General features: G+C 49.0%; 2 protein-coding genes across 7 annotated transcripts; both read left to right on the top strand.

Moving 5' to 3' along the window:
• The first annotated feature begins 3,962 nt into the window (after positions 1-3,962).
• Positions 3,963-67,197, top strand: TRAF3IP1 (TRAF3 interacting protein 1). 3 transcript variants are annotated; one of them, XM_036901178.2, is made up of 15 exons: positions 3,963-4,185; positions 7,098-7,166; positions 7,569-7,730; positions 9,548-9,688; positions 9,787-10,161; positions 12,383-12,454; positions 13,505-13,580; positions 30,269-30,370; positions 33,746-33,830; positions 34,268-34,351; positions 36,654-36,777; positions 36,985-37,021; positions 37,548-37,624; positions 63,630-63,850; positions 65,250-67,197. In XM_036901178.2, exons 1-15 carry the CDS (start codon positions 4,063-4,065, stop codon positions 65,413-65,415), a joined length of 1,914 nt encoding a protein of 637 aa, XP_036757073.2. In that variant the 5' UTR covers positions 3,963-4,062; the 3' UTR covers positions 65,416-67,197. The 3 variants fall into 3 exon arrangements, with proteins under 3 accessions (XP_036757073.2, XP_036757077.2, XP_036757076.2); XM_036901182.2 differs by lacking the exons at positions 63,630-63,850; positions 65,250-67,197 and adding an exon at positions 46,619-46,848; XM_036901181.2 differs by lacking the exons at positions 63,630-63,850; positions 65,250-67,197 and adding an exon at positions 39,124-43,665.
• Positions 67,198-87,616: 20,419 nt separating this feature from the next.
• Positions 87,617-106,365, top strand: ASB1 (ankyrin repeat and SOCS box containing 1). Of its 4 annotated transcripts, none has more exons than XM_036901184.2 (5): positions 87,617-87,742; positions 90,872-91,013; positions 92,956-93,337; positions 99,083-99,468; positions 100,670-106,365. In XM_036901184.2, exons 2-5 carry the CDS (start codon positions 90,947-90,949, stop codon positions 100,795-100,797), a joined length of 963 nt encoding a protein of 320 aa, XP_036757079.1. In that variant the 5' UTR covers positions 87,617-87,742; positions 90,872-90,946; the 3' UTR covers positions 100,798-106,365. The 4 variants fall into 4 exon arrangements, with proteins under 4 accessions (XP_036757079.1, XP_036757078.1, XP_036757080.1 ...); XM_036901183.2 differs by having other exon boundaries at positions 87,623-87,742; positions 93,035-93,337; XM_036901185.2 differs by having other exon boundaries at positions 87,627-87,742; positions 90,867-91,013.
• Positions 106,366-121,203: the final 14,838 nt, after the last annotated feature.

Genomic DNA, 121,203 nt, shown 5'->3' with positions numbered 1-121,203 from the left:
TTCCAAATGCCTGAGGTAGCGCCCCCTGCTGGTCTCTCATCCCACTTCACTGCAGGGGAAGCTTTTACAGGTGTGGTTTTTACACAGTCTGTTTTCAGTGTCACACAGTCATGCGGACTTCAGCCCAGCTGGCTAGTGTGGTGACTCATTTCCAGAATTTTGGGTTAGAGGATGCTTCATCAGTGTGGAGAAAATGAAAGTTCCCATGCCCAGGATTCTCACCTGGCCCTGGTCGGCTTGCTCACTACACACATGTGGGTAACATGTTGTTACTGACTCTACATAGAGAGCTCTCCCAGGGCTCTGGGCTGCACGGCTGCAGGAGAGCAGAGGCTGGAGGGGTGGCAGCGCCGAGGACAGAGACCAAGGCAGCTAGCTGCAGGGGCAGAGGGGCCCAGAGGCAGAGACCGGCCTGCTGCCTGCAGACTCGCTCCAAGTGGATGGGATTCTAGCGATTGACCTGCCACCGTGGGCACAAAGTTGCATGTAAACCCTTTCACCCAAGAATGTTCCATTGTCATTATTCGGTCTCACCGAATCAAAAGTGAACTTGCTCAGGGCTGAAACCCTCAGGCAAGACACTCAGGCTACTCCTGCGAGCACCTATCTTAGTGGCAGGTCCCTGGGAAGGTGGGTTTGCCCCCCCATCACAGCCAGTCCTCCAGTGTGGGCTGCTCCTGGGGAGCAGGTGGCAGGGTAGGCCCCTTTGGTTAAGTCTCCTCAGAGAGAACATCAGCCATGAGCTGACAAGGACCAGTCCTTCTGGTGGAGGGGCCTTGGTCCTTGGAGGGTGTCCAGGCGGCTGCCCACAGCACCCACTACAGTGGTGCAAGACGTCCTCCTTCAGGTTCATTCAGCCAAGGTTTGTCCTGAGCCCTGGGGAGATGGTGGAGTTGGGTCCTGCTTTCCTGGAGCTCACATTCTAGTTGGGAGGATGTAGAGAAAATGAAGGTTCCTATGGCCAGGATTCTCATCTGATCCTGGTCGGCTTACACCCTGCACACATGCGGGCAGTAGGTTACTACTGACTCTCTATATAAAGAATTCTGCGGAGTCAGAAATGGAGGTGGATTACTGGCCTGCAGGCTGCTGGATGCAGACGTGATTCTAGGGCTCGACCTACTGTCGTGAGAATAAAGCTGGGTATAAACCCTTTTGCCCCAAAAATGTTCAGTTGTAATTTCTCAGTCTCACCAAATCCATGCTGAACTTGCCTGGGGCTGAAATACTCAGGTGAGACATAACCGAGGATTGGAAAGGCCAGAATTGACCAGAGTCACATAGCTCATCACAGGTAAAGGCTGCACGAGATGTGCTGTGGTGACAGCTGCCTTTGCTGCTAATGTGGGGAGCCAGCCACGTGACCAGGTAAAGTTCAGCCTCATAAGTGATCCTGCAGGAGGCATTTATATATAAAGGGGTAACAGGACACGGCTTACCAACAAGGCATCAATACTGGGGTTTTCCCTGCATGGGGAAATTTTTTTTTCTGATGACTTAAAAACATTTTTGATCTGAAAGTTATTATTGAGAAATCCATCTAAATTACAATAAGGTATAAAGAAGCAGAAGAAATATCTCATTATTCCAAGTCCTAGGTAATCTCTGAAACCTTGAAACTCCTGGACTTATTCACACATACATACATGGACATGTAGACATTTAACATTACTGAGATCATATTGTCTACACAATATTACAGTTTGATTTTTTTCATTTAAAGTTGTAGTGTAAGCAAATCATATTATTAGGAGCCTTTCGGAAAGAGCAATTTTAATAACAGCATAATCTATTCAACATTCAGCAATAGTTGTTGAAGGCCCATAAGTGTCTGACAATGTTGAAGGTATAGCAGGTCAGGGGTAGCAAATGAACCAGTCCCTGCACTAATGGAGCACACTTTCTAGGGGTGACTGGGGTGGGGGAGGAGACAGAAAACAAAAAGGCAGATGTGAATTTAAAAATTGCTTTCTGATAGTGCTAAGTACTTTGAAGAAAATAAAGTAAGATACCAGGTTGGAGTTAGCTGTGGTCTACTTTTGATATCTGGGGATGTCACATGTAAGCTGAGACCCAAATAAGGGCAAGGATCTAGCTGTATGAAGATAGGGGGAAGTGTTAGGCTTATTCAGCTAAGGGGACCAGCAAGTGCAAAGGTCCTGAGGCAGAAATAATCTTAGCAAGTTTCAGAACAGCTAGAAAGCTTTGCCTTCTTTTTCTTCAGGCTCACTTGGAGAGGAGGCAGCAAGGCTCTCTATGTGTGCACTTCAGGTTTCACAAAACAGTGTCATCACCTCCCAGCTTGGATGATGGATTGAGCATATAGCAAGGCACTTGGTTGGCCACACAGACTGATGTCTGCCATTCTGAGCCTTTTGGGGCACCCAGTCTTGGATCCAGGGCTGGTGAAGCATCTTCCCCTGCCTCGGCAGCATTTCCCAAGTTGACCCACATCCTGAGCTCTGCAGATCTAGAGCTTAGGTTTGGGTCAAGCTAGCCTCCCCAGGCCTTTGTCTCTGGGAATATTTGCCTCTCAGGCGAGGGGAGGCAGGGCCTGTAAATCACCTCTTTGTGGAGTGCTCTCTCCTGGCATGAGTCATGGCCATGGTTATCTCATTCATTCTTTCAGTAACAGCTTATTTTAAAAGCATCTCCTGCCAGCCTTTTATGTTTCAAACACTTTCTTTACTGTGACTTTCTACAGTTATTTAATCCAATTATTATTTTTAAATGAATGATGCTTTTCTCCACCTTTTCCTCTAATGCTTTTATGACTCTGAGGTGCTTAGGGATAATTTAGGCTACAGGGCCCCCCATCCACCCAACCCTCAGAACCAAAGACTCCAGGCTGGCCCCTGGGCAGACCCCACACCACCGAATGGTTCCATCTCTCTTTCTTAGAGTCAGGAATCCTTAGCCACATCTCCACCCTGCTTTCCCAAGGCCCGGAACACCTGCTTGCTCTCTGTGTGGAGGGTGGACTTGCCCAGGGGCCGTGTTGAGGATGCAACCACCAAAGATGTGGTCCTGCTCCCTTGTCCAGACCCTCTCAGAGCTGGTGTCTCACGGCCCTGTGGTCCTGAAGAGGGAAGACCTGTGCCCTCAGGCCTGCACAGGCCCCCTCAGCCTAGATGGCCCTTCACTCTCCACAGGCTGTAAAAGAAACCAGAATCAGCCTTCTGCCTCGCCTGGCGTGGCACTGGCCGGCGGTCAGTGGAGCCAGAGGGCTCTCCAGGTCCCATGACCCCTCCTCACCGCTCTGGCCGGCTGCCTCATACAAGCTGGCTGCCGCCCAAGGGAGGATGCTGCTCCGCAGGAACCTTCCAGGGAGGAGCCTGGGAGCTGAGAAGGCACGGCACTTGGGGTCAGAGGCCAGGGTCAGCGGCCTCCCTGGGTTCCCTGTGCACCCTGTTCGGGCGCCCCGGCCAGGGGTCAGGGGTCAGCGGTGGGTGCTTGCGCAGGAGCCTCTGGGCCCGGGCCCCGGCAAGCAGACGGGGGAAGACGCGTGCGCAGGGACACTCCAGCGCTTAGTCCCCACACCATCCTTTACACGTGGTGCGGCCCCGGGCTCACGGAGAAAAGGAGTCCCGCGACCAGAAGCCACGTTAAGCACAGGAGAGGGCATTCTCCGTGCGGCGCCCGGTCCCCGCAGAGCCTGGGAACAGCAGGACAGCGCATGGGAGCCGCGTGCGGGTCAGCCAGTCTTCGGGCGGCCCCCGAGCGCGGGCCGAGCCCCAGCCCGCTGCGGCCACCGAGGGCCCAGAGGCGGGCGCCGTCCCTCCCCGGAGGCCCAGGCCCGTGGCGCCGGCCGGCCGCGCAGACCCCGCTCCCTCGAGGCCTGCGGCGCAAGGGCGGGGCGCCGGCGCGTCCGTTGCTAAGGCCACCGTCCCGGCGACGAGCGCTCGCGGCCCGCGCACGCGCCGTGGCGCACTCCGGTGCACTGTGGGATGGGAGCCCGGGCGGCTCGGCGCGGCCGGAGCGCAGCGCAGCTCGGCGGCGGGGCAGGCGGCGGCCGGGAGCGCAGCGGAGCTCGGCGGGCCGCGGGGCGCGGGGGGCGCCGCCATGAACGCGGCGGTGGTGAAGCGGACGCAGGAGGCCCTCGGGAAGGTGATCCGAAGGCCTCCGCTTACGGAGAAGCTGCTGAGCAAGCCCCCGTTCCGCTACCTGCACGACGTCATCACGGAGGTGGGCGCCGGGCCGGGGGCCGGGGTCGGGGCCGGGGGTCGGGGCCCAGGTGGTGTCGGGGCCGGGGCGGGGCCCAGGTTTGGATCGCGGCCAGAGCTGGGGTTCCAGATGCAGGTCTGGGGTCATAGCCTGGTCGGGGATCGAGGCCCAGGTGCGCGTTCGGGGCCCAGATGCCGGCGCGGTCGGGTGCGAGAGGGGCTGGGGTGCGGGCGGCGTTTCGGTTGGGGCCCAGGTGCAGGAAGCGTCGGGTGCGGTCCGCGGCAGAACCGGGCGGTGGCAGGGTCGGGCCTCCCGTGTCTGTGCGCAGCCCCTGCCCCGGAGCCGGAGTCGGCGGACGGGCTCTACTGGGCCGAATTCCTCGGGGCCTCTGCACCAACCCTCGCAGTGCTCTTGCCTTTTCACGCATCCGCCTTGGGCCGTCCCCTTCCGGAGCATCCTTCTTCCCAGCCCACCCCTGTGTCTGTTAGAGCTCATCTTCCATTCTGCCCTAGAACGGTTCAGTGATTCCTTCCGTGCCTAGCAGGGGCAGGGTGCTCAGAAGCCCTGGAGAACGAAGTTATTTATTATCCCCCCGTCCCAGGTTTCCCTCCACATTGCCCCGCACAGTGGTCACCGCGTATTGGATGCTAAATAAATATCTGTGGGTGATTTATGGAAGGTGGCTGTAGGGGGACCTGAATCCTACAACTGAGATTGGTTGTAACTTTTCCCCAGTGGATGGTGAATCCGGAATGATGTAGATGGTAAAACCTGCTGTTGCCATGTCCCGGGCACGCTGCCGTGGGTAGGTTCACAGGAGGCACACAACAAACCCTCGTTGTTATGGAGTCTGGGAGTCTGTCAAGGCTCCTGGTAACGGGCACAGCCCCTCCCGATGGTGCACCTGAGGAGGGCGTGGACTCATGCCCTCCAGGGTCCTTTGGGAGTTAGGAATCAGGGGTAACCTGCAGACTGCTGGGGGCCCCTCATTTCATCCCAGGTTGGTCCTTAAACTTTATTTCTCACTCTTTCCAGCAATCAGTCTCCATACCCTTCCACAGGCTTTGCTCTACCTATTTCTGTGATCTTACCTTAGTTTCTAAGGTGTGCCTCTGTGTTAGTCACCCTAACTGTGCTTAAAACTCTTTGGAATCCCACCCACAAGCCCAGGGCTGTTTTGCTGGCTTCACCTCCTCCAGACAGAGCAGCACTTAACCTGTCCTGGGCAGGGTTTGGGGAAGGGGCAGGGGTTGGAGAGCCCATGTGAGCTGGGCGGGCAACACCGCCTCCACCTGGTGAAGCAGGCAGGTAGTGTCTTCTTGCTCTGGGGGAAAGAAGTCAGCCAGCCAGGTGAGCTAATTCTGACATGCCTGTGGGCCTTGGTGTGGTGCTGGCTCACAGGCGCTGCTGTCTCCACGTCCTGAAAGGTTGGAGGGTGTCATGATTGGGAAGGAGAAGGAGAAGGAACAGTCCAGCAGGAATTGACCTGGTCCCCCAGGCAGCCAGGCTGTGTGGAAGGGAGTCGCACAGTCCCAATCAGAAACCACTGGTCTGCTTTTCTTTCACAGGTTTTTCCTAATTTAATGCCAAAATTAATTTTTATATCTGTAGAAAAGCATGTTGTCACCCACTTGACAAAGATATTAGAGCACTTGACATATTGGAAAGCATTTTCAGATACTAGGTGAAGAGCCTCCTATGAAAATTCTTTACTGCCCCCTGAGTGTTGTATTCAAATCAGCATTTTAGTATCTTGGCTACAGCTAATCTAACTTCTGCCTATTTCAGAAATCAGAGCATTCATTCATCTGCTGATGTTAATCTCTTGTAGCTTAAAACTGTTGTTTGTACTTTTAACTGCCAGCAAACTGGGAAAACCTCGAAAGAGACTAAATGAAAAGGTTCTAGCAACATTAAGTGTAGGATGCCCCTGCTGTCCCTCTTGTCTTCTCAGGAAAATAGAAGCACAGCCCTTAAGTAGTTTGAGAAGGAATGAAAGCTCGCTTCAGTCATACTGTAGGTTGGTCTCAGAGAAGGAGCCATGTTAGTGTGGGCCTTTTTTTCCCAAACATGTCTTGCAGTAAAAACACACTTGTATCCACCCAGAACACACACATAAAGGTGTATTCGTCCTTACTGCATACATTGCAGTCTGATAAATGTCTTTTCTGTTTCATTTTTTAAAAACTCCTCTTGCTACCCATTAGGTAGATTTTACAGTGGGGGATATTTTGAAAACTCTGGTCTGAGGAACCTAGGGCCCTGGCTGTGTGTAGGGGTGGGGAGGAACAGAGAATATCACCACCCCAAAACTACTGTTAGGGGTAATTGGAGGTACAGGTTGACTGAGGTGAGGGTCAGGCGGGGAGACTGAGCACCACGTGGAACAGAGCGCCCCTCTGTCCTAAGGAGTGAGTGACATTGTGGTGGGAGGATGCCTTTCATTCCGTCTCAGAAACCCAGCCTGGGAAGTGCCCTTTCTTTCTGGAATCCATTCTCTCCACTGGGCCTCATGGCTCTTGCTTTTGAGCCTTTTGGGGCCTCCTTGTGGTCCTTAGGCTAAGTCCCTATTCCTGAATAGCTTTGAAAGCCATCTGGGGCAGGCCCCTGCTGACTCTGGCCTCAGGCTTCTCCTGTCCTGAACTTCTTTCCATCCTAGTCCGATGAACAGGAGCTCCTGGTTTTGGGTGCTAATCCCGAGCCCCTTAGCACCCCACAAGCCTTTGTGATGTTCACCTGGCCCCATAGCCAGGCGGGGTCTGCCTGCTACAAAGCCTTGCGTGTAGTAGACACTGATGGTTGTTGAGTGAGTGGATAAATCCGATCCTGGGCTCAGGCAGATTTTGATGGACACAGAGTGGGGTTCAGCGCATGAGGCTGAGGGGGTGCTGGCCCATGGGCTGCTGACCATGGCTGTACTTGATTTTTTCAAGGTGATTAGGATGACTGGTTTCATGAAGGGCCTCTACACTGATGCTGAGATGAAGTCTGATAATGTTAAGGTAGGTTTGAGTGGGGCCCACCTGCTCGCCTTAGTGAGTGGGGTTTTTTATAAGCTGTGTACGATCGTGTATGTCATTTATGCTGATATGTGGTTGGAATACAAGGTTGATTAATTCATGAATTGACATATACCCTTCTCGTTTCATTTTCTCATTTTTAGTAATTACATATCATGTTAATTTTATCCATTGAGAAATGGAATTAGTGTTTCAAAGGTTAATGCCAGCCCATCAACTAAAATTTACAGCTTTATTTCTACATTTGACATACATCTAAAAATTATATTAAAAATCTCATGTAAATAGGAACTGTGTCTATGGGATATCTATGGGATACATTTAAGATATTGCAGACTCTACTGAAGTTTTGTAATACTTGTGTTTTAAATGGAAATCTTTCAGGATAAAGAGGCAAAAATTAGCTTCCTTCAGAAGGCCATCGATGTGGTGGCAATGGTTTCCGGAGAGCCGTTGTCAGCGAAACCAGCCCGGATCGTGGCTGGGCACGAGCCAGAAAGGACAAATGAGCTGCTGCAGAGAATTGGAAAATGCTGTCTCAGCAAGGTAACGCTGTGGCCTTGGCACTATACACTTTCAGAAACACACCAAGTGGCGGGTAAGCGGCTTGAACACAGTGGCAGGTGTTTTAGGAAGGAGGGTTTGGGGACGTCTGCTGAACGCCGAGCTTTGAAATTGATCCCACTAGTCTGGAGTCTTGGAGTTACAGGAGACATCATTTAAAACTGTGTATGAAGCACAGACGTGCCATGCACAAGCTGCATGGGCTCTGAGTGTGAGACAGGGAGCTGCACAGCCGCCTTGCCCCCGACAGGAGGCTGGAGGCCGTGTGCCCGGTGCCCAGGCCCTGCATCCTCCCCTGTCAGGCCTCCTTTCGGCGCTGGTGGCTGGAGGGGCTGCTTTTCTTCTGTTCTGGGGCTTGTGGGACACCTGTTCTCTCCCTGCCTTTCTGGCCTCTGGCATCCGCTGCTCTCTCGCCATACCGCCCGCTTCCTTTCTCTCCCCTCTCTCCGTTCCTTCCCTCCTTCCCTCTCTCCTTCCCCTCTTCTCCCCTCCATTCCTCCCACTCTTCTGGCTGTTGATAGTGGAGCTGTCCTGCCTTCAAAGAAATCCTGTTTCACTCATACAGGGACTGGATTTGTCACTTCCTGAGACCCTCACGGCAGGCTGGAGACTTGGCCCCTCTGGTTGGATCTACCCCCGGCTGTTTTGCAGAGACACTGGGGGAGGTCTCAGCCTGGTGATGGGAGCCCTTCAGGGGGCTGTCTTCTTTGTGGGAGCTGAGGTGGACCCTCACCAGGGGCATAGTTGATACAACCCTTTGTGAACCCGATGGCTTGTGGGGCTGGGGACTATTGTTTGATGTTACCAAAATGGACAAAGGTGGGCTTCAGCCCCCAGAGCAACAGTGCAGGTGGGGCTGGGGGTGGGGGGTGGCCCCTGGGAGGCCTCAAGCAAGCCTCGCCCTGGTCTGCTTCCAGCTCTCAGGCCTGGAGATGCAGAAGCTCATTCTGCTGATGACCTGGCCTCTGTCCAGTCCCCACCCTGCACCCTTCATGTCGCTCATCTTTCTAAAGTGCAGTATGACTCCTGTCTTTGCTGAATCCTTTGCAGCTTCCTATTGCTCAGGGTGCAGCCCCTCAGACCTGCCTCTTGCCTCACTGTCTCCCACACCTGTGGCCGCACCCTGAGGTCTCCTATGCTGGCCACACCCCCAGCTTCATCCGGCAGCAGCGCGGAGTCAGCTGCTCTTCCTGCAGCCCTGGCCTCTCCTCCCTCCTGGGCTGATGTCGGTGCCCTGCCATGTTTTGTAGCACACGGACGTGTTTGGCCATTCCCGCAGTCCGTGGCGTGTCCGCGGCCGGCGTCTAGTGCCTGGCTATGACAGTGTGCTTGTGGAAGGAGAGCATGAGCAAGTGGGGTCCGGACTGGAGGGGGTTGGGAGGCTCCGGATGGGGGCGGGGATGCTGTGGAAGGGATTTTTGCATTTGTTGGGGTTTGGGTTAGGTTATTCCTTAACGCCCTCCCACATGGGCCGCTGATCCTGTGAGGAATGGAGGGCATGTGGAGGGCTGTGTGGGTCGCCTTTGGTGTCTGTGAACAGCATGTGTGCCCACACTTACAGCTTGGATGGAATGGCTCTGGGGCTCATTCAGCCCGGGGGTTCGCCGTGAGGGACCAGAGGCAGCAGCCCCTGGAGTAGACGCTCTGCTTTCTGGGGACAGCCTTCCCTTCACACGCTATCTTTTGAATTTCATTGGTAGGCAGAGAATCTGTTTAATTTGAGTGCCGATGTTCACATGGGTTGCTGTGCTAATCTTATTTTCACCTTGCATTTTGTGCACACCTGTTCCGACCACCAGCTGCCCAGTGATGAAGCCGTGAAGAGGGTGTTGGCTGGAGAGAAGGGGGATGAGAAGGGAAGGACCTCGCTGACGTCGAAATCGCAAGCACTGAACAATAGGGATGTGAGAGGAAACGAGCCCGGTCATAAGGATAAGGAGGTAAGTTGCCCATTGCACATGTTTGAAGGTAAAATCATCATGAGTCTTTCCGTAGCACAGCTAAAGACATTTCTAGCTGAGACTTTGCCTTTTTTCAGGAGAGGAGAAACTCTGACATGAAAGAGAGAAGGTCAAGCAGAGATGGAAAACAGAAGGAGGAACTGGGGGAAGAGAGCAGACCGAGAGCGAAGGGACGGGACCGCGAGAGGACCAAGGAGCGTGGCCATGACAGGCGCCAGGATGCGCACAGGGACAGGGCCCGAGCAGGGGAGAGTGAGCGAGCCAGGAACAGGGCCCAGCAGCACGGAGACAGAGACAGAGGCAGCGGGGACAGGAGCAGAGACCCGGAGCGCGCCCGCGAGAGGAGGAGCGAGGGCGGCCGGGACAAGGACCGGCAGAGGGTGAGAAACGGGGAGCCCTCCAGGGACCCCGACCGGGAAAGGAGCAGAGAGCAGGATAACCTGGAGAAAAAGGTAAAGTCCTGTTTGAGAACTTCTGTTTATGACTTAGAATCTGGGGTGGCTCTGAATGACCTTTGCCCCTAGTATTAGTGTGACTGGGACACTGGCTTTATCACCAACTTAACATTGTTGTCTATCTGGATTCAGAAGCCTGAAGAGGTAGCAGTTTTCTCCAGGTTTTTTAAGATTGGCCTCTTTGTGCATCCTCCCTCTGTTTCTGGGTTCGCTGAACACTTCAGGGTGGCCTGAGCCCTCGTGTTGTGAGCTGCTCTTGCAAGCAGCCTAGCTGTGTGTGGGCTCCTGAAGTCTGAGCGTGGCTGAGTTTATGAAGGATTAGGCTGCTTCCTAAGTGTTTGAGGCATTGGCATTAGCACAAGAAAGCCTCACTGTACCAGAATTCTTGCTTAATTAACTTTTCAGGTAAATTTAGGATTGGCCAGAAGAGTGGTTTGATCTCTAGCAGTGTTTTCTGTGTTGGAGGTCCTGTTGGCCTTGTTCTGGGAGCACAGGTCTCCCAGCCGGCTGGTTTCTGTTGCCTGTGCTCATGGGGGCAGCACGTAGGAGGGAGCCCAGGTCTGGAAAGGACAAGCTCTGCCAAGTGATGTGGCAGGTGGTGGGTAAGGCCCACATGGGCACCTGCTGCTCTTTCCTCCTGAGTTGGCCATCGTGCCGTGTGGCTCTGCGGATCAGGTGGCTGTGGGCAGACGAGTGGGCCCACAGGCTGACCCTGGGGTTCTGTTGAAGTCAGTGTTCTTGGTGTGGTCAGAAACTGTTAGTGGTCTCCTGGAGACCGTGGGGTCCCGTGGACCCCCAGGAGTAATGTACCCAGGTAGGTGTCATGAAAACCAGCATTCCCTCAGGAGTTTTAGAAATCAGTGAGATGTTTCCCATGCTTTGGCCCTTCTTAGAGACCTAAGAAAAAGCATTTTTTCACTGATCTGAAGTTTGCAAGGTGCCAGCATATTCTGGTGCCTTTTACTATGCAAGAGGCAGTCCCTGAACGGGGTGACCTTCGCGGCTCTCAAGCTCTTCAGGCCCAGCGTTCCTGTCCATCATGTTAACCAGAATTGCTGATGCCGTGACTAGTGTTTCCAGTAGAAAGTAATTCCAACGAGAGAGTTTACAGGCGGGTTTATGGCGCTCACCGGGGCTACGTGTGGGTGGCGATTATGTTTTTGAAAGTGAGACCCGTGGAGGTCTGTGGGGGTCTTGCTCCCTGCAAGCCGGATCCACACACTGCATGGTGGCTGCTTGCGGGCTCTCCCGGTGTACCTCCCAGCTCTGGTGTGATGTGGGCCTGGGAAGCGGCGTGCTGTTCTCCTGGTGCGCGGCACTGTGTGGCCGGGCAGCGGTGGTGGGCCTCCCAGAGAGCCGAGTGCCCGCAGCCTGGAGGCAGCCGCAGCCCGCTCTGCCCTCCGCACCCCTCAGTCGGATCCCGGGACCCCTCCTCCGCTCAATTTCTGTCTAGAGGAGACAATGATGCGATGTTCTCAGCCTCCCCAGGGTTTGTGAAGAACAGGTGAACAGGAGGCAAAGGGTCCGTGTCTCAGGTCAGAGGGGCTGGCTGTGGGGACTGCTCTGTCGCCTCCTGGGCAATGGCTGGGTGTGCGAGGGAACCCCGGCCCGCCGGAGGGCATTAGCCTGACGCCTTCGTGATGAAGTGACGAGGGCGTCTCGTGGCTGAAATGCTGAGCAAGCGTCCTTTGCTTTTCAGTCTTCATGGAGGCTGCGACTGCGGTCCTTGCTACTGCCTGTCGCTGTGTGCCTCTTAGAGACCTGAGGTAGGGGTGAGGTGGCGTTTGCAGGGCCCACACGATGTGTTCTGAGCGTGGGCCCTAATGCCGAGTCTGAGCCTTTGCCTGAGCCGCTGCGTCGGGAAGGCGGGCTGGCGCAGGAGTGCGCAGGACTGGTTCTGCGGGGGTCAGAAGTTTCACTGGCCCGTCTCCAGGTGGCCTGGTCTGGGGTCCCGTGTGCCCGGAGACTGTGCCATGGCTTCCTGAGGTGCTGCCTCGGACGCCCTTGCCCCTCAGACGGCCGAGCGTGGGAAGCGATGTTGGAAGCCCTCTGGGGACCAGGCAGCGGGCCGGCGCAGAGAGCGGGTCCGGAGGGCGGTGCTCGCGGGAGAGGCGTCTTGCTCTTGGTCACCAAGAAACATCTTGTGTCCTGGTGCATTTTTAGATGTAGTGGATTCGAGCAATTCTGGAATTTGAAGGAAAACGTTTTTGTTTTATAGTCACCAAGCCCTGGGGAGGCAGCTGAAAGGTTGGCCGATGGATCTTTTAAAGACTCCAAAGCTGAAACAGAGGTAAACTTTAAAAAATAATCTGAAATAATTTTAAGAGCTGCCCACATGTAGCTATGTTGAAATGAAATAACACAGTGACTGCTGGGTTGGGGTCCTGTCCTCATACTCTGAGGCTTGCAGGGAGGCATGGTGTAGGCTTACACACAGTGGGTCCATATTTATGTTGTTGTAAAGCAGTGATTTACGTGTTTACACTCTGGTACAATGACGGGGTGTATTTGTCCTCTGGTTTCCTGTGGTGACTCTTGGATTTCCTTAAACCTTTATTTGACAAAAGTGGTATGTAGTGTACAAGGGACAGGGTAGTCATTTGGAGAGGGTGGCGATGGCCCTTTAAATCAGTCTGGGATACCAGGCAGACAGGGAAAGGAAGAGCCCTCTGGCGCTGGCGGGACCCCTCCAAGCTCTGCTGGCCTGTGGGGCCCAGTGCCTGGGCGATAGCTGAGGCTGGGCCACGTCATCTCCGTGTGGCCGCCCCGGAGGCTAGAGTCACTGCAACTGTTAATCCAGTTTGCATTTCTGAACGTGTGTCTAGGCAACTGCAGGGAAGAGGCCGTGGAGTGGCAGCTGGGAGGCCAGTTAGGGGCGGTGATGGCAGGTTGGGAGGGGTGGCAAAGCCCGAACTGTGCCCCCGATGGGAGGGCAGGAGGGCTATGCCCTCCAGTTTGTGCTCTTTCAACACAGTGTGTGCATTTTCATTCAGAGCTATTTACAAATGCATCCAGGCAATTAAGCCCATAGCAACAGGGGGAGTCCTCTTAAACACACCTGCTAAGATGGTGTTTCTCAACGTGTGGTTGGCAATTACTGGCCCCCTTAGGGTCTCAGAAAGAGGGGATTCTGAGCGGAGCGTAAAGGGGTTTCAGCCTCCTTCTTATTCGCTCCTGCCAGGCTTGAGTGCTGGCAGCACCAAAGTCGCTGACCTTTCAGGGCATCTGGATGTGTTCTGTTCCCTCCTCCCGCCTCCTCCCGCGGAGCTGGAACCACAGACCTGCTTCTGGTACTGCTGTGCGATGCATCAGCTGTTTTTTCATTCTCTTTTTCTTTAAGGCTGAGATTTCTCCTAGAGCATCCAGGTCAGTGACAACAAAGACATCACAGTGGCGATCCAGGAATTCAGTGGAAGGTACTGCATGGTTTATCACAGAAGGAGCTGAAAATAAGGGCATTAATTTCTTTGCCTTAATCACAGTATCATAGGAAAAAATTAATGTGGCTGGAAAGCAGATCTGTCATCAGGGCTATGAACACGGACTGAAAATGAAGCAGACATATATGTACATACATGCACCCACATGCATGCACTGGGGAGGAGTAGCACTCTCTGCTGGAGATATGTTGCAGTCTACCAGATGTGACTGAATTTTAATTTTCCAAAAATATTTATCAGTCATCCATGTTTCATTGACGCTTGTCTTTTGAATTGGTAGGCTAAATGTAATCCTGATGCAAAGTGGACGGGAAGAGCATCCTGCCCTTAGACAAGTGGGGTTTATGCATTGAAAAAAATGGCAGAAATTGTCACTGGGAACCATGCCAAGAGCTAAGAGCTGAAGCAGAAGTGGACAGGCTTGGCCTGGGGCTTGCCCAGGGATAGTCCTTCGTTCTCACAGACCAGTAGTAGGAAGAGAGGGTCAGTGTGGTGCCCAGCAGAACGGCTGCAGGCCGGAGGTGGTGTACGCCTCAGCTGAAGTGTAAAGTGACTGAATGAGCAGTATCGTTTCTGAATATGTCCTTATCCTAAGCTGCAGAAGTTAAGCATGGAAGAAAGTACTGGCTGGGATTTTCATTTAGTGATTAGGTGGCGAGTCCCAGTCGATCACAATGGGACATAATCCTGAATGAACATGGTTGTGCCCAAAACTCTTTCTCTTCTGTGAGCTCTCCACGACAGCTTCCAGCTATGACCACTGGTGCAGAGGGCACAGACGTGTTCAGGTTTTAGCCGCAGTGTCCTCTAACTGTACCCCACATCCTCTCCAGTGTCTTCAGGGTCTGCTGATTTTGATAGATGACAAATGAGCTGCTGTCCCTCTTTGTGACTAGGGAAATTGTGCATTTTTAATGTGTGTTGGTGAATTTTATTGGCTTTCCTGACTCGACTGTTTTTTCTTTGCCTGATGCCTTACTGCTTTGCTGGGAGCCTTTGTTATTAATTTGTACCAGCCGCCAGGACATCAAGACGTCAGGACACCTGCCAATTTTAATGCTTGCTTAGTGTTTGTTTCTTATATTTTTTTCAGTTTATTTCTACTAAGTATATTTAGCTTCTGAATTGCCTGAGTGTCTAATTTTCATGTACTGTAATCTTCCAGTCTTGTATTTTTGTAGCTTGTGCAGAGATTAGAGAGTTGTTTTGTGTTTTGTCAATTTATTTAATCTTTTTAATCATCTCCTACTTTAGTCCATGGTGTAAGGTGAGGCTCTGAATTTATTTGCTTTCTCAGAATAAGTCATAGGGTGTCCAGGGTTCACCCACCGATTGTACCCTTCCCTCACTCTGTGACCCCCATACCCCTTTTGTGTTTTACTGCTAGTTTTCTGTCATTGTTCTTTTTAAAAAAGCTTTCAGCCACTTGATTGCCTTATTCTTCTAGGTGTATTTTAAAGTAACTTAATGAACCAAAGAATCCCACTTCCTACAGACAAAACTAAGGAACTTAGCAGGATTTAGTGGGACTTGTGTTAGACTCATGCTGTCCTCATTTGGGAAGATTAGCACCTCAGTTCCAAGTCAGTACAGGTGTCCCCCCATCACCAAGAAGGCGTGTGGGCATGGGCTCGGGTGTGTCTGTTAGTCAAGGGTTACACAATAGTTTTTTCTTCTGTGTTTTGGAAATGGTACCTCCCTTCCCCTCATTATTTAGTGATTCTTGTCAGTATGTAGAAACTTTATTGATTGTTGTAATTGTATCTTAAATCTAGCTATGTGTCAAATCTTAACCCACAGTTCTTCTCTTGAATTTTTGGGTTTCTTAAGCTTACAGTTATCTGCTTTTCTTTTCTGATAACCCAGGATGTTTGCATCAGTTTACTGGTGAATTTATGCTGACGTTTCCTTTATATGGTTCGAAGAGAGTTGATTACCAGGGATTTGCACGTGTTATGACTTCAAGCTTTACTGAGCTGTCAGCAGGGTGGTACATTCTTTTCTTCCTGCCGGTTAGCCAGGGCCCAGACCTCCCCACCACCCTTACCCGGCAGAGCCAGCACTCTACCCGAACATACTGCCCTGCTTCAATAGGTAGCATCCGAGGAACTGGCCAGCACCAAATGTGCATGAGACACAGGCCCTCTATTTTCTACTTGAGGGATTAAGCCTTGCATTTACCAGAGTGTGAGGTATCACCTTCGTTAGACACATTTAGAACCTTAAATTTTAAAATTCCTGTGGAATCCAGAAAGCATTCTGCATAAGAACATGGTAATTTTCGCTTATTCTTTTTTTTTTTTTTTTTTTTTTTTTAATATATATAACCTAGTTTAAACTTTATTGATGAGAGACAATTTCAGTAATTTCTAAAAGGTTAAATTAACAGCAAAACTGCCTCATTAACTTAGGTTAGGTTTTTTTTTTTTGTGAGGGCATCTCTCATATTTATTGATCAAATGGTTGTTAACGACAATAAGTTCTGTATAGGGGAGTCAATGCTCAATGCACAATCATTAATCCATTCCAAGCCTAATTTTTGACAGTCTCCAATCTTCTGAGGCATAACAAAGAAGTTTTTACATGTAGAACAAATTCTTACATAATGAATAAGTTACATAGTGAACAGTACAAGGGCAGTCATCACAGAAACTTTCGGTTTTGCTCATGCATTATGAACTCTAAACAGTCAGTTCAAATATGAATACTCATTTGGTTTTTATACTTGATTTATATGTGGCTACCACATTTCTCTCTCTTTATTATTATTATTTTTAATAAAATGCTGAAGTGGTGGGTAGATACAAGATAAAGGTAGAAAACATAGTTTAGTGTTGTAAGAGAGCAAATGTAGATGATCAGGTGTGTGCCTGTAGACTATGTGTTAATCCAAGCTAGACAAGGGCAATAAAACATCCACGTATGCAGAAGATTTCTCTCAGAACGGGGGGGTGAGGTTCTAAGCCTCACCTCTGTTGATCCCCAATTTCTCACCTGATGGCCCCCCTGCGACTGTGCCTGTCTTAGGTTGTTCCTCCCTTGAGGAATCTTACCCGTCTCTGGCCAACCAGTCATCTTCCGGGGCCATACAGGGAAATGTTAAGTTGGTAAGTGAGAGAGAAGCCTTATTGTTTGAAAAAGTTAGCTTTTTACTTCTTTGCATATTTATGCCCTGTGGCTTCTATGCCCAGCATTTGTCTTGAGGTATCTTTACCACTTGGAAGAATTATGATACTCGGTAAATTTGATATGAGGCATGAATTCTATTTAAGGGTTGTAATTAGGAAGGACGAAGAAAAGCTATAGAAGTAGCAGGCGGAAGAAAACATGGGAAGATTGATTATTTCTTTGATATATCTTCTTGTAGAGTAACTTCAGCATGTATAGGTTTTAAGCTACTACTTAAATTGCACACACACATTAACATAATAGGAGTATAGTTACATAACCAAAGCATATCTGTAATTACCAGCCATCTGCAGTGAAACCAAGAAAACCAGTTAGGCACCTTAGGCATTTGTGAAAACTTATCTATGATATGGTGGATATTGTCCAACTGAACTTGAACAGTCTGAGAGAAATCAGACAAATTAAAACAACCCATTCCTGGGGACTGTTCACATGCCATATGTTCTTTTAACAGTAAATAGTTTGTAGTTGTAAGACTTTGGAGCGCTACAATTTGCACTTCTCCAAATTCTTGGTTGAGTTCCAACAGTATAGATCCAGTCCAATTTTGTTGTTTTACTGTATGCACAGGCCAGCTTAGATATCTCCTTCCTCATTCCCATGGCAGGTCCAGGAGCTGGTGGGATGAGTGCATCTACAGCTGTAGCAGTGTGTGGATCTTTGTTGGGGTTTTTTGATGATCATCTTCTGGCATGAGTCTTCCAGAGAGTGCAGATGTTGGAAGTTCTTTTTCATATCGTATCTTAGTTCATTTTCGGGGTAGCCCAATTAGGCTTTGATCCTCTGTATAAACACAAACAGACCCTTTGCCTACACTTTTATATGCCCTTTATACCCTTGTGTAGAACTCGTTGGAGGTTACCACACAGGAACTGCCCTTTTTTTTTTTTTTTTTGCTATCACTAATCTACACTTACATGACGAATATTATGTTTACTAGGCTCTCCCCTATACCAGGTCTCCCCTATAAACCCCTTTACAGTCACTGTCCATCACCATAGCAAAATGTTGTAGAATCACTACTTGCCTTCTCTGTGTTGTACAGCCCTCCCTTTTCTCCTACCCCCCCATGCATGTTAATCTTAATACCCCCCTACTTCTCCCCCCCTTATCCCTCCCTACCCACCCATCCTCCCCAGTCCCTTTCCCTTTGGTACCTGTTAGTCCATTCTTGAGTTCTGTGATTCTGCTGCCGTTTTGTTCCTTCAGTTTTTCCTTTGTTCTTATATTCCACAGATAAGTGAAATCATTTGGTATTTCTCTTTCTCCGCTTGGCTTGTTTCACTGAGCATAATACCCTCCAGCTCCATCCATGTTGCTGCAAATGATTGGATTTGCCCTTTTCTTATGGCTGAGTAGTATTGCATTGTGTATATGTACCACATCTTCTTTATCCATTCATCTATTGATGGACATTTAGGTTGCTTCCAATTCTTGGCTATTGTAAATAGTGCTGCAATAAACATAGGGGTGCATCTGTCTTTCTCAAACTTGATTGCTGCGTTCTTAGGGTAAATTCCTAGGAGTGGAATTCCTGGGTCAAATGGTAAGTCTGTTTTGAGCATTTTGATGTACCTCCATACTGCTTTCCACAATGGTTGAACTAACTTACATTCCCACCAGCAGTGTAGGAGGGTTCCCCTTTCTCCACAGCCTCGCCAACATTTGTTGTTGTTTGTCTTTTGGATGGCAGCCATCCTTACTGGTGTGAGGTGATACCTCATTGTAGTTTTAATTTGCATTTCTCTGATAATTAGCGATGTGGAGCATCTTTTCATGTGTCTGTTGGCCATCTGTATTTCTTTTTTGGAGAACTGTCTGTTCAGTTCCTCTGCCCATTTTTTAATTGGGTTATTTGTTTTTTGTTTGTTGAGGCGTGTGAGCTCCTTATATATTCTGGACGTCAAGCCTTTATCGGATGTGTCATTTTCAAATATATTCTCCCATACTGTAGGGATCCTTCTTGTTCTATTGATGGTGTCTTTTGCTGTACAGAAGCTTTTCAGCTTAATATAGTCCCACTTACTCATTTTTGCTGTTGTTTTCCTTGCCCGGGGAGATATGTTCAAGAAGAGGTCACTCATGTTTATGTCTAAGAGGTTTGTGCCTATGTTTTCTTCCAAGAGTTTAATGGTTTCATGGCTTACATTCAGGTCTTTGATCCATTTTGAGTTTACTTTTGTATATGGGGTTAGACAATGGTCCAGTTTCATTCTCCTACATGTAGCTGTCCAGTTTTGCCAGCACCACCTGTTGAAGAGACTGTCATTTCGCCATTGTATGTCCATGGCTCCTTTATCAAATATTAATTGACCATATATGTCTGGGTTAATGTCTGGATTCTCTAGTCTGTTCCATTGGTCTGTGGCTCTGCTCTTGTGCCAGTACCAAATTGTCTTGATTACTATGGCTTTATAGTAGAGCTTGAAGTTGGGGAGTGAGATCCCCCCTACTTTATTCTTCTTTCTCAGGATTGCTTTGGCTATTCGGGGTTTTTGGTGTTTCCATATGAATTTTTGAATTATTTGTTCCAGTTCATTGAAGAATGTTGCTGGTAGTTTCATAGGGATTGCATCAAATCTGTATATTGCTTTGGGCAGGATGGCCATTTTGACGATATTAATTCTTCCTAGCCACGAGCATGGGATGAGTTTCCATCTGTTAGTGTCCCCTTTAATTTCTCTTAAGAGTGACTTGTAGTTTTCAGAGTATAAGTCTTTCACTTCTTTGGTTAGGTTTATTCCTAGGTATTTTATTTTTTTTGATGCAATTGTGAATGGAGTTGTTTTCCTGATTTCTCTTTCTGTTGGTTCATTGTTAGTATATAGGAAAGCCACAGATTTCTGTGTGTTGATTTTGTATCCTGCAACTTTGCTGTATTCCGATATCAGTTCTAGTAGTTTTGGGGTGGAGTCTTTAGGGTTTTTTATGTACAGTATCATGTCATCTGCAAATAGTGACAGTTTAACTTCTTCTTTACCAATCTGGATTCCTTGTATTTCTTTATTTTGTCTGATTGCCGTGGCTAGGACCTCCAGTACTATGTTAAATAACAGTGGAGAGAGTGGGCATCCCTGTCTAGTTCCCGATCTCAGAGGAAATGCTTTCAGCTTCTCGCTGTTCAATATAATGTTGGCTGTGGGTTTATCATAGATGGCCTTTATTATGTTGAGGTACTTGCCCTCTATTCCCATTTTGCTGAGAGCTTTTAACATGAATGGATGTTGAACTTTGTCAAATGCTTTTTCAGCATCTATGGAGATGATCATGTGGTTTTTGTCTTTCTTTTTGTTGATGTGGTGGATGATGTTGATGGACTTTCGAATGTTGTACCATCCTTGTATCCCTGGAATGAATCCCACTTGGTCATGGTGTACGATGGTTTTGATGTATTTTTGAATTCGGTTTGCTAATATTTTGTTGAGTATTTTTGCATCTACGTTCATCAGGGATATTGGTCTGTAGTTTTCTTTTTTGGTGGTGTCTTTGCCTGGTTTTGGTATTAGGGTGATGTTAGCTTCATAGAATGAGTTTGGGAGTATCCCCTCCTCCTCTATTTTTTGGAAAACTTTAAAGAGAATGGGTATTATGTCTTCCCTGTATGTCTGATAAAATTCCGAGGTAAATCCATCTGGCCCGGGGGTTTTGTTCTTTGGTAGTTTTTTGATTACCTCTTCAATTTCGTTGCTGGTAATTGGTCTGTTTAGATTTTCTGTTTCTTCCTGGGTCAATCTTGGAAGGTTATATTTTTCTAGGAAGTTGTCCATTTCTCCTAGGTTTCCCAGCTTGTTAGCATATAGGTTTTCATAGTATTCTCCAATAATTCTTTGCATTTCCGTGGGGTCCGTCGTGATTTTTCCTTTCTCGTTTCTGATACTGTTGATTTGTGTTGACTCTCTTTTCTTCTTAATAAGTCTGGCTAGAGGCTTATCTATTTTGTTTATTTTCTCGAAGAACCAGCTCTTGGTTTCATTGATTTTTGCTGTTGTTTTATTCTTCTCAATTTTATTTATTTCTTCTCTGATCTTTATTATGTCCCTCCTTCTGCTGACCTTAGGCCTCATCTGTTCTTCTTTTTCCAATTTCGATAATTGTGACATTAGACCATTCATTTGGGATTGCTCTTCCTTTTTTAAATATGCTTGGATTGCTATATACTTTCCTCTTAAGACTGCTTTTGCTGTGTCCCACAGAAGTTGGGGCTTAGTGTTGTTGTTGTCATTTGTTTCCATATATTGCTGGATCTCCATTTTGATTTGGTCATTGATCCATTGATTATTTAGGAGCGTGTTGTTAAGCCTCCATGTGTTTGTGAGCCTCTTTGCTTTCTTTGTACAGTTTATTTCTAGTTTTATGCCTTTGTGGTCTGAAAAGTTGGTTGGTAGGATTTCAGTCTTTTGGAATTTTCTGAGGCTCTTTTTGTGGCCTAGTATGTGGTCTATTCTGGAGAATGTTCCATGTGCACTTGAGAAGAATGTATATCCCGCTGCTTTTGGATGTAGAGTTCTATAGATGTCTATTAGGTCCATCTGCTCTACTGTGTTGTTCAGTGCTTCCGTGTCCTTACTTATTTTCTGCCCAGTGGATCTATCCTTTGGGGTGAGTGGTGTGTTGAAGTCTCCTAGAATGAATGCATTGCAGTCTATATCCCCCTTTAGTTCTGTTAGTATTTGTTTCACATATGCTGGTGCTCCTGTGTTGGGTGCATATATATTTAGAATGGTTATATCCTCTTGTTTGACTGAGCCCTTTATCATTATGTAGTGTCCTTCTTTATCTCTTGTTACTTTCTTTGTTTTGAAGTCTATTTTGTCTGATATTAGTACTGCAACCCCTGCTTTCTTCTCACTGTTGTTTGCTTGAAATATGTTTTTCCATCCCTTGACTTTTAGTCTGTACATGTCTTTGGGTTTGAGGTGAGTTTCTTGTAAGCAGCATATAGATGGGTCTTGCTTTTTTATCCATTCTGTTACTCTGTGTCTTTTGATTGGTGCATTCAACCCATTAACATTTAGGGTGACTATTGAAAGATATGTACTTATTGCCATTGCAGGCTTTAAATTCGTGGTTACCAAAGGTTCAAGGTTAGCCTCTTTAGTATCTTACTGCCTAACTTAGCTCGCTTATTGAGCTGTTATATACACTGTCTGGAGATTCTTTTCTTCTCTCCCTTCTTGTTCCTCCTCCTCGATTCTTCATATGTTGGGTGTTTTGTGCTGTGCTCCTTCTAGGAGTGCTCCCATCTAGAGCAGTCCATGTAAGATGTTCTGTAGAGGTGGTTTGTGGAAAGCAAATTCCCTCAGCTTTTGTTTGTCTGGGAATTGTTTAATCCCACCGTCATATTTGAATGATAGTCGTGCTGGATACAGTATCCTTGGTTCAAGGCCCTTCTGTTTCATTGTATTAAATATATCATGCCATTCTCTTCTGGCCTGTAGGGTTTCTGTTGAGAAATCTGACGTTAGCCTGATGGGTTTCCCTTTATAGGTGACCTTTTTCTCTCTAGCTGCCTTTAACACTCTTTCCTTGTACTTGATCTTTGCCATTTTAATTATTATGTGTCTTGGTGTTGCCCTTCTTGGATACTTTCTGTTGGGGGTTCTGTGTATTTCCGTGGTCTGTTCGATTACTTCCTCCCCCAGTGTGGGGAAGTTTTCAGCAATTATTTCTTCTAAGATACTTTCCATCTCTTTTCCTCTCTCTTCTTCTTCTGGGACCCCTATAATACGGATATTGTTCCTTTTGGATTGGTCACACAGTTCTCTTAATATTGTTTCATTCCTGGAGATCCTTTTGTCTCTCTCTATGTCAGCTTCTATGCGTTCCTGTTCTCTGATTTCAATTCCATCAATGGCCTCTTGCATTCTATCCATTCTGCTTATAAACCCTTCCAGAGTTTGTTTCATTTCTGCGATCTCCTTTCTGGCATCTGTGATCTCTTTCCGGACTTCATCCCATTTTTCTTGCGTATTTCTCTGCATCTCTGTCAGCATGTTTATGATTCTTATTTTGAATTCTTTGTCAGGAAGACTGGTTAGGTCTGTCTCCTTCTCAGGTGTTGTCTCTGTGATCTTTGTCTGCCTGTAGCTTTGCCTTTTCATGGTGATAGGAATAGTCTGCAGAACTGGGACGAGTGACGGCTGGAAGAACTTCCTTTCTTGCTGGTTTGTGGCCCTCCTCTCCTGGGAGAACAGCGACCTCTAGTGGCTTGTGCTGCGCAGCTGCGCGCAGACAGGGTTTCTGCTTCCTGCCCGGCTGCTATGGAGTTAATCTCCGCTGTTGCTGTGGGCGTGGCCTGGCTCGGGCAGCTACTCCAAAATGGTGGAGTCGCGTTGGAGCAGGAGCTGCTGGGAGGCTATTTATCTCCGTAAGGGGCCTCCCTGCTCCCTGCAGCCCAGGGGTTAGGGTGCCCAGAGATCCCGGATTCCCTACCTCTGGATTAAGTGACCCGCCCTGCCCCTTTAAGACTTCCAAAAAGCACCCGCCAAAACAAAACAACGACCACAAAAAAAAACAAGAAAAAAAAATTTTTTTAATTAAAAAAAAAAAAAATTTTTTTAAATTAAAAAAAAAAAAGGTGGTCATTCTTTTTTCTTTATTCTCCGGTGCCAGCCTCAGGCCTCTGCTCACCGGTCTTTCTGCCCTGTTTCCCTAGTATTGGGGTCCCTGTCCCTTTAAGACTTCCCAAAAGCGCTCGCCAAAACAAAGCAGCAGAAAAGCAAAAAAAAAAAAAAAATGGTCGCGCGCTTTTCTTATGTCCTCTGTGGCCCAGCCTCCAGTGCCTGCTCACTGTTCTTGCTGCCCTGTTTTCCCAGTATCGAGGGCCCTGCACTCTGGCCCGGATGGCTGGGGCTGGGTGCTCGGCAGTCCTGGGCTCCGTCTCCCTCCCGCTCTGCCTGCTCTTCTCCCGCCGGGAGCTGGGGGGAGGGGCGCTCGGCTCCCGCGGGGCCGGGGCTTGTATCTTACCCCCTTCGCGAGGCGCTGGGTTCTCTCAGGTGTGGATGTGGTCTGGATATTGTCCTGTGTCCTCTGGTCTTTATTCTAGGAAGGGTTGTCTTTGTTATATTTTCATAGATATATGTTGTTTTGGGAGGAGATTTCCGCTGCTCTACTCACGCCGCCATCTTCCGCCCTCTCAATTTTCGCTTATTCTTAAGTAGTGTATTACAGCAGAACTCATCCCGTGGAGTTTGTGAGTGCATTTTAATTTCACTTGTTTGCTGGCAGTGCAGCACTGCAAATTAAGTTTAACATGAATTTCACTATGCAATTTCACGACAGGAAGAAGGGACTCTCGAACCAGTAGCCTTTCCCCTGAGGAAGAACTTAGCTCTTCCTAGTGTAAAACTAAGAAGGAGCAGGCGGTGAGCCTGAGTGCAGGCCGAGTGGCATTTGGGCTAAACCCTGCGGCTGCCTGATCCTTTGCTTGCATTTGGTCACTGAGCAGGCGGAGCTCTGTGGGTGGTGCAGGGATGTGGCCCTGCTCCCCAGGCCTGGGCTCCGGAGCACTGCCTCTGGCCAGAGCGGGGCAGGGGCAGAAAGAGCAGTAGGGCTGCTTCCGCCACGCTCGGATTGCACCATAAGTTACCACGCAGCCCACCTTTCTCTGTTCCAATGGTATGTGTGGGGGACTTGCCTCTTGGAGGGTGTTATCTAGGGCGAGAGGACAGATAAGACAGAGAACACAGGGTTTACGTTCATGTTGGTTATGATGCGTCTTTTGAAGGAATATGAAGCTGAGAGAAGGGGCTATAGTTGGGAGGGTCGTAGGCAGGGCAGGCCTCTGCGGAGCGACATTTGGGCAGAGTTGCCTGGAGTGGAGGAGGACGCAGGCATCCAGGAAGGGCAGAAGCCCGGAGCTGGGGACAGGCTTGCCTGTTTGAGTGACAGGAAGTCCAGTGGGGAGGCTGGGGCAGAGAGAGGGGATGTGGTAGGAGAGGCTGCCCAAAGAGGTGGCCGCGGTGTTGAGCCGGCTGGCCGCGTGTGCCTGGTCAGCGTGAGCAGGAGACCTTGCGTGCGGTGAGCAGGGAGAGGTATGGTTTGACTTTGGTTTTGGCAGTGCCCCTCTGTGCAGCTGGAGAAGGACCGGTGGGAAGGCTGGAGAGCAGATCTGTGGTTCTCATGGCACCCAGGTGGGAGACAGCGGGGGCTGCGCCCTGGGGTCACTGAGTGGGTTGGGCACAGGGCGTATTTGATAGAAGGGAGCAGTGGGTGGATTGGGTAGCACCTGTTAGAAGGGAGAGGAAGTGAAGCCAAGGTCAGTTAGAGGAGGAGCCTGGGTGCCCGCGTGCTGCCGCTCATTGAAGTGGGCAGGCTGTGGGAGGGGCTGTTTGGGGGTGGTGGTGGCAGGGCTGGGCATTCTGTTTTAGACACACGGTATTCGAGATGCCTGAGGAACAGTCAGGTAGGGTCTGAACGTAGGGGCTGGGCCTGCAGGGAGGGAGTTGGAGCCACTCAAGGCGAAAAGGGAAAAGCCTGGGCTGGTAGTGTGTAGGCAGCCTTCACAGCGGGGGACCAAGCTCCCGTGGTGATTGGCCCAGGGAGCGTGGAGGTGAAGGTGTGCTCCGGGGCTGCCGGGGCTCTCGGGTCAGAGAGGAGAAAGGAGCTGGAAGGCTGGGGGGCTGGAAGCTTGGAGAGTGGGGGTCCTGCCAGTCCAGGGGGCAGGTCAGGGTGAGGGGGTGTGTCACGTCAGAGGCTCTGAGGGGAGGCCTGTGGGGGCTGAGTGACCGCTGAGTGGACGAGACAGTTCGGTGGTGACCTTGGCATAAACCCCTGTAATTCCTAACTAAACCCAATACAAACACCTTTGCAGTATTTTAATCTGTTGTTAACTATTTTATGTCAGGAAGAAAGGAGGATAATAATTCAGCTAAAATTTTAGACCCTGTAGTGTCTGGATTAGCTAATGAACCAGATCAGGAAACTACGACTTCAGAAATAGGTAAGAAAAAGACACTCTTTAGTTTAAATTCCTCACCACTTTGACAGGAAATGTTTGTATCTCAGTGTAATTATATTTTGTATTCTAACCACTTTAATGTTCATCAGATTGTTTTCTGATGACTGAAGATCAGAGATGTCTTGACACTGTTTTAGTTTGCTAAGTTATATGATAGAAGAATATCAACTCAGCTTTAAGTTAACCTTTACATGCCTTTTTATGTAGAACTTAGTTTTGCATCTAAATCAGAATGCTCTTTTTATGTTGCTATTGGAATTTTACAAAATGATGTGCTAGATAAATTGTCTTTCAGTTCTCCATTCTGCTTTGCTGTGTTCTATTAAGAAAATGCTCTGCAACAAAGATTCTAAGGTGCTGGCTTATGACACACTGGGGAAGTTGTTGCTGCAGTCAGCCCCTTTGTAAATGCGGTGGGCAGTGTGAAACCGTGTGCACGCATCCTTGCCCTGCTGATGTGCAATTAGATGTATGAATATGGAATTTCAAATGGGATAATCCTGGATTAAATGTAAATAATTGTAGTTTTCTCTGATGTTAAACTACATTCTTTAGAAACATTAGAACGTTTGCGTGACACTTAAGGTAAAAAATAGTGTAAATCTTGATTTCAGGGAAAGATAAAATTTTTTCTAGTCTGAACTCAACTTGTGTCTGATTTTTACTTGACTGGATGATTTTTAAAAATTTTGTGTCTGTCACTAGGATAGTGATAAGCACCTCTTTCTGTCTGTGTTTTCCCTTTGAGAAGGCACACGGCTCATTCAGCAGGCCTGGTGTGGAAGGTGGTGTGAGGGATGTCATGCCATGTGGGTCCATGCGTGACGCACCCTCGCCACCCAGGGCGTGGGGTGGTGGGGCTGGAGCCAGATGTGTTCTTGTTGGTGACTCTTCACCGTGGGCAGCGAGCCACATTTAGTCACATCTTGTGGCTGTTTCCTCTCTGCAGGAATTTTTCTCAGCTGCTGGCAGGGTCCTGGGGGAAGCACCCAGGCCGACCCTGGGCTGCAGAGAGGGGAGTGTGGGGGGCAGCACCCGAGTGGAGACTGACGTTTGTGTGGCCCACGTAGACTCGCCTGCAGCCCAGACCAGTGGGAAGAGCCCGGTCTCTCCCGCTCACCCACCTCCTGGCCATGAGCTGCTGCCTGGGGGTGTTCTCTGAGCCAGTCCCGTCACTGGTGGGCAGGTGTGGAAGCACCTGCTTTGAGAGCAAATGCGCTGATGTCCGTAAAGTGGCTGCCTCGTCACAGGCAGGCCATCCACGATCTGCTTTATTCCACACCATTCAGTTACCGAGAGCCCCAGTCGAGGCGAGGCAGGTTGCTGTCTGAGCCGGTACGATGGATGTAAGACACACTGAAGTCGTTATTTAGACACATGTGTAAGCACTGCTCAGGGCGTGAGAGTAACGTGAGCCCAGTGTTTAAGCAGAACCGGCAGGTGCAGCAGGTGATGCTCCAGGGCTTTGCAGATTGGAGTGTCCCCTGGCGCCCCTTGGTGGCGAGAGTGAGTCCTGTGTGCGTGCTGTCTGCGGGTGGTCCTGGGGACCCCTGGCGCACCCCCACCCCGTGCCTTGCGTCCTGCCCCTGCACCACTGGTTCTTGTCATCACCAGCATGCCAGTCACGTAACTTGGGATTCAGGGTTTGTGTGCAGGTGTCCTAGTCCCTTATTTGTCTCCTAAGCACTGTTTCCAGACATGCTGCCCCTGGCCTCTGAGCCTCCTGAAGGTGCCCGTCTCCCAGCTGGTGCTTTGGGGGAAACAGCCCACGTGCAGCTGGCGGGGCCTGTGGCCCTGAATTCTCAGGGCAACACGAAAATTCGGGGGCTTTGCTGTAATTGTTTGCTTTTCCAGGTGGACAAATTCAACAAGAAATTTCCTCTTTTCCAAAGCATGAGCTGTTTCTTCTCCTGCCCACACCCTCATGCCGGCCGTCTGGGGAGCCCCGATCTCTGTGCGGTCGGTCGTGTGGCCGTCCGAGTGCTACTGGAGCGTCACGCCATCCGCATCTTTATTTGGCCTGGGGTCCATGATGTCATTTTGTTTTATTGTGTAAACTTTTTCATTATGAAAAATACAGGAAGTATGACACCCATATATACCTCTCACCTAGAATCCTAGTTCCCACATTTTGTCATGTTTGTTTCGTCTGTAGCACTTTATTTTGAACTATTTCAAAGTATATTCAAAACATCTTAACACTTCTCCTTTAAATGCTTCCTCTAAATGTGTTAGCACACAGCTTAGAAAGTAAGGCATGCTGCTACTCAGCCACAAAACTATGCTTGCATCCTGCAGAACTGGGCCCTGACAGTATCAAAAATCCAGTGTATTCTAAATTGGCTCAAGAAAGCTATTTTTTCAAAACCAGGATCCAGCTAAGATTAACACAGGGGATATATTTTATTATTCTTTTTGTCTCTTTGAATCTGGAATAACACCCCACCCCCACTTTGTCCTTTTATGCCAGCATATTGACTTTTTGGCAAGATGAGGTTGCTTGTCTTGTAGCATATTCCACTTGCTAGGTTTCTGCTTCCTTGTGGTGTATTTAACTTGTGGTGTCCCTCTACCCGCCCACTCCTCCCCGTATTTCTGTTAGATCTGAAGCCCTGATTAGGCGCAGGCTGAGCGTTTTGCTTCGCCCTCACCCCTGCCTAGGTGGTGCTTGCCCTTTATCCGTGTCCTGTGTAGGTGTACTTAGTGTCCCAGCGCCCCATAATATGATGCCTGGTCTCGGGCCAGGCAGGTGCCCCCATTTGAGGCCCTGGTTGTTTGTTTGCAGGTGTGCTTGGAGACAGCCAGCACCTCTCTGCAGCTGAGGGCTGCCCAAAGCACTGGCAGAGAGGCAGCCTGCCTGGCTGTGCTGTGGGCTGGCGGGTTTCAGGGACGGTAGCTGGCATAGACGGGCACTCGGCAGGCACAGTGCTCTCTCTGTCACTTGGCTTAATGGCAGCTCCGCAAGGTCGGGCACACTGGCTCAGAAAGGGTGAGGAGCCCACTCATAGTGTCAAAACTTAGGAAGTCTTGGCCACAGTGCCCACAGCCTGTCCTCAAAGTTTGTTAATTACTGCAGTTCAGACAACGGATGGTGCCAATTCACTAAGTGTTTGGCCTATTCATAGTAATTTAAATTTTTTGTGCAGTATTTACTTTTTCAAAGCTATTATTTGGCAAGCTGGTTAATCTGCTGTGATTAAGAATTGATTGTAGTATTATTAGTGACTCATAGTCTGGTTTTGTGGTCTTTCTATCTGTGTGAATGTGGGATTTAGTAAAGTGTACTGAAGAATACCGCCGAAAGTGTTAGAACAGCCGTCACAGAGCTCTCAAACAAGCAAAAGCCCCGCCAGAGCTTCCCGGAGAGAATATGGAGCCGAGTGCCCCTGGGCCCCTGGAGCCGTAGCTCGGGCGGGGTCTTCTTGCACCGCACTCACTGTGCTGGTGGGTTTTCATAGTGTAGAAAATACTTGACACTTTCAAATGAAATACAAGTTGAAATTATTGGGGCGTTTTCTTCTAATGGATACTGCACAGCTGCCAGGCCCGAATTTATTCGTTTAGATTTGTTTGCTTTAGAACTTAGTTTTTCTTATTGGTCGTTGGCTGCCCGCTGTAAGATGTCACAAATAATTACTTCAATCACACTATTTAATCACACTAATTAAGTTCTATTTTTATAGATTGAAAGATATTTCCTTAGGAAATTATATGATATCTACTTTACGTAGTTCTGTTACATAAAATAGGCAATTAACGACAGACTGATTCTGACAGAAACTATTTCTTTGAATACTTTTCGGGAATCGTAAGACTGTATTTCAGGAAAGGGAACATTCTCTCATTTTTTGTCTCCTGGTTGCATTTTAGAGGGTGGGGGGTCCTTTATTGGTGGGTTCGTTTTCTACCCCCGGTCTCACCATAGTTAAAAATATATTAGCACCTCCCTTTCTTTTCCCCGCTTTGTTTTTAGAAGGAAAACTACTTTATTTCCAAGTATGTGCTACTTTTCCTATATTTATAGGTAGTGGCACATCAGTCATTAATTGGGAGATGTGTGTTCGGGGCTTTCCCTCGTCTAGTTCCGGGCACCGAACCATGAACGCCTTCCTCCTCCTTGCCTGAAACTGTCCCCACGTGCAGCTTCCGGGTCCCGGCCTGGCTGTAGCACAGAGACCATCAGTGTTGGGGTCCCGGCCTGGCTGTAGTGGGGAGCCTGGCAGTGTCAGCATCCCGGCCTGCCTGTAGTGGGGAGCCCAGCAGTGTCGGGGTCCTGGTCTGGCTGTAGTGGGGAGCCTGGCAGTGTTGGGCAGTTCTAGAAATGGAGGCAGAGGGGCCCAGCCTGTGCTGGGCTAGGCCTGGGTCCTGCCTGATTCTGGGGCCCTGGCCCTCTCCTGACCCCAGAGCCACACCTGTAGGAGCCCTTGGTGGCCTCACAGTGCAGGAGGGCGTAGAGAGGTGGTGACCGGCTGCAGTGTCCAGTCTTAATGACCTGTTTTAAACTGTTTCATGTCAGGAACCAGAGATGCTAGTGCTGACTCAGCTAGTGTTTCAGAAGATAATGCGACTGGACTGTGGCGTGAGAACATTGAACCAGAGCCGGCAGCGAAGCAGAAAGGTAAGGAGGACCCCACTGCCCTCCTCTCCTGGTGAGGGAGGCCGGGCACCTCCAGCTGTTCACGGCACCTCTCTTCTCAGGGGCTGGTGGCCAGAGCTCTTGCCGGGCCCCTGCCCCATCAGGCCGGAGCTGCCTCTGGCGTGGACAGTGCAGAGCGTGTGGGGAGCCTGGTAGCCAGGCCCTGCTGTGGGCCCAGCGTCCCTCTGAGGTGGAGCGGCAGTGCCCTGGCAGTGCCAGGAGTGACCTGGACACAAGCTTCAGGGCCCCCGCCAGGAGCCCCACAGGCCGAGCCGCACGCCACCCAGATTTCATGTTCAAAGGGGATTTTTAAAGACCATGATTTTTCTGTTTGTTACATTTGTGTGTCTTACGTTGCACCTGGGTGAGATTTTGTTTGGTATAATTTTTCTCCTCATTTAGTAAATGCTATGGTAAAACACACATTCAGCATTTATTTTTTAAGGCCCTGGAGCTCCCACCAGGCAGGCAGGGGTGCCCGTCCCTCACGGCATAGCTGTGGTACCCTGGGAGGCTGAGTAGCTGCCGGGCCGGTGGTAGGGTGTTGGGACCAGGGTGGCAAGGGGTGGCCAGGAGAGGGCTGGTGTTTGTCATTCTGTTCACACAGAACATACTTGTTGAAGGCCTCCTGTGTGACAGGCCTCGAGGCCGTGAGGGCGTCAGCGAGCAGATGTCAGGCTGGAAAGTGGTCCCTGCGTTAGGGCCGCTGGAGGTAGTTGGGGTGCGGCCTTTGCACCTGGGCTGGGGCGAGCCTCCAGGCAGGGCTGGGGGAGTTGGGGCTCCTGCCATGCCTCGTGTCTGTGTTGGGGACTTTAGCAGGAGGACGCTGGGGATATATTTAGGATGAGTGGCTTAGTGACACTTAGATCATGCTAATTTGGGAGGCTCAGCCAGAGCCCGGAGGGGCGGAGGCCTGCCCTGTGGCGGAGCGGTGTGGGCAGCTCAGGCAGCTAAGGGTGAACACAGGCAGCTTTGGGGGGTGTCTGGCTGTGGGGCGGCCGCTGGAGGGAAGCAGCATGGGGGAGAGGGAAGGCTGGCCTGGGGCGTCTGGGCCTGGAATCTGGGGACGGTCCAGAGGATGGCTGCATGGGGTGTCCTGACCTGTGCAGGGCGATGGGCACCATGCCCCTCATCCTCCAGGTGTCGGCCTCCTGACTTGGTGGCGCCATGGTCCAGGCTGTCCCTCGTGCTGAAGGCAAGGACTTCGAGGGCAGGTGGGGCTTGGGGTGCAGGCCTTGGTGCGCAGCAGCCCCCGCCCCTTCCCCCGGGAGGGCTCTCCCACCACACCCACTGAGAGGCTCTGCGGCTTCTGCTCTCGCTCCTGGGCGGCCTGTTCCAGGGCTGGACCCAAGCCCCCATTGTCCTCACACTACCCAAGCCCTCCTGACCCGCCTACACTCAAGCTCCTGGGCCCCGGCTTGTGCTGGCCTGCCCTCTGCTGTGGCCTCTGGGAGGCTCCTGTGCTCTGCACAGATAAGGTTCTGGAGGGCCCTCAGTTCTCGTTGCCTCATAAGCTTAGCTCCACCTACCCAGAGCCCCTTCTTTGGGGCACCATGTACACAACAACAGAAAGTTCTTGAAGCCCTCCTGTGGTCCCAGGCTCGCATATCTGGGGAGTGCTTTCACCCTGTTTTGCATGTGTTTCCTCAAGATAACCAAGGGCCCCATTCTTGAATCTTGTGGGCGTGTGTGAAGTGGCCCCTCCTGGAGGTGGGCTGTCCTCGGGTGCTCGTGTGGTAGCTGCAGCTAGTGGCCCCTCTCCAGTGCCCTTGGTGCCCACCTGAGTCATGCAGGTGAGATGTGGCTGCAAGTGAGCTCGTGCACTGAAGAGTGTGGCTCAGGTGGTCCCCCTCGTAATGCTTCTGCTCATTTACTTGTGGCACGTAGGTCACATCTGTCCCCAGAAAGCAGCGCTTGAAGAAGAGAATCCTGGGTGAAAGGTGCAAAGGTTGGCCTGTGTGGCTCCTGAGAAGTATTTTTATTTAGTTGCCGATGGGAAACCCTGAGTGGTGAGCTCGGTCAGCCGGGCCCGGAGTCTGCAGGCGGGCGGGGGCCTTGTTTGCCAGGCTCCACCCGCCTCGTTCCGGCTTCCGCTGGCCTCCTGGCCTTCACGGCGTTTGCCTCATCTGTTCTATTGCTCTGTGGTCCTCGGTTCCTGCTTTCCTGTCGTGACGTTTCATGGCCCATAGTTCTGCTCGTTCTTTGTCTTTGAAAGTGAAGCAGTTGCCATAGGAAACTAGCAGAGAGGCTGTGAGGAAACGGCCATTTTTCCCCAATAGACATCTGGAATTACTTACTGTGTGTGTTCCTTTAGTCCTGTTCTGCCCGTTTAGTGTACTGAGGTTTACTGACATGAAAGGAGATTTTCTGATGTGCCTTTTTTTCAGGTGACTCTCCTAGTGATGCAGGTAAGGATGGCCCTACGTGACGGTGTTTAGCGTGGATTGTATGTGTGCGTATGGATGTTATCATGTACTCAGATCCACATTTTACAAATCGTGCTAATGAAAGCAGTGTTAAGAAAACACAACTATACCAATTTGAGATTTAATGTACATGTTTTATGAATCAGAAGGATACATTTCAAGATTTTTTCCAGAGTATAAAGTATATTTCCAGTATTCAACTTCTGATTTATTTTCACTCTTTTCCAAAGTATAAAGCCCTTTTACTTTAAATAGTAGAATTAAGTTTAATTGTCTTAATATTTTGGGCTTGTTGTTTACTGATTAAATCTTTTTATCGAAGTGAAGATAACTGTTCAAATCATAAAAATAATATGGTATATACCCAAAGTAGAAAATTTTTAGAATGCAGAAAAATATAAAGAAGAAAATGAAAAGCACTGATAATTCTGCTGTTCATGTCTTCAATGAACGGCCTTTTAGAACCTGTGTGTATGTGTGTAATTGATAGATGCATTGCTGTATTCTATTGGCTATAGATTAAAGTGATGACGTCTCACACCAAGCGGTCTGGCATGTGATGCCATAGTTCACTGAAGTTGCCGATCGCCTCCACTGTTGCAAATGATGACGGTTGAACATCTGTACATGAGACTTACACGTGCCCACTCATGTCCTTAAAGTGCAGTGGTTGACCAAATCGACCCACTATTTGAATTCCATTTTTTGAGAAGTTGAACCAGTTTATATTTCTAGGGTTTGAGGGAACCCGTTCCCCCAAATCTTCACCAAATGTAGTGTAGATATCAAATGTCTGCTTTATTTTCATCGAAGTTGTAGATGAAAACAGGTAATTTATGTTTACAGTTATCCAGTTGCTGTCTTTTCAAATATTTCTTAGTCGTCTGTGTTTTTTCCTTTGTCAATCACTGACTGGATTGCCGTCGTTCAGAAGGAGAAGTCAGGCCTTCCGGCCGAGATGAGGCTGCGCCGCCTGCGAGCACCGAGCCCCCGGATGAGGCTCCACCCCACGCCAGGTCTGTGCCCTCTGGCCGCCAGCCGCCATGCCGTGCCCCCTTCAGCTTGTTTGATGCCCGGGCTTCATCTTGAGGAAGTACTTATAGAACGAGAACCGTTTAATTTTCTATGCCTGAGGCGTAACCACCCGAAGAACATTTTAGAGATTTAGGGAGGTTCATAATTATAGCCAAATTATGTCACGTTTTGATTATGGGTAGTTATGTTACTAGTTTTTATATATTAAAATTAATAAAAATAGAAGATTAAAAGATGGATGCTTTCAAACTTGCCAGGTTAATGGACTGTTCTTAATATTTTACAGCCTAGGTCCTAATTAGCATGTTGACAGTGGCCTGGAAATTAGTGTAAACACTGACCTGGGTTTTCTTTGGTCCACTTTGAAGTGTGCGAGTGTTTCATATCCCTTTTTTGGTTTTCCAATATTTGGGTTTAGAAGGATACCTCGGCCTGGGAGTGCAAGACCGGCACCACCCCGGGTGAAACGCCAGGAGAGCTCGGAGGTGCTGCCCACAGACAGGTGGGCACCCGGGGGGCTGGGCTTGGCGAGGGTGGGGCGCCCCACTGGGAGATGGGGTAGAGACGGCGCCGAGCCCGGACTGCTAGTGAGGACAGAGACGCGGGGCCCGCCGAGCTCAGGCTGCGAACGGACCCCCTTCCCGTGGGTGGGAGCACACAGACGTACCCACTGTGTGGTGTGGGGGAAGGTGTTTCTTTGATCTCTGGGTAGCATTTTCTAAGCATAAAAACAATGGGGGTGAAAATAGGAAAAAAAGATTTAAAGGCTTAGTTATATAAAAATTAAAGGTTGTCAGCAAGTCAAAAATAGTTACAAGTTTTACAGATCTGCCAGTGGATACACCCTGACCTTTAAAGAACAAAAAATCAAAATAAAAACACAGAAAAATAAAATAGGCCAGATCGGAGTGGTTTCCGCTGGAGGCGAGTGCGGACTGGTCTCGGGTTCTGCCCGCAGGGAAGCAGTGAGAGGGGCTGGGTCTGAGGCTGTCCCCGGACAGCTAGAATTTCCCGTCTCTACAGTGTGAGGGCCAGCACTCTCTCTGGTGGAGACGGGAGATGGGTGGGGGGCCGTGCGGCTGGGGAAGTGTTGAGCAAAGTCCCCAGGTGGCGAGGGGACGTGGAGGGACTATCTTCGGAGCAGGTGGAAGGGCCGGCAAGGCTGAGGTTCTGCCAGGTGCCTCGTCTCTGGGCCTTCTTTTTTCCCATGGGTGAGAGCATGTCTGTGGCAGGGGTAGTGGGGCAGAAGGGCAGGGGGGCGGAGGGTCAGGAGGGCGGGAGTGAGGAGGGGGCTCGGAGCAGGGGGTGGGTCAGAGGAGAGGCTCTGTCAGGGTCCCCCTAGCCCCAGGGGATGTTGGCGATACTGGGACCATGTCTGGAGATGTTGTGAGCATCAGGACTGGGGAACAGGGGTCGAGGGATTCTTGGCATCTCCTTGGGTTTGGGACCAGGACGCTGCTCAACGCCCTGTGGCAGACAGGCAGCCCCTCACGGGGGACAACAGCCTGGGGGCCCTACAGCGGTGTGCAGAGCAGGGCTTGAGGCTGGGCTGCACCCGGGGCACGTGGGTGTGAGGTGACTGGAGCCAGCATCACTGCCGACTTTGTTCTCTAGCCACATCGGCCCCGTGGCACAGGCATGGCATGGGCACAGTTGGAGTGATGGGTGGTGGTGGTCAGAGTGGGTCTGTGGGTTTGAGACTGGGGGCTTGCCATCAGCAGACAGGGTTGTGGCCCTGTGAGTCTGGCTGGGGATGGGCGTGGGGTTGTGGCCAGCGAGTTCAGGGGCCCCAGCGCCAGGGTTTAGGAAGGATCGTTGCTCAGTGGGGCCCTGGAGATGGGGCTGCGGCTCTTTGGGGGCAGGTATTGCCTGAGAGCTCATACCCCAGGGCACAGACTCCCTTCTGACCCAGTCATTGCCCTGCAGCAGGAGAGGGGGCATGTGGACGTGCAGGGGGTAGAGGGGCAAGGGGGTTACTGGTTTGCATTATACGTGATTCTGTTAATTTGGTCGGGAAGAAATGAAGGCGGGAAAGGGCTGACAGGGAGTTTGTGGGTCTGGGGGCTTGTGGTCCAGGACAAGCTGGTTGGAGGAAGTGCCTAAGCAGAGGGACGCTGGCAGTGGCCTGCAGTGCGGCGAAGTAGGTGAGACTGTGCCAGCAGTGGCCACTGGAGGCTCAGGACAGTCATTGGATGGAGGTGGTCATGTGGGAGGACCAGGTCAGAGGCCAGCGGGCTCTGTTGGACATCAGAATGGCCCAGGACGATGGCAGGACCCAGGGGAGAGGAGGTGCCTGGGTGGGGGTGCTGGGCGGGGACGCAGGTTGGGGCAGTGACCACATGAGTGGGACTTGTGGAGGCCACTGTGCTCCTGCATAGACAGGAGCAGAGGTCTGGGGCAGCCCTGGCCAGTGGGACCACCTGGGCCACCCCTGCCTCAAGGTTTGCAACTCAGGAGAACAGGCCCCTCCAGGTGAGGGGCTGCAGGAAAAGCGCTGGTTTCCCAGAAAGTCTGGCCAGGGGAGCGGAGAGGCTCCAGGGGCAGAGGCAGAGTGTTTAGGAGGCAGGGCCGGCAGTGGACGAGGGGCTGGCAGCCAGCTGGGCACCTGTCTGGGGCGGTGTCCCCGGCAATGGGCGGGGCTCACAGGGACCCGGGCCTGCGAGCTTCGCTCAACTTGCGCCTGTCTTTCGTGATGTTCTAAAGGTGGTTAGTGGTTAAACTCCACTTGTGGAACATGCCTGGGACTTATGAAAATGTGTGGCCAACATGGCATGTCTAACTTAATCTAATTTCTTTTCATATAGGTCAGGGAGTGCTAAACCCGTTTCAAATGTGATCATAGATTCGCAGAATTCTGACAATGAAGAAGACAGCCAGTTTGTGGTGGAGGCTGCCCCCCAGCTCTCCGAGACGGCCGGCCTAGAAATGGTCAGTTTTCCCGATGACACTTAAAGGGCATTGGAGTGAACACTCCAGCATTTACATTTATGGAGACACAATTTTCCTCTGGTTTTTCAGTTAGTTTCCCAACGTCTTTAATTTTGTCATTCCTTTGATGAGATCCACGGAAGCATGATTTTGAGAATTCAGCAAACCTGAATCTCCTTTTTTCCCCCCCTTTCCTTCCCTGCACAGGTACAAGCAGTAGAATTTGAAGAAGATGAGAAGCATGGTGAGTCCTGGGTGGCGTGCACACGTGTCTGCTCTGGGTGTTTTAAAAGAACCTGCTGCAGATGGGCTTCGTGAGTCCCGCTTTGGTTAGGGTGCTGTGTAATGAGCAGGACACCTGGGCTCGGATCCTGCCTGAGTGGTGGCTTTCGTGTGGAACACGGGGTGCTATGCCCATCCACACGGGGCAGGGGGGGTGCCTGGGACACTGGGGGTCCGCCGTGACTGGGTGTGTTCTCTTCCCAAGCGCACTGTCTCCTAAAGAGCCCCCGTGTAGGGGTGACACAGTTGGCATGACCAGCTCACCTTGTGAACCTCCAGCCACTGTGGCCCCCACTCCCTGAGCTGTTCTTGGGGCCCATAGGGGCTCAGTGCCAGGCCTTTGTAGTCTCTTAAAGATTATTTGAAGCTGTTCCCAGTTGACTGGAAGAATAAGAGTTCACTGCGCCCCAGCCCTGGTCTGCCCACGTAGGTAGAACAGCTTCTTGGACAGAGAATAGCTTGGGCATAAAACCACTGATTTCCAACAGGAGGACTTGTCAAAAAAATTCTGGAGACCAAGAAAGATTACGAGAAGGTCCAGCAGTCGCCCAAACCTGGAGAGAAGGTAATGGGATGATTTCTGCCGAGAGTGACATTTTAATAGTCTGTTTCATATGCTTACTTTGAAAAATTAGAGGCGTCTTTCAAACATGATTATCAGTAATGTCTCTTTACTCATTTAAAAGCCCTGCTCCTCAGTTCAGAGGGTAGAAAATTTGGGGACCCCTAAGTAGGATGTTCCTTCCCTGGACCCCATCCAGTCCTACCCCAGGTGTGGCAGTGGCCTTACCACGGGGTCGGGAGTCAAGACCAAAGGCCTGCGCTGAGCCGGTCACCCCGTTCCTGCCTTGTCCGCCCCTTCTCCCTGCTTGCAGAGCTGGGAGGCTGGCTGCTGCCATGGCTGATGGCACACTGAGAGGCTGGGGGTTCCTGAGTGCGGCTTTAAGCACATGTGCTCTTTGTTTCTGGCCCCCCAGCAGTTCCCTTACAGGCAGGCAATGCGGTTGTGCTGGGACCTACGGCCGCCTGCCAGTCACTGCCCTTGGCCGTGTGACCCTGGGGCCAGGGGTCTGCCTCTGGGGGCACGGCTAGGTTTCTGTTATAGCCACTTTAGAAAATAAGAATAATCTTCACTTATTGTTTTTTTAATAGAAAGAAGTTTCTTAGATAGTTTTATCAGCAGCCAACTATTCAGTAAGTTTTATACACACACACAAACATGACTGAACTCATGATTGTTTTAGATAATTCTGCATAAAGGGTTCCGTTTGTCCTGAAGACATGGCCTGAAATAGCCCAGGAGGAGAGCTGTACAGTTGAGGCCAACAGTAGAGGAGCCCTTTTAACGACACTATTTTGGGAGAATAATGTTGCCCGAGGCTTCACCTGCCCACTGTTTGCTCCCTGGAAGGGGAGCTGCCTCTCTGTGGGCTGCTGTCTGTTGCTGTGGAATTTTAATACGTCGTAATCCTTCTTATGTGCCTGAGAAGTTGTCCTGTTGTCCCTGGCAATGTCTCTGCGACCCAGTGGAAAGCCCTGTGCGTGTCCCGCCGGGCTGTTCACGTGGGCAGTCCTTGAAGCTTCAGTGGCTTCCGTGCTGCAGCTGTGCTTTTTACGCAAAGCACACTAGGCCTGGGTTTCAGACTTTCCTCTGGAGTGAATTTCAGAGCAGTAGACTTTATAAGATAAAAGAGGAAAAAACAAAGGTCCTTGTTTGGTGAACATTTGCTGCTTTAAAAACATGCAGTGTAGGTGTTGCAAAGTTGGGAGATGTGTATGAATTCCAGGTGGGTAGGAAAAAATCAGCAAGTTGCTCTGTTTCCTTAGTATGTTGATAAACGTCACATTTAAATTTAACTTTTTAGTTTTCTAAAAACATCTTAATTACATTTTTTAAAATAAGAGAAGTTAAAATGTACAAGGAAAAGTTGAAGGCCTTTATGTGTGTGCCCCGCCCCATTGTCCCAAGGGCGGACACTAAGATGAATTCAGCCTGACCCTTCTTGTGTATGTGTTTGGCATTGTTTTATGAGTTTTGATATTACCCTGTTTTATGTTCTGCAGGCTGCTTCCTTCAGGCAGCGTGTATCTGAGACCCTCCCGGTTCTGATGCTTGTAGATTTGTTTGCTGTGATTGATGACAGGTACTCTGATGTTTATGAAATCCTTCATTTGTGGACATTTAGATTTCTTCACCGTTACAAACAGTGCTTCCCTTGGGCTCCTTCATAATGGTTCCTGGCCTGTAAGAGCCAGTATCTCTTGACAAACCTTTCCTGTAAAGGGCCAGATAGTAAACATTTGAGGCTCATGAGCCATGCACTCTGTTGCAACTTCTCAACTCTCCTGACCACCCGGAAGCAGCCATATCCTGGCCAGTGGCAAACAGTGTGTGTGGCTGTCCTGGTACAGCTCCATTCATAGCAGGGCAGCCTGGCACCATAGTTTGCAGCCTGGCTTTGGAGTCTGTGCCCAGGCTTGGAATTGCTTCAGGTTCATCGGTTACTCCTCAGAGTGGCTGCACCGATTGACCCGCCCAGTGGACTGGAAGTCTGTGTTTCCGCACACCTGCCCAGCCACAGTCAAGACAGTGACCATATCCATTGCCTCAACGGTGGCCTGTTTCTGTGGAATCCCTGCTTTTTGTCACTATAGTTTGCATTTCCTGGATTGTGTGTGAATCACGTGGCATGCACTCCTTTTGGCCTGCCTGCTTTTTTATTCATCACGATTATTTTGGGATGTATCCATGTTGTAGCACGCCCAACAGCCCATTCGTTTTTATTGCTGAGTAGCTCTTGTGGACAGACCACAGCGGGCTTGTCCGTCTATCAGTTAATACACTTTGGGACCATTGCAAATCAAGCTACAGTGAAGTTCCTATACAGGTGTTTGTGTGGACAGATAGTTTCATTCCTTTGGGTAAATGCCTAGAAGACTGCTGGTGAAACGGTAAGGGTGCTTACCCTTGTAAGGACTCCCCAAACTGTTTCCCACAGGGAATGGGGGTGCCAGGTCCTTGCATTTTTACCAAAACTTGATATGGTCAGTCTTTTAATTTTTTGTGGTTTTAATTTGCATTTTCTTAATGGCTGATGATTATTCTGTCTCCATTGCTAGTTCCTCCTCTTCTTACTCTTTTCTTTATTGAAGTCTTAATGTTGCTAGCTTTTCTGTTCTCTCAAACTAATCTTTTCTGTTTGTTACTCACTTTCTTTAGTGAGTATATTCTGTTTTCCCATTTGAGTTTCTTTTGATGATTAATACTTGGATCAGTTAGGATCAGGTTTATCTGTGAGTGAAGGAAAAATCTAAAACAAAGTGGCTTAAATGAGGTAGAAAGTGCTTTAGTTCATGAGTCAGAGTCTGGAGGTAGCAGTGACCTGGAGGAGGCACCTTGTCCGTCTTTCCTTCACCGATGTGCCCACCATGCCTCAGGGTGCCTCATGGGCCAAGATGGCTGTCCCAGTTCCAGCCTTCAGGACTATATTCCAGCCAGTAGGAAGGAGGAAAAGGGAAGGAGAAGAATGGCACACCCCTTCCCTTTTAGGCTATTTTTTGGAAGTTGTGCTCATCACTTCCACTTGTATTTTATCAGCCAGCTATTTGTCACTAAGGAGACCATGAAGTGAAATTTATTCCAGGCATTAGTTTGCTTAGCTAACAGTCAGGGTTTCCATTGACACAGGCTAGATTTGCCAGATTTTCTCTCTGCCTGGCATGCTCAGAAAATGATAGCATTTGCAAGGTGCAAAGAGAAGAAGAGGAGAAGCCCGCATGGCCGGGGGCTGTGGGTTTTAGGAACCAGCACATCCACCGTATGTGGGCAATGGACAGAGCAGGAGGCTTTGCTGTCAGAAGGCAGATCAGAAATGGAGTCGACCTGCAGTCTCTTCGACAGTGTTTCTCTAGGGAATTGTGTATTTCATTCATGTTTTATAAAGTCGTGGCATGGAGATGTTTCAGGGATACTTTTATGATTTCAAAAAATCATATAAAAATATCTACAGTTGCAGTTTTCCTTTTTTTCCAAAAACTTGTGTCTTTTTTTTTTTCTTGAAACTTTAAAAAAACTATTGAAACAGACACCTGGAAAGTATCAGCTTTTGGTTTTATAGACATTCACTTTTGTTTTCATTTCTTTGGTTTCTACTCCTTATTTTTCCTTTTAATTACTTTAGATATTTACTTTTTCTAGCCTCTGATAAAACACCTAGGAAACTCAGGTTTTTTTAGTCTTTGTCATTAAAAAAACTTAAGTATATTTGAGACTATACATTTCTTAGGCATGCTTTATCCTTGAATTTTAAGTTCCTTAAATATTAATATTAAATGTTAAAAATTCCTTGCATTTTGGCATGAAGTACCTTGTTGGTGTTTCTTTTTAACACGTGGGCTATTTAGGGGTCTGTCGTTTTCGCTTTCAAACATAAGGTCTTAAAATGCCTCTTTATTGGCAATGCCGCACACAACCGCATACTCAGAGAGCATGGTCTGTGTGGTGCTGGTGGTTGGGTGGAGCCTTTCTGTGAGGCCTAGAGTGTGCTCAGTGTTTATCAAGGCTTCAGAGCGCCGGCAGGGTCTCCTGGCCTCCGGGTCCAGGCTTCCGCGGCCCTGCTGATTGCATGAGGCGGTGACTGTGAGAACGTGCACTCAAAATGTGTAGGCTGTGTCTGCTCGGCATCTTCACTGAGTCATGCATCTCAGTCACAGTGTTAACTGCTTATCTTCTGTCTTCTGTCTCATTTAAGAACTCACATAGTGTTTTTTCTGCTTTTCACAAAAACTGTACTGTGCTCTTGGTCTTAGTACTTTGCATTTTTTGTAGGAAGCGTTTTTTCAGTGCTAAGGAAATATGTGTGTGTAGTCCGGCCACTTCTCCAGTCTGTCTTTGAAGTGGCATCAGAAGAAAAGCCATTTCTTATTGTACTAAAGGACTTGAATAATACATTACAGAACAAATATGTGAATTAGAATGCTTTGAGCATTTTCTTCATTATCCTGACTTATTTGCTCTCCTTTCAAGAGGAAATATAAACTTGGTTAATATATTAGCTCATGCTAGCATTTTTCCCTTCATACTTATGAAGCTTTTTAAGCAACCAGTAAAGCAGTTTTATTAGTTTCTCAAGCTTTAAACATACTTGCTTTTTAAACTTTATAAATGAAGATGATTTTGAGTAATAGCAATTTTAAAGGTGGTTCACTCACTTTAAAGTGTAAAGATTTCTCTCTTGACTTTTCAGTCTCCTTTTACATAATCTCCGAGTTTTTTTGCATGTTATTTTTATTCTGACTGAATGTAAATTTCAGATGCTTTTTCTGTTCATTTACATTCTTTATTTTGAAATAGAGTATTTCTCTTTGTAGATTTCTTTCTCACTTAGCTTATTTAGAGTTTTTGTGATTTGATTCTCTTCATGGTCTTGGTCATGTGAACTGCCTCTTCTGGGAGTGCACGAGGTCCGGTGCTCAGATGAGAACTTGGGTGTGTGTTGAATTGGAGTTGCATGTGTGTATTCTACTGCCCTTCTCAATAAAAGCTATAATAAGGGCTTAATGTCACAGCTAGACGACCACAGAGACTGTGAGTGAGTGACTTAAGCATTTATTTGAGAATGTGAGAACCTGTTGTACCTTGAAATGTCTCTTGATGGATAAGATTACCTTATCATAAACATGTTATACTTTAATTATAATAAGTAGTATATGGCAAATAGTAGTTAGCTAAATTCTTATATGAAAGTCAGAGATTTTGGTCTTAACTTTCTTTGGTGATTTGAAGAGATCTTAAATCATTTCTCATTTTGGTCACTTGATGGTGCAATTTCATCACAAATACTTTAACCCTGTTAGAACAGTGCTCTTCCAAATCCCTCCTTAACTGAAATTTGCACCTGGTCAGAGTATTTTTAATTTGGATGTTTGTGGTTCTAGAATTACTAGATGTTCTTTTACTTCAAATATTGTTTCTATTTAAATTCCTGTGAAAGAAATAAAAGGGACGTAGGCTACAGTGTTTCTGCACTGGTGACACTGTCACAGCTGACTCAGGGAACCACTTTTTAATCATAAAGAGTTATTTTTTATTCTTTTAGGCAATAAGGTGATAGTTTTATGTTCCCAAGTGATGCAGTACCTTCCCATATGCAGTCTGAAGATTTTAGGGTTTGAATACAAAATTGTCACCACCAAATTATCAGCAGTATCACTTACAACCTTTTTACGGATATATGCCAGATATAGTATAGACCACTGGAAGTCATCAGAATGTACATGGAAATGGTCTTTGTGAAGGTAGTTATGAATAAATAGGCCTTCTTTGTATAGACAGAGGTCATGATATGGGTAAAATATCAGAGTACTTTAATTGAAAAAAATGACTTAAGAAAATTAGATTATAAAAATGTGATTAGCTTTATAGTTTTACAAATATTTCCAAATTGAATGGTCATCATCTTCTGTTTAATATGTTTACTCAGTGAATGATAATGTGATGAATAAAGATTTTTTAACTCAAAGTTTCAACTTAAAATTCGTATCATACCATATTTATCACTTCTAGATTTTAGCCAGTTTTGGTCGAGGTGATTTTTGGCCTTAATTCCACCAATACCCTATTCTTCAGTTTGCATAAGAAAAATCTTTAGTTCAATTGATTTGGACAGCCTGCGTCTAGATGTAAGTAGTGTGGAAGCTGGTTTTAAATAGATTCAGTGTGGCGCATTAACGAATCTGTGAGAGGTTGATGTTGTATTAGCCAGAGGATGAAAATTGGTTAAGGCTGGAGTTCGGATTGAATTTAGTCATCCTGACTGTAAATCATGAGTGAAGCCCGGCAGGACAAAGTGCGGGTTGTTGGGAAGCGGTAAGGAGAGAGAGAAGAGGGGCTCCATGCTCCCTGTGGGCCCCTCCGGGGTGCTGCCCTGGTTAGAGCATAATTCTCCCTAGTTTGAAGAGGTGTGAGGACTTCAGAAACTACCCAGGGAGACTTCATGAAATTGTCCAGAAACACCAGGTCCTTAGGAATGAGGGCACCCAAGGAGTGCTCGCAAGTGCTGTGGCCATGGGGCTGGCGAGGCTGCCACGGAGCCTGCTGGGCTGGGTCCTTGGGTGGTTCTGTTTTGCTGGGGGGACGGGCCGCGGTGTGGTGGGGGACAGCGCCGAGGGGCCACGCTTCCCATGCATGTCTCCTCTAATCACCACGGCCTGTTCCCACCGGCAGCTGAGGAAATGAGGGTGAGGGAGCCTGAGCACCTTGCCACTGGGGGTCTCACCTCCAGGCTTGGGCCCCAGCCCCTGTGCGTCCCCTTGTACAGGGTCTTCACGCAGGAGGGCCAGAGGGCTTCTTGGGGACAGCAGGTGTGTCTTGCCAACGGGTTTCAGCCCCGGGCAAGTTCACTATGGATTCAGTGTGACCAAAGAAATGACATTCTTGGGGTGACAGGGTTATACCCAACTTCATTTCCACATTGGCAGGTCAATCACTAAAATCCCATTCATTCAGAGCGAGTCTGCATGCAGCAAGCCGGTCTCTGCCTCTGGGCCCCTCTGCCTACACAGCTGTCCTCTGGGCCTCTCTGCACAGTCGTCCAGCACAGCCATCCTCTGGGCCTCTGTCCTCAGCACTGCCACCACTCCAGCCTCTGCTCTGCTCTCCTGCAGCTGTGCCACCATGTCACCCAGAGCACTGGGCGGAGCTCTTTATATAGAGTCAGTAACGATGCATTGCCCACACGTGTGTAGTGAGCTGACCAGGGCCAGGTGGGAATCCTGGCCACAGGAACCTTCATGTTACCCACAAGGTGCCTCTCAGAGCCACCAGAAATCCCAAGTGTTATTGGGCTCACCTGGCACGTGGGGAACAGGCATATGGTTGAATTCTTGGCTTTAGGTGGAGCAGTTGTTTCCACAATTGTTTTAATCCTGAAATTCCATATTTCCTTGGCTTCACTTTAAACAAAGAAATGTATTTGCTTGTAACTTTTTTTCTTATTCAAAACATACCATTTGTGCTCACTGTTTTCTGTGAGAGACATGTTTGTTAATTTTTTCCAGCTCCTATCTCTTTATTGTTCCTGTCTGTCTACTGACTTGAAATGCGGCTTCCAGTGAAGCATTTGCTGGAGGGACGGGACGGGGCTGGGCAGGAAGAGTGAGGTCTTCTTGGGTTTAATTTGGTCTGGATGAAACAGGTTCAGGAGGGACTGACAAGGATGAGCTGGTGGCACAGCTGTTCACCTTCCTCCGGCGGATGGGTTACAGAAGAGTTTTTAGGGTAAGGATAAATTAAAATGCTTGGCATTAAAATACCCCAATTTCCAAGTTACAGCAGTGAATGCGTGTGTGATTTTTCATATTGGAGCGTCATCAAGGTTTGCAGATTGGAATCTCCAGACTCCTTCATTCCTGCCAAAGACCCCTCCCAACCAGGTGGGAACCCCTTTACGACTAAAATAGCCTCTTGAAAAAGCCTTGTCTCCAAGGCCAGCCCTGGCAGCCACCAAGTGAAGGGCTTGTGCATATCTGCCTTTTTCTGCATAAGCTTTACATTTTAGAGAATACTCTTAAATCCTTTACTGAAAAAAATATGTTAAATTAGAAATGTGTGTATTTTAGTATGGATAAAATGAAAGTTCCTGTGGCCAGGATTCTCACCTGGCCTGGGTTGGCTAGCTCACTACACACATGTGGCAATACGTTGTTATTGGCTATATAAAGAGCTCCGCCCAGTGCTCTGGGCAACACGGTGGCACAGATGCAAGGCTGCAGGAGAGCAGAGCAGAGGCTGGAGTGGTGGCAGTGCCGAGGACAGAGGCCCAGAGGACAGCTGTGCACGCAGAGGGGTGCAGAGGCAGACATGCTAGTGTTCGACCTACTGCTGGAAGAACAAGCCAGATAATAAACCCTTTCACCCCCAAAATGTTCTACTGTCATTTCTTTGGTCACACTGAATCCATAGGGAACTTGCCCGGGGCTGAAACCCATTGGTAAGACATTTAGGCATTAAATTATTTATAAATCATTTATAAATAAAATATACTTACTTTAACACTCTTACATATATTCTCCATGTTACAAACAAGATGTATTCTGAAAGTTTTATTTGTTAGGTTTTGAAATGCAGAAGTAACCTCCGTATTGATATTTTTGGTGCTGGTTAGGTTTCCAGGTACCTTTTAAAAGCTTGGCTCGCAGAGTTCCCCTGCTGGGGAAAGTGACCGGAAGTAGTGCAGTAGTAACGACTAGAGAACCCAGAGGAAGTGCACGCTCTGATACAACCTTAGAAGACCTGTGAAGAAGAGCAGACTTAGAAGCAGGTCCAGCGTTGTGAAGGGCACTTTTGAGAACTTCGGTCCTTCAGTGGCTGGCCTGCTGAGGACAGAAGTGGGTGTGCTTCGCTGTCCTCTGGACAATGTTGCAGGCCCGTCCCGTTCTGCCCGTAATCACAATGTCTTAGGGTTTGGTGAGCGTCTGTTAGGTGCCAGCTCACGCCATGTGCCCATACGTGCTGCCGCAGTTAAGCCTGAAAGAGTCTTACACTCATAAAAAATTGCAGGTACAGTACAAAGAGGTATTCTGCAAAAATCAGAAGCTCAAAGCCCACACCTCTGGGAAGGCAAAGAGAAGGCCTGTGCTGACCAGTACAGGAGCCCCTCATCACAGGTGGCATTTGAACACTTGAAAAGCAGCTGGTCTGGACTGAAATGTACTGTAAGTGTAAAATTCCCAGTGGATTTCGAAGGCTTAGAAGGAAAAGAAGAATATAAAATATTTTGTTAGTAATTTTTATATTGACTACATGTTGAAGCAGTATTTGAAATATATTGAGTTAAATAAAATTTATTGAAATTAATTTCACCTGTTTCTTTTTACTTTTTAAATGAAACTAGTAGAAAATGTTAAATTATGTATGTGGCTTGCATGTTTCTATTGGGCAGCGTTGGTATGGATGAAATGAATTAAAATTAAATATTAACACCAGTTAAGCAAATAGAATTGAGTATAACTACCGCTGCAAAATCTAATATGGAAGCTCTAAACAAGTTTTAAAAAAATTATTTTTATGGAAAAGTAACATAATAATAATAGATAACAGGGTAGGAGGTCAAGGAAGGTAAATCACATTAAAGTCATCCCTTGAAAGTTTTCTCCTTTACTTTCTTCAAGTGTGTTTTGATCACTAGTTCTTAATTTTAATCTAGCCAAATATTTGTCTTACCTCTTAGGGTTAGTGCTTTTGTATCTTAGTTAAGAAATCCTTCTCTACTCTAATGTCAGAAAGAAATGTATCCTTTTTTAAAACATTAAAGCTTGGTTTTGACATTTAAGTCCTTAATCCACCTGGAGTGGATTTTCCTGTATTCTGCGAGATAGAGGTGCAGTTTTTTCCCTATATGAATAGCTAGATTTTCCTCCTTTCCACATCGATCTGCAAAGCTGCTCTGCCAGGTGTGAAAGCCTGGGGCGCTTCCCTGATTCTCTGCACCGGAGGTCAGCAGCCTGTTTCTGGAATGCGTCAGGTGTAGAGGTTTCCAGCTGCGAGAGCCATGCCCTCTCAGTCCTCAGTAGTCAGCCTTGGAAAGGCAGGTGTAGACGCAGATCAGTGCAAGTGGCTGGTTCCAATAAAACTTTATTTATGGATACTGAAATGTGAATTTATGGATACCAAAATATGTATAGAACTTTTATGTGTCATAAAATATGATCCTTTAAATAGTTTTTCAACTATATAAAACTGAAAACCATTGTTAGCTCATGGGCTGTACAGAAAAATAGGTGGTGGCCCAGCCCACAGACGGTGGCCGGCAGTGGCTGGCTGGCGCTGCCCCAGTTCCACACTGCTTTAACTCCTGTGGCTTTGTAATAAGGCCTCAGTCAACAAGGTGATCATTAGGGGTCCTTTCCACCCCCACGTAAGCACCATAACCAGCTTACTGAGTGCCGTGAACCCTCTTGGGAATTCAGCTGGAGTATTTGTGAACAGGGGTTTCCCCATTTCTTTGGTCTTTAGTGTCTGTCAGCGAGTGTTTGCAGTTCTCTCTGTAGATGTCCATGTGCAGGTGCACACCCTGTTAAGCTTGGACCTGGGCACTTGAAAGTATTCTGCTATTGGAAATAACTGTTTTGAATTTATTTCCAAATTGTTGGTAGTTAGGAATGCTGTTGACTTAACCACTTTCCTTCATAAACTGCTTGTTTTTGTGTTCTCTGTGCTGTAATAGCAGCGGGATACAAACATTGATAAGGGTGAGGTATAGGTACTTGTTATCCCATTTTGGGGTGGGAGCATTAGGAGGTTAGGGGGCTTGTCTGAGGCTGCAGGATTGGTGGGTGGCAGAGCTGGGGTCCGAGCTCAGGGGGTTCTACCCGGAGTCCACGGTTTTCCTCCTGTGCTACACTGTGTTAGTGTGAATGCTTCTAGGAGTTACCCTTTTCTGGTGGTCTTGTTACAGCACTTAATAACTTCACAGATGGAGAAAGTTCAGTTTTTCCCTGGTTTGGGGCTTTATCATGAAAGTATTGCATTTTATTAAATGCCTCTTCTGCATTGATTGAGATGATTCTATTATATTTCTTTAATCCACTAAGTGACATTTATAGCTTTTCTAATATTAAACTCTACATTCCTGGGATAAGACCAGCATTGTTACGGTATACCATCTTTTTTATCCACTGTGTTAGCTAATAGTTACTAATTAGTATTTTTGCATTTATATTCATGGATGAAATGGGCCCAAGATTTTCTTTTTCTCACATGATCTTTGCCTTATTGCATCCCAAGGTTGAGAATGAATTGGGAGGTGTTATCTTCTTTTTTCTAGAAGATTATAAATGATGGAATGGTATGTTTCTTGACAATTTGGTGGGACTCACCTGTAAAACCATCAGAGCTTCATGGAAAATGTTTAAAGCACTGTTTTATTTTTGTGTTAGGTATGGGAGTATTCAGGCTTTCTATGTTTTCTTGAGTCAGCTTTGGTTATTAATTTCTTTTAAATTTTCAAGTTTATTGGGAAAAAGCTCTTGATAGAATTCCTTTAATCTGCTAAATTTGTAGTTTTTGTTCAATTTTTATAAGTAATAGTACTAATTTGTGCTTTTTCTTCTTTTTAAAAAAATCAGTGTTGCCAGAAATTCGTCTGTTTTTTTAACCCACCAACTTTTGGCTTTGTCAATCTTCTGTTTTGTATCTTTGTTTTTCTCTTCACTGACATCTCCAGTTTTTCTCTGTTTCCTTCCTTTATTCTCTTTGGTTTATTCTGTTATTTTGTTTAACTCTTTAAGTTGGACACTAAAGTTACTAGACTTTATTTAGCCTTTTCTTATAACTTAATATACACTTGTTTTATGATTATAGATTATCCTGTTTTAAAAGTCACTATTCATTTATCAAGTATTTATCGCCTACTGTTTCCTGGGCTCTGTTATAGGCGTCCTATCAGAAATCGATGTTAAATGTTATCAACTATTTTTTTGACAGCTATTGAGATATTGTAATTCCTTATGTTGAGCAGTTCTTACATTCCTAAAATAACATTTGTGTAGTCATAGTCTATTATTTATTAAGTGCAAAACTATATTCAATTTACTAATGTTTTAAAATAGGAATTTATATTCAAGTGACATTGGCCTGGAATTTTCATTCTTGCACGCACGTGTGTGTGTGGTGGTGGTAGGTGTTAGAATCAAGATTATGTTAGTTTTACAAAATTAATTTTTATAGCTTTTTCTGTGCCCTGGAACAGTTTAAATCAGAGGTGTGATCTGGTTCATGGCAGTGTGATGGACACTTGGGACTTCCCTCCTGCTTGGAAGAGGCTGGTCTCTGGGGGCTTGTCTCCCTGGAGCGGCTGGTCAGAAGCAGGAGCCCAGGGACTAGGCACACACACGCTCTTGCCGCAGGGCGCTCAGTGAAGGGAGCCCGGGAGCATCCTCACTGGCTCACTCCTGTATGGTGCCGTGCGCCGTCCCCACGCCGTGCTCACCCCAGGAGCCCTGAGGTGAGCCCTGTGTCCAGTGGCCCTGCAGGCGACTCATTGGGTCGCAGAGTTGTGCAGTTTCCCCAACACTTACCCTTGGTTTTCCGGGGAAGCAGGGGGAACAGGTGCCTATGCACAGTGAGGGGCTGTGGTCCCGCAGGCCAGGTGTCTTTCTCCTTGTTTGCGCCAGCAGGCCCGAGGTACCTGGAGGCGGCCCGCTGGCTTCTCTGGCCTGGTGCACTATATGAGCACCTGCCTTGGAGAATTCCCAGTGCACTGAGTCAGAGACTGTTACCACACCAGTCCCTGCTCGCATGTCACCCGTTCAGAGAGGCCTCCCCCGCCCACGAGCTGCAGGCCCCTCTCCAAGCCACCGCCCACCAGGGTCCCACCCTATTTTATTTCCTTCACGGCATCAGCCACTAACTGAGGTGGTGTCCTTCGCTCTGGGCTGACCTTGGCTGGCGGATGGAAGCTGACGCCCAGGCCGTCCCCACATCCACCACCCAGGCGCGGGCACCTCCCACTGCTCGCGGTCGCCACTCTTGTCCCCACCTCTCAAGGGCGTTGGGGACCCGACTGTCCTGTGTTTGAATTTCCCTTTGCTCTTCAGTCCCTGGACTCATTTCTTAATGTCCATCACTGATTCTGTGACATTTCCTTTCTGAAGACCTGTGACGTCCTGGCGGCTTCCAGTTACAGGTTTGAGTTTCTTTCTTTTCCAGCTCACGTGCCGACCATGGGGGTTTCATGTTGCCTAGTAACTACTACCTTTTAGGATTAATGGTTGATTTGGGTCTGATTATTTTATCTGATATTTTTATAGCTGTTAAATATGGTAAGAATTTAGAAGACTGAATATGTAAAAATAAAACTGGGGCCATAATTATAAGAAAGGTTGTAACAATAGGCTTGATAGAAAATGATAAAAATGTAGGAAGGCATTTAAAATAGTAAATCCAATTAGTTAATAGAAGGATGGAAATCAAAAGCAAAATGATTGAATAATCCTAATGGTCATTTCCAGAGATGATGATGAAAAGAGAAAAATGTTTTTAAAGTGTGGTTTAGATTTAGATTCTTTTGCTGGTAGTGCTCACAGCATGGAGGGTGATTATAAAATGTAACCTTAGTCCTTAGAAATACATGTAATGGTACATCTGCTCAGTCTGTGCGTTAGAACCGTCCACAGAGTGTTTACTGAATACTGACGCTGGGACCTCTCCCCAAATCCATCAGGTCAACCTTTGGGGGAGGGTCCTGGCATTGACAATTACACAGAGTTGCCAGGTGATTCTAATGCACAGCCAGGACTCAGAAACTGCCTTAGAGCTTCGGGCCCAGACTGTCACTGATGCCTGAGCAGTGAGGTGGGCAGCTGCGTCCCCGGCCCTCCTGGTTCCTACACGCAAGGGCTGAGCGTACTGAGCCCTCAGGAGATCTGGTATCTTAATGCACAGGAGGAAAAGCCTGTCCCTGCCTCTGCCCTTGCGCGGTGGCAGTGTCCTCTTGGGCCCGGCTTGTTTTAGTGGGAAGCTATGGCGTGGCGGCAGATCCCAAAGCGTCCTCCTAACGCAAAGGAAGTGTGCAGTATTGCCCTGCCCAGGGGCCTGGGTGTGGGCCAGATACAGCGTCCTTGTCTTGCTCACATGGATGGACCAGGGGCCTGTGTCCTCTTGGCCCCGGCTCCCATGAGCCGGGTTACTCCTGAGCATGCCCACCGACCTCATGGCTCACTCCCCGCTTCCTCAGGGTGAGGCCATCGTAACAGTGTTTTCAGGGAAATGCCTGCACACGTCTACTACTACTTGAGCTCCTGAAAAATCTAACAAAACACACAGTTGTAAAGAGGTTAGGGGAATGCAGGGTGTACTGAAAATGAAATAAGAGAATGTTAGTATTGACTTTATGAAGATTTATGGGTTGATGCCTAGATGTGAATGCTGTAGCCACAAGGCAAGGTTTGAGAGCGAGGACCCTTCCCAAGAACATTTTCTGTAGTGACTTAAATTCTTGAGTTTTCCCAAAGACTGTTGAGTCTGGCTTCTCTGGTTTGGTTTTCTGAGGATACTCCCAGAGGCATCTGTCCTGTTTACAGAATGGCTACTAGTTTTCTTGGCATGATGATGGGATTCAATAGGAAGCTTGACGTTTTTTCAGAATTCTATGTCCATGGAAGAACTTCTAGGTCCGAGGGGCAGCCTGAGCCCAAGGGCTTATCTTCCTCCCTTCTGTCAGTATTTACGTAATATATTTAGGAGCTTTGTTAGTTAGTGCATATATTTTTATGATTGTTATATTCTCTTGATGAATTGACCCCCTTTTTCGTTAAATAATGACATTACATGCTACAGGTTGTGACTTAAAGTCTGTTTCGTGTGATATAAATGTAGCTACCGCTGTTCTCTTTTGGTCTCCATTTGCATGGAGTATCTTTTTCTATCCTTTCACATCAAGCCAATAGTGTCTATAAAGCTAAAGTGAGTTTCTTTTAGGCAGCATATAGTTGGGTCTTGTTTTTTGTCCACCCAGCAACTCTATGCCTTTTGATTGGAGAATTTAACCCATTTACACTTAGAGCAATACTGATAGGTAAGGACTTACTAATGCATCTTACTGCTTTCTGGCTGTTTAGCAGCTCTCTCATTTCTTTCTTTCTCTCTTACTGCCTGCCTTTGTGAATTGATGACTTTCCACAGTGGTGTGCTTCGATTCCTTTCTCTTTCTCTTTTGTGTAACTTACTGTAGGGTTTTGCATTGTGGTTGCCATGAGACTTATATAAAACATCTTATAGATAAAATAGTCTGTTTTACATTGACAGTAACTTCAACTGTATACAAAACCTCTGTCCTTTTATTCCCCCTTTTTATATTTTTGATGTTGAAATTTATCTTCTATATTGTGTCTTCATTAATGAATTATTATGGCTGTAGTTATTTTTAATACTTTTGTCCTTTAACCTTGTACAGAGTTAAGTGGTTAATTCCCTCCCATATGATAGTATTAAGAGTATTCCAAGTCTGACTGTGTACTCACCTTCACCAGTGTGTCAGACATGTTCATATGTGTTCATGTTGCCAGTCAGCATCCCTTCATTGCAGCTTGCAGAGCTCTTCAGCATTCCTTGTACGGCAGGTCTAGTGCCATGGACTTCCTCAGCTTTGCTTGTTTGGGGGCGTCTGCATTACTGAAGGACATCTTTGCTGGACAGAGTATTCTTGGTAGATTTTTTTCTTTAGCACTTTTTAATATATCATTCTATTCTCTCCCGGCCTGTAAAGTTTCTGCTGAGAAATCTGCTGATAGCCTTATGGGGTTCTGTTTTAAGTGATAAGCTTCTTTTCTTTTGCTGCTTTTAAGATTCTCTCTTTGTCTTAGATTTCAACAGTTCTTTTATGTGTCTTGGAGAAAATCTTAAGTTGAGTTTGGTGAATGTCATGAACTTCATGTGCTTCATGAACTTGAATATCCAAATCTCTCCACAGATTTGGGAAATTCTCAGCCATTATTTCTTTAGCTAAGCTTTCCGCCCCTTTCTCCCTTGCTTCTCCTTCTAGGGCTCCAATAATTCACAAGTTATTTCTTTGATGGTATCCCAAATAACATGTAGGCTTTCTTCCCTCTTCTGTTATTTTGTTTTCCTTAGACTGGATACAGTAGTCCCCCTTACCCAAGATCCCCAGGGATGCCAGGAACTCAGATAGTACTCAACCCTAAATACACTGTTTTTCCTGTACATACATACCTATGATAAAGTTTGATTTATTAATTAGGCACAATAAGACTAACAATAACTAAAAATGAAACAGAACAATATGCTGTAATAAGAGTTAGGTAAATGTGGTCTCTCTTTCTCTCAAAATATCTTACTGCTCTGTATTCACCGTTGTGATGATGTGAGATGATGAAATGCCTGCGTGACAGGATGAGGTGAGGCGGGTGACGTAGACATTGGGCTGTAGCGTCAGGCGGCTGCGACCTCCTGGTGATGCGTCAGAAGGGGAGGATCATCTGCTTCTGGATGTGGCTGATGGCGGGTAACTGCGACTGCAGGAAGTGAGGTCGCAGGGTGAGGGGGCTGCTCTGACCTTGAAGGTCTAGTGCTGTGACCTTTCCCACCGTGGCTGCTCTCTGGTTGTCATTTCATTCACTGTATACTTTAGCTCCAGAATTTCTGTCTGGTTCCTTTTTTATGATTCTCTCTTTTTGTTAAATTTCCCATGTTTTGTGTGTATCATTTTCCTGATTTGTGGAATTGTCTTTCTGTGTTGTACCTCATTGAGCTTCCTTAAGAGCTGTTTTGAATTGTTCACCATGTAAGTCGCAGCTCGCTGTCTTTGGGGCCTGTTACCGGAAGGCCGCAGGGACCCTCTGGCTGGCGTTGCCGTGTCTCCTTGATGTCTCACGTTCCTTAGTGCTGTGTGTGCTCTTCTCATGGGGGTGTAGCCCCTCCTCCCGCCCTGCCGGCGCCTCCAGGAGAGCCCTGCTGGGAGGCCCCGCGGGCCTGTGTGCACACCTGCTCCATCCTTCTTGCTTCCCCTGTGGCAGAACCTCAGGCTCGTGTGCCTTCTCCACCCCACAGCGCCAGGCCGGGTGCCCACAGCCCCCCACCGGCCCTCCCAGGGGCTGAGCCGGAGCTCAGGTTTGGGTTCCCTTCCCCGGCCTGCAGACTCGGGCTGGCTCCCTGCAGGTGCTCACCAGCTCTGTGCCTCCATGGAAGGAAGTGCACCCAGGGAGGCAGCCACAGGGTGGGGGTGTGGGGGTGAGGCACCCTGAGTGCTGGGGGTACCCGTGGGCCAGCTTGGGGCATTCGTGGGCAAAGGGTCCCCAGTGGCCTGCAGGTGGGCTTCCTGATGGGGTCGGCAGCACAGTCAGTGGGATCTGAGTCCCTCGAACGCCCTCCCAGAGGCCGCTGCTCCTCCCCCGCTGCTGCCCACTGCCAGTGGCGCATTCACGGTTCCGGTGGGCAGCGAGAGAGGCGGCTTCTGCGGCGGCAGCCTGCACAGCCGGGGAAGCCGGGCGCCCACACTCACCCCGACTCGGGAGAGGTCCCAGCCAGGAATGTCTCCCTTGGCCCTTGGCCCTGAGCTGTGACGCCGGCCAAGCCCCACTGTTCCTCCGGCCCCGCCAAGGGTTCCAGACTCGCGGTGTTTGTTCCGTGACACGCTGGAACTTGCCCGGTGGAGGTCTGGACTGGCACAAAGGCCGTCTCCCCCGTGGGGGACCGTCTAAGACCGCATCTCCAGGGCCTCCCGGAGCCTGGCCCGCCCCGCGCGGGGCGTCCACCTCCCTGGCTCCGGGGCACCTTGCTCTCAGCGCCACAGTCGGGAGACGGTCCCTCGCAGAGAGCGGGGCAGGTGGGTGCTCCCCGGGCCGCCTTCCCTCCGGTTCTCAGCCGCGCACTGCCTGAGAACGGCTGCCTCTGACATTTTGTTCTGTTTCACAGTTGTTTCCTAATTTGGTTCCTTCAGTTTTTTCAATCTGGCCAGAATCTACTTGGTGTATTTTAAAAGAATTGTAGAATCCGAAAACTCTGTAGCTAGAATGGATAATAGAAATTAAACAAAAATAGAAATACAAGAAATAAAAGTTTGTAGTTAAGAATTACTAATTTTATTTTATTTTCCTAAAGTACTTATTTTATTATATGACTAATAATAAATAGAATATATTCTAGGAGATTGGAAACTCTGCTCCGTTAGGTAAACAATTCTTAAGTACTCAGTGTTTCTTTTTCATTTGTACGGCCACATCCAGGAAAGAGGCAGTCATTTCAGTTAAAAATGTTCAAATCAGTTGTGCCATCCTTTGAACGTGGCTTACTCATCGTGCATTTAGCCGAGAAATTACTCTTGAACCCGGTAAAAATCATCATCTCTGGAGAACACACGGCACATATAAAGTCCAGCATCCATGACAACTGAACACTCGTGGCGAGCGCTTCCTGCCCTCGGGCTGCTTGGCGCCGGGCAGCCAGTGTCCTGTGTGGCGGTGAGTGGCTGCAGGAGTGTCCATCAAGTCATGGGCAAGAGTGTGAGCATAACCCTGTTGAGATGCTCTTAGTGCAGAAAGAATGGAGGTTTAATTATTGAAAGGAGACACAGTTGTTGTTACTTGAAGATGACAACTGTCTACCGAATAAATCAACCTGGACAAAGTTGGCTGTTAGAAAAAATTTATGGCCAGTGACAAAGTGGATATAAAAAAGGCAGTATTTTTTCTAACAGTCAGCAATAACCAGTTGGAAACAGTGTGGGTAAAGTTCCCCTCCAGAACTGGGAACAAAAGTGTAACTTACCACCGCACGGGTTTAGCAAGAAATGCATAGAAACTATATTGAGAAGCCACAGAATCTCACAGAGAAATATAAATAAAGGGCTTGAAATAGTTGAGAGAGACGTTGTGTTTCTGGATGGGAAACTCAATATTGTAGAGGTGTAATTTCCCTCAATTTATACATTTGATGCAATTCCAGCAAATATTCAACAGATGTTTGGAACTTGGCAAAGAATATTCTGAAGTTCATCTCAAAGAATAAATGTATGAGCAAAGCCCTTCATAAAAATATTTGAAAGGACCGGTTTTAGGCCAGTAATGTCATATTCTTGACTTGCTCTCATCATGTCATGCGCAGGAGATGGTGTAGCTGAGAACTTGGGCTGTGCGTCTCCCTGCCCCCTGCTTGCTGTGTCAGCGTCGGTATGATCGATTCTCTGTGTGATAAAAGATGATTTTTAAGCTATTTTCATTTTTCAGGTGAGTCAGAAAGGCCAGTGTAAGGGTCTGTCTTCTCCGTTCTGTGTGCTGACCTTCGCGGCAGCTGTGGTGACCCCACTGGGCCTCACATCGCACCTCCCTCCCCTCCACACACACTTGCAAGAGAGTTCCTCGCTCCCTCCACCGTCATGGAAGCAGCTAACATTTAATCACCCTTTGCTCAGTGCCAGATGCCAGGAGGTGCCTTATGTGCATTTCTTGTCCTGTAGAGACCCGCCGCTCAGTTCTTGTCAGTTGTGGACAGTCTAATAGGTATACCATTTATGGAGTGTTGTGGCACACATCACGTCATTTATGAGATAGCTGTTATCTCCATTTTCTAGGTTAGGAAAGTGAGGTGCAGAAGTTATCTTGTCTGAGAGGCTGTAGACAGTAAGTCACAGAGGAAGGACGCCACCCCAGGTCTGTTTGGTCCCAGTCTGGGCAGTTAACCCTCACACTGCATAGCTTCTCAGACATATGTTCTGAAGCTTGCTGCACCTGTTTATTTCTCCATCTGCAGTTGTGGCAATGAGCAGATTCCATCACCTGGAAGGTGTCTTTCTGCAGCATGTTCCTGACTGGGCCTGGCCATTTCTGTCTACTGCCCGTGCAATAGTTCGGTAGTTACTACCTGCAGCTGCCACACTGCGGGGGTGCCTCAGGGGCTGGCTTTCTTCTGTATGCACAGGAATAAAACACTGGTTCATAAAAATATTTGATGCAAATTGGTACAGCCATTTTGGAAAACTGTTTTACATTATGTCATAAAGTTGAAGACATACCCTTTGGCCCAGCAGTGCCACTTCTCATTGCATATCTGAGAGAACCCTGTGCCTGTGTGTACTGGGACACGTGTAAGGTTACTCAGAGTTACATTGTTTGCAATTGCTCCAGACCAGAATAACCCCAATGTCCATCAGCAGTAGACTGGATGAGGAAATCTTGATATATATTGAAATACTATTCCACAATGTAAAAGAATGAAATGTGCTTTAACTACACGATTGATTTTTTAAAATAATGTTGAGCAGAATGTTGTGGATGTGTACTGTGTGCTCCATTTTTACTATGCATGTGAGACAGGCAGGCTGCAGAGCCAGGTGCAGACAGATCCGGGACGGGATAGCCATGGGGGCGGCATGGTAGTGACCTTGGGCTCCAGGGGCCCGGGCAGGACTTGCTCTCTTAACCTGGCTGAGCGCTGCAGGTGTCACTTAATCGTTTTAACACCATGCATTTATGTTTTCTGTGCTTTTCTGCATGTGTGTAAAAAGGTTAGAGTATTTGATTACAGACTATTTGCTGTGCATGTAAGTAATCTGGTTTGACCCACATTAGAGATGAATGTATGGTTTATGAAGAAGTTTGGTGTGGAATATTTCTGAATGAACAGGACACTTGGAATAGTTACTCTGTCGGTCCCTGCGTTCCTCAATTTATGAAGAAAATGAAATTTTGGCAGGTTGTATATAAATTAATTCCTGAGGTCACGGGAGAGTGTTCATTGAAGCAAATACTCTTTGATTTATTATCCCTCCCAACTAAATGGGCCTTTGTTGAGTTTGCTTAATGCTCAGGGGTATCAGAAACCCCTCAGACCCAGCGACAGAGTGGAGGGCAGCATGCACATGCCACCAGCCTGCCTGCCATACCCCAAACTGTGCTGCTGAGGGATTGCTGGCAGTATCCATGAGTCAGGCTTTTCAGGCATTACCTTAAAAATAATACTCTCTTTTCCTGAAATGCTGCAATAGAAATAAAAGAAACAAATCTCTCAGGTCAATAATTTTTATTTGTATGACTTCTAAAATTATTGTGAATTTAAAAATCACCCTAAGCCCACATGCCCACATGTCTGGAGATAAGTGTGTGTGTGTGGTAAATGCCCATAATATTAAATCCCCAGAATAAGGAACTGTTCACCTGAACCATCTCGGAAAGTTGTTTTCTGTAAAGCAGATGTACAGGGGCTAGCCAGCTGCCGACAGTTGGAGGCCTTCCTGTGGACAGCGGCTAACCGCCTGCAGCCCCCTGGGCAGGGGGCGGGAGTCACACCAGGGTGGGTCTGTGACCCTGTGCTGCACACCCTGTGGCCATCCTGCTGTGTGTGTCACCAGTAGGAATGATCCTGTGGCACGGGTGCCATGGGAAGGTGGTTCTGCAGCCTCAGAGCAGATCTCTGAGCTTAGGAATTGCAAGTTTCAAGGAAGAGTTCTGAAGTCTGATTTCATGGTTGTGGTTATTTATAGCTATGGAGTGAAGTGTGGAAGGGAATGTGTCAGTAAGGACGGTGTATGACTTTCTGATGGAAGAACTTGTCCGTCTGAAGCTGGACATAACTTGTTACGCGAACTCATTTTTCAGTTTTCATCTAAGTACGCAAATCATGCCTACGAAACTTCTGTAGCCCACAGGCTGGCTTGTGGTGAAATAGCTGTGTCCGTGTGCCCGAGAAGGCACCCACGCTCCATCCTGTGGGGCTCGCAGCTCTGTGCTGTGTGTTGGGTGAATTTATGAAAATGGTTACTGTTTGTTAAGGGTTTACTACATGCGAGGCACTGAGCTGCTTATTTTATATTATTCCATTTAATCTTACCTGTCGGATAACTATTATTTCCGTTTTGTTGTGAGGAAACCGAGGTAGAGGGAGGCGGAGTCAGGCTCCCAGGGCCGTGGGGTCAGGAGGCGGGGAAGCCGGGCTGGCCCGGCCCTGTAACTGCAGAGCTCAGGTGTCTGGCCACCGGCTGCACTCCCTGCAGGTCCTCCCGTGTTGTAGGTTATTTCAGGTAATGTTGTATAAGGGTAGAGTTTCATTATTCTTTTGCTCTTTCATTTTCAAAAGTTAAGGATATTTCATAGGACTAATTCCTGTATGATGGCAGATTCTCAAATTTTACCAGACGTATTAAAAGTGTGCAAAGCAAAGGTTTACAGTGGTTGTGTTCATGTGGGAAGTTGCCGGTGTGAGCCGTATGAGCCGCGTATGAATCAGAGCCTGTCGCCAGCAGGGTGGGCTTCTTAGGCAAACGATCAGCGCTTGACTTGGCCATCCCACCATGTTCATTTAAATGAAGGTTTGAAAAATGCCAGAATTCTGATGTTTTGCCTTGATATGTTGGCAGCAGTAGTAAAAGTCTCTTCTGACTATCATACTTCTATCCCAGGTGTATCTTGTTTTAAATTCTTAGCCTTTTAAAAGTAAACTTACATAAAGTTTAAGATTAGTATTCCCAATTCTGCTTGGTTCTTTGATATAGAAATATGAAGGAGTTGGACAAGGTCATCTGAGAGGAGGGGGCTTGACCAGATGACCTCCTAGTGCCTGTGTCCACATCACAACATCAGCTTCCAAGACACTTACGCATATCAGCGTCCTATCTATCCTAAGCAGTTTTGTATTAGATTCAAAACAATTCCAAATACATAGCAATTACTTAATAATCATTATGAATAGGTTTTAATAGAATTTTAAATTTCTCAACTACATCAATGAGAAATTTACTAATCCATGTGTAATAAACACAACACGTTTTCCCTTGGGAAGTGGGTTTTTTATTGTCTTGAATTCATTTTACTCATTCATCATTTTAATGTAAAGACATTTATATAGCCACTATGTTTTTTTCTTTAAACTTTTTTTTTAGGTAACTGTAGATTCACGTGCAGTTGTAAGAAATACTGGAGAGGTTCAGGTATACCCTTCACTCAGTTTCCCCAACTGATGACATCTAGCAAAGTCACAGAACAGTGTCACCCCCAGGATACTGACCTTGATGCAGTCAAGATACAGAGTGTTCCCATCACCACAAGGGCACCTCAAGGTGCCTTTCATGACCTCACCTGCTTGTACCTCCAACCCCCGACCCTCATAACCCCTGGCTAGAGACTGACTGGTTTCTATTTTTGTAATTTTGTCATTTCAAAAACGCTATATAAATGGAATCATAGAGCACGTCATCTTTTCAGATTGGCTCCTTTTACTCAGCAAACTTTCTGGAGATTCTCATAGATTATTGCACGAATCAGCGTTCATTCCTTTCTGTCGCTAAGTCGTGGTCCCTGGTATGGGGGCAGCAGTTTATTCAACTGCTTACCTGCAGGAGGGCGTCTGGGTTGTTTCCAGTTCTCGGCTACTTGGAATAAAGCATCTATAAAAGTTCGTGCATAGGCTTTTCTGTGAACATAAGTTTTCGTTTTTCTGGGATAAATGCCTAGGAGTGCAGTTTCTGGGTCATATGTGAGTTGCATGTTTAGTATTTGAAGAAACTGCCAAACTGTTCTGCAGAGCAGCTGTGTCATTTTACATTCCCACCGGCGGTGAGTGATCCCGTTTCTCTGCGTCCTCACCAGCAGTTGGTCGTGCCATGGTTTTTCACTTCAGCCATTCTGATAGGTGTGCAGTGATGTCTCACTGTGGCTTTAATTTGCATTTGCCTAATAGCTAATGACGTTGAACATCTTTTCATGTGGTTATTGGCCTTTTCGGTGAAATGTCTTTGTCTTTTGCCCATTTTCTAATTGGATTGTTTGCCTTTTTGCTGTTGGGTTTTGAGGGTTTATATATCCTAGATTGTATTCCAGTTAGACACAGGGTCTGAGAACACATTTTCTCTCCAACTTGTCTTTCATTCTCTCCACAGGGCCTTTGCACAGTGAAAGTCTGTAATTTGCCAGTTTTTCCTTTAATGAATCATACCTTTGGTGTCAAGTCTGAGGGCTCTGCTTGGCCCAAGATTCTAAAGATTCTCTCCTAGATTTTTTCCTGAAAGTTTTGTAGTTTTACATTTTATATTAAGTCCATGACCCATTTTGAATTAATATTAATATAAAATATGGGGGCATAGGTGAAGGTTTTTTCCCTCCCCCCATGGCTATCCCGTTGCTCCAGTGTCATGTGCTGTAAGGTATATTTCCTCCATTGAATTTCTTTTGCGCCTCTGTCAAAAATCAGTTGGGCAATTTGTGAGGGTCTATTTCTGCTCTGTTCTATTGGCCTGTGTGTTTGTCCTGTCAATAACACACACTAGATTACTGTAACTATGTAATAGTTCTATAACTTATTATAGAACTATATTATGTAATATATTATAACTGGGTAGACTGAATCCTTCCTCTTTATTGTTTTTTTTTTTCCAAAATACTTTAGCCTTTCCACAAAACTTTTAGTATAGTCTTGTCTATAATGTACAAAAAATATGGCTGAGATTTTGACAGGAATTCTGTTAAACCTCTCTATCATTTTGGGGAGAATTGATGTCCTTCCTATGTTTGAATTTTGCAATTGATGAACATAGTATGTCTATCCATTTATTTAGATATTCTTTGATTTTTTTCATCTGCACTATGTAATTTTAAGTACACAAGTTGTGTACATATTTTGTTAGATTTACACCTCGGTATTTCTTTTTTTTTACATTTACAGTTATATATATATATAAATGGCATTATATGTTTAATCTTGGTGTCCATATGTTCATTGCCAGTATATAGAAATATAACTGATTTTTGTATATTTATCTTGTATCCTGCAACCTCACTTACTAGTTCTGAGTTTTACCTTTTATTTCTAGTCCAATTTATTTAACATTTTTTATGTGCCGGGCATTATGTTAAGCCTTTCGTATGCTTGCCAGGGTCAGTAGGTGGTGGAGCTAGGATCTTGACAGGTAAATTATTTGTTCACTTCATTTGTTCATCTGACAAATATTTAAGGAGAGTTTGTATGGACAATGCTGGATCCAGACACAGGGTTCGTACCCTCCTGGAGCCTACAGTATGAAACCAGCTTTAGAAGTGACACAAATAGTTCTGTAATTTAATAAAACAAGTTCAAAAATAAAACAACTAAATAAAACAATTAAAAACTACTGTTCATTATAACTTCTAAATGAACAGTCTGACTCACCGTAAGGGGTAGAGCAGGGGCGCTTGGCCAGCCTGAGTAGGAAAATCCAGGGAGGATGTTTATTTCCTAAACAATATTCATTTTTCCAAGAAAGACTTCCCAAGCCAAACAAATTCTTGATTATTATTAACTTGCATCAGTTTTGAATTCAGAGTTGTTGTCTGTGATAAAAGCTCATATGAAGAGAATTCTGAACGTTGCTTGTCAAAGAGCCCAACAAATCCTGGCCCAAACTGAATGAAGCGCCCCAGTTGCCTCTGGGTGCAACCCCCTCCGCCTGCTGTGTGGGCCCCTCTCCTCCACCCCCACGATCCCACCGAGGACCCCAGGCCTGGGGCCTCCAGCCCAGCAGATGCAGTCCAGCCCTCATGAGCCTGACCCTCCGCCCTACTCGGGGCTGTGGACCACGCCCCCTGTGCAAACTCTCCAGCCCCTCACCGCCGCGTACGGGGGTGCCTCTCTCGAGGGTTCCTTTCCTCCTTTCACCTGGCAAGCTGGGTCGGTCATTGGAGATGGGAGGGTGGTCCATTCAGGGAGTGAGATGTGGAGTCAGGTCCCCTTTCTGCCAGTCTGTCTGGGAAAGTCATCAGTGCCCCTAAGCTTTGGGAGCGGTAAGTACATAAATGTTGCTGGTCATTTGGAAAATAAATTTACTATATAGAAGTTGGTTCCTCCAACAGACTTCGAGGTAAAGACCTCTCTACCCTCTGAGCAGGGAAGGAGCGGTCCCTCACCAGGCACCACGTACGTGCACTCACAGTGCTTGGCACCTCAGGGCGCTGCTGGCCTGAGTCTCAGCACAATGGTTGGTCCCGAGCCAGCACTGTCCCCACTCCTGTGTCTTTCTCCCCTCAGCAAGCCCCTCTCCTGCCTTAGGAGTGAGGATATTTCCTTCTCTTCATATTTTTCCCACTAACTGTAGGAGAAACTTGTCTTTGAGTCAGCGTGGAAGAAGGAGAAGGACATAGTTTCCAAGGAGATAGAGAAGCTGCGTGTGTCCATCCAGACCGTGTGCAAGAGCGCGCTGCCCCTGGGGAAGATGATGGACTACATCCAGGAGGACGTGGATGCCATGCAGAACGAGCTGCAGGTGTGGTCCAGCGAGAACAAGCAACTGGCCGAGGCCCTGCGGCAGGAGCAGAGGTCAGTGGGGGGCCACGGGTGCAGGGAGCCGGCAGGGCTACCTGGAGCCCGGGTAATCTCCCAAGCAGAAGGGGCACAGGAAAGTGGGCACGGGGAGCCAGCAGGCCTACCTGGAGCCCGGGGAATCTCCCAAGCAGAAGGGGCACAGGAAAGTGGGCATGGGGAGCCGGCAGGCCTACCTGGAGCCCCCGGGAATCTCCCAAGAAACTACTGCCTCCCAACCTCCCTCCTTTCCTACCTCCTCCCCCACAGGAAATGTGTCCCTTCTTCATGCGTATCATGGCATACACTTGTTTGCAGCAGTTAGAAAAGATTTAGAGTGAGTGTTAATACACAAAAAAGATTTAGACATTAAAAATTTCAGGAAACTGCAGTTCAGGTACCATTGTTTTCAAGTGGCTTATCAAAATCCCCAACATTTTGTGTTTAGTTTAGAAGTATTTTAATTTTTTACTCTTAAGGGAAATGCTGATGAACCCATTTCGAAATTGCTCTAAAAGAAATACAATAGCCACTAGAAAGATTTGGGAAAATGTTTGATTTTCTGTATTTATAATCAGTGAATCTGGGATGCATGTAACTGTCAGCTGTGAAGCCTGTTTTTTAGAAACACTTGGTCTGACTCAATAAGCCTGTGTAATGACAAGCTATATTATTTTGAAGTTCTGCTTGTTCTTAAAAAAGTCCCCTAAAGTTTGCAATTAATGGCGTGAAAGAAGTTAGATAATCACTGAATACTGTTTGGTGCTGGCTCTGATGTGATGAGAGGATTACCTTTCTTACAATTGAGTTTAGGCATTAAAAAAAAGCATTGCCCTGGATGTTTCTTCTTTAAAACCTGATTTTTCTTTATGGTTGGAAGCTGTTGCTCTTCCTTGTATTTATTCTGAGTTTACGTGCTTACACAACACAAGGGAAGGGCTGATTCGACCTCAGCTTTCCCAAGTTTGTTTAGACTTTTCCTGGTACTTAATTCAGTGTCTTGAACAACTAAGTCAAGGGGCCTCTATGGGCAAGAGTTTGCTGTCCAGTCTGTCTGGGAAAGTCAGGCTGTCCAGGTGACAGTTCTTAGCGTTGCTGGACCTTGCAGCCCACCCCCCTGCCTTCCCCATGGCTCTGCACCAAGGATGTAATTTTAAGAACTTTAAGAAATATTAGCCTCATTTATATAAACTTCATATTCGACTTCACTTGTGGTGGGGGTGGGGGTAGTGAAAATAAATTTTTCCCAGGTGTGAAGTTTTGTTCCTTTATGTCATTGTCACAGTGTGTTTATATTTCTACCCTTTTCCTTTGGATGCAGTGAATAATTGACTTCTGTTGTCTCCCAGTGTTTTAATTTAGAAGCAAATCTGAAGTGAGAAGAGATAGTTATGAGCCTGGTTTTGTTTTCCATTAGCATCACAGATGGTACCGTGGAGCCCCTGAAGGCAGAGCTGGCGGAGCTGGAGCAGCTGATCAGAGACCAGCGGGACAGGATCTGTGCTGTGAAGGCCAGTATCCTAAGGAACGAGGAGAAAATCCAGAAGATGGTGTACAGTATCAATTTGAGTTCAAGAAGGTGAAAGCTCACAAGTTTCCAAAGTCACAGATCCTCCTCACTTTGAAAATAAAAAGGAAGCGAGAACATTATTACCCTTCACATTTCAGCTTGCTAAGAAAACGAACAGATTACAATGTTACCCGCCCAGTTTTCAGAGCTTTAAAACTTCAGGCATGCACAGTGGATAAGCACACCATGTGTCTTCCCTTCCTCCAGCCAGAACACCGGCTAGTAACAGGTCCCCCAGGCCTGAGCGAGCAGCTCCCGGCACGCCTGGCTCTGCTGCTTGTGAGGTGCCTGTTCTGCCCAGTCCTGCACCCGAAGTCTCCCCGGTGAGTGGGGTGGCGCCTCACAGGAACAGCGGTCCTTCATCTCAGCCTGTAAGGCCAGTGGCAGGCCCTCTGTGAGTCACGTATGGGATGGGTGGGGGGTGGCTGCACTTCATGACTGGTGTTTTATAAATAGACTGAGGCCTGAAAACGAGTAAATAACATTTTTAATTCATTTGCACTTGAAAAAGGTTCATTTCAGCCTATATTTTTACAAGGTACACAGTAACCTTTTCAAAACCTCTTTGCAATTGCATACACTTCTTTATGTAATGTGCTTACTGTTCCCTATTATCTTTTACTCGTGTTTCCAGCCTTTAAAGTTTGTAAGTTTAAAAAGGAGGTTTCGGTATGGCCTTCGCAGAGATTATCTGGACATGAGATTGTCATAGGCTCTCGCCTCGCTTTGTCCAACGTCTTGCCCCTGGTTTCCCCTGTGTGGACACTGGTGAAGCTCCGTTGGGGTGCTCGTGCTCTCTAGGTGGAGCTTGCTCTCCACGGCCTCGGCATCATGCCTTCTCTGTCACCTGTGCGCGCTCCCCCGCGACACAGGAGCTCAGGAAAAACTGCAAAAGGAAGACTTAAAAGGGTGCATCGATTTACAAAATTGTTTTGGAAATTGTTTTATTGTTTTTTAAAGCAAAGGTATTTTTCAAAAACATGGTTTATATTTAGTTTTTCACTTACATATATTATTGTAAATACTAAAGTCTTAAGTTTAAAGGATCTGCTATTCGAAGACATGCTTACAGGTCTCAAGGTCTAGGTCTCAATACAATATACTCTAGATATTGTATTTATTATGTAAACTGAGGGGTGCCATTTGTGTGTTAGAACTGGTCTGAGAAAGTTTTGTTTCTGTAAGGATGAGCACAAATGGCACAGTTAAGGTTTTTGTAGTGTAATTTCCAAAATCCTTTTCTGACATATGATTTTCTAAACTGGATGAGTTCAGGACTGGATCATAAGGTCTGCCATTTGGAGATATTGGCCGTTTTCTCCTCCCAGTAGTGCACTGTAAGGTTGTCTGATCAGATTATACTGAATACACTATTGGAGGAGCAGAGGGCTCTTAGTTAACTCACCCTTCATGTACTTACGACCTCTTTTCCTCTAAATTGTATAGCGTAGCCACCACCCTAAATGGACTTTGCTTCAAGCTAAGATGTCTGACTTTTATGAGTTTGTATATATGAATAGAATTTTTGTGTTGCAAAAAATTGCTTACATTTTTTGTGAGTAAAATTTTGTATTTAGTCTATCAAATTGTATCATAAAATTTATTTTTCTTTTATACACAAATCATTAAAAATAATCACATATTTTTTTCTATAAAGGTCTGGGTTGTACAATTTAGTTCACACCTGGAAAAAAAACGTAAGCATTTGGACAAGCTTCTGCCTGAGGTGGACTCTCAGTTTAACTCTGTCCTGCAATGTACTTCATTAATAAAAATGAGTTGCATTTTTCTAAAAGGTGTTTGGGTAAGTATAGTTCACACAAGCTTTACAGTAGAGCCGGGCTGTAGCCCTGGAAGAATCCCGTTTGGGCTTGGTATGCCTGTTTTCATAAAGGGAGATTTGGGAAGAACATTTTTAAAAACTCAGCTAGATAAAAGAAATTTAAATGGCTTTTTAAACAGTGAAGCTTGTTTTTAAGTCTGTATTTGGAGCTGAGTTCCAAATTGGTTATCAGCTCTTAAACCAAGCAAGTTGGTCTCTGCCAAGAAAATGGGCGTCAAAAGAAAGAAGCCAAGTCCGTAATTAAGGAGGCTGTGGGCGCTGGCGGAGGAGGAAGCGGGGCTTTGTCAACGGGCGGCTCCTCGTCCTGGGCTCCCGGCTCCCCGCACCCGAGGCCCCCGGGGCCGCAGCGCAGCGCCCCTGGGTCAGGACGCCGGGCGGGAGAGCCGGCCGACCTGCCCCCGAGAGCCCTGCCGTTCCAGGCCCGTGTCAGAGCCGGGGACCCGCGGTGTCGGCTGCTGTGCGCGCCGCGAATGGGCGGGCAGGTGTGGGCCCTGCGCCTGCGCCCCGGCTCGGGCGGCGGGAGGCTCCGCAGGCGGGGGGGTGTGCGCCCTGGGGGGCGGGGGGCGCCCCGCCCTGACCGCAGCGCTGTGTGGACACGACGTTGTTTCTAAAGAGCGCTTGCTGTTACCACGCCATCCGTCCTCGTTCTGATTCGGTTTGTGGCATAACTAATTTATTAACAAATAAGGCTTTGTCTTCATTCCTTTTTATTTAAAAAATTTTTTGGTAGGTGATGCATTAACATGGATCAGGAGTCGGAGTGGCCCGAAAGGGTCCCCCCGAGAGGCCTCCCTCCGCCGCATCTTGCCAACCTGGTTCTTGCCCAACCCCCCGTAGGCTGCCTTTTTTATTCGACTCTTGTTTATCTCCCCATTTCTTTCGGGAAATACAAGCAAACGTGACACCCCCACAATGCACGGTCACAAACGGAAGCTGCACACAGTGCTCTGCGTGTGTGATGTGCCCGCGCTGGGGGACCGCGCCTGTCAGTCCCCGGGGACCGTCCCTGCCTCCGGCAGCCCCGCAGCAGGTCCCGAGGGCTGCGGCTCAGCAGGCCGGTTCCGCCTGCTGGGCTGGGTGGTGTCAGCCGCCCGCCGCTGGGCACCACGCGTCTGGGCAGGTGTATCTGTGGGAGGGGCACCCAGAAGGGAGGTGGCCGTGTCCCTCGTGGATGCTGTGAGGGGCTAGGCGGGGTGGTGCCATTTTGCTGTTGCACCTGCGCCCAGACATTCCCCCAGCATATTGGCTACTCTTTGGGAAGTTTGCAGCTCTGACGGTTGAGAAAGAGGTTATCGGTAAGGTTTTAATTGGCTCTTCTCTTGCTTTGAGTGAGTTTGAGCATCTCCTGATGTCTGTAAGGGCCATTTGTTTCCTGTGAACTGACCGTTCAGATCACTTGTCTTTCTCTTTCTCTTACAGATTTCTAGAAGCTCTTTGCATTTGAGTTGCAAATACTATTTTCTTGTTTGCCTTTTGACTTTGCCAATGACTTCTTTCCCGTCCAAGTGATGCTGAACAAGTAATAATGGTAATTATCTTACTTTTATAACCAGCCAGATGGATGGGCTTCATGCACTACTCCTGAGAACAGAATTGGCTTCTGCTTTAAGATCATTTCATAGCATTAAAAACTGCTCTATTCCTGGCTCACAAAGAACTCAGCAGGAATGGGTGTCGGATTGTTCCCGTCTGTTAGGGTGATTACATCCAGTTCACTTTGGCCTAGTTCTGTGAAATGCCAAATTACCTAATATTAAAATATTCTTACACCCGTAGATTAAATCCTCCATGATCAAGATGGATCGTTCTTTTGACTTATTTAAGTTCTGTTATACATGCAGTAGTCTGCTTTTTGTGCACAATCTTGTAGCCTGGCAGTGGAAGGTGGGAGCTCAGGTGGGGATGGGGACACCCCTGCCATGAGGTTGACCCTGTCTCCCGTGGGCACTCTGTCCTGGATGCAGCCCGCACTCCTGCGCTGCCTTCAGGCTGACGTGCCGTCACGGCCCCCAGAGGAGTTGGGGAGAAGGTTCTGGTAGGGTTGTGTGCCTCTCCCTTGTCAGGTCTACATCACATGGGGCACTTGGTTAAAACTTTTGCCAGTGTCTTCTGAGAGGGTTATAGAAAACCCTGCTGAGGAGGATGAAGACCCAGCCCCCTTGGCACATCTCCTGCGAGTGCTTGGCCGCCCCTGGGACAGTCACCCTGAACCTCCTTCCTGGGCTGCGCTGCACAGGTGGTTGTCACCTCAACTCAGCTCAAGAAAAGGCTCGGATGTGTGCAGCTTTTTCCCCATAATTGGGCAGGCTTTTCTAAGTGGAAACCAGAAGTCCCCCTCTACCACTCCCAAAGCTCATTTCCTAGGTCTTAACCCAAAATCTGTAGATTGAAAGGCCTTAGAGAGACTTGAAAACTAAAAGGGGGACCCAAACTCTTGACTTGCTTTTTATACTGGCCTCGTGATCAAGTTCCTGGGTCATGCCACATTTTTTGGAAGCACAAACAAGTTTTATTATCAATGATAAAGAGCAGGTGGGTGTGGGTTTATGAAAATTGATAAAGGGAGACCTCACTGGCATGGCTTTGGGCGGCATCAGGGGGTGCTCACCCGCCCACCCCTCCCAGCCCATTGCAGACCCACCAGAAGGGAGGGGGACACCTTACAGCTCAGATTGCTGTAGTTGGGCTCTTTCCCAGCCGGAAGAGGGGAGAGTTTCTGCCTGCCTTAGCAATAGCCCAGCCAGTGAGGACTGTCACAGTTCAGCCAATGAATGGCCACGACACATGGGACTCCCAGTTTCTCCCAATGGGCTTTTTCCTTGGAACAGCCCCCACCTTCCCGTCCTCTGTCCTCCCAGCCTCCTCTCCTCTCAGACTTGCCTGACCTGAGTTGCTGCTCTCTGCTGTCCCTGAATAAACCCTTTTGGCTAGTAAAGTAACAGTTTACTTTCCAGGTTAAGTTTCGGATGGAAAAGGACAGTAGCTGAGGCCCAAACCCAGCTGCCAGGCCTGCTCCCCAGCACGGGCCGGGTGGGGACCCTCGGGGACAAGGGGAGTGAGGAGCCGCTCATGCCCTCAGCCTGGGATGTGGGCGGCTTCACACCTCCAGAGGCAGAGAGGCCGGGCTGCGGCGGGCCGGCGGGAGTGAGGGTGCCCCCAGCGAGGGGTGCGGGCCTGGGGAGGCGTCCTTCCTCTCCAGCTCTGGGGAGAAGGGGGTGCCCTCCCCAGAGGAAAGGCCCCATGAATCTGGTGAAACCGAAGTAAGGCGAGCGGAAGGGCAGGTTGGGAGAAAGCGTGTTTACTGCCCACAGCCTGCTCGCATCCGCTGGCCAGGCACGACTCTGTGCGGGCCTCACGGCTGCGGCACACTCGCTCCCCGGGTCCTCTCCCCCTGCTGGCAAGGCCCGGCTGCCCGAGTTCCTGCCCCCGCTGCGTGCCCTCTGCCTCCCGCCAGCCCTTCTGGGGTGGGACTGGCAGATGCCAGACCAGTTCTGTCCCAGGAATGGAGGGGAGCAGAGGATGGCCGTCTTCTCCCCACCCCTGCCCTGGAGGCCGCAGGACGCCACAGAGGTAAACACCTATTGATCTGTGAGTGGACTAAGGCTAGGTGGGAGGTTCTGGAAATTCTGCCATTTACCCCGAACTCTCCCTGCCAAGCCCCATCTCTGCAGGGTGCATTTGCCCCGAGGAGGTGGTCTTACCTGGTGAGAGTTGTGTTTCTTTCCTATAAATCCCACAGGCAATGGCCAGAGCCTGGTGAGGCCATGTGACCCGGGAAGGGCTGAGGTTTGGGGTCGATGTGGCCGAGACACCCACTTCTGGACTTCTGACCTTGTGCATGGGCAGGGGTCGCCATGGCCCCCTTGGGACTGTGGGGCCCTGGGGTGCCTGGTGAATGGGTGCGTGAACAAGCTGGCTGTTGAGGGGCATCCCTAGGAAGTAGGCCTGTGCTTGTGGCCTTTAATTCTGAAGGAGCCGGTTGGCCTGGGCCCCACGTGACGGAGGGTCTCACATCTGATTTCCTCCTGGCCAAGAGAAGCTACTTACTGAAATGTGCCACCAACACACTGTTCAGTCCTGTGTATCTTTCTCTCCGTGTTTATGTACTGCCACCAGCATTTTCTCGAGGGAACAAAACACCAGCCTGGGCTGAAGTTTACAGTAGAGGCTCACCCAGGCCTCCTGCCTGAGGGGGAGCAGGGCAGGACCATGGAAGGCACAGGTTTTCCCTGGTCGGCCACTGAGTGGGGGCTTGGGCCTCCTGGGTGGGGGCACTGAGAAAAGAGAGGTTGTACTTTCAAAGCCTGGCATTGGGTCCCTTGGGCTCGTGGGGCCTGACGGTTCTGGGGAGCATTTGTTTTATTTTGATAAAGTGCATGAAACCTTCTGACTCAGGCAGTGAGAAGCCTGGGCCACTCCAGCCTCCCCAGGCAGGCGGGCACTCACCCTGCCAGATGGACGGCCAGATGGGCCAGCCAAGTGTGGCTCTCCCTGGGCCCTGGGTGTGGTTCTGAGCCAGTGACCCTGGAGGAGTAGGGGGCAAGCAAGGGTGGGTGCTGGCACCCCAGACCAGGAGATGAGGGTGAGAGTGCAGGACACCGTGACACAGGCCTGGACTCCAGTGAGGACACATGGTCCCTGTGTCCTACCTTGATGTGGGCACTCGCAATGGCGATGCAGCAGACCCTGAGCTACCTGTGCTGGAGTATAGGAGGTAGAGGAGGGCTTCCCGGGAGGTGGGCCAGGGCATAGCATGGGCAAAGCCCGCTGTGGGAGGTCCCTCAGAGCCGTGGTGGAGGGCTGGGCCCCCAGACTACTAGGACCTGTCCAACTGCACCTCTGCAGCCCAGGGAAAAGGTAGGTTTGGGTGGGTGGAGGGCACAGAGCAGGTGGGAGGGTGCTGACCGCAAAGACCCAGAATGGATGCCCATCCTCCCCCAAATAAATCTGTAAATTGAATATAAAAAAAAAGAGGGAGAGAGAAAGAAAGAAAAGAAGGAAGGGAGGGAGGGAGGGAGGGAAGACGGAAATCTGAATCATTGAAACATAAAATGAAAACATAATCATTGAAACAGCCTAGGAAACCCCAACCAGATATATAAATCTGGGAATTTATTTTCAGATAAATGTGGTATTTCAAAGCAGAAGCATTTCAGATTGTTGTTCAAATAAATGGTATAGCAACAAATGGTTACCCATATGGCAAAAATAGTTCTATTCCTGCCCAATGTCACACGGCAAAAACATACTCCAAAGAAAATTAGTTAAAAAAAAATCTGAGAATACTAGAAGAGAATTAACTGGAGAACAATTTATGTTTATAATATTTGTATACTTGTTATTGATATATTTATTACTGTACTATTTATACATTCATGTTATTTTTAATAGTTCTGTTTTATGGGAGGCAACGTAACATATAGGAATACAGCACCCAGAGAGAGCATAGTATGTGCTAATGAAACATATTTTGGGATGAAGGACTTCCTAAAAAAACATGATTTCCAGAAACCACAGATGAAAAATATTAATCCTTGGCTTCATAAAAATACAAACTTTCTGTGTAGCCAAGCAAAAGTAAAAAAACAAATGATGTTCTGGGAGAAATATTTGCAACATTCTGACAGAGAATTCATCTTCATTACAAAGACTTCGAGTTAGTAAGAAAATACTTACAGCCTCACTGAATGATGGAAGGAAGCTATGAATGGGCAGAGAGGCCGGGAATCCCGACAGGAGTTACTTGAGCTCAAGCCCAGCAGGGCAGGGTGCTGCCCTCAGCCTGCAGAGGGCTCGCTGGTTAGCTTGTGACTTTGGGCAACCAGCCTAAACTTTTTGCTGCACTTCCCCATGTGCTTGATTGGTTTAATTGATTGGGTACCTCCTTCATAACCATCAGAGAATAAATGCATTACTTGTTATAAACCAGTAACAGGCACACAGTAGGCTCTGGGGGAGTATTGGCTAGTCACAATCTGGAATGAAAGTATCACTGGCACGATTTCCAATTGACAGAAGTTAAGGATCAATAATGCATGGTGTGATGGAGGATGTGGTGGTATAAATTGTTCAATATTTTTAGAAAGTGTTTTGCAAGTCCTTCTCAGAATTAAAAACAGGAGTTACTTTCTGACAGAAGGCAGAGCTGGAGCAGACATGGCCCCTGTCTTCATACGAAAGGTCTGGTGGGAGGAGCTCTTGAACCTGTTCTCCGTGGCCCTCGGATGAGAAATAGTGACTTTGGGTCGGAAAAGGAAGGAGTCTGTTCAGATGGAGTGCTGGGCTGGAGGGCCCGGGCAGGGAGTGAGCTCCCCGGACAGGAGGTGTCCGGCAGAGGCTGCCTGCCCAGACTCAGGGATGCTGTTGAGGGTTCCGCTGGGTGCCCCACTGCTACTTCCGGGCCTTGCCTTACCCCAGGAATGAATTGCCCCCCATTCCAGATCTGCACCCTGTGTCCCTCACCGCTCCGTCCGTCCGTGGACCGCACCACCATGCCACACGATCACTTGGGAAAGGCCTCCGCTCAGGTGGTCTTCAGGAGCCCCCTCCAGCCAAATCTGGCTGTGCTTCCATCTTGCCGAGGGTTTCTGCCCTGGGCAAATCCACTATGGATTCAGTGAGCCCGAGAAATGACAACAGAAAGATCTTGGGAGAAAAGGGTTTATACCCGGCTTTATTCTCAGGGTGGGAGGTCAAGCACTGGAATTACATCTGTGTCCAGCAGCCTGCAGGTCTGTGATCCTCCATCGCCTCTGCCCAGAGCCCTGCAAAGCTCTTTATATAGTGACTCAGTCAATAACAGCCCATTGCCTCCCGGTGTGGGAACAGTAGCCTAGCAGTAGGCCAATTACATCATCAAGTAGTTTAGGGTCAGGTGGGGATTCTGGCCCTAAGAACTTTCAGTTCCCCCATAGCTTCCTTCCCACCCACCTTACCGGGGCCCCAGCAGGCTCCAGCCCCATCTTATGCTCCCGGTTTGCCTGGCAGGACCTGGCAGGCCCTCGGCCTGCCCTTCCCAGGTGGAGGGTCAATGCTGTTGTTCTCTCCTGAATGGGAACCACCTTTCAAGGGGTTCCATCCGGCCCCAGGACACAGGGCGGCCCTGCAGGCTTCCCTGGGGTGTGCTTCTCAGAACAGACACCCATGGGGACAAGTGCATCTGACAGCTGTCTACCTCACTTTCAAGAAAGCAGCCTGCTTATACCCTCCCAGGATTTTCCAAAATTTTCATTTAAACCCATGGCAGAGTTGTCCTCTGTGATGCGTGCCTGGCACGGCCACCCGTGTGGGTTCCCAGGGCTTTGGACCTCAGTCAGAGCTTGAATTTCCCTGCCAGAGTCCCCTCTGCTGTCTTGTTGGGGCTTCAGGAAAATAAAAAGAGCCCACCTGGGGAGAAGCTGTTTACAGGATATTTCATGCCTGCCTCTGCTGTGAGCCTCCCTGGGGCTGGGAGGCTGGCCTTAGCCACTCGTTTTACTGAGGAGGAAGGCAGGCTGCCAGAGCAACTTGCAGGCCTGCCATCAGCACCACGTCCCAGGCGTTGCCTGGCCACCTGGGGTGGACGGGCCTGGCCGGAGCTGCGGCTGGCCCCGGGTGGAGGGGCGCGGCTTGGGAGGGCACTGCTGGCTGCTGCGCTGGGCTCCTGCTTGTTTGCCCTGCCATCAGGATGAGCACCCAGCCATCAGAGGGAGCCCATGGCAGGGGCTCCCTCACCCAAGATGGGCACTCTTGCTCTCGTGCAGTGCAGCCCTGCACCCCCCCAGGACCGGGCACCCTGGCCAGGGCTTGGCGCTTGGCACAGCCACTACATGTCGACTGGACCCGCTGCCTGTCAGGCTCCTGTCAGAGTGTTTGAATTCCTTTTATAATCAGAAGAAAAAAATTATCTTCCAGGTCAGAGTAAATGTCTTCATGTATAATATTAATATATTCAACTGTATCAGTGCGGTTGTACAATATAATTTGTAATATCCTTCGTGAAGGAAGGGCCCGCGACAGCGTCAATGCCTCGGGGTGTCACTTGGCCTGAGACGGTCTGTCGCTGACACTCCCCGCCCCTGTGTGGCTGGACCCACCTCGAAGCTGACCTCCCTCTGCTCTCCACACCAAGACGCACCCAGGGAGCAGGGCAGGGCCCGAGTTCTTCCTGTCAGTGGGTTTTCCATTTCCAGGGATTATGGCTCTGAAGGAAAGTGTCTTTGGGGCAGTTTCAATACAAACACCAGGATGAATTTAAAAATAGAACTTCCAATAAAACTCTTAAACTGTGGATTTCAGTGTTAAGCTCATGTGGGTAGTTGCAAAATCAAACCGTTGGCACAAGGACCTGACTCTTGCAGGCTTTGGTGCTGTGTACACCTCCTGGGCACCCCAAACCCTGGTGGCTTCCGTGCCCCAGCTGAGAGCGCCGTCACCAGGGCTGGGCTCATGAGCCAGGCCTCGATTCCTCCAAAAATGTTCTCTCCTACCGTGTGTAAAACTGCACACCCGTTTCTGGATTTCCCCTATTTCTACACCTGCCAAAACAACCATTTGTAGTATTAAAGTAAAATTACTGTACTCCTTAGCAATGGAATGAAAAAGTAACAGCTTATAAAGAGCAAAGTGGTCTCTGGGGTGAGTTGGGCCTGGCAGGGCCCAACCTGTGGGCACCTCCAGTCCGTGCTTGCCCGCACCTCCCGGCCTCCAGAGCCCCTGCCCCAGACACTGGCACATGGAAGGCCTGGCTGGGTTCTGGTCGAAGGACAGGGTGGGCTGGAGCTGCTGTACTCCTGTCTGTTAAACTTTCAAGAATTTTGTGAGTCATTCTGCTAAAAGCAGAGGCAGTAAACACTGAAAAAGCATCATGTTGCCGCATTGCCCCACCTTTCTCTTATCTGCGCCCTCGAGGTTATTTGTGCCATGTGTGTCCGTGTGGTGGGAATCCCGCTGTATGCCACTGCACATCTCGTCTAACTGCCAGTTGAGCAGAGTCACTTTTGGCCGAGGTGGGAGTATTTACACCACAGTAAGCGGCAAATGCACTAATGTGAACCTATCTGATGCCATTTATTACATTGTGAAAAGCACACAAAATTGAGGAAATTCCTTTTGGTGCTGGAATTCAAAATGGAATTCAAAAGCAATCATTCCATTCAGCAGAGAAGCACTCGCGTCATTTCCAGACTAGTTCCCCTAGGGATCTTTGCTGCTTGACTTCCCTCTTGTTAAATTAACACGTTGACTTCACAGCTACACTTGTGGACGGCGACCGTAGACAGCCCCGGATAGAAGAGTCCAGCCAGAATCAACAAACCGCTCTGTGAGAACCAGCTGTCTGCATGGAATTTATAATAGTGTTGCCTACTTTATTATTTGTAAGTTGTGTGCTACACATCTTAATATCACTAATATTTTAAATATACATTATCATGAGTTATGGCACTGCTAATACTCACCATTCTCCTCCCACCACCAGGGGAAGATGGGCCTCGGGTTTGGTCCCCTTGCTCTGACCGGCCGCAGGGGGCAGGAGGGTCTCGGTTAAGGCCTGGGCCTCACCTCTGCCGTTCGGCGCCATCAGGGCCCTGCAGGCCCTTCCCATCCAGGGCAGCTCCTGGAGGTGCCTCCCGGGGACTGGGGGCTGTCCTCCCGTCGGGGACCAGCTTCTCGCAGAGCTGTGGTTCCCGCTGGTCCTCAGGCCTTTGGCAGCACCCAGTGCCTGGATCGGGAGCCTGGGCTGGGAGGGCGCGAGGAAGGCATGCTGATGGCCTCCGCCTGAGGACGCTCTCCTGCTGTGAACCAAGGAGCCTCCTGAGGCTGCCGCTCCTTCAGGTGCTGTTTTCTCCAAAGGACACATTTTCGGTCTTTGGATGTGGCCTCCGCCACCTCCATGTAGCGGGTTCCGGAACGGCGGCGCTCCTAGGGGTCGGCGCAGTCAGCTGGGGTTCCAGAATCAGAGAAGAGCTGGAGGATGGGGACAGGGGGCGGTTGATGGGTGGGGGAACTTGCTTCAAGGCCAGGGGCGGACCTGGGTGCATCCCAGGTGAGTGTCGTGCCAGGGGCGTCCCTCCCCTGGGAAGGCAGCGTCCGGGACCTTTGGCGGATCCTGCTTGTGCAGCGGGCTGCAGGCCTGTGGCCCCACTGAGTGGGCCTTTGGGTGCCTGGGGCTGGTGGTCCCAGTCCTCTGCCCACACAGCTACTTCTGCTTAGATCTCCGCGGCCTTTATTGTCGTAGTTTTCTGCTTACTTGGTTTCTGTTCATTTACAAAGTAGCACCAAGAAGGAGGCAGACATAACTCGTAATCTCACCTCCCCACAGCAATCACAAGTTATATACCGGCTGCTGGGGGGTATCAGTTTTCTCATCTTTCAGGATTTTTTTTACAATCTCATTTATTTTTTATGCATGTACAATGCATAGGAATAAGCATACATTTATACTGTTGGGATATGTGGTTTATATGGTTATGTAGTGTCAACTTCTTTCTATTTTCAGTAAACAATTCATTATATTTCTCCCTTGTCACTAGTGTGCTCTTAACCATGATTTCAATTGCTGCTACTCTTCCATGGAATGGAGACCTCTCTTTGGTTCAGGTGTAAGTATTTCCTCATTCCATGATAATTTATTCTTCAGCCCATTATGTGCCTCCCACCATGCTCCCACCCCGTTCTTTTTATTTTGATGTCTGGTTTGATTGCCACAGGGTGAAAGAACCCCACTCCTTTGACCTGTGTGGTCCCTCCTTTATGGCTGGCACACAGTTGATTTTCGTAAAATTTCCATATGCCTTTTTTATACAACTTATACCTTTATTGGGCTTAACAAACAACATTCTGCCATATCATCCCCTTTTTATTTTGGTAAAGTACACATAACATAAAATTTACCATTTTACCATCTTTGAGTGTACAACTCAGTGGCCCTAAACACATCCACACTGTTGTGCAAGCATCCTCACCATCACTGCCAGAATTTTTTCATCTCCCCAACTGAAACTCTGCTCTGTTAAACACCGATTCCTGTTCTGCCTCCCCCAGCCCCTGACCCCATCATCTGCTTTCTGTCTCTGTGGATCTGACTGCTCCGCATTCCTCGTATGTGGCCTTTTGTGACTGGCTCGTTTCACTGAGCATCATGTCCTCAAGCTTCATCTGTGTTGTAGCCTGTGTTGTAGCCTGTGTCAGAATTATATTTCTTTTCAAGACTGAATACTATTCCATTGCACAGCTGGACCGCACTGGGTTTACCCATCGTCCATCCACGGACACTTGGGTTGCTTCTTTCTTTCGGCTGTTGGGAAATGCGCTGCTGTGAGCAAGGGGCTACAAATATCTCTCTGCATATTTAATTTCCATTTTTTGGACATATACTTGGAATTAGAATGGCCGGGTCACATGGCAGCCCTCTGTTTGATTGACTGAGGAAACACTGTCCTATTTTCCACAGCGGCTGTACCATTTTATATTCCCACCAGCAGCTCACAAGGGTTCCCGTTTCCCCACATCCTTGCCTACACTTGTTATTCGTGTTCCACATCAGTTTGAAAAGAATCTGTAATTTCAAATTATTGGATACAACATTATATCTATCTGACCACTGTCAAGCTTGTTGATCGGCTTTTCCAAATCCACGTTTTTAAGATGTTTTTTCCACTTGATTCATCGCTTACAGACAGAGGTGTTTTGATGCCTCCTACCCACTGTGATGATGAATTGATTTCCCCCTTAATATATATTTTCATCCTTTGCCTTTAAATCTTCCTGAATTCTTATATTTTAACTGTGTCTGTTGTAAACATTTGAGTGGGTAGCCTTTGTTTTTACCTGGAGAGTTTATTCCATTTGGATTTATTACACTACCTTATGAGGTGGTCTCTATTTTTCCTACTTTTTGCATTTTCTCAGCCCCATCTTCTTTTTGCCCTGTTTTGGAAACAGAAAAGTTTTTATCCTATTTTTCCTACTCACGTTTCCTAGATCTGTCCAGTTTGGGAGCTACACATTACACGGTTATTATTTTAATGGTTACAGTAGCTGCTGTAATACTGGTAGTTTCAAAGTCTCAGATTCATCAATACCTTTAGCTCTTTTAATAATACAGAGACAACCCCAACTTATATGCGATATCATTTCGTATTTCAGTTGTATCCTATTTTTGAGCTCATGGATTACCTGCTTTCCTGTTGTTTAAGCAGCCAAGTTTTATCGAAATTTCTTCGCATGTTTACTAATAGCTGCTCATCATTCTGCCTTGTACCTCAGACCTTCCATCTGAGATCCTCTTACTTCTAGAACTGATCTTTCAGGGTGCCCGTTAAGGGGCCTCTGACGCAGCAAGCTGCGCTGTGTGATGACCCTGCAAGCTCCCAAGGGTTGCCTGGGTGGCGAGTCAGTGAAAACTACTCCGGGCTCCACCCAACCTGCCCTCTTTCAGTGGGGGCGCTGCACGCCAGCGCACCCCAGGGGCCCAGGGCACAAGACGTTGCCACCTCTGGGGCTGTCAGCAGTCTTTGTAAAAATTTGTGCTCAAAGCTGGGACTTAAACTTGAGACTTCCTATAGGAAACACACACATACAATCACACTGCTGCTACAGTTGCTTTTATGGACATTTCCCTGAGAAATATTTCTCTCTGGAAAAATAAATTCACAGGATGTAATTAAAACCACTATATGTGTATGTTGGCGTGGGTGCTGCTTAAGTGCTTCACCAAATGTACCATCAAATAAAGAAATGAAGGCCGGCTTTGTCTGTGTCTAGAAACAATGATTTTTATTAACTGTAATGCAGAGCATTCTTCTGTTACTTTATGGATTCGGAAGTAGCCTTTCATCAGCCCCTGCTCAAGGCACGGCCCCTGGTCCTCACCCAGCATGGCCACTGCTACGGAAGAAGCAGCGAGGGCGAGGGGGCGCCATCAACTGGATAAAGGCAACAGTCTCACTTCCACCCATGGCCGAATGACATGTGTTTGTTGGCTTGTGACCTTTGGGAACCTAAAATAAATTCATCTTGTCTTCAAACATCAGAAAAATTAATTTCTGAAAAAACAAGTTAGCAAAGCAATGTGCTTTTCATTAACACAGAGGAGCTGCACCGCTCTGTCTTCTCGAGCCTCTTCCCACCCTCTGTCCAGTGCCCCGAGGGAGGACCCAGCTCTGAGGCTTGCACAAGGCCCCAGCAGGACGATCAGTATTCCCTGGAACCAATATGTCATGTGGGCTGGAAGGCCGTTTCTCCTGCGATTGCTGATCTAGGAGTTTGAAGGCCTGTGGGGATGCCATGCAGAGGAAGCTGGCACAGAGGAGGCAGCGTACAGAGGAAAGCAAGTCACGATGGATGAGACACAGCGCCAGTCTTTGAGCTCCTGGGTCCAACTGTGCCTGAAGACCATCCCACCCTGGGCATCCCTGTCCCATAGGTGTCCTAGCAGGTGTGATGGTTTGATTTTATGTCAGCTTGGCTAGGTCATGGTGCCCAGCTGTTTGGTCACACACCAGTCTAGGTGTTACTGGAAGGTGTTCTGTAAATGGGATTAACATAAAAAATCGGTTGACTTTAAATTAAGGAGATAATAATAATCTGGGTGGGCCTCATCCAGTTGAAGGGCCTTAAACAGTGGAAGGCATTAAAGGCAAAAACAAGTTTCCCTGAGAAAAAAGAATTCTTCCTCAGGACTGCAGCACAGAAACCCTGTCTGAGTTTCCGTGTGCTCTTCTGCTCTACAGATTTTGGACCTAAGACTTCAACATCAACTGTTGTCTGAATTTCCAGCCTGCCAGCCTGGATTTCCAACTGGCCAGCCTTCATAATCACATGCACCAATTCCTTAACATAAATCTCTTCTACAACACGGACATACCACATATACACACACCATACACACATCCACATACATATATAAACACGTGCACTGCACATACATATGTACACACATCCTGTTGGTTCTGCTTTTCTGGAGAACCGTGACTGACCCAGTGGGGCTCCTGGGGCACACCCTAAGGTGAGGATTCATGTGCAAGATTTACTGGCAAGGGCCCCCCGGGGAGAGGAGCAGGCAGAGGCAGGGGACAAGGAAGGGTGGGAACAGGTGGAGTGTGACCGCAGGCTCAGCCCAAACCAAGCGGAACCGGCGGAGGGCCTCTGAAGGGTGAATCACACCTCGGCGTCGGTTCTGCGTCAGGCAAGAGATGGAACTCCGGAAACGTGTGTCTCGCCTCCTCGCGGAGTCGTCTCACGGTCTGTAGGCACCAGCAGCTTTCTTTACTGACTGAGCTGACCTTTCTCATCAGCAACGGGGCTCCTGACAGATCACCCCCACTGTGGGAAGGAGGAAACCTCCTTATCTACAGAGGCTCTTAATTATGTAGGTGGCCGGACTGCTGTGCATTAGAGTCTTGGAGTCCAGGCCTGGAGCAGGGCCCCTGGGCCTGAGAAACCTGACCATGGCAGAGGCTGGCCAGGATTCTACCACAACATGAACTGAGAGACCAAAGGCAGGCGGGACACCTGAGCTGATGGCACAGAATCCTCTGGGGCTCCTGACTCAGTGGGACCAGTGGCCAGTCATGGGGCAAAGCTTAGAGAGGGACGAGGAAATCCGGCTACAGAGTGGGGATGGCGAAGCCGGAGGAGAGGTGGGGGGGAGGCTGGGAGAGGGAGAGAGAAAAGCAGGATGCTAACGAGACAGGGCAAGACGGACGTGAAGGGCAGCAGAGAGAGAGGGAGATGGAGACACGGGGGCAGCAAGCAGAGGGAGACATGTCACCCCAAAATAGCTGCAGCAATAGACACCCACCTCCCATGCTGTCTCGTTTTTAGATGTGACACTGGCATCCCTCATGGGGAGGTGGTTGGGTCTATGCTCACCCCTTGAACCTGGCAGACCATTGTAACTTCTTTGACCAGTAGGATGAGAGGGAAATGATGCTGTGTGACTTCCCAGGTATCATAAAATAGGGCTTCCACCTGGCTCCCTGCTCCCCCTGGAGTCCAGCTGAAGAGCACGTGGGGAGGCCACATGCGGCTGTTCTGACTGACAGCGCAGCCAGGCCCCAGCAGCCTGTGAGCCGGCACCCCTTCAGAGGACCCCAGCCCCAGCCCCAGTCCCTGGGTTTCCCACCGGGGCCACAGACAGGAAGCAGAGACAAACCTTTGCTGATGGGCTCCGACCACATTCCAGACTCACAGAGACCACTGAGGTGACACGATTTTTGCCACTGGAGGCCACTGAATACTGTGCTACCTGGCAATAGATAAGAGAAACAGAGAGGTAGAGAGGGAGGGGGGAGGGACACGAGGAGAAAGAGATGGCGTGGTGTGTGGAGAGAGGCAGAGACACACGAGCGGGGCCGGAGAGAACTCCCCACCCTGCATGGCCGGGCTTTCTAGGTGCGGTTGGCCTGACAGTCTCCACCCTGTCCCCAAAGCAAACCAGAGACCCCTTGTGACTTAGCCGGCTGCAGGGGTGTCGGGTCTGTGTCTTGCCACCCGACCCTCTCTCACAGGACGGACTCTTACCCGCGGTGTTAGCGGAGGAGGACTTACTGTCCTCCCCGGGGCCGTCTTGGAGGTGACGAAGAATGCAGCCCACAGACAGAGCCCGGCCGCAGAGCTTGTAATGAGGAGCGTGAAGGAAGGAAAAGACCCCGCTAATCCGAGGAGCGCCAAGGGAGGGTGCTGTGATGCGGCAGTGTGTGGGCTTTATAGCACAAAAACGGAGCCGTGTACGTGCTTGGTGGGGGCTCGTTGCTAGGGCTTGGCTGGGCTCAAAAAACTCTTTATTTTTCAGGCTGAATTTTCCAGGTGTCCGGGAGGTGGCTTTTTGTTTACTGTGAAGCCATGACCCTAGGTCCCTCCTGACTGCAACTTCCTGGGGCCTTGAGACTTCCTGGGGCCTTGAGACTTCCTGGGGCCTTGAGACTTCCTGGGGCCTTGAGTCTTCCTGGGGCCTTGAGACTTCCTGGGGCCTTGAGACTTCCTGGGGCCTTGAGTCTTCCTGGGGCCTTGAGACTTCCTGGGGCCTGGAGACATAATGGGGCCTTGAGTCTTCCTGGGGCCTTGAGTCTTCCTGGGGCCTGGAGACATAATGGGGCCTTGAGTCTTCCTGGGGCCTGGAGACATAATGGGGCCTTGAGTCTTCCTGGGGCCTGGAGACATAATGGGGCCTTGAGTCTTCCTGGGGCCTGGAGACTTCCTGGGGCCTTGAGTCTTCCTGGGGCCTGGAGACATAATGGGGCCTTGAGTCTTCCTGGGGCCTGGAGACATAATGGGGCCTTGAGTCTTCCTGGGGCCTGGAGACTTCCTGGGGCCTTGAGTCTTCCTGGGGCCTGGAGACATAATGGGGCCTTGAGTCTTCCTGGGGCCTGGAGACATAATGGGACCTTGAGTCTTCCTGGGGCCTTGAGACTTCCTGGGGCCTTGAGCTCTATCTGCCGGGGTCCCACTAACGCCTGCCTTACTGGGAATTCGGTGCCCAGGGAAGGCTGGGCTTTCCTGCCAGCCTTGGCTACCAGGCTGCTGTGGGTGGAGTGCTCCCGCCGCCTCTCTAGAGCCCACAGCCTTTCCCTGCTTCTGCCTGCACACAGCAGCCAGTGTGCCCCCTTCCTCACCACAGGGCTTGTTAAACCCAGTGGTCCCCTGTGCCCCAGGGCAGCGTCTGCATGCACAAGGCCCAGCATCCCCACTCCCCTATCCACCCCTGGGCCGAGGTACTCCTCTCTCTGTGGTGAACTTCCGGCCCTGTGGCCTCCTGCACCGCCTCCTGGGGGGCCCCACACGCCCTTCACCCCTTAGCTCGCCGGTGCTTTGTGATTCTGCCGCCATTACTGGGCGCCTGGGTTTCTTGTGGCTGCCCCAACACATGACCACAGACTTGGTGGCTTGAAACAGCAGAGTTGTATTCTCACAGTTTGGAAGGCAGACGTCTGAAACTGAGGTGTCTGTGGCTGTGGGCCCCCTGGAGGCTTCCCAGCTGTGGCTGGCCCTGCTTCCTTGGCTGCCTCTGCCCAGGCCTTCACCCTGCGTCTGCATCTCAGATCGCCCTCTGCTTTTCTCTCATAAAGATACCTATCAGTAGATTTGGGGCCTATCTTAAATTCAGGGCAACTGAGACCCTTAGCTTATATCTGCAAAACCCGTTTTCCCAAATAAGGTCACATTTACAGGTCTCAGACACTGGAAAGTGGACTTGCCTTTTTGGGGGGTCACTGTTCACCCCACTACCCCAGGTTATGGGTTCCAGGGACCAGTTTGGCCCAGCCTGCGCCCTGGACAGGGCATGGCGGCTGCACAGGGCGGCCTGTGGATTCTGGCCAGTGAATGACTGTCTATCTGCTCAGTAACAGGTCCTGCTGCTCCTGTGAGAGAATCAAAACATCCAGCCGCCAGGCGCAGCTTTTGAGGAAGCTCTGCGTCTGCCAGGGGAGACAGGACCACTCCCTGAGCAGCTGTGGGTCAAGGTGAGAAGATAGTGCGGAGGGCGGGGTGGAGGCTGGCAGGGAGCCCAGGCGCCCAGCTGGTCGGGTGGGGACTGTGGATGTGTGGGGCAGGCGGGGCCCAGTGTGTGCGTACACTGCCGTCCAGCAGGGAGTCTTGAGAGCAGCCAGAGGGCAGAGGGCGGCTCAGTGGTGTGCTGGGAAGGCTCCTAATGCCAGCTGAGGAGTGCAGGGGTCAGGAATTCATCAGCGGAGTGACAGTCTGAGTTGCAGCTGGTTGCAGGGCAGGAAAAACTAACCCAGTGGTAAGGGGGGAAGTGAAGGCAAGGCAGGGCAGTGGGGGGCAATGTGAGGGGCAGGGGCCCCACTCACTCTAGCTTGAAACCGGGAGCCCTCCAATCCGGAGCCCCTACAGTCTAGAGCAAGCTGCCTGGTCTCCCTGGGGTCGGCAAGTCATTCTCCGAGCATCCTCTGCTTCTGCTGAACCCAGCTCCTGGGGACCCAGGTATAGGCCTTTCCCACCTCTAGCGGCCCAGGGCTGGGGTTCCTCGCCTCTGAGTCTCCCTCCTCCCAGTACAAGCTGCTTCCTTCCCACCAGGCCAGGTGGCGATCTGCAGCCTCCTTCCTGGAGCTGGGCTGTGGGGACAGAGCTGCCCATGCAGCTGCGGGGCTCAGGCCTCTAGCCGCCCAGCCCCGCACCTGTGATATTACCATGTTTTGTCTGGAGGAGGCTCCCAGCAGGGGGAGGGGATGGGGCAGAACAAAGGGCTGCTTAATATGCGTGCTCCTGCTCCATCCCAGACCTGACCCAGAATGCCTATTGTTGGATATTTTTGCCATAGAAGTTTAACGAACACCACTGTAGCTAAATCTCTCACACATCTGATTATTTCCTTAGCAAAAAATGCCTGAAGAGGAATTTCTGATCAAGGATTATGACACTTTTATGCCAAGCTATCCTCCAGAAAGACTGGGCTAGACTCCAAGGAGGGGTCATTTAGGGTTGCTGGGTGTTTCATTCTGGGGACAGAGATAAGAGGGCTGCAGTGGGGGAGGCCTGAGCTGTCGGGTGCTGTAGGAGGTGACTGGTGATTTTTGGGCAGGAGGACGTGGTGGTGGGGTGGGAAAACCTAAGGCTGCCTTGGGGACTTAGAGGGGGTCAGAGAAAGCCCTGCTTTGCCTGAGGTGGCAGTGGTCCTTTGTCTATGGGCTGGTGCTGGTGGCACACCCAGGGTGCCCATGGCTTTGATGGCATAAGCAAATTCCTGTTGACTGTAGCTTATGCAAGCTCTACCTGCAGCATTCTCTGAACATCCCTTTGTTGGGGGATGTTTTGGGCTGAAAGGACCTGGAGTAACTGGAGGCCCTGGAGAGATGGTGAAGCCTGAGTGCAGCTGTGGGGCTGGGTGGTTCCACCTGGGTCACTGTGTTTTGGGCACTGCACTGAGCCTTCTGAAAAACAGCATGAGTGTTAGTGCCACTTCTAGCACCTGCCAGTGTTGAAAGCACTACCCCAAATTGGGTGGGCATTTGGAAGGGGGATAGGATGCAATGGACTGATTGGTGTCTCATGCCCTTCAGAGCCAGGCCCAGGCATGGGAGCCACATTCTGTTCTAGCCACTTAACCTCTCCTTGCAAAGGTGATGACAAACAGGGACAGGCAGGCAGTGCGGATGAGGTCAGTGGGGACAAGGCTGTTAGGCCCGGCTGCGTGTTAGCATCACCTGGAAGCCTCTGAAACTGTGAAGTCCAGGCCACACCCAGACCAACTCCCTCACAATCTCTGGGGTGGAGAGGTTGGGGGGACCATGGTTCTTTTCTTTTTTTTTTCTGGTAAGACATACACAAGAAATTTTACCATTTTAACCTTTTAAAAGTGTACATCTCAGTAGTGTTAAGTATTAAGTACATTCAGACTATCCTGCAGCCTATCTTCAGAATCTCATCATCTTCCCAAACTGACACTGCCCATTTAACACTAACTCCTCATCCCAGTGCCTGGCACCCACCATCCTACTTTCTGTCTCTAAGAATCTGCCTGTGCTAAGTGCCTCCTGTGAGTGGAATCCTACAGTATTCGTCCTTCTCAGCCTGGCTGACTTCACTCAGCATAATGTCCTCAAGCTTCATCCAAGTTATAGGTAGCACGGGTCAGCATTAGGCTGAACAGCAAAGCAGTCCATTGTATGGATAGACCACACAACGTTATTTATCCATTCCCCCACTGCTGGACATGTGGGTTGCTTCCATGCTTGCCCTGTTTCTTAAGTTCCCAGGCTTCCCGGCCCTCACCTGGCTCCCTCTAGCAGGCCCTCTAGCTCTGCATGCAGCCCCGGGGGCGCCACCACACTCGTAGCGCCAGGGCTGCCCTCCACTGTGCTCAGGTCCGAACAGCGCTGCAGGAGGTCCCCTTCCCAGCAGGGCCTGCTGGGTTAAGGAATCCAGACTTAAGAACACTCAAGTCACGTGGTTTGACAACTAACGCTGTGTCAGGCTTTGGGCTGTTATCTAATATTTGGGGGCATTCACTAATACCATATTAATATTAATACCAGCCCCGCCGGGCTCATCCAACACAAGGTGCTGCGAGGATCCTTCGCGTCCACGCGCTCCCGGGGCTGCTCCTAAACCGCGGCTGGGCGCGGGGCCACTGCTGCCCGCTGGGGACCTCCTCTGGCCCCCCGGACGCCCCACTACCCGGCGAGGTCGAATTCGAACCCACGTCTCCCGAGGCCCCACCCACAGCGCCGGGGCGAGGGGCCACGCCCCTCCTTGGGGGCGCGCGGGGTAGGTGCCCCCGGACGGGCGGGCTTCCCCAGCCTCCCCGCGCGCCCCTCGTCGGCGCTTGGCTTTGCCCGCGGGGCCGCAGGGAGGCCCGGGCGCCTGCGCGGGGCCTCGGCGCCCGAGGGGGAGGCCCGCCCGAAGCCGCGCCCACAGCGGCGCCGGAAGTGGCCCCGCCGCGCTGCTTCCGGTGTGCGGGCGCCCTCGGCCGTGCGCGGGCTGCGGATGGCGGACGGCGGAGCGCCCATGGCGGAGGGCGGCGGTCCCGGCGGGCGGGCCGGGCCGGGGCCCGCAGGTAACGTGCGCGCGGCCGCGGGGACGGGGGCCCGGCCGCGGCGTGCGCAGGCCTCCCGCCGGCGCCCTCTCCTGGGGGACTTGCCCCGTAATTGCCGCGCTGGATTTGAGGGGCCGCGACTGTAGAAGCAGGACACGGGCCGCCTCCCGGCCCTGGGCGTGCCGGTCAGGAGGGCCCCCGGGCGCAGCCCCCGGGGGTGCAGGTGCCCGTCCCCTCCCGCCTCCACGGCGTGCGCGGGTGCTGCGGCCCAGGGACCGCGACAGGCCGCCCCCGGGGCTGTCGGTGACACAGCAGGTGCGGCCCGTGGCCCACAGCGGAGGCGGCAGCTGGAAAGGCCACGCCCACCGCCCCGAATAGCCTCCTCGCTTGGGGCTTCGCCTTGAAATACTCCTTCTGCTTAAACAACTGCACATTTGTTCAGGAGAGGTTCCCCCTTGGCCTGTGGGGGGATTCCCTCTCTGCTGCCTGAATTTGCCCTGGGTAACAACGCATTTATGTGCTTTGGAGTTTACACGCTGGGCTGTGTCTTTGGAGAATACCCCTCCTAAGAGTTCATGAGGTCCTGAGTGATCCACTAAGAAGTTTGTTACTCTAACTCTTACAAATGCTGTAATTTAAGATACAACGTTGACTGAGTCCGGTGCAAGTAGGGCTTTTCCTCTTCCCATCCCTCCATCCATCCTTTCCACAAATGTTTATTGAAGATCTTACATTGGCAGAATCCTTGCTGGGACTGGGGACACCCCAGTGAGTAGGAACAGGCAGACAAGGCCCGTGCTTCCTGGGCTTTGCCTGGCGTGGACTGACCCTGAGGGCAGCCAGGAGCTTAGGGTCTGGGACGTCATTTCCCAGGAGTGAGGGAATGGAAGGAGAGGTGTTAAGGTGGATAGAGGGGCGACTGCTTGCTAGTGTGCAGAGGAGTCCCTGGAACGAAGGCCGCATACGAGGACTTGATATCCACACGGGGCTGCTGTAACTTAGTGTGTTGCAGGCCTGGAGTGGGGAGGCCACAGAGATGTCCAGCTAAAGCTTACGTGCTGTGTGTGGTAACTGTGCTGTCATTGGAAAAGCTGATCAGAAAAATACAAACTCAAAGTTACTTTTGGGTCTGGAGCTGGGAGAGGGGAGGCTGTATTGAGCTGGGCCTGGTAGTGAGTTGAAAAGAGGTCAGCAAAGGGAGGCCCAGGGGAGAACTTAGCAAACTCACCTGTCAGTCTTTGCCCTATGCCTGCTGAATCTTACCCACTCCTACTTTGAACTTTTTCACTCTTCTGGGGTGAAACTATGCAGTAACTGAAACATCTGAATTGGGATGGTGGTCCCGAGGGGGCCCGCGTTGCCTGCCTGTGGATCTGTTGCAGGTCTGGTTGTGGGAGCAGCTGAGTGACCCATGTGTTTGTGAACTTGCTCTCCCACATGCTTGTGGCCGTTGTGTCTTACCTCTTCCAGGGGACTGTCAAATCCTGGGGACAGGGAAACCTATTCATCACCCACATTGTACTGTGGCCAAGCCTTGTATACAGTAGGTACTCCGAAGAGATTTGATTTGAATGTAAAAAGCAACTTCCACATTGGGAAGAGCCCACCTGTGGAGGGGCCTGCAGGACAAGTGTGCTTGGTCACAGGCTAGGACAGCTGGCCAGACAGAGGCTTGAATGCTGTAATCTGACTTCCTGCTCTTTTCTTATGCTCCTGTCTGTGTAATTAGTTATGCTTACAAAACTCCTAAGTATCTGGAGAATATTTTGGGCTCTAGGGTGAGGTAAAGAACAGTTATTTGCAGGGAGGTATTTAATTGCACGAATTTGTTGACAGCTTGTTGCTGTAACAGTTCCGCAGACTGGGTCGTTTATAAACAACAGAAATGTATTTTTCATAGTTCTGGTGCCTGAGACCACGGAACCAGCGGATGGTGTGGACGGGGGCCTGCTCCCTGTTTCATGAGGGGCTGTGTCTTCCTGCTGTGCCCTCACGTGGTGGACGGGGCCTGAAGCTCTCTGGGAATCTCATAATAAGGCCCCGGATCCCTTTCATGGGGGTCACCAGCTTCCATGACCTCACCACCTTGGGGGTTAGGATTCCAACATACATTTTGGGGGGACACAGACCTTCAGTCGGTAGCAGCTACTCTTTCCATTCTTCACTGATTTTGATGCCTATTTATCACATATTAAGTTTTTTATGCTGAGGTCTTTTTTGGGCATATGATTCTGTTTATTTATCCTTTTCTGATGAGATATAATGAGTTCTGTTATCTGGTAGGGTAGATCGCTTCTCGTATGTACTGAAAAAAACAAAAAGTGATTGTCATTTATATTACCAATAAACTTTAAGAATATTTCGTCACATCTCCTATAAAAACCCCAAAGAGATTTCTTAAGCCTCTAAATTTATTTGGCATCATTCAAAATTGTCCTAGCGTTGTGTCGTCTCATCCAAGTACTTGGTATAGTTTTCACTGCTTACTCTGGTCCCCTGGAGTGTGTCAGTTTCATAGTCTTACCATACACGGCTGGCTTTCTGTGTATGTGCATCTGTTCCTGAGGTGTGACTTGGGTTCAGTTCCGTGCACCACGCCGGTTACCCACGTGGACTCCCCTGTGGCCGTTCCCCACACTGGCATGGTAGGTGGAGTTGTCCATGTCACAAGCAGCCTCATTTGTCTGGCTGTTGAATTTTGCCAAATTCAAGTGTCTTGTAATACAGGAGGTGATATGTTTTTTTTCCCCCCAATATTAAGACATTGCTACATTTTTGGAATGAATTAGAGTAATTCAATGGTAGGTTCTTGATACATATTTAAAATTTCACTTTGGTAATATTTTAGTAGCAAATCTATATTTTAGGAATATAGGATCTTCTATATTAGGTAGGTTTAGCTCATTACCTTCTGCATTGTTTTTAAAAATTATCATTGTCAGGTTTTGTGTCAGGAATGTGCTAGTTTCATTAAGGGAAACTTTCTATTTTTCTGTGCGCTGGAAGTTTCTGGACATGGGAATGATTTGTTCTTGAGAGCTTGAGAGGGCCCCGTCTCCAGGAGGGGCGGGCCTGCTGCAGGTGGCGCCCCCTCGTGGTGGGATCAGCAAGGTCGCCACGAGCTGACAGGAGCCCCTCTCTTCAGTGCAGGTCCTAATCTGAAGGAGTGGCTGAGGGAGCAGTTCTGTGACCATCCCCTGGAGCACTGTGAGGACACGCGGCTCCATGACGCAGCCTACGTGGGGGACCTGCAGACCCTCAGGAGCCTGTTGCAGGAGGAGAGCTACCGGAGGTGAGCATCCCTGCTGGGGCTGGCTCAGAACTCAGGCCTCCTGGGCTGTACGAAACTGAGGCCCATGTCCTGAGGGATGCACGACTGTGTTTGGTTTGCAGCTGACGACCCTCATCTTTCCAGTTTTAGAGGATGGGGAGAAAAGGAGACTGAGAAAGCTCGGTCACATTTGTGGGAGGTAGGGAGACCTGAGGTCAAGTCCAACTCTGTTGTTGACCTTATATTTTCTGGCAACTTCTGGCCACCACTGGGGGTCAGCTTCCTTGGTGCTCCTCCTGACAAGGGCTCCGCCACTCTGTTCCCTGATGGCCCTGCTCTTTTGGGGTCTTGCAGGTCTCTTGGGGCTCTTTATTCTAAGCTGTATGTGTAAATTCACTCCCCTTAATTATTTTCATCTGGTTATCCCCCTGGGGTCCAGACTCCCTGCCGTGCCCACATGTGCATCGCTCCTGGCTGCGCTGGTCCTCAGCCCTCTGCCTGCAGGGCCTGGGGTCCATCTTGGGCAGCTGTCTTCTCACTTAGAGATATGCTGTGTGCTTGCCCTCTTGCTGCCGGGTGCCCTGCCAAATCCCACCATTTTCTCCAGGCCAGGCCCAAGCATGCTTCCCTTATAGCTGAGGAGTCTTGATATAACTCCTCCCCACTCGGGACACCAGGGAGAGCACGGTCTTCCTTCTCTCTGGGGTGTTCTGTGATTGTTTTATGTGTCCCAACTATATTTTGGTCTTATCTGCAACCAGAAACTTCCTGTGCTTTTTTTGTGCTTGTTTCCCCGTTAGGGCTAGGAGGGCAGTGAGTTGGAAGAAGAGATGCCTGTGTGTCCATACTGAGGCTATTGACTGTTTTTGTGTGTAGGTCCCAAGGGAAGGATTTCTAACAGTATAGGAATAGGTTGGTTTCTTTCTTCTTTTCCTTCTGATTAGCATTATTTTATTAGAACAGATATCATTATTTTTAAAAAAACTCTAAATATCTAGAAGGGATTGTTATAATATGACATCACATGGATTATCAATGAATATTTAATATGAATGACTGGAACCCAAAGAAAACCTTAAATTTGTAATAGTAGAGTAAAAACAGTAGAATAAAATAGAGTTCAGCTAGCCTTAGACCAAGTGTTTTCATATTGCTTTTCCTAGTACATTTTTTTTTCTTCTTATATGTGGGCTCAGTGACTCTCGTGTTTCTTGATAGTATTTTCTGTTGCTGTGTGTTTCTTTGGGAATGTGTCCTTGGAGCGCTCCTTGGCCTTTCCTGGCCAGTAGAAGCCAGTACACAGCTGAAGGAGAAATTCCTGACCCACCACGTATTTCTGCTCCCATGATCTGGATTCCTGAGCTTTGTTCAAAGCTGCACTGGGTCAGCCGAGCCCCAGTTGGTCATTTGGTGGGTCAGTGGACTGCACAACCATGACATACATTCCTTGATGGGAAATTGGAGTCTGATTGTCCCTTATGGTGAGAGCCGAGTCAGGACAGTTTCCCTTTGTTGCTGTTGGCCAGAGGTATGGCCATGTGTGGCCTCCATGACTCCTGTAGGCTGTCATTTGTTCTGTGTCACAGGTGAGGGACCATAGTGGTCATCTAGTTCCAGTGAGAATGCCAAGGCCCAGAGAGAGGCCCAACCTCAGGCCTTCAGAGGTAGCGCTGGTGAAAAGGGGCCTTGGGGCCCTGACCCAGCCTCCCAGTGGGCATGCTTCTGTGGGCAGACGCTTCCGCCTTTATGGAGCCAGCTGGACTGTGAGTCCGGAAGTCCGAGATCCGAGCTCCCCTGCTTACCTGTCGGCCTGAGCTGTGCAAGGGCTGTAATGCCTGTCCTGCCACACGCACAAATCCAGCAGGGTAAATACATGAAAGCACTTCATAGACAAGAACACAGATGGAAGCGTCATCAAATGGCAGGGTGACCGGAGAGGTTGCCTTCGTCCTCTGTCTCACAGAACGCCGCCTTCCACGAGAGGAGGCAGCTTGGAGGTTCCGGCCACCCCTCCCAGCCTGGCTCCCTGTGTTCTTTCTTAGCCGCATCAACGAGAAGTCTGTCTGGTGCTGTGGCTGGCTGCCCTGCACACCCCTGCGAATTGCGGCCACTGCAGGCCACGGGAACTGTGTGGACTTCCTTATCCGGAAGGGGGCAGAGGTGGACCTGGTGGATGTGAAGGGGCAGACTGCCCTGTACGTGGCTGTGGTGAATGGACACCTGGAGAGTGCCCAGATCCTGCTGGAGGCTGGGGCCGACCCCAATGGAAGCCGGCACCATCGCAGCACGCCCGTGTACCACGCCTCTCGGGTGGGCAGGGCCGACATCCTGAAGGCCCTCATCAGGTCAGTGCTGCCAAGGCCCGGCCACCAGTGCCCCCCATGGGCCCCCAGAGAGCGTGGCACGCTGCTGCTGGTTTCTGCAGCCTTGCGCTCGCGCTCTGTTGTGTATATTGCTTTTTTCTCTCAGATTAGACGTGTTAAGAGGGTTTGTCTACTCTGTTAGTCTTTTTAAGGAGTTACCTAGCTTTATCAGTTCAATTATTTTTCTCCTCTTACTGATTAGTTTCTATTTTTATCTTTTTTTCCCATTTTCCTTAATTTTACTTTGTTTTTTCCCCTAACTTTTTGAGCTGAGTGCTTATTCATTTTTTTCTTGATGAGTAATGTAAACTTTAGAGCTTATTCATTTGTCTTTGCCTATAGCTTTGGCCATATCTTCTAAGCTTTTATCTCATTTTAAAAATAGGTCTAATTGAAGTTGATTTGGAGGGAAAGTTTTAATACAAATTTTTATGAACTTCTGATTTTACTATATTGTGCTCAGATGATGTAAACCATATAATTTCCATTTTGGGGATTCTCTGATGTTTAACATTATTTTTTAAATGTCAAACTGCATTGTTATGGACCTCAACAAAGTACATGACCGTGATGTTTTGTTTGCATAGTACAACAGGGTAGTCTCAGCTATGTTGTCAGAGTTGCTCTCTCTTTTTTTTCATTTTTAACCTTGGACCTGCCCCAAATTAGAGATGTCAGTCAGTCTCTGTCACTGTTGTGATTTATCAGTTTCCCCTGTATTTCTCAAAGTTTTGGCTTCCTGTGTTTTGATGCTAATTGAATTCATAAAAGTTCTTGGCTTATGGGTTGTACTCATTATCAAAACAGAAGGGAACTGTGGGTTTCCTTGAAGGCTTGTTTACACAGCATTCTATTCTATTTAGTTTTAATCTTAGTGGGTTTAATTAGTTCTTTGGGGACTCACCTTTATTATTTGTCTGGGATTCTTTGTTTTTTTTAAAAATATAGTCAGCATTACCATGATGTTAGGTGTATTTCTGTTATCTTCCTGTTTCTTAACTATTCCTTTATTTTGTATCTTTATTGCATAATCTACATTTTCTTTGCTTCCCTTTATATTATTTTAGGTGGTTTATGGCTTTATTTTAATTTTACCACTGGTTACATTTGTAAAATTTGAACCAGATTGCATTTTCATTTTCCATGTCTCCAATGACTTCTTTCTACCAAAGATGCTGTTTTCCCTGCTTTCTCTGGAGGCAGTTAGTTCTGCTGTTGGACAGAGTGCCGCTCGGGGAGCTGGTTCTCCGTTGAAAGGGTTAGGTAAGGGCTTGGGGTGGTTCTGAGGAACAGGTACTTGGCATTCTCCACACCCAGTGCAGAACATAGGTTTTAAATGATGTTCTGAGAATATGTTTATTCCCTCAAAGGTTTTATATATTAAATGCTGTGGAGTTGGCTTTTGGAAAGCTAAATGAGGGTGATATGGTTGTTTTAAAAGACAGTGTTAAAGCTGTGATGCTTTGCCCCTTCTTTTGAAGGATTTCTAGCCTGATAATCTAAGCTACCTCAGTCCCATCTCTTTGCGTCTTGGAGAATGTTAAGTCATGAATCTGGAGATGTTTGTGAGTAGGATCAATAGTGAAATTTCATCTGGGTTCCAGAAACCCCTTTGGGCATTTCAGTCAGTTCACGATGCACACCTGCTTTGAATTCAGTGCAGGCTTGACGTTCAGAAGTACATGCACAGATGCCCTTCGTGAGAGAATGTTATTAAGACGCCTTGTTCCCTTACTGGAGCATGTGAGGCACTGAGAACACATCTGGTCTGCTGAAAAGCTTTCTGTATTCTAAATTACCAGGTAATTGCCTTTTGGAAAATGGCAGTGATGGGTTAAGTTATTGGACAGATACTACAGTCTAAATATAGTCTAAACTCAACTCCTGCCTTTCCTGTCACTGTCCCGCACAGGCCAGGCTGCTGTGACTTGCTCTTCCTCTGCAAGTGACCTCCGTTTTGTTACTTGTAAATTCCACTGATATATATTGCTGTTGTTTTCTAAAAAAAATGTAACAAGTGGTATTTTTATATGTGCAAAAGTTGTATTGATTAATTGAGTTGTCCCAGTGGTTCCTTGCTGGTGATATTAAAAGCAGTAGGGGGATTTTGGAAAATATTCAGGATTGAAATTAACTGGATTCCATCCAGTGTGTTTTCATGAGTGGGTGAAGGGCTGTCTTTCCCCCAGCTCAGCTAACACCAGATTGTCATTCTGCCCAGCGTTGCAAAGGATTTGGAAGAGTACCTGTAGCAGTGGGGAGGAGAAGCGGTCGCCGGCTGACGTCTTGTTCTCCTTTTCTCCGTTGGTTAAGGGTGTGAAATACGTTCTGGTTTCTGCAGTGTGGCTCTGTGCGGAATGCCTCTCTCACTCCCAGGAGACCTGGAGAGTGGGTGGTGCTTGCTTCGTGGTGCCTGCTGACGGCGCGGGGGGACGCGGACTGCCGCGGAGCCCGCTGGGCCTTCCTCTTCCTCAGGCCTGGGCTGCCCAGTGCAGCTGTATTGGTTCCAGAGGCAGGTTCCTTGGGACACTCAGAGGTACCGCAGCCGCTGGCTGGTTCCCGCCCTGCATGTTGGGCCCGTCATCATTACTTCCGGCGTGCTGCCATGTCCTAGTGCAGATGAAATACGGGTCGGCGGGAGTTGTGAGGACTACAGGACGGCCGGGGCTGCGGGCGCACGAGGAAGCAGGTGCTGGCTCGCCGGGTCGAACTCGCACTGGAGTCAGGTGGGGGCTTCGGGCCAGAGTCCACCGACGTGGGGCTGTGCTCTTCTCCCTTTACAATCATGTATAACCCCATTTCTCACCAAATTTTTAATCTACTCAATTATTTGTGCAGACTCAGAGTTTGCTGTATTATCCATAAATTATAATACATTATTTTGTCACATTTTGATGGTCAAGTTGTTTCAGGTCTGGCTGTGGGGAGCGCTGTCAAGCCAGCTCTGTCTTTGTTCCTTGTGACATCTCCCCGTTGTTCTTTGAGCTGATCCTTACTCTCTGATATAAAAAGCAATTCTGGGATCATATTGTACTTTGCCTTGGGTGCTTTAATTAGTCTTTCTCCAAGGAGTCCTGGTTTCTTTTGGTGGAGAAGGGTGCTTTAAAACCAGGGTCTGGACACTAGGGTGCTCACTGCCTGTGGGCTGCTGTTCTCAGGTCCTCCTGCTGGGCACAGCGAGGTTACGTGTGCACATTTCTATCTTGTTTCTGTATCTGCACACATTGGCAGTTGAGAGATCACCCTGATGTGACCTCTAATCCCTGTGCGCCCGTGTGGGATTCGGCTCCTCACACCCGGGCTGTCCCAGGGCCTCAGAGGAGGAGGGCTCCTGCACAGCCACAGGGAGCAGCGAGTGCCGAGGGTGTGCCCCCCCTGGGGGCGTGATGTGAAGCTGCCCTGCTGCCAGGCTGTGCCTCCTGTCCTGGCTCCTTCCAGGTGCGTGTGATGTGGGCAGTGGTCTGGCTAGCCTGCATGGTCAGGGCACCTGAAAAAGCCACCCGGCAGCAGGTCTTGATGGCGCCAAGTGGGAATACAGTGGGTTAAGTATTTCTTCTTGCTTTCAACTTTTAGGGGTTGCTTTTCATGTAGTTTATAGTGTATATTTACATGGTTCTGAAGTTAAATCTATAAACTCAATAGCTTTTATCTTTGTGTCCTTCATCCCTTCCCCTAGAGAACTTTAAAAAGTTCTATGGTTTCTCCTTCCACTGTTAAAAAATGCGCAGACGTGTGTATGTGCCTGGGTGTGTGTCATACGCATAATGCATTGCAGCCTTCCACCCTGCCATCCCCCTGTCCAGCCTTCTCACTCCCTGGTGCGCCCCGCATTCCCTCCTGAGCAGTGTTCAGTGGTGCCCCTCCTTCGCTCTCATAGCGGTTCGGCCCTCCATGTGGGGCGGACCAGGGGCCATCCAGCCAGTCCCCTCATGATGGACCCCTCGTGATGGGTAGTTTCCTTCCTTCAGCTGTTAGGGGGAATGTTGTGATGAACTGCCTTGTGCATATGTCTTCGCAGAGTTTTGCAAATACATCATGGGAATGGATTCTAAGAAGTGTGATTGATAGATGAAAGGGTGAATGTAGATGTAATTTTGCCAGCTATTGCCAAATTTCCCTCAAGAGGGATTGCTCCCTTTTGAGTTGCCCCCAGAAATGAATAAGATCTCCTGTTTCTTTAAAATCTGGCCAGGAAACTTTTGGATTTTTTCCAATGGTAGGGGGGAAGTGGTATCTCAGGGTAGTTTTAATTTGCATTTGTTTTGAGAGAGGCTGATGGCTAAGAGGCATTTCCAGCATCTCAAGCTAATTTTTCTATGGGATGTGATCCTTTCTTTTTAGAAGCTCTTTACATATTAAGGTTATTCACCCTTTGTATCCTTCCCCCAGTCTGCCCCTTAACTATTTTACTTGGCTTTTGCTGTTTTCTCTGCCATGTCAAAATTATTGTTTAATTTTCATGTTAAAAAGCTTTGCTTTTGAATCTTTTCTTGCTTGCTCTTCCAAATTAACTGTAATCAACTTATGTAGCTCCAGGTATGTTACTTTTATTTATTTATAATCAACTTATTTAGCTCTAGGAATGGTATTTTCATTTATGTAATGAATTCAGGGAAGATCAACATCTTAATGATCTTGAACCTTCCTGTCCAAGACTGGTATGTCTATTTCCTAAGGTCTACTTTTGTGACTTGCAGTAGTATTTTATAATTTTCCTTGTGCACTTTTGGACATTTAATGTTAAGTTTATACTTAGATATCTTACCTTAAAATTTGTTTTGCTACCTTAAATAAGGTCTTTCCCATTTTATCTTTGAACTTTTTTGTTTGTAAAAATGAAGGCTGCTGGTTTTATAACTTGCCACTTTAATAAGTTCTCTCATTGCTTGTGTTTTTATTCTCTGAGAATAAGGAAAACTTTACCTCTTCCTTTCCAGTCTTAATAAGCCAGTTACTTACTTTTGTTTAATTGTACTGACTAATACCTTTATTTAAAATGCCTCTAAAAATAGTGGGCCAGGAAATGGCCGTGTGTGTGTGTGTCTTGCTCCTGCTTTAGCATGAAAGCTCCTAGTGGTCCTTGTTAGATAGATGCTGTCTTCTGGGTTGAAGAAATATTCTTTATCATGTTAAGGAAATATCTGTCACCTCCTAGTTTTTGAGTATTTGTTAACATGCATAAGTGTTGAATTTTATAATACGCCTTTTTGCCTCTGTAGAGATAATCAGGATTTTCTCCTTAGTTCTGTGAATATGATGGGTTATGTTAATGGAATTTCTGGTACTGGAACTTCCCTTGCTGTCTGGGAAAAGCCCCGTGAAGTTGTGTTGCTCTCCTATTGCACCTCTGGGCCCCCTTCACTGCTGTCCCACCAGGCTGGGTCGGCCCGTAAGTGCGGCTGCGGTCAGGTTGGGGGTGGCGGTTTGCTGGTTTCCCAAGATGATTTTTGAAGTTTTCCTCTGTTTTCTTTGGTTTGAAATAGCTGAAATAGCTGTGGGATTGTTGGATCGTTAAGGTTTGAAAGAACCCTTAGGAATGTTTTTGTGTGAGTGGATTTCCAGTTCTTGGCTACTGTCTTACCTTGCTGGGAGTAACGGGACCGCTGTGATCTGAGGAGTTGCGAGGCTCCCCAGTGCTCGCAGAGCCCAGGTCTGTCTCCCCAGGTGCTGCGGGCTTCGGTGGTTAGTCTGCTGCAAGGTCTGATTGTCCCTGTGTCTCCCGTGTAGGTATGGGGCTGACGTCGATGTCAACCACCACTTGACTCCCGACATCCGGCCCCCTTTTTCCCGGCGCCTCACCTCCTTGGTGGTCTGCCCCTTGTACATCAGCGCAGCCTACCACAACCTCCAGTGCTTCAAGCTGCTCCTCCAGGCTGGGGCGAACCCCGACTTCAACTGCAACGGTCCTGTCAACACACAGGGCTTCTACAGGGGCTCCCCGGGCTGTGTCATGGATGCTGTCCTGCGTCACGGCTGTGAGGTGGCCTTTGTGAGCCTGCTCGTAGAGTTTGGAGCCAACCTGAGCCTGGTGAAGTGGGAATCCTTGGGTCCGGAGTCGAGAGGCAGAAGGAAGGTGGACCCCGAGGCACTGCAGGTCTTCCGAGAAGCCAGAAGTAAGCACCCTGAGTAGCTCCAACTTGCAGTCTGTTTGTGTCAACTGAATGAACCAAGTTAGAGCGATTAGAAAAACAAAACCCTTCAACGAAACAGTCAGAATCTTCATTTAGGACTAGGAGTTTTTCAGAGTAGTTGTCAAGATTGGTCTTTTAATTTCCTAGACACCAAGAGTTGATACCAAGAAATCTATTAAAGTACACGTTCTCAATTCCTGGAATTATATTTTCCCCCCTTTGGTCTGCTTTGTGACCCCAAATTCTTTCACCTACCCATGGTTTTCAATGTTGGCCTTACAACAAATTGCAAGCCCCTCCTTCTGTGGGGACCCTCCCTTTGCTTTCTTTAGTTCCTTCAAATACCATCGATTTGGATTGCATGATTACCTGTCATTTTTGTTACAATAGAGCCATGATTTGCTTATTTATGAAGAAAGAATTTTTTAAGTGAATTAATAAGCTGACAGCCAGAGAGTTTGCATTCGATGCCTGGTGGTGTTAGAGGCTGTCTCTGGGACTCTGAAATGGGCTTCGTGTCCTGTACAGGCTGCTGTGTGTCCTGTGTGACCTGCCCAGACCCTGCCCTATTCCCACCGGCTCTCAAGGGCGTCTGAGTTGACAACCTTTTCCCTGACCCTTACCTCTCCCAGAACTTGAGCTTACTGTGTCTTTGTTGGTGGATTTTCCGAAACCCCTTGTTAAAATGGGCTGCTGTTGAGCCTTTCCCAGAAGGCGCAATACAGTCGGAGCCATACTGACGGAGCAGAGCCGCCTGTGTTTGTGCCTGTCTCCTGAGGCAGGATGGGCGCCAGGCTGTTCAGACTGGAGTGAAGCTGTCACCTGTCCTTCTGTACTGCTCGGCCTGTGTCCTGCCAGTCCCCTTGGAGGTTCTGGGATTGACCAGGAATAGAAGCTGAAGGCGGTGAAGGCCCGGTGTTGACACCTGCTGAGGCCTTCAGCAGTCAACTCTTCTTTCTTGGTCCAGAGAATTGCACAGGGTCCAGGTGAAGCTGTTCCAGTGAGCAGATGCCCCAGGTCATAAGGATGGTTATGACAAGACCATCCTCCCCGGGGCCTGCTCTCCTCTCTAAAATGTGGGAATTGGCTCTGTTGGGTCACAGCCAGCCTTTGGGCTTGGAGGTCTTTGGAGTGGAATTAACCTCCTCTCTCTGTCTCTCCCTGTCTTCCCATGGCATTCTAGGTGTCCCCAGGACCTTGCTGAATCTGTGCCGTGTGGCTGTGAGAAGAGCTCTTGGCAAATACCGACTCCATGTGATTCCCTCGCTGCCTCTGCCGGACCCCATAAAAAAGTTTCTGCTGTATGAGTAGAATTCAAGTGCAGGGGTCGATTGCAGTGAGGAGGAAGGTGGCCTGTGGAAGGCGGCACCGGCCCTTGGCCCGTGAGCCACTTCCTGTCGCTGCTGCTGAGACCCATTTGGCTGTTGGTAGAGCAGAGAGAGCCTTGTTCTCATGGCTTGTGATTCCATCTCGGGGGCTGTGGCATCTGACAGTCCTTGTCATTGGCAGCCAAGAGGTCCTTGTCATTGCCACAAAGCTTCTGTTTGCTCTTCCTCAGTATCTCTGTTTTGGATTTTCACAGTTGCATATTAATGAAAAGGGCCTTGAAGTGTGTGCAGGTGTGGGCTGAGGGTGGAGGCTGCCGCCATTCCCGGGGTCGGGCAGGGGACGACTAGCACTTTCCAGAACAGTGCTTCCATGTGTTTACTTCTTGATTTCATCGCTGGATCAAAGCCTCCTAACACCTGAGTGAGAAGGGAGTTTTGGTAAAAGAGTGGAGGACAGAAGTGCAGTTCTCAAAGGTGCTGGCTGGTTTTCCTGCTCCTGGGGTTGGCGTGTGGCATTTGTCCTGCACACACCCTCCCCTGCTGCTTTGGTGTTCTCTTGTGCCGGGACTGTCATGTGAATTGTCTTTGTTCAAAGATGGTTTCCTGGCCACATGGATGGTCTGTTTTCTCAAGAGTCAGTTCCTGCATTTGTTCTAAATCTACCACTCCCAGCTCCCCAGTGCTGAGCCAGCTAACTGTGCCTAGCATCATGCCAGCCTGTCTCAGGAGTCTCTGCTGTTTCACTCTGGGTAGCTTCCAGACAGCGACTGACTGTGGATGCCAACACTGAAGAACCAGCCAGTAAGTGACACGTGCGTTTGGACCAAGGACTGCCCCAACAGCATTCACTGCCAGTTCTAACAGAGGAAAGTAACCTGCAGCGCCATCTTCTGGGCCCTGCACATGCCAGAAAGGGGGAAGTTCAGTCGCCTTCTGGATGGTTCCAAGCTTTAAGTTGCTTGGTGTCCAGTGGACAGAACATCTGGTGGCTGGTTGATGGCTTGTCACTTTTTTGGACCTAATATCTTGGTAGTTGCTCTAAAGCCTGAGAAAGGGGCCAGCAGCAAGGTCAGATGCCCTCCCCTGGCCTGCCGGGCAGTGGTGGACGAAGGGGGAGCTGGGTCACCATCCTGACGTCTGGCTGTGACCAGGGCTCGCCCACACCCGGGCTGTGCAGCTGGGTGGGCGCTGTGTCAGCAGAGTAAGGCAGTGGGCCAGTGGGCACAGCAGGTGTGCTGTTTCCAGGGAAACCACACCTGTAACCTGAAGCCTGAGGACCATTGTTTGGATCTCGTGATTGTAATTTGAGAAGTGCTTAGAAACACGCAGATTCCAAATCTATGTTTAGGTTTTCTGTAATAAGAGAAATCTCACTTGTAACAATTGAACTAATGATAGCTGTTTATTTAATTATTAACGTCATTGTGTGTGTTCATGTAGCAGACAGGCAGGGCTTAGTGATTGTTGGCGTAACCTGAGGACAGACTTCTGAAGCCACCTCGGGTGTTGCGGATGGGCTCTGGGAAACCATGCACCCAGGGGGCTGAGGAGAAAATTCCCCGATGACCAGCGGGAGGCACAGCCACTGACCGGGGGCTTCACTCAGCGGAAGGGATGTGGCTGGCCACACGCTGTGACTGGGGCGTGAGGGGGGCATGGCTTTCTGAGGCCCGAGCCCGGGCTGTGCGCTACTCCTAAAGCACCAGGAGCCTGGTTGTCTGGGTGCATTCAGAGCTTGGGGTTGGTTGTTTCAAGTCAGGAGAGTCTTCCTGGCGGAGGAGAGGGACTGCGGGGCTGGTGGTGGCCACTGAGGGCCATTACAGCCAGGGCCAGGTGCTGCAGGGCTTCAGCCGCAGAGGACCGCGCATTTTTTTCTGGCACTCAGGGTGGGACCAGGACCAAAACTGGGCTGTGGCTAGGGCAGGTGGGGCTTGCTGAGACGTAGGGAAGGGTGTATGGACGTCTGAGCCCCCCATGGGTGGACTGGGCCTCGGGAGGGGGCTGCCTAGCCCCTGGGGTGTGGAAGCGGGCCTGTCGCCTTCCCGGTAGGCCCAGCTCACCTTCCCTGCTCTTGTAACTGGGGGCCTCTTCCTGCCGCCCTTTGGCCCAGGCTCTCTGTGGGTGAGCTGTGCTGCCACTCTGAAACGTGCTCTGGGTCTGCCCCCCTGATGGCCTCCTGCAGGGGCCTCCTAAGGACAGGGCCTCCCAGGAGCTATGCCTAGGGTAGGAGGGTGGCTCTGCTCTCAGGCCTTCTGGAAGGCAGCCCTGGAAGTGCTGCCGGTGCAAGAGTCCCACACGTGTGGGCACGGCCTTCAGGCTGCACAGAAGCAAGGGCCCGGCACTGAGTGGGTGTCAAGCTCCTCGCCCAGGGAAGCAAGTGCAGGGTTTGTTCCTGGGGCCTTGACCCAGTTTTCCAGGGTCTCTGCACAAAGGAGGGACTGAGTTGATCCTCATAGTTGGGTCTTGTCCAGACGTGGCCAGGGAGCGGACAAGTGAGGGAGTATGGGCTGTCCTGCTCTGCTCCTGGGCTTACCGTGTGCTCTGGGCCTGGCCGAGGAGGCGAGGGCTTCAGTTCCGCCTGTGCAGAGGACAGGTCGCTTGCTCTCCATTCAGCCCACTTTTGCTGATTTGTTCAGAATCCAGCAGCTTTGAGGTTGACCCTCAAGTTGGAAACAGGGTGATGGCTGCTTAAGGTTGTACCTGTCTGGTCTGAGTGGCATTTACTGCACTAAAGCATCCTTATTCTTCTCTTGGCTGGGATAGGGTACAGAATAGGAAAGAGGAACTCTCCCCATTGGAGCACTTTACAAATCGTGCCTCTGAACCCTGGGGTGCCCACTCCTAGGGAAGGACACTACGGACAGGGGAAACCGGGGGAAGGAGCTGGGGTGTCTGCCAGCCGGGTCCTCGGAGTACCTGCCTGTGGCCCTTCTGCCACCTGGGGCGCCTGCTGGCTGTTGCTCTGAGTCCTGCACTCTGGGCCTTGGCTGCTGTGCTCAGGTGGGCTGGGGTCAGTCTGGGGCCGGTGGCAGCGTTGGTGCCTCTGAGAATCCAGCTTTGGCATCCTGGGTGGGTGTCTTGAATATATTCCCAAGCCTTTCAATGCCATATGCACCTGTGCCTTTTCATAGCGCTTGTTATTTGTATATTTATTTATTCATGCTCTGCCTTGTTCCAGAGAAGGGTATGGGGCAGCGATACTTGGATATTGATGTTCTGTTTTGACATGTGATAAGTTTTGGTCAGCATGCCCTCGTTAGATAATTTTAAAGAAAAAGGGCAATTAGCAGTTTCCTAATGTTGACTGTGTTTCTGTTTTCAGGCTTACGTGCCGTCATTTGAAGTTTTCTTTTTCCTTATTCCATGAATCGATACTGCAAATAAAAGGTTCAGGTAGAAGTAGAAAGATGAACACAGGGCAGAGGCGGCCTGGCTCCACGAGAGGCATCTGCCCCTGCTTGCTGCCTAGAGCGGCGCAGCCTCGGCGCATCCGGTGGGGGCCGCCCTCAGGCGGGTGGGCTTCCGGAGTGCCCTTCGCACAGGGCTCTGTGCGGACACGTGGGAGAGCACACGTGGAAACACTCTGCACTTGAGGGGTCTGTGCCGTGTACTCTACTGTCCCTCTTCCCAGGGGATGCGCGTTTGAGGCAGTGCTGGTGCGGGCAGAGCCAGCCGGCGGGAGTCATGGAGTCCCGGCTTCTAGGCATTGGGCACTCAGGGTCAGAAGCATGAGGACACACACTAAATAATTTATGAAGTCAAGTGTATTCAACTTAAAGGTCGTCTTCTATTAGATTAGGTCCTTCCTAATTTGGGTGATTAAATGTCCTTTTATGTAATGAAGGTTATAATAGAGGGCAATATTTTTATTTTTTAAAATGCTTTTATTTGCCCAAAACAAAAAAGTTGGCTGCCCATTGTTGAGCCCCAGAAATCCCAAAGTTGGGGGACCAGTTTAGCTATAGTGTGTGTTTATGTAATGATGAGAAATTCCCCTTGGATTCGTGGAACAGCCCGCACGGTGCTGAAGGGTGTGGAAGCATTCCTGCTCCCTGGTAGTGCAAGAACAAACTCTGAGATCGCCGGGTGCGGTGTTGGGCGTGCGGCCTTATGTCCTGGCAGTGCTGGAGCTAATGGGCAGAGCTGACCTGTGTGCTGATGGGCCTCTGGCCACTCCTGCATCCTTGGGGAACACTCCCAGATATTTGTGTGGCCTTCTCACTTGAGGACTGCCTGTACCTCCGGCCCTGGGTTGGTGAAGGCGTTGGAGGCAGGTGTGCTGGCCCTAGGACTGCTCTGCAGGTGCTCAGTGACCAGCTGTGAGGGTCTGGACTCCCCGCCTGCTTGGATGGCCCTCCCGGAGTTGCCTGGTTTGGCCCTGATTGTTTCTCTCTGGCTCACTTTGCCTTGCCCCACCACCTTGCACTACCTGACCCCTTTGGTGTGGAGTGAATAGCTGACAAGCACGCATAGCTGGAGTGGGATCCTGTCCCAGGAGACTTCCACAGAAGGGACATGCTGGTTTTGAAGTGCAGTGATGTGTGGAATATACACTTACCAAGTCTGGCTGGACGGTGGGGTGGCAGTAGTGTGGAGAGGCGGGGTGACTTCTGCCTCCTGCTCGGTGTCTGGAGTGCCTGGGGGACTCCCTTTCTTTATGCCGTTTTGATTTCACATCTCTTCCAAGTAATAATGTGAAAGTGCACAAGCCCGGTTGGAGTGTGGCGGTCAGGGCACAACTCTGTGTGTGTGTGTGTGTGTGTGTGTGTGTGTGTAAAATGGGTTTGCTGCTGTGGCTTAGCCAGCAGGGTCCTTGCTCTGCTCTGTGTTCGCACTACTACAAACTACTTGTTTTGTGTCAGGCATGAGGGCGACACGCAGCGGGGCCTGTGGCCTGGAGAGAATGCACCACTGACCTTCCGCTTCTCCTTCCTGCCTGGTAATGAATGTGTGTTTGCACACAGCCGCTGGGACAAGGAATGTTTTTGCACTGTGCCTGAGTAAGAGCTTTCCTAAGTGTGAGGGACGGCTTTGATAGGTTATTGTAACTTTAATAAATGCTTTATTCCCTTTTAATCCCCCCCCCAGATGCCTTAATTTTGTGGGCTGTTTATCTTAGTGAGTATTAGAATTGGCTGTATGTAATTTTGATATACCTGTTTCAGGTGGAAGTGACCTTGGCTCTTTGGAAAGTTCCTAATGATTTGGAGAGCAGGACTCATTTAAATGGGAGCGTCAAACTGCTCTGAGGGGCCCTAAGTGTCGTAGGGAGGCCCTCAAGAGTGTCGCACAGGCTTAAACGGCTGGGTGAGCCTGCTGCTTAGTGGGATTTCCAGTTTGGAGAGTGTCCCAAAGTGTTTGAAACCCATAGCTTTCATGCAAGGTGACGTCCCTGCAGTGCTCTTGGGGGTGGGGATGTGGTGGAGACTTGTGGGCGAGGCCACTGGTTCTGGGCCTCTGTTATATCTTGACGGTGGGAAGATGAGGTGTTAAAGCTGTGGGGTGAAACCAGGAATGAATAAACTAAATAAAGACATTTGTTCCCCTCTCAGTGACTCCCTGGCACGTTCCCTGTATCTGCTATTTCAGATAATCTTTTCACCCTTCCCACCCTCCCACATACACCTCCCTCCTGCTGCACTGGAAAGGTGGCCTCGCTTCCGGCCTCACACCAGCTGGATTCGTGTGCCGTTTTACTTCACTCTCCATTCTTTCCATCTGTGATAGCAGAACCCCTGGTTTTTGCTGGTGTCTTGCCAATCAATGGGTTTCAGCCCTGGGCAAGTTCGCTATGGATTCAGTGTGACCAAATAAAATGACAGCAAAACGTTCTTGAGGTGAAAGGGATATACGCAACTCTATTTCCAGGTGGCAGATCAGTCATTAAAATCCCGTTGACTCAGAGCAAGTCTGCATGCAGCAAGCCGGTCTCTCCCCTTGCCTCTGGGCCCCTCTTTCTGCACAGCTGTCCTCTAGGCCTTTCTGCCTGCACAGCCGTCCCACACAGCCATCCTCTGGGCCTCTCTGCACAGTTGTCCGGCACAGCTGTCCTCTGGGCCTCTGTCCTCGGTGCTGCCACCAGCCTCTGCTCTACTCTCCTGCAGCCCTGCAGCCCTGCAGCCCTGCCCCCATGTCACGCCCAGAGCACTGGGCGGAGCTCTTTATACAGAGTCAAATTGCCCACTGGTGTCAATCAGGGCCAGGTGAGAATCCTGGTCACAGGAACTTCTGATTTTATCCACACTGGACACTTGAATTCCCAGAACAAAGTCTTCATTTCCCAGCCTTACATATAGCTACATGGGGTCATTTGCCATAGCTCTTTCCTGAAATCTCATTAAAATGACAGGGAATTTCTTACTCTTAATAATCCACTAGGATGGGTATAAATAGCAACACAATTTTGAAACTTCTCAAGGAGACTTGAATGTTGTCCAACATTGAAACATCTGAGAAAACAGCACTGTACGAAATGAGACATCTGAGAACCTGATTTTACCGCAGAGCCCAAAGGCTATGGGATTGGCAGTTCCTGGTGTCTCTAGGAGTGGTTGTGAAAAGGGGTGAAAGGAGAGGGTTGGCTGAAGGCAGTTTAAGAGGCAGTTAGGACTCTGCAGCACACACAGGCGGCTGGGTAACTGAAAGGAGGTGTGCCAAACCCAGCCTTCTGTGCGGATGGTCCTCAGCCTGGTCACGCTCAAATCCCCCAGCAGGAAATAAAGCAGGCAGAGATGTGTCCCCGGCCTGAACCTATAGCACCAAGCTAAAATGGCATCAGTTGTGTAAGGGACAAATGGGAGGTGGTTGGTCAACATGGGCGTGTAAAGGAAACAACTTAAGGTCACAGGAATTTATAGCTCTTGGGAATTAGCAGGACACCAGCCAGTCCCCAGACACCGAGTCTCTTCATGCTATCTCTGGAATCGTTACCCCAACTCAGCTACCCTGATGCGAATAAGGAAGATCAGTTGGCAACCAATTAGCTGAGAAAGCCGCATAATTACCACATTTGTCCCATAAAAAATCCCTGAGTCTGCAAGCAACTCAGAACTCGTTGCTCCTGTAGCCTTGAGTTTCCTGACTTGGGCTTGCAGTTCAAAAGCCTTGCAATGAATCCCTCTTTCTGCTTTGTTTCATTCACTATGCAGAGTTTGGTTTTTGACAAAAGAAAGACCTATGATATACCAATTTTAAACGTGACCAAAGAAATGTTTCCACGTACTACAGTAGGTTTCAGCCGACCAGAGAGGCTGAGAAGGACGGCTGTACGGTTCCATGTGACAAGGGCCACCCTAGTGCTGACTTCGGAAGAAGAAAGACTAAGTCCAGGGAGAGGAAATCCTGGGACAAAATCAGTCAAAGGGAGAAATAAAGTTTAAAATCCATTTATTGCTTATAAACTGCAATCTAGGCTGTCTCTCTTTCCTGCTCCGGCAGAAGCAAACCAGGCCCTCCCCCTAACCCCTCAGGTTCAGATAAGCCCTCCTTGCCCAGGTAATTAATTACCCACTGATACGGAGATGAACTCTCCACCCCTGAGGAATGCCTGTTGATATGCAGATGCATTAAATCCAGGCAAGATATTCTGGAAATATTACAGTTCTACCCACAAAAGACTCTTGTCAAGTCATCACTGGGATTTCAGAACACTGGGTAGAGGAAATCCTACAGCCTGCAGGAAGGGCAAGCAGGACACACGCAGCATCAGGAGCTGGAGCAACTCTGGAGTTAGCGCCTCGCTGGGCGGGAAAGGGATGGACCCGGGCTTTCGGGATTCCGACGGAAATGTTCTCAGCCCGATTAAGTCAAGCTAAAGACCTGTAGTTTCTTTAAGCATCTACTTTCCATGCAGCCTTTCCTGGGAAACTAGCCGAGGATGTGCTACACCCGCGTGACGGGAGAAAACACGGTACAGGACCCCCCAGCACGGAGGACGCCGGCCAGGCCTGAGCGCGCCCGGGGACGGTGTCCGCTGACGGCGCCTTGGTCATTCCCTGGCCGCCCCTCGCCTGCGGGCTGCCTGCTCGGCAGCCGGGGTGACCCCCTGGCAGGCGCGGGGAGCGACGGGCGCCGCCCCACCGGGGTCGGCCGACGGCGAGGCGAGCGGACAGTGCAAGGCCAAAGAAAAGGTGCAGAAACTAATTCAAAAAGCGGCAGTTGCTTCCTTCCAAAGAAGGAAAACCGACATGCCTCTGGGGGGCCAAGTCCAGACAAAGGGCCGCAGCCCCGCCCAAGCGACCTGCGACGCCCGCCATGGAGCCCCGTGCGTCCCCCGGGCCGGGCGCGCCTGCGCGTGCGGGCGGCGTGGGGCGGAGCTTCCGGGATGCCGGCTTGGCCGTGCGGGCGCGCGCTGCGGTCCGCCGTAACCGGCGCGCCCGGGGGCTGCGGGGCTGCTCGGGGGGGCTTTCGGTCTGGCCGCGCGCCTTCTCCCCGGGGCCGGGCTCCCTGGTAGGGCTCGGAGCCCGCGGCGGGCCCCTTGCGAACAGGGCGTCTGGGTGGGTGCGAGGTCAGGGCTCCCGGGCAGAGGAAGCCCGCCCCGGGAGCTGCGTGGCCCGGCCCCAAGGACGGTTCCCGCTGGCCGAGCGCCGGGCGGCCCCGCGGCAGCAGCCCCCCGTGAGGAGGCCTGGGGGAGGCCTCGGCGTCAGCCAACACCGGCTCCCAAGCGACTCGGCCGAGAGGAGCCCTGCCGAGGGGCGCGAGCAGGGCCTGCGGACAGCCGCGGGCGGGGCGCGGCAGGGAGCCCCGGTGTGCGGGGAGGCCACGCAGCGGCCGGGGGGCTTCCTGCTGGGACGTGCAGACGGAGTGCGCGCGGGGTTGGCCTGCAGCCCCCCTGGAGGCGGGGCTGGGCGCAGGGGACATGGGAAAGTGGGCAGTCAAAACCCGAGCCCCGTTCAACACCAGAGCCCACGCTGGAGAAGAGCCTTATGGGGGGCAGCCAATGCGGGAAGAATACACGTCGGGAAGGATGCACGCGTTTTTGGCATGAGAAAGTTCACAGGAAAGGTCTCACGGTCGCAGTAATATTGGAGAACCCATGCCCACACCTCTCGGCCCATCTGGCCTCAGAAAGTTGACATGCTTCAAAAAAAGTCCTTTTGAAAATACTGATGAAGCATTTGGCCAAAGGTCTGCTCTGATTTAACTCTGGAAGTTCACAGCCCAGGAAGGTGTTAGAGTGCAGCAGATGTGGGAAAACCTGCCAAAACTTAAGATTAGTGTTGTATTTTAAAAGGCTTTTAAGTGTGGCTAGAGTGAGAAAGCATTAAACTGCCAGTCAAACCTCATTCACATACAAGACAAATTCACATTCAGGGATGTGTAGATGGGGGAAGGCCTTTGCTCAAAGACTTCCTCATTCAGCACCAGCAAGTTCACCATAGAGAAGGCCTTCTGAGGCCCTTCAGCCAAGGGCCTCACCTCATTCAGCAACAGAAAGGTCACACTGGAGAAAGACCCTAAGGGCAGGAAATGTGCACCCTCCTTATTCAAGAGAACCGAATGTGCGCCCTCCTGAGAATAGCCTTGTGAGATGCCATCAGCCACAAGGCAAGCATCATACCACCTGTCCTGGCCATGTTCCTTGCTAGTGGTGGGCATGAGGGAAGTGTTCAGGAGCTTTATGTAGTGCTTTGGAACCTGCCCCATTCCCTTGCCAAAGTTTTACTGCCTGTGGCAGGAACCATCTCACCACTCTGCCAGCTGGGAGGGATTCATAGACTGTCCCACTGTGCTCTTCCCATTCCCTGGAGGGCCTCCCAAGCAACCTGAGGCCATTGGTGGGCCTTATTCTCTTCTTGACTACTTAGGGCACAGGTGTGACCCAGGTTTGGCTAGGAGGACTATAGCTGGTGTCTTTTATTTTATTTTATTTTGATATCATTAATGTACAATTACTTGAACAACATTGTGGTTACTAGACTCCCCCTATTACCAAGTCCCCCCCACTTACCCCATTATAGTCACTGTCCATCAGCATAGTAAGATGCTATAGAATCATTACTTGTCTTATCTGTATAAACTGCCTTTCCCATGTCCCCCCCCTACATTATGTGTGCTAACAGTAATGCCCCGTTTTCCCCTTTATCCCTTCCTTCCCACCCATCCTCCACAGTCCTTTTCCCTTTGGTAACTGTTAGTCCATTCTTGGATTCTGTGAGTCTGCTGCTGTTTTGTTCCTTCAGTTTTTCTTTGTTCTTATACTCCACAGATGAGTGAAATCATTTGATACTTGTCTTTCTCCACCTGGCTTATTTCACTGAGCATTAATACCCTCTAGCTCCATCCATGTTGTTGCAAATGGTAGGATTTGTTTTCTTCTTGTGTATATGTACCACATCTTCTTTATTCATTCATCTACTGATGGACACTTAGGTTGCTTCCATTTCTTGGCTATTGTAAATAGTGCTGTAATAAACATAGGGGTGCACATATCTTTTTGTATCGGGAATTTTGTTTTCTTTAGATTCCCAGGAGTGGAATTAACTGAGTTGAAGGGTATTTCTATTTTTAGTTTTTTGAGGAACCTCCATATTGCTTTCCACAGTGGCTGTACCAATTGACATTCCCACCAACAGTGTAGGAGGACATTTCTCCACATCCTTGCCAACACTTGTTATTTCTTGTCTTTTGGATAGCGGCTATTCTGACTGGTGTGAGGTGATATCTCATTGTAGTTTTGATTTGCATTTCCCTGATGATTAGCAATGTGGAGCATCTTTCCATATGCTTGTTGGCCATCTGTTTTTCTTTAGAGAAATGTCTGTTCAGGTCCTCTGCCCATTTTTAATCAGGTTACTTGTTTTTTGGGTGTTGTAGCATATTAGTTATTTATATATTTTGGATGTTAACCCCTCATCTGACAATCATTTATGAATATATTCTCCCATACTGTAGGATGCCTTTTTGTTATGCTGATGATGTTCTTTGCTTACAGAAGCTTTTTAGTTTGATGTGTCTCACTTGTTCATTTTTAATTTTGTTTCCCTTGTCCAAGAAGATGTGTCCAGGAAAAAATTGTTTGAGAGATTTTGCCTATGTTTTTTCCTACAAGTTTTATGGTTTCATGTCTTACATTCAGGTCTTTAATTCTTTTGAGTTTACTTTTGTGTATGGAGTTAGACAGTGATCTAGTTTCATTCTCTTACATGTAGTCATCCAGTTTTGCCAACATCAGTTGTTGGGGAGTTGTCTTTCCCCTTTGTATATTCACGGCTCCTTTATCATATATTAATTGATGATACATGTGTGGGTATAAATCTGGGCTCTCTATTCTGTCCATTGATCTATGGGTCTGTTCTTGTGTCAGTACCAAATTGATTACTGTAGCTTTGTAGTAGAGCTTGAAGTCCAGGAGCATAATCCCCCCAGCTTTGTTCTTTCTCAGGATTGCTTTCATTATTCAGAGTCTTTTGTGGTTCCATATGAAGTTTAGAACTATTTTTTCTAGTTCATTGAAAAATGCTGTTGGTATTTTGATAGGGATTGCACTGAATATGTAATCTGCTCTGGACTGGATGACCATTTTGACTCTTAATTCTTCCTATCCATGATCATGGGATAGATTTCCATTTATTTGTGTCTCCTTTAATTTCTTTCATGAGTGTCTTATAGTTTCAGAGTACATGTCTTTCACCTTCTTGGTTAAGTTTACTTCTAGGTATTTTATTCTTTTTGATGCAATTGTAAATGAAATTGTTTTCCTGACTTCTCTTTCCTCTAATTGTTAGTATGTAGGAATACAACAGATTTCTGTATATTAATTTTGTATCCTGAAGCTTTACTGAATCCAGTTATTCTAAAATTTATTTCTTTTTGGTGGAGTCTTTAGGTTTTTCTATGTATAATATCATGTCATCTGCAAATAGTGAGTTTAACTTTTCTTGTCAAGTTAGATGCCTTTTATCTCTTTGTGTTTTCTGATTGCTGTGGCTTGGACCTCCAGTACTTCACTGAATAAAAATGGTGAGAGTGGGCATCCTTGTCTTGCTTCTGATCTTAGGTGAAAAGCTTTCAGCTTTTTGCCATTGAGTATGATGTTAGTTGTGGGCTTGTCATATATGGCTTTTATTATGTTGAGGTATGTACCCTCTATACCCATTTTCTTGAGTTTTTATCATGAATGGATTTTGAATTTTGTCAAATACTTTTTCAGACTCTGTTGAGATGATCATGTGGTTTTTATGCTTTTTGTTAATGTAGTGTATGATATTGATTGATTTATGAATATTGTACCATCCCTGCATCCCTGGAATAAATCCCACTTGGTCGTGATGGATGATTCTTTTGATGTATTTTTGAATTCAGTTTGCTAATATTTTGTTGAGAATTTTTGCATCTATGTTCATCAGGGATATTGTTCTATACTTTTTTGTAATGTCTTTGTCTGGTTTTGGTATTAGAGTGATGCTGGCATCATAGAATGAGTTTAGAAGTATTCCTTCCTCTTCTACTTTTTGGAATACTTTAAGAAGGATGGGTCTTATCAGCTCGTGTCTTTTTGTGGCTCTTAGGAATTGTTTACCTTTATCAGGGACACTATTGGCCTCAAATTACTCTTGGTGGATTTGTCCAGGTTCCAAGTCAAACTTCCAGGGGAACTGCCTGCCTCCCTTATTCTACTGGATGTGGAAATAAGGACTGTATTGTTTACCCCACCTGTAACCTGGGGGTTTCTGTTTACAGGGCATGCCTCAGAGATAAGGTGGGTTCAGTTCCAGATCACCATAATAAAGCAAGTAAAATGAATTTTTTTGTCATTATACTGTAGTCTGTTAAGTGTACAATAGCATTGTCTAAAGTGTACATGCCTTAATGAAAAAAAACTTGAATGCTAAAAATTGCTAACCATCGATCTGAGCTGTCAGTGAGTTGTAATCACTGATCACAGATCATCATAACAAATGTAATAATAGTGAAAATGTTTTATTTTGAGAATTACCAAAATGTGACACAGACACGAAATGAGCAAATGCTGTTGGAAAAGTGGTGCCAATAGACTTGCTTGATTCAGAGTTGCCACAAACCTTCAATTTGTGAAAAATGCAGTATCTTTAAAGTGCAGTAAAGTGAAGCACGGTGTAACAAGATATGCCTATACTATGTGGGGTGGGTTGAGAACAGTCTTGGGGTCTGTCGGCATGAAGGGGCCAGGGGCTGAGGGGACAGGAGATGACAGGGAAGATCTCTCAGTCCACCTTTGGTCTGATTGCAGCCTAAGACCTCCTGGGAATGAATGGAGGGTCTTGTGGGCTTGCTCCTGTGGCCTGGATGTCATGATTACTTCTGGGCCCAGAGGCCACCCTGAGGAGGAGGTGGTGGTGAGATAAACCCCAGTTCATCCCAGAGCAGTGTGTTTGATCCCTTGTGTCCAGGGGTGTCTCACCTTCCCTAGCACTGCTGAGGGAAGCTCTTTCCCGGCGTCTGCCCAGGAGCAATGTCCCCGAAGTCCAGAATCCTGCAGGCAGGTGTTATTGACCATAAGACCTGTGGGGCCATGTCGGAGCCATATTACTGCAGAAACACTAGGTGTAACATTAGGGATTGGGGGAGACTGTGGCAAAGTGAGGGGGGATGTGCCCCATCTAGATGGGTATTTACAAGTGTTACAGTAACTATGGCTCTGCAAGATGAGAATATAGAAATTCTCAGAATCTCCAGACCCGTGTCTCTCCTATAGCCATGCTCACTGTCAGTAAATACAAGTGTCCCCCACTTTTCCAAAGTCTGTGGTAGGCCACTTTGCTTTTAGAGAAGACCTGCATTAGTGCCTGTTTTCACGAACTGAAAGAAGCCTGAAGAGGATGTTTGCTTTTATGAAAAAAAGGAGAAAAGGGAAAATAGCATTCAGCGTTTGTTTTGCAGTGAGTTGCGTATGGAGGCAGTGGGCACCCCACACCCAGGGACCATGCTCAGCATCTCAGAATCAAGCTGCTGTGGCTTTGGACTGTGTCTCTGAGCATCTGTAGTTTATCTTGATTTATTTGTGCATCTGTTAGCAAGCTGTGTACTAAGGCATCAGAAAAGCCTAAAAGAGGTAATTTTCTGGGTCTGGGAATGCTAAAAAGTTTTCCATATAAATCTGTGGTAATTGCTTCTTTGTGCTATTTCAACTTAAGAAATATTTCACAGGAGGGCTCTACTTTCCGGTGGTGGGGGCAGCCTGGAATCTGGAGGTTCTCTAGTGCCTGAGCCTGTTGTGAAGCAGAGAAGCTCACCGGGGTGCCCTGGTTTTGGGTGGGAGGAAACCACCTGCTGGGGTGCCAGAGAGGTTTGCTGGGAAGCTGCTCGCAGGGGGCGCAGTTGAACTCGGTGGGAAACTGGCTGGAGCAGGCTGGACTCCCTGGAGTGCTGGGAGGCTGTCTGCTGGGAAGCTGAATTTTCTCGGAAGCCAGCAAGGATGCCTGCAGAACCCAACCAGGAGGCTTCCTGCCGGGTGCCATTGAAATTGGCTGGAGGTGAGCTCCACTGTGTGTTTCTTGTACCAGGTTCCAAGGAAGGAAAGCAAATGGCCCAGCAGAGAGAAGTGCCCTCCTCTTCCCAGTGTCCTCCTGCACCCTGTACTGACAAGCTTAGCATCATGCCAACTGCCAGGGAGAAGTGTTCAGTGTCACAGCTGAGCAATGCAGTGTGGGTTTGGCAAGGCTTGGAGGAGGGTCCTGTGATGTACTTGAGGCAGCGTTGCCACGTTCTCCCTCCAGGAGCTCCAGATTCCCCTCCAGTCGAGAGGCCTAGGCCTGTGAACCGAGGTAGTTCTGGGAACTGGGTGAGAGGCAGTCACTTACCCACAGCCATGACTCAGAATGTCCCCGCCGTTCTGTGAATCTGTCAGTGCTCTTGTTTTCCTGGGCCACCATGTTCAGTTAACCGCTGTCAAAGGTGTTCTGATTGCCTGTGCGTACCTCCTGTGCTTCAGGGCAGATGCACCTTGCCTTGGGGGTCAAGTCCTGCTGTTTGGCCTCTGCTGCTCTGGAATCCTGCCACGACCACTGAATCGGAGAGCGCGTCGCACTGGTAGCCCACGCGCCCCTGCTCCTGCCTGCGGAGGAGCGACCCCAAAGCTTTCCAAGGGTGTGGGGGCTCCTCTGAACTGATGTGTTCCCCAGGGCCTTCGTGGAAGGTGTGTCTTCTGGGCCTTCTTTAAGTGTGTCCATAGTTGGGGGATAGAGGTGCCAGTCACATAATAAACCCAGCCCAACGTTGCCGTTTCCCTGTGCCTTTGGGTTCCCTTCACCATGCCAGGGTTGCTGGCATCCCAGCCTTGTTAAATGGAGGCCATCTTGAGTTTAAGTTTCAGTCAAACAATCAAGTAGGTTAAAGCTACCCCCAGCTGCTTAAGTGAGTCCCTTAAATCTGTACTTGATGGTTACTTTACCATCATCAGTGAGTTTGGCCTGACATTTCACTGTCCTTGGTCTGACACCTGTGGATAAAATGAGAGTTCCTGTGCCCAGGATTCTCACCTGGCCCTGGTTGACTAGCTCACTGCACACTTGTGGGCAGTACATGGCTGTTGGCTCTATATAAAGAGCTCCGCCCAGTGCTCTGGGCACGACACGGTGGCAGGGCTGCACGGCTGCAGGAGAGCAGAGCAGAGGCTGGAGTGGTGGCAGCGCCGGGGACAGAGGCCCAGAGGACGGCTGTGTGGACAGAGAGGCCCAGAGGACGGCTGTGTGAACAGAGGTGCCCAGAGGCAGACACTGGCCTGCTGCATGCAGACTTGCTCTGAGTGAATGGGATTATAGTGGCTGACCTGCCACCTGGAAATAAAGTTGGGTATAACCCTTTCACCCCAAGAACGTTTTGCTGTCAATTACTTTGGTCACACTGAATCCGTAGTGAACTTGCCTGGGGCTGAAACCCATTGGCAGGACACACCCTTAGAATCCATGTCAGCATATGTTCCCCGTATGTCTGCTGGTCTGCTGAAAAAGTCTTGCTTGCTTTCTGGGTGTTATAAGCTGTTCTTCCTGGGGCATCGTGTATATGATTGGACTCTTGTTATGGTCTGGTGGCAACAGAGGGTGGTGGTGCTGAGTGAGTACCCCCTTTCAGGGCATCTACCCTCAGCAAAGTTAGCATTTTCAAGTAAAGGAAGATCAACTTTTAAGATACCTTGAGGCAAACTACTACCTGGGTAGAGAGGCTCGGAATGATCTGGGGGCCTAAGATGGTCCATTCCATCTGGGTCCAGCCAGATGTCCCCACTCCAAGTTTCGTGGTCTTATCCTTTCCCAACTCATGCCCTGACCTTCCCTTGAGATTCTGGTGAGACTCTGAATTCAACTGTTGTTCATAACCAATGCAACCAATTTTTCTGTTTGATTTTTAGAAATACCAGCCTTGTGACTATAAGAAAAAAAGAGCTAAAGCTTTTAGGGCTGTCACGAGTTCTCTGGTTCTCGCCGTGACTTGGGCTTTCTGTCTGTAAGCGTTCTAGTGCACCTAGCAGACTCCGTCCCACACCACTCGCTGCAGTCCTATCGCTACTGTAAGAAAATGAGTGTGGCAGCCACTGGGGCTCCAAGGCCCTTGCTTCGGTCAGTGCTTTGGTCACTGTCAACCAAGGGTGATTCCTGATTTCTTGGGCCAGTGCTGGGTGACTAGCATCCAGTTTCCCACGGGTGTTGATCTCAACATCACTCATGTTTAAGAGCACAACAAATCAATTCCAAAGTCCCATCTTTGCAAGTCTGTCTCCTGAGATTACTCCTGGTAGCAATTCTGTATTAGGGTTCAGTCCACTAGGCAGTAACCACACAATGATTTGGGCAAGATGCGAAGAATTACTACTGGCTGTTTCCAGGCACTTACACTATGTGGAAATAGAAGAGGATTCTGAGGAATACCCAGGGACAGTGGCCAAGGAAGGAACAAATCTGGAAGGGAGGGAGCCCTCCGGAAGGGCGAGGGTGGGGGCCTTGCTGGAGATGGTGTCATTTTAGCTCAGCAGCGGCAGAGAAATCCATTGGGTTGATCTGGACCAGAGATGGTCTGTGTTTATTGGGCCAAGACTGGTGGGTGAGAGCTGCGAGTTAGCAGAAGGCAGGATCCCCCCTCCAAACAGGTCCCACCCTCTCTCCCCCTCACACATACTGTAGGATGTGCTCACAGTTCCCCTGGAAGCTGCCTGTGGGGAGGGAGGTGCTGCCAGACTTTCTGAGAAGCCTGCCGGGACGTGGCTGGACTTGCTGGTGAGCTGCTGAGAAGCCCTCCCTGGGGTGCTGATGAACTCTCCAGAAGCTGCTTTCAGGGGTGCCACCGAGTACTCCACCAGGAGGCCATCTCGGGTGCCCTGACACTCCCTGGTTGGTGGGGCTCACTGAGGGCGCAGGGCTCCAGGTGAGCGTCTTGAGGGCAGGGGGGAGGGAGAGCGCATCGGAGCTGGGAGAGAAGCTCCCTTGGTGCCCCTCCAGCTCCCTGCCAACGGAGCCTGGTGCCACATGGGCTGCCAAGGAGGAGGGACGCCGTATCAGAAGCAAGACTGAGCAGGGGAGGTAGAGCGAAGAGGCCGGACATTTACAACTGGTACAGCCAAACACACTCTCTGGAGTTGACAGAACCTGGATGGCAAAGCTCTACAAGAACAGTAGGAGAGAAGAAATACTGGCCTGTCTCCCTTAGGGATAGATGGAAAATCCTGAAGAAAACTTAGAAAACTGGGTTTAGCCATATATAAATGCATTAAGTCCGCCTTGGGTTGATATCAGCTGGCTCGCTACCAGATGATTTCTGTTATGTCATTGTGGTAGCCAGAGGTGCAGCTCTCCCAGAATGTCTGGGCTGTAACCCCTGGACCTGGGACTACTTTCCCTTGCCTGGGGTTTAGTTAACGATCCTGAGATGGGTAGATGATGCCGAATTATCTCCTTACAAGGGAGGCAAGAGTGGTGGAGTCAAGGAGATGTGATGACGGAAGCAGAAGGTGGGGTGAAGCTGCCGTGAACCAGAGAACACAGGCGGCCTCTCAGCGCTGGGAAGTCCAGACCAGAGTCCTCCTGCAGAGCCGCAGAGGGAGCACAGCTGTGCGGAGGCCCGCACCTTGCCTGGAAGAGCCGTTCTGGATTTCCGACCTCCAGAACTGTAAGAAAACTCAGTGGTGGTGTAAGCCACTAAGCGTGTGATAATTCGTTACAGTAGCAACAGGAAAGCTATAAGCAGTGGCCATATAGCTGCAGTTTAGAAAAATAGGTCAGTGGCTCAAAATTGATTCATTGAAATGTGATGAAAATAGCCTACGTAGAGGATGTGGAGAAGAGATGTTGGTGGGAATGTAACTTGGTGCAGCCACTGTGGAAAGCAGTATGGAGGTTCCTCAAAGAACTAAAAATAGAAATACCATATGACCCAGTAACTCACTTCTAGGAATTTACCTGAAGAAAATTAAATCCCTCATCTGAAAAGACATATGCACCCCTATGCTTACTGCTGCATTGTTTACGATAGCCAAGATATGGAAGCAACCAAAGTGTCCGTCACTAGATGAATGGATAAAGAAGATGTGGTACATATACACAATGGAATATTATTCAGCCACAAAAAAAGAAATCCTGCCATTTGCAACAACATGGATAGGCCTAGAGGATATTGTGCTCAGTGAAATAAGCCAGGTGGGGAAAGACAAATACCATGTGATCTCACTTACGTGTGGAATCTAAAAACAAAACAAAATAGCAGTAGACTCAGAGACACTGAGAAGGGACTGTGGTTACCAGGGGGGACAGGTTGGGCTGGGTGAAATAGATGAAGGAGATTAAGAGGCACAAAATCTCAATCATAATATAAATTAGTCATGGGGATGAAAGTACAGCATAGAGAATATAGCCAATGATTTTCAACATCTTTCAATGTTCACAGTAACTACAATAGTTGGGGTGAGCATTTAATAATGTAGATAATTGTCAAATCACTATGTTGTATACTTGAAACCAATATAATGCTACGTATTAACTATATTTCAATAAGAACAAACCCTGTGTAGCTCAGAAATGTCCCAATAGAGTGAAGAGGACTTGAGGGTGAGTATTAAATATAAACGTGTGTGTTGGTGGTGTACCTGTGGTTATGGCGATAATGCACAAGCAGCCAAAAATACAAAGAACAAAGATGCGCCATCTTTAAAAATGGATGTTACTGTGTCAGGCCTCCACTTGTCCCTTATCCCTGGTGTGTTGTCTGTTATGAAATGTCACATATTTGCACAAAGTCATTTTCCAACAATGAAGAAGAATCTAGTTAACCAGTGAAATCATTTTGGAAAAACATCATGTTTTCCAGTATGAGGTTCCTTGCTTTCCCTGAAAGTGATCATTTTTACTGTTAAAGGCAAAGAAGAATGCAAAACATGAGAGGCATTACTCAAGGCGACCCCTCGTGATGAGGAAGCATGAGTAACTATTGCTGAGAAGCCGAAGCCGCCCACGGAGCTGCCGGCAGCTCTGAAGTGTGGCAGAGGCCCAAAGGAGTCACCACAGCTTCTTTATCAGATGCGTTTATAGTTGATACATGAAGGGATGTGGAAGAACCACCACCCCAAGGACATGTTGCCAAATAGTTTGAGTTCGAGTTGCATTTAACCTCGATGTGCAGACTGAATTGGCAGAGATGTACTGAGGAGGGCAACTGAAACCTTGTCATGTCTGTCCTGGGAACCCACGCCACAGGAGCACATGAGATGTCAGGGGGCCTGAAAAGTGTGCTGGTACCCGTGTAGGTGGGGGTCCACATCCCTGGAGGCCTGCTGCCTCTGGAGTGCACAGGTGCCCCGATCCAGTGGGTGTTGGTGGAAACTGTGAGCCACGTAGTCCTGTGCTGTTCCTGTTTCTTGTGTGCACGTGAGGGACTGTAATTGTGTCCCAGCACGGGTTTCGGGCAAACTGCTCGTGGACACAAGTATGTCTGTTCGTGAGTCTGATGACGCAGCCAGGTCTGTCCCAAGGGACTGTTCTGGGCCGTGTTGCATGGATGGATTCAATGCCTTGAGTGGCAGGAACCTTCTGTTTCCAGGCTTGAAGACCGCAGTGGTTGGTGTTGAATAACAGGACTTCTTACAAAGGCTCTTTCCAGCCCACTGCCTTTAGTCAGAGAAATTGATGTCACTGGTATATCTTAAAGTTGCATCCAAATGCTGCTGACAACACGAAGAACTCTCTCCTCCCTGAGCCAGATGCTGCAGAGTGGATGAGGGGCGTCTGCTGGCATCTGTCCACCTGCCGCTTCCCGCCTGCAGGCTGTGAGCGTGATCAGCGTGCTGGTGGCGCCGGCGATCCGCAGGGGGGCCCTGCAGCTCTGCGCCCTCGTTCGATCCAAGTACTTGGACCTGACTCACACATGACTGTCATTTATGAAAACTATAACCGTAGGCTATAATTTTCTGATCTAGTTAAAAAAAAAA

This window comes from Manis pentadactyla, chromosome 6 (genome assembly GCF_030020395.1).
Source record: "Manis pentadactyla isolate mManPen7 chromosome 6, mManPen7.hap1, whole genome shotgun sequence".
Classification (NCBI taxonomy): Eukaryota; Metazoa; Chordata; class Mammalia; order Pholidota; family Manidae; genus Manis; species Manis pentadactyla.
The sequence above is the reverse complement of the archived record's forward strand: the minus strand, read 5'-3'. Positions and strand labels throughout refer to the sequence as shown.

Excerpts from the sequence above, each read along its gene's own strand:
- TRAF3IP1 (XM_036901178.2), top strand. The coding sequence starts at position 4,063 with ATGAACGCGGCGGTGGTGAAGCGGACGCAGGAGGCCCTCGGGAAGGTG. Across the intron at positions 10,162-12,382 it reads AGGATAACCTGGAGAAAAAG|TCACCAAGCCCTGGGGAGGC; the intron begins GTAAAGTCCTGT and ends TTTGTTTTATAG. Across the intron at positions 13,581-30,268 it reads ATCCAGGAATTCAGTGGAAG|GAACCAGAGATGCTAGTGCT; the intron begins GTACTGCATGGT and ends GTTTCATGTCAG.
- ASB1 (XM_036901183.2), top strand. The coding sequence starts at position 87,673 with ATGGCGGACGGCGGAGCGCCCATGGCGGAGGGCGGCGGTCCCGGCGGG. Across the intron at positions 87,743-90,871 it reads GGCCGGGCCGGGGCCCGCAG|GTCCTAATCTGAAGGAGTGG; the intron begins GTAACGTGCGCG and ends TCTTCAGTGCAG. Across the intron at positions 99,469-100,669 it reads GGTCTTCCGAGAAGCCAGAA|GTGTCCCCAGGACCTTGCTG; the intron begins GTAAGCACCCTG and ends ATGGCATTCTAG.